Below are 144179 nucleotides of genomic sequence, written 5' to 3'. Positions count from 1 at the left end.
TAGGAGATTTGTGGCCCATTGTCTACTCCAAATTGCTTCCTTTTTTTACTGATTATTTGATCCAATGAGAATGTCTAAGACATCCAAAATACTTTCCTTTTTTTTCTGATTATTGGATTCAGTGAGAATTACAACATTAAAGTAGTTGATCAATATGCTTTCAAAATACCAAAATGTTCGATATTTCTGTAGAACATATCATGATTAATGTGAAATTTTTATGATATTTGAGTTATATCTAATATAATTATATATGTAATATAATTTTTAATATTGTATTTTGTTAATGATTAGAATAAAAGATTTCTTAACTTGTACTTTCAAGTTTAGAAATACAAGTGTATGGATGTCTCCATGAGAAAATCACAAGATATTTTACTACTCATTTTAATTTATCCTCACAAGAAAGCTCTCTTTGTATACCAAATAATAAATTAAAATACCAAAAATAATTATTTGGAAAAGGAAAACACCAATGTTCCTAATACTTCGTTCCACATAAGTGATGCTGATGATGATTGTGATTATTTTCTAAATGATGAATGCCATGACTATTCAGATTAGAAAACAAAACTTCTAAGGTTTTTTTTTTTTGTTTTTTGTTTTTTAGTTGTTTTTTTTTTCAGTTTTTACCTCCTCACATCTTTTATGACTGTGTTATTCAGGTTATGTTCAAAGTAACACAGTGCATAGTATCTCAGTCTATTCAAAGGAGTAACAAAATTTAAAGTTAAAAACTTACTGGTAAAAGTAAGTAGATAGTCAAATTGAGAACACTTAAATAATGTTATAGTATTTTAAAAGCACCATTACACTTTGTATCACTTTAATATGAAGGTAACACATCGCTAATCATCAGAAAGATGCAAATCTAAATGACAAAAAGATATCACCTCACTCCTGTTAAAATAACTATTATCAAAAAGAAAAAAAAGATAAACTGGTGGAGAAGATATGGAGAAATCATTGTAAACTGTTGGTGGGGATGTAAGTTAGTATAGCCATTATGAAAAACAGTATGATGGTACCTCAAAAATTAAAAATGGAACTGTCACATCATTCAGTAAGCCTAATAACTGATATATATTTAAAAGAAAGGAAATGAGTATGTTAAGGGGTGTCTATACACACACACACACACACACACACACACAAAAACGCTGTGTTCATACACACACACATATTTATAGCAGCACTACTCACAATAGCCAAGATAAAATCAACTTGTGTCTATCAAACATAAATGTATAAAGAAAATGTGTTACATATACACAATGGAATATCTTCCCGTTATAAAAATAGAAAAGAAATTTTGTTGTTCATAGCAACTTGGATAAACCTAGAGGATACTGTGTTTTGTCAAATAAGCCAGGTATAGAAAGATTAATACTGCATGATCTTACTCATATGCAGAATCTAAAAACATTGGTCTCATACAAATAGTAGAATTTTGGTTACCAGAGGCTGTTCGGGAAGTTGGGTGAAAAAAAGGGGTTTAAAAGATACTGGTAAAAAGACACAAAATTATAGGAGGTTTCAATTTGAGATCAATTAGCCAATATTTCTGAAGAATATATATGGAAATATCTTCAAAATATACTAGCAAATTGAGTTCAACTACACATGGTCACCTAAAATCTATCCCTGAGATATAATGATGGCTCTGAATGTGCAAATTAACCAATGAACTACAACACATTAACAAAATAACAGATGAAAATCATATTGCCATCTCAATAGGAAAATGCAAATCAGAAACATATCAGATATTGTCTCAACTGAGATATTGTCTTACTCAAATTAGAATTTCTACTATCACAAAGACAAAAAACAATGCTGGTGAGGATGCAGAGAAAGGGGAATTCTCATATGTTATTGCTGAGACTAAAAATAAGTATAGCTATTATGGAGATCAGTACAGAAATTTCTCAAGAAACAAGATAGATAATTTGATACAGCAATTCCACTACTGGGTATATATCCAATAGAAAGAAAATCAGTAGGGGCTGGGGATGTGGCTCAAGTGGTAGCGCGCTTGCCTGGCATGCATGCAGCCCAGGTTCGATCCTCAGCACCACATACAAACAAAAATGTTGTGTCTGCCGAAAACTAAAAAATAAATATTAAAAAATTCCCTCTCTCTCTCTCTCTCTCTCTCTCTCTCTCTCAAAAAAAAAAAAAAAAAAGAAAGAAAATCAGTATCTTGAAGACATGTCTCTATTTCCATGTTTATTGCAGTACTATTCACTTTATCCAATAAATGTTGTTAGTTAGGGATCCATCAATAGATGAATGGACTTCAAAATGTGGTATTTATACAAAATGAATTATTATTCAACTCTAAGAAAGAATAAAGACATTCTGTTACGTGAATTAAGTTATGCACAGAAAGACAGGCTCTGCATATTATCACTTATATGTAGAAACTTAAAAAAACATAATCCCCTAAATGTAGAGAGTAGAACAGTGATTACCTGAGACTGGGAAGAATATTGGGAAGAAGGGGATGGAACTTGGATGATTAATGGGTACAGGAGTGTGATTAGATAGTAGAAACAACTTCTAATCTCCTATAGCAAGGTAGGGTAAATGGTTGAAAATAATTAGATTAATATTTCAAAATAACTGAGATTTTGAAAGAAATAATAAATGTTTAAGATGATGAGTGAGCTAGTAATTGTGATCCCATAATTACATATAGTAATCAATATCACACTACACTGTATATATATGTAAAAGTCTTATGTATTATTGACATATAAAATACATTTTGAAAAAAAGTGGAATTTTTTTGAGGGAGAGAGAGAGATAATTTTTTTTTATATTTATTTTTTAGTTCTCGGCGGACACAACATCTTTGTTGGTATGTGGTGCTGAGGATCGAACCCGGGCCGCAGGCACACCAGGAGAGCGCGCTACCCCTTGAGCCACATCCCCAGCCCGAGAATTTTTTAATATTTACTTTTTAGTTTTCAGTGGACACAACATCTTTATCTTATTTCTATGTGGTGCTGAGAATCGAACCCAGCGCCCTGCACATACCAGACAAATGCACTACCCCTTGAGCCACATCCGCAGCCCCCAAAAAATGGAATTTTAAAAATTGTCCTCCACTTGATTGACCAACAAGTTACATTCACTTTACAAAGTCTGCAGGTCATGGAAATATAATCTTTCTATTTTTTTGTACCTTTATTTTATTTGTTTATTTTTATGTGGTGCTGAGGATTGAACCCAGCTCTTTAAGGGTAGTGAATCACTTGGAATAGAAACACTGATTGTAATTGTGATCAATTTTATTTCTCTTTAATTTAATTAAAAGCATTTCTGTTGTATGTTTTTTACTACTGAAGTATGATTTTGCCAATTGTTTTTGAAAATGAAAGCATTTAACAAATTCAGAAATTGCCTTTTATTTCTGGTTCATTCTGAACTTTATCTGAATTAATTTTATTTAATGCTACTTCTATATCTATTAAAATCTTCCTATATTTTTCTAGTAATAAATAACCAAAATTATAGTCATATATGCTATTGAAAATGGTAAAATGTTGGATAATGTAAAAAATAAAGAAATAAATCCTATTTGATCATATTCTACTATTTAGAGATATTCAACAAGAGATATGAGTTAATGTATTTAGAACCATTTTAACTCTGGTAATCATAGCTAATAGTTAAACAATTAAGGAATTATTAAATAAACTGCTATAAATCTGTAGGAAAGTAGTGCTATACTACAGAGCCATTAAAATGCAAATACTCCCTGACCCAACTTTGGCATCATATGAAAGTACATGTACTGTGACTCTGTTTATCTCTTGCAGTACTCAATTAATTACATTAAATATTCAACATTTTACAATAAAACAGGCTTTTGTTGGATAATTTTACCCAATTGTAGAGTTATATAAGAGTGCTGAGCAAATTTTGAAATAGGCTAGAGTAAGCTATGTTGAGTAGACTTGGCATATTGTGTTTTTTTTTACTTTGTTTTCAACTTATAGTGGGCTTATCAGGGTATAACCTCATCATAAGTTGAAGAATTATCTGTATATTAACTATATATTTAGATGCTTGGGAAATTTTCATAAATGTATTTGTCATTAAAAAAACAGCTAATGAAAGCATGTCTCAAAGAGACAGTGGTCATCTTGTAGTGGTGTGTATACAAGGTAATTAACACCAAATGACATAGAAATGAGTCTTTAATAAGGTTGAGTAGTACACTGGAATGTAACCTCTCTCTGATAACCTGCAACTTGCGGACATTTTTCCAAGCTGGGAAACAAATCTCACTGCTGGAGTCACAATTTTCCCTTTTTCACCAGAAAAAGAGTGCTTTCCTTCTACTAAAACCAAACTTACACCCAGCCAAATAATTTATTTGATTTTATTTCTTTTCATAAGCTCCGTGAAAAATTCTTGAAAAAGAATAAGAGGTTAGTAAAGATATTTGATACATTTCAGCATGGTGAGGAACGTGCTGAACATAACACCATGCTCCATAAAAATACTGTTCTAAGTTCCCTCTCTACAGAGCCACTCCCCAGAGATGACCAGTTCATATTTTACTGGTTCATTTCATTCTGCCTAGAGAATGGGAGATCATCATTCTCTTTTCAATTGTCAAGTTGCCTGTTGTCTTTTCAACTGACATTAGCAGACCCAAACACCTCATACTTAATTTATTAATCTCATAATGTTCTCCAAAAAGCCTCTGCAGCAGTTCATGAGTTCCCACAGTAATGCTTGAAGCATGACTTTATTTCTCTGAGATCTGAGATAAGAATTTGAACTCTGAAGTGGAAGATGGCATTCAATCATACAGGTGTCTATGATTCCCATCTTGTCTTTTCAGGTAAGGTATAATCCACCGCATTTCAGCCCTTCTTCCACTCTACTCTAGTTTTATGTTCTACCACATAGTATGTGAATTATAAGATCATCACTTCTTGCACATAAAAGCCATGGTTTTATCCCAGAGTTAAATTTGCTGAAGCTCTTCTCACATCACCTTGTGTATTCTACTATATATGACAGAGATTGTACCCTAAATATGGAAAGGCTCCTAAAATGAGTGTGGACATATCTTCCTTTACTAAAATATAAAACAACATTGCATGAACCCCTTGACTTTCTGATAATTTTAGGGACTAATAGACAAGGACATTTTATTCACATTTTTATTGAAAATTTAGAGGAACAGCCTTTGTGAACATAATGAATTTTACATATATTTGTAAATTATACATATTTGATTTCAGTATCTATCTTACTTTTTTATCTCAACTGTAAAATTAAGGAAGAACAACATCATATAGAATAGAGTTGAGATTTTATGAAGGACAATGTTATTACAGAACATGGTTTGAGTTGGTTTTTTTTTGGTGAAATCTTTCAGATGATCAGTAGCTTTTTCTGCATTGAGATACTGATTGATATTAGTCCAATCTTTTAACATATTCTTTGTCTTTTAATTATACTTTATAGAAACAGATTCCAGACAGGTGCTGTTTGAAATCTGGAGACAACAGAGTCACAGTTGAACGAAATATAAAACAAAAAAAATATGGAATGGTACAAACAAAATTATACATGACCCTTAGAGAAAGACCGATAAAGCAAATAGAAATATGTGGGCACAAGGATAGAGACAGATCTTCAAACATATAAAAAGAAGTGGAGTTAATGAAAATTCAAAATCATCAGCAAATAGAATATTGAAATGTCGAGGGCTTGATTGACTGGTATCGAATTGCAGTCTGTTCTTCACTCATGGAGAGCATCAGTCTGCATTATAAATGGTTGCTTTGAAAATTGGATAAAATAATTAGTTCAGGAAAATTATTTCCACATACAAAAAGGGCTGGGGATGTGGCTTAGTGGTTAAATGCTTGTGGGTTTGATTCCTGATATGAAAAAAAATGCTTTTCAAATTACAGAACTATTTAAAAAAAGGTTAAAAAAATCTACATTTCTGAGTTCCAGGGTTGGAATTAATAGACACATGGTGAATATTTTAAGAATGAGTCAATTTATTTTCATTTAACTTCCATGTCTCTATGCTATGGTAAAACTAAAATGAAGCAATATGATACAACTAGAATAATATTATTATTTTATTGGTTGGTTAATTTTTGGTATGTTAAAGTCTTAACATTCTGAAATATTGAATGGGGAATTTAAATTGGCATATGCTTTATCTCCAAAAGATTACCTTTCTAAAATTGCTATTTGCATATGAAACCCATTTATAATACTGCTCAAATAGGGAATGTCAATAAAAAATAATAAAGGAAAAATGAAAACAAGCAAAGGACTACATGAGACTCTTATTCAAGATACTGTTTGCTGTGATGACTAGGAAGAGCATTTAACTATTCTTTAGAGGGTAAGATTTTTCTAGGAATGTTGTTATCCAATATTTGATTTTAGGACATGCTTATAACTTAAAAACTCTCAAGGACACCACAGAACTTGCATTTATGTGAGTTATTGCCAATAATATTTATTATTTGGAAATTAAACCTTGGGAATATTTGCTTATAGATTAATTTTAAAATAGCAGCAGTAATTAATTAGGCATATATATAGACAAATGATAACTATTTTATGTAAAAGTGACTTCATCCAAATTACTGAGAAGAGTTTCAATTTACAATTTTTTTGCCAATATCATTACTGTTTGTCTTAATACAGTAAAGATTTTTGTATCATATCTACTTCTCTGGTTGGTCTCTTGTGATATCATGTATCGTATAGCCTTGAAAACTCCAATTTAATAATAAAGAAAAAAATGCAAAATGGAAAACCAAATATTACCTTAACATTATTATAAAAATAATTTTGATGTAAAATAATAAAAATTTTGATCTATTTTCCCTGAAAGACTCTCAAAGACCACTAACCATTCCTGGACCACACTTTGAAAACTAATTCTCTCTACTATCAGCATTGATTATTTACATTTTGCTATACAAACCAGATGAGAGTTGATCACTCACCCTCCATTCCAATTACAAAGTATTCAAGAGGCTGACAAAATATGATATATCTCATATATTCATATTAATTTTATTTAGAGGATTAAATTATGATGATGATGATATTACAAAGAATTCTAATTATTATTTGGAGAACAAATTAAGATAAATATTAGCAAATAATATTTATGATTAGACCTGAAATGACATTGTGGGATTTCCCACTCTTTAAACTACAAATAGCAGACATGCCCATTTTTCTGGAAGAAATTTTTAGACTGAAATTTGTTTATCCATTCCTTCTTATTATCTTTGCAATGTATGAAGTTATGTGTTACCATAACCATATTTGTTAAAAATAATATTTTTACTTATTATATAAAATAGTTTAAGAAAATATATTTTTACCAATGAGATGAATGTCAAAATTCTATTAATAATTGAATATTGTTCAACTCAATTATTAATTAAATTGTGTCCTGAAATGTACAGAGAAAAAAAATCTTTAACCTAACACAACAAAGCTAAAACGAATTATCCTATGCATATATTTTAATTCTATAGATACTCTGAGATATTATCCTCAAATCAGTATGAGAGCAAGTATTCCTCTCACAAATAGAGCAAAGAATATTGAACATCAATCAATGTAATATCTTTGTATGTGACAAAAAATGATTTATCTCTTTAGTATATTTATTTTCTCCTTTCATTCATCACTTGACCTAAAATTGTATCTACTGTTTTGTATTGTTTTGTTTTGGTCAAAACCAACATATGGGTGGTAAACTTCCTTTGACTTAAGACCCTCTCTTCCTCTTTTCAAATTGGGTTTGGTGTGTCTAGGGTAGGACTATGAGTATCTGAAAATCATGTAAATATCTCTGCATGAATAACCTGTTATTTTTGAAATGAATACCAATGTGACCCCACTCAAGGAATCTGTCTTAAAAAGTCACCTTATATAAGATCACTTCTCACATGGAAATCTTTTATCTTTGCAGCTTTAGGAACAAATAAAAATTTGAATGTAAATAATTGCTCCAGCTCTGTGAGTAAATTCATCCTCTTGGGCTTCCCTTACACCTGGAAGATTCAGATCCTCCTTTTTTCAATCTTTTCTGGAACATACATCTTAACCCTAATTGGAAACCTGAGCATTATCTGTGCCGTATGGTGGAACTATCGACTACAAACGCCAATGTACATCCTGCTGGCCAACTTTTCCTTCCTGGAGATCTGTTTTATTAACTCTACTGTCCCCAATATGCTAGCCAATTTTCTCTCTGAGAGCCATGACATTTCTTTCTCTGGATGCTTCCTCCAGTTCTACTTCTTCTTCTCCATGGGCACCACTGAGACTTTCTTCTTGTCTGTCATGGCCTTTGACAGGTACCTTGCAATATGCAAACCCCTGCACTATTCCACCATCATAACTGTTCAAAACTGCTTCAGAATGGGAGCTGGCTGCTGGGTGTGTGGCTTCTTGTACTTCGTCTTGCCTGTTTACCTAGTTTCTCAGCTCCCATTTTGTTGTGCAAATAAAATTGATCACTTTCTATGTGATCCAGGACCACTTATAAAGCTGTCCTGTGAACCAGCTCCTGGAACTGAAATTATCTGTGCCATCTATAACTCAGTCCTCATTTTCTCCACCTTCCTCTTCATTACCAGTTCCTACACCTTGGTGATCAGAGCTGTACTCAGGGTTCCTTCAGCAGAAGGCCAGAGAAAGGCTTTCTCCACATGTGGCTCCCATCTGGCTGTAGTATCCCTCTTTTATGGCTCCCTCATGGTTGTTTATGTGAGCCCCACAGCAGGAAATCCAGCAGGGATGCAGAAATTTGTGACTTTGTTCTACTCCATGTTAACTCCACTCTTCAACCCCTTGATCTATAGTTTACGAAATAAAGAGATGAAAGAGGCCCTGAGAAAATTGTTCAGAATTGTGAAATTTCCACAGAGCCATGGCAAACGTTGTTGAAGAAGCTATATACCCAAATAAATAATTAGCACTTTGATTTTTTGTTTGTATTTACAGAACTAGAAAGATATCTTTATTGGGAGTGGGAACATAATCAAGTTCAAAAACCTGTTTATAAAGTTAACTATATTCATTTGTTCATTTTATTAGATAAAAAATTAATAATAAAGTTCTTCCGAGTAAAAGACTATAGTCAATGGAAAATGATAACTTATCTTGCTGGCTTTCAGAGTTAATACTAGTTAATATTTTTCTCTCAAAAATTTCAGGGTTCTCAGATACACACATGCACACATGTAGACAATCTTCCTACATTTACATTTCTTCCTAAAACTTTTTCCTGAGGTGAAATTAATATATTATAAATTTGCATAGAAATTCTAGGGTAGTGTTTTTATTACAGAAGTTGTTGGATTTGCCTTCTTCCAATCTTCTGAAGAACACTAGTGACTCAGACTTTTAGCAGGAATTTTCCTCATGCTGCAAACCAACCCTTTTTGTAATTGAATAACATTCAATTCAAAGACAATGCAACCACTTTTCTTTTCCCCTCACCTTTGATGGACATTTAATGAGTCTGCTTCAGTGATGTCATAAATAATGCATGAACAAGTTTTTTTTTGTGAATGGGAACATATGTTTTCACTTCCTTAGAACATGTATTTTGGAATGAAATAACTAGATTATATGTTAATTTTCTATGCAGCATTTTGAGGAATTGTCTGACCATTCTCAGAAAGACCATGACCAATTATTCTCAAAACTCAATGTTCACAATGTACAGGAATTTCTGTTTCCCTGTATTTTGCCAACAATAGTTTTCTTCTGTCTTTTTAACTTTTGCCATCTCAGTCAGTGCAGAGTGGCATTTTATTGCGATTTTCATGGACATTTCCCTAATGACTGATGTGCTGATCCCCATTTTATGTATTTCTTGCAAACTGAAGAATCCTCTTTGAAACTTCTGAGCCTCTTTCAATTTAGTCATCTTCTCATCATTGCAATTATGATATATCCACCTTCATAAGATGATGTATACCTTATCATAATTTTAGTAATGCATAACTTGAAAAATTTTCTCCCAAACTGGGGGCTATCTTTATATTCTAAATTATGTATTTTGAAGCTTTGTATTTTGTTGAAGTTCGAATAATCTGCTTAACTTTTATTTTTTCAGATGTAATTTTGGTGTTACATTTAATAAAACAAGGTCTAACACAAGGTAACAGTGCTTCAATGAACATCGGCATGCAGATGTTTCTTCAACACACTGACTTTGTTTCATTTGGACATATAACCAGGAATGCGATTACTGAACAATATGGTACTTGTATTTTCAACTTTTTTTTCAGAAATTTCCAACTCATTTTCTAAAGTAGTTGTAATAATTTTCATCTCCATCAAAAATTTACAATGGTTCTCTTTGACACATCCTCAACAGCACTAGATAACTTTAGTCTTCTTCTATTTACTGGAGCAAGAAAATATTTTATTGTGGTTTTATTTACATTTTCCTTATGATTAGTAATGTTGAACCTTTGTATGTCTTTTCTTTACTGAGAAATGTCTATTTAGATCAATTGCCTAGTTGTCTAAATTTTTTTTTAATTGGTGATTCTAAGGATTAAATCCAGGAACATCAAACTACAGATACTACAGAGCTACAATATCTATCCCCATTTTTTTTTGTGTGTGTGTGTGTAACAGAGTCTCACTAAGTTGTCCAGGCTGTTCTTCAACTTCTGATTCTCATTGTCTTGACTCTTCTTTCAAGTTGCTGAGATAACAGGCATGCCCCCCCCCAAGGTTGCTGGCATATACTGCCCATTCAAAGTCAACTTACTTGTTTTGTTTCATTTTTTTCTGTTGAGTTTTTGAGTTCTTATGTATTATGGATATGAATCCTCATAGTCAGATGCTTAGTTTACAAATAATATTTCCTATTCTGTATGTTGTCTCTTTATTTTTCAACTATCTGTCATACAAACTCTATCTGACAAAAAATTTCATCAAAATTTCAATCAAATTGGCAAATAATTAATACAATCTTCAAATGTTGCTAAAAGTGTAGATTCATAAAAGAGAACAATAGAACCATTATCAAGAGCCCATTAAATTTGGTGCCTACTAAGAAACTCAGAGACTAAATGCAACCACCTTGCTTTACTGATTATGAAACAGATCAAGAGGGAAAAAGAAGCCAGCTTTTTAAGCAAAGTTCATTCTCAGTCCTATTCTTCTCTTTACTTTAATCCATATAAAGTGGAGAATTCATGGCTTTCAATCTTATCTCTCTTTCCTGTGTGATTAGTTATTGTACTTACTGAATGTTCTGATGCAACACACACACACACACACACACACACACACACACACACACACACTGAGTCATTCTCTGCTGCACAGTAGTAGTCTGCCCATGTTATCTGTATTAATTGATTACTGTGAGATCCAGAGCTGAATTTATGCACAGGGGCCATCCTCCACCATCACCAGGTCATAATTGCTCTACATAAATATAAAGACAGCTGCAATGCAGACAACATCTAATTGCAGGGATTGTTCAAAAAGGCTTATTCACACAATGCATTTGTAGAAAGACAAGGGGACATAACAGGGGAATTAAGGCAGAAGTCAAGACACTTAAATGTGGAAGAATTGTCACTTTTACTCATGCACCTTTCTTGCTCAATCTATGATAAGTGGCCTTTTTAGAATGTGACAGGGCCACTAAGACCCAGAACATTCCTCCTTGCCTTTGCCACTCAAGGGACTTGCAAGCCTCCTCTGGGACAGTAAGTTCCAGTTGCAGCAGGTCATGGACAGAGACAGTCATATCAGCAAACTTCATCTTTTTCAGAAAGGCTTTCCTGGAAAGTGAGGAGAATGGAAGTCTGCTCACAGGTGGGTGGATACTCCAGAGGAAAAAGAGCAGCAGTATGGTGGACTCCAGCCTCACCTCACACTGGCCAGCTTGGGTCTGCTGTACCATGCTCCTTCTGCATCAGTGTGAAGAAGTTCACTTCTGTATCCTACAGCATCATGAGCTCTGTTGAATCCAGTCATCTGTAATCCAAACAACAAAGAAGTGGAGACAACCAGGAGGGCTCTCTGAAGAGATCTGGGGAATTCTTAGGGGGAAATGTAGGATCTCTTTTTAAGATGAACTTCCTGGATCCATAGAGAGTAAGGCAAGAAACACAAAGCCAGATTGTAATAACCAAATATTCAATAATATTTTAACATAGTATCAGAAAAATAATTGGATGGGTTGAATTTTTCTATAAATGTTGATTAAACTCAATGACTCACCTTCAAAAGGTATATAGAAGTTCATTTTATCAAGAAGTTATCACATGGTTCCTAATAAACATGTATAATTTTTCATATCTTTTGAAAAAGGAGAAAAAGTTGCCTTTAAGTCCACAATACCACATCTTACTTGCATCTTTCTACCCTCAAATACCTGGATTTCAGAGAACTTTGTTATTCCAAAGCTGTTTACACATTCCAGAAACACAATGAATTGTTCCTTAAGGTAAATGGTCTATAACATGTCATCTATAATATTTGATGTTACACATTATTGATTTCTGGAGAATTAATGTAACAGCATTTGAATACTGTTGCACTACTAATTCTACTTAATAAAACACTATTCTCTGAAGTTTCTCTTCTGTGAATATGTACAGATTTATTCCCAACTATGCATTTATTCCTCTGTCTATATCACATTTGTATATGAGAGAAAATATAGCAACTACAGAAAATTGTGTTTTATCTTTTTAACAAGTCTTATGATAGCCATAGTTACCATGGTGAAAGCCAGTGACATTTTTTACAAATAGACAATTTACAATCCTAAAATTGAATGGAACCACTAAAAGAACACTGGAGTGAGGGAGTCAATATGTATTTTTTGGTAGATTATTTTCTTTTCTTATGCTTGTCTTTTGATCCTACTTGCAAGAATAGTGATTCAGGATACCTTAAAATTTCAAGAAAATGTCAGTTAGTGGCAGCAACTTACGACTAGAGAGGACATACAAATATAATCCTATGTATCCAAAGAGGGAACACAAATCGTCTGAATAACACAAAAAGTAAATGTTGTACTTTCACCTCAATGAATAGCAAATGTAAGAACTAAAATCTCTGGACAATTCCCTTAATGTTGATCTTGTTATCTTACAATGAATTTCTGATGAATTGTACATTCATTAGAGATTATTTTCTGATGATCCATTGAGGAAAAAGTAAAGGAATGGTCTGATTAAAACTGAAGACAGAAAAAGAAGTGGTTTTTTTTTTTTTTTTTTTTTTTTTTTGTGGTGGTGGTGGTCGGGGGAAATACTGGAGACTGATTTAGAGCAAATTAAATTCTGTGCTTCTATTTTTATGTCAAAATGAGTCCTCATGTATGCCTAAAAAGAACAATAAAAAAGAAAGAAAATAGTAAACAAAGTTTTATGAGCAAAAGCAATAACTGAAATGAAAGAAGCATAAGAGAAAAACACATCCTTTTTTATTCATAAATGAAAACACCTGAACACCTCTACCACCAACCCCCTCCCCAGACAAAAGACAATTGTCTTAAAAAATAGTTGTTATGACAATTTTATTAATTCTCCGTAAATATCACACTATCAAAAAATAGGTTAAAAACATGGCACTTGGAGAAATTCCTAACCAAGGTCAGAGTTCTGTCTAATACTTCCAGAATAGAGACCTCTCCCCACTGTCAGAGGAGAGAGCACAATAACAGTTTGTACATTGAACACAGAAAATATACATGTGATGCTGAATTTGCACGGAAGAATCCAACTCAATGATGAAAATCTTCATTCAGTATTGTTTGCTATATTGTCTAAATTTCCACTAGTTTGTTATTATTTTGTAAGAAAAACATTTTTAAAAAAACACACATAAACTAAGTATATACAAAAATAGAAATGTAACATTTGTTTGTGTTCAGTCATGAGGGAAGGAAGTTAAAGATCAATACATGACAAACTATAAAGCAGTGTATAAGGAAATGGAAAAAGACACAAGTAATTTGAAGTTATCCTATATTCATAATTGGAAAAAAAATCATATTGTTAAAATATCACACTACCTCCCACCCAAATCTACAGATTCAATAAAATCCCATTCAGAGTTCCAGTGACATTTTTTACAGATAGACAACTTACAATCCTCAAATTGAATAGAACCACTAAAAGACTGAATAAATAAAGCAAACCTGAAAATGAGCAAAGGTGGAAGCATCACATTTTGTGATTCCAAATTATATTCCAAAGCATTAGAAATCTAAACAGCACAGTACTGACATAAAAACAGGCCCATAAACAAATAAAATAAGAATGGAGAGCCCAGATATAAGCTCATGAGTGTACAGTCAACTCATCTTAGACAAGAGCACAAGAATACACAATGAAGAAAGTATTCTATTTCAATAAATGGTGTTGGGACATAGAAATTCACATGCAAAAAAGTTGAAAATGAATTTTTTTCTTACACTATACCCCAAAGTCAACCAAAATGCATTAAATACTAATAACAACAGAAATAAAAAATCACCTATGAGTAAATAAAGTTCCTTGACATTATTCTTGGCAATATATTTATGGCTATGAACCAAAATACAGACAAAAAAGCATTGAAATAAACTATTGAGACTATATATAATTAAGCAGCTTATTCACAATGAATCAAGAAACAATATGAAAAGATAAGCTATATAATTCAAGAAAATATTTTCAAACCTTGCATCTGATAAGTTGTTAATATCTAAAGTATGTACTGAACACAAGCAACTATATGTGAAAAACAGAAAACATGTAACCCAATTTTAAGCTATGAAAAGAATTGAATAGATATTTTTTGAAAAAATATATACAAATGGCCAACAGGTATATGAAAAGATGCTTAACAATACTAACCATCAGGCAAAGACAAATCAAAACCACAGTGAAACTTCATTTTACATCTCTTGGAAGGATTTTTACAAAAATATTAAAAATAATAAAAAAATTGTTGACCAGATTGAATAGAAAGGAGACTCTTTTTTAACAAAATTGGTGGGAATGTAAATTGGTACATTTAGTGCATAAAACAGAACTTTAAATTGAATTGAACATTTAAATTGAATAACAATATGTTCCAGGCATACCAGCCTATATACACAAAACACATGAAATTAGTATTCAAAGAGATAACTGAATTCCCATGTTCAGTGCAATACTGATCCCAATGGTTAATAGTAGTCAATTTATGGAAATAATCTAAGTGTCCTTGAAAAGATGAGTGGATAAAAGAATACAATACATATTAAACACAGGCATTGTAAGATATATGTGTAATTATCTGTTATGGTTTGGACATAAGGTGTCTCCCTAAAGCTCCTTTGTGAGATAATGCAAGAAGATTCAGCAGAGAAATGATTGGGTTGTGAGAGTCTTAACCCAATCAGTGAATTAATCCCCTGATAAAGTTTAACTGCATGGCAACGGAAGTGGTAGGGTGTGGCTAGAGGAGGTGGGAATTAGGATGTGGCTTTGGGGTATTTATTTGTCTCACAAGTGGAGATCTCTCTCTCTCTCTCTCTCTCTCTGTTTCCTTATCATCATGTGAGCTGTTTCCCTCTGCCACACTCTCCCTCTATGATGTTCTGCCTCATCTCCAGCCTTGAAGAATGGAGCCGGCCTTCTATGGACTAAGATCTCTGAAATTGTGAGCCCTTAAATAAATTTTCCTCCCTTCAAATTGTTCTAGTCAGATGTTTTAGTCACAGCAGCAAAAAAATGCTGACTAAAACTTGGTTATATGTTAAAATTATTGCCAAAAAGCTTTGAAAACTGTACAACTTAAAGATGGGAATTAATTAATATTATTAACTTTTACTGTACCAAAAGTTTTGTAGTTATTTTGTAGTTCATTCTTACAGCATTCCTATAGATTGAGTATTCTTTTTTTTTTTTGTCAGATGAGGAAATAGAAACAGAAATAGATTAAAATCAAAGTAACAGTTCAACAAGTAGGAGCGATATTTCGGACCAGATCTTAACAATTAAAAAGCAAAAGACTGTTTAATTAGGTATCCTAAATATAGCATTAAATAATATAATTTCCATAATTATTAAATAGTAATAGTTTTAAAAACTGATAAAAATCAGGATGAGAGCAGGGGATATAGGTCAGTTGGTATAGTGCTTGCTTGCATTTAGAAGGCCCTGAGTTCAATCCCTAGCACCAGACACACACACACACACACACACACACACACACACACATACACACACACACACAAACAAACAAAATATCAGGATGATTTCTTAATGCTAAATTGTTCCCTTGCAATTATATATTAATGTTGTAGCAATCGCCATTGAAATTCTGCTTTTGTTAGTATCTATCTTCTATGTCACTTATTCCAAAACGTGAGGAAAGAGCTACTAAAAATTTATTCTGGAAAGGTTTGCAATGATAGAAAATTCCATTCAAAAACAAATATCAGATATTTCACATATCTCAGGGGCATAGGCCTATCTGGTATGGTATCAGGATATCATCTTTAAATCAGGTAATTCTCATTATAGATTATATGCTTACTTGTAATTTGAGACTCATCATATATGTCCCCCTTTCCACAGCATATGTATGCTTTGTCAAATTGCTTTAGGAATGATTCTTTCTTTCTGTGCTTAATATGTACTTCTGAGTGCTCAGAGTAAGTTAAGGGGACAGTTTGAGAGGCAGTACTGTTTTTCATTCCTCACCTGCTTGCCTTTGTACCACCCTGGGAAGTTCAGAGTATGAAAAGGAGATGAAAGCTGATTTAAAAATAGTGAAGAATTGTCAAAGAAGAGATTTAAGAAAGAGGGAAGGAGAGTGGGCAATAATCTCTTCAATCTCCAGATTTAGAATTCTCATTTTACTAAAGGACCAATATAAGCAATATCATTGTTACATTTGGAAGTAATTTCTCATCACTGAAGTTTTAACTTCTTATACACTCAGCATTAATACTCAAAGATAATACTTCCTACTTATGTCTGCAGGTTATAAAAACATAATCTTTCTCTATGAAGGACAGTGAATCACTTGGAACAGAAACACTATCAAAATGATCATTGTTATTTGTCTTTGTATAATTGAAATGGGATTTTTTGTGTATTTTACTATTGAAGTATGATTTTGCCATTATTTTAGAAAATACAATCTTGTAACAAATTCAGGAATCACCTTTTATTTCTGTTTAATTCTGTGTTTTATCAAAATTAATTTTATCTAATGCTACTTCTATATCTGTTAAAATCTCCCTATATTTTTTCTAATAATAAGTGACCCCAAGTTATATTCATATATGCTAATGAAAAATGGTGTGATGCTGGATAATTTAAAATAAAGGAATAAATCTCTCTTGATCATATTCTATCATTTAGTGATATTCTACTATAGATCTTAGTTAATGTATTTAGAACCTTTTTAGCTAATAGCTAAACAATTAGGGAATTATTAAATAAATAATTATATATCTGTACAAAGGTAGTGCTATACTAGAGAGCCATTAAAATACAGATAATCCCTTATGGATGGTTCAATTTAATGATGTTTCAACTTTGCCAATATATACATACAGCTACTCTGTTTATCTCTTGCAGTACTCAATGAATTACATTAAACATTCAACATTTTGTAACAATATGGGCATTTATTGAATGATTTTACCCAACTGTAGAATAAAAGTAGAGTAGTGTAAGCAATTTGGGTAGGTTAGGCATATTGTATATATTTTTTAACTTTGTTTTTATCATATCAGCTGGATTATCAGGGTATAACCTTAGCATAAGTTGAAGAGCTAACTGTTTATTAACAACATATTTAGATTCTTGAAAATTTTTTCATAAATGTCTTATTTTAAAAAACAACCAATGAAATTGTCTCTCAAAGTGACAAGGTGTAATGGAGTGGTGATTTACACCAAATTACACAGAAATGCGTCTTTCATAAGGTGAGTATACTGCAACATTACTTCTGTGTTAACCTACACCCTGTAGACATTTTTCCAAGCTTTGAACCAATTCTCCCAGCTAGAGCCACAATTTTCCCTTTATCATCATAAAGAAGAGTATTTTTTTCCTACTTAAAAACACCAAGTGAAAAATCCTTGAAAATGAATAAGAGGTAAGTAAATATGTTCAATACATTTCAGCATAATTAATAAAGTGCTGAACATGACACTATGCTCCTTTAAAATATTGTTATAAGTTCCTTCTCTACAGACCCCCTCCCTAGAGATGGCCAGCACAAAGGCTCCTTATTTCACTGGTTCATTTCTTTCTGCCTAGACAATGAGAAATCACGATTCTCTTTCCAAATGTCAAGTTGCCTGTTGTCTTTTCAACTTACATTAGTAGACACAAATGCCTCATACTTAATTTATTAATCTCATAATGTTCTTCCTCCAAAAAGCCTCAGGAGTTCCCACAGTAATGCCTGAAACATGACTTCATTTCTCTGAGATCTGAGACCGGAATTTGGGTTCTGATGTGGAAGATGGCATTCAATCAAACAGGTGTCTATGATTCCCATCTTATTTCTTCAGGTAATGATCAATGATACACCAGATTTCAGCCCTTCTTCCACTCTGCTCTAGTTTTATATTCTATCACACAGTATGTGAATTAAAAAAGCACTGCTTATTCAGAATCAAAGCCAAGGTTTTATCTGAAAGCTAAATTTGCTGGAGATCTTGTCACATTACCTTTTGTGTTCTACTCCATATAGTAGAGTTTGTACCTTAACTATGAAGGATTCCTAAAACAAGTGTGGACATATCTTCCTTTACTAAAATTTTAAGCAACATATTGCATGGACCCTGTGACTTTCTGATTATTTTAGAGACTACAAGGCAAGGAAATTTTATTCACATTTTGATTGCAAATTTAGAGGAATAGCCTTTGTGAACATAACAAAATTTTACGTATTTTTGTAAATTATGTATATATATATATATATATATATATATATATATGATTTAAATATCTATCTTACTATCTTATCTCAACTGTAAAATTAATGAAAAACAACATCATATAGCATAGAGGTGAGATTTTATGAAGAACAATGTTATTACAGAATTTGGTTTGAGTTTCTTAATAAAATCTATCAGATGATCAGTGGCTCTTTCTGCATTGAGACATTCATTGATGTTAGTCCATTCTTCTATCATATTCTTTATCTTTTAATTATAGTTTGTAGAAACAGACACTAGGCAGATGCTGTTTGCAATCTGGAGACAATACAGTCACAGTTGAATAAAATATAAAACAAAAATTTATTGAAGGCTTCAAACACATATACACAAGACCCTTAGAGAAAGAAGACCAATGAAGCAAATGGAAATTTGTGGGCACAAGGATAGAGATAGATACAGAAACACAGAGAAAGAAGTAGAGTGAATGAAAATTCAAAATCATCAGCAAAGGTGGTATTGAAATGTTGAGGGCTTACTGGACTGGCATTGAATTGCAGTGTGTTATTCACTCATCAAAAGCATCAGCTTGTATTATATAGGATTACTTTAAATTTGGATAAAATAACCAGTTTAGAAAAATTCTTTCCACATATAAAACATGCTGTGCACGTAGCTCAATGGCTAAATGTTCCTGACTTCAAGACCTGGTACCAAAAACAAAACAAAATATTGTTTTTCTAATTTTAGACCTATTTTTTTAAAAACACTTTTAAAAATCTATATCTTTGAGTTCCCAAGATTAGAATTCATAAACACATGGTGAATATTTTAAGAATGAGTCAATTTACTTTCAACTTAGCTTCCATGTCTGTATGATATGCTAAAACCCCCAAAAGGCAAAATGATACAAATAGAATAGCTTTATTATTTTGTTGCCTGGTTAGTGTTTTGAAAGTTAAGGTTTTAACATTCTAAAATATTGAATGGGGAATTTAAATTGGCATATGCTTTTTGCCCTAAGGTTTACTTTTCCAAAATAAAATTATTATTTTCATATGAAACCCTTTAATAATACTATTCAAATAAAGTAATTTCAATAAAACATACCAGAAGAATAATGAATACATGCCAAGGACTACATGAGACTCTTATCCAACATATATTCTTTTGCTATGAATGACTAAAAAAGGCATTTAATTATTCTTTGAAGGATAGTTTTATTGAGAATAGTTATCAAATACTTGGTATCAGGACCTCTTTAAAATCTTCCATACTATAATGGACCCCACATAACTTTTATTTATGTAAATTATAGCCAATAATATTTATTATTTAGGAATTAAACCTGAAAAAATATTTGTTTATAAATTAATTTTAAATAGTAGCACTAAGTAATTAAACATATGTAAAGTAATTATGCATGTGAGGTCTATGTAAAAATAACTTCATCAAATTTACTAAGAAGAGTTGCAATTTACAACTTTTTGCCAATATCATTACTATCTGTCTTAATACAATAAAAATTATTGAATCCTACCTATTTCACTGGTTGATATACTGTGATACTACATACCACAAAGCCTTGAAAACTCCAATGTAATAATAAATAAAAAAGAAAAATGAAAAACCAAATGTTGTCTTAACATTATTATGAAATTAATTTTTAAATATTTTTCCCTCAAAGACCACCAATCATTCCTGGACCACCATGGCTCTCTAATATCAAGTAATAATGATTGATTATTTACCTCTTTCCATACCAAAGCCACAAGAGAGTTGATCACTCACCCTTCATTCCAATTACAAAGTATTGAAGAGGTTGACTACATATATCTCATATATTTATATTAATTTTATTTAAAGGGTTCATTGATGATGGTGGTATTACAAATCATCCCAATTATTACATTGGATAACAAATTGAGATAAAATATTAGCAAATAATATTTAAGGTTAGATCTGAAATGAAAATTATGGGATATCATCCACCTTGAATGCTCATTTTTCAGAATAAATTTTCAGACTCAAATTCTTTTAACCAGATCGTTCTAATTATCCTGCCATATTTCAAGTAATATGCTATAATAACCATATTTCTTTAACAAATAGTATTTTTATTTATAATGCATAGTATTTCAAAAGAATACATTTTTACTAATGAGATGAATTTATGTGTGGAAACTCCTATTAAGCATTCAAACTTTTTCATCTCAATATTTACTTAAATTGCAGTCTCAAATGTACAAAGAAGGAAATGTCTTAACCTAACACAACAAAGCTAAAATGAATTATTCTACAAGTATATTTTAATTCTATTACTCATCAAGATGCTCTCCTTAAATCAGTATGAAAGCTTGTATTACTCTCACAAATAGAGCAAAGAATATTGAACACAATCAATGTAATACCTTTGTATGTCACAAATAATGACTTATCTCTTTATTTATTGTCTTCTTTCATTCACCACATGACCTAATATTGAATATGTTGTTTTGTTTCATTTAGTTTTCTTTTGTTTTTGCCAAAACCAAAACATAGGTGGTAAACTTCTATTGACTTAAGACCCTCTCTTCCTCTTTTCAAATTGGGTTTGGTGTGTCTAGGGTAGGACTATGAGTATCTGAAAATTATGTAAATATCTCTGCATGAATAACCTGTTATTTTTGAAAGGAATACCAATGTGACCCCACTCAAGGAATCTGTCTTAAAAAGTCACCTTATATAAGATCACTTCTCACATGGAAATCTTTTATCTTTGCAGCTTTAGGAACAAATAAAAATTTGAATGTAAATAATTGCTCCAGCTCTGTGAGTAAATTCATCCTCTTGGGCTTCCCTTACACCTGGAAGATTCAGATCCTCCTTTTTTCAATCTTTTCTGGAACATACATCTTAACCCTAATTGGAAACCTGAGCATTATCTGTGCCGTATGGTGGAACTATCGACTACAAACGCCAATGTACATCCTGCTGGCCAACTTTTCTTTCCTGGAGATCTGTTATATCAACTCTACTGTCCCCAATATGCTAACCAATTTTCTCTCTGAGAGCCATGACATTTCTTTCTCTGGATGCTTCCTCCAGTTCTACTTCTTCTTCTCCATGGGCACCACTGAGACTTTCTTCTTGTCTGTCATGGCCTTTGACAGGTACCTTGCAATATGCAAACCCCTGCACTACTCTACAATCATGACTGTTCAAAACTCCTTCAGAATAGGAGCTGGCTGCTGGGTGTGTGGCTTCTTGTGTTTCCTCTTGCCTGTTTACCTAGTTTCTCAGCTCCCATTTTGTTGTGCAAATAAAATTGATCACTTTCTATGTGACCCAGGACCACTTATAAAGCTGTCCTGTGAACCAGCTCCTGGAACTGAAATTATCTGTGCCATCTATAACTCAGTCCTCATTTTCTCCACCTTCCTCTATATTACCAGTTCCTACACCTTGGTGATCAGAGCTGTACTCAGGGTTCCTTCAGCAGAAGGCCAGAAAAAGGCTTTCTCCACATGTGGCTCCCATCTGGCTGTAGTATCCCTCTTTTATGGCTCCATCATGGTTGTGTATGTGAGCCCCACAGCAGGAAATCCAGCAGGGATGCAGAAAATTGTGACTTTGTTCTACTCCATGTTAACTCCACTTTTCAACCCCTTGATCTACAGTTTACGGAATAAGGACATGAAGGAGGCCCTCAGAAAACTGTTCAGCACTGTGATGTTTCCTAACAGCCATGGCAAGGGTTATTGAAGAAGCCGTGTGCACAGATAAATAATTAACACTTTGATTTTTGTCGTATTTATGGAAGTAGAAAAATTTCTTATAGAGGATGAGAAACATTCAAATTTAATATAATGTTTATAAAGTTACTTATATTCATTTGTGCATTTTATTAGATAAAAAATTAATAATAAATTTCTTCCAAATAAAAGATTAATATTCAAAGCAAAATGATAGCTTATCTGGCTTGATTTCAGAGTTATTTCATAGTTCATATTTTTCTCTCAGAAATTTCATAGTTCTCAGATGCACATATACACATGTAGTAGAAAATCTATTCTACATTTACAGTTCTTCCTAAAACTTTATCTTGGGTGGAAATTAATATATGATAAATTTGCATAGCAATTCTAGGGTAATGTTTTTTTAACAGAAGTTGGGTTTGCCTTTTGCCAACATTCTGAAGAACACTTGTGATTCAAACTTTAAGCATGAACTTTCCTCATGCTATAAACCAAGCCTTTCTGAAATTGAAAAACATTCAATTCAATGACTATGCAACCACTTTTCTTTTCCCTTCACCTTTTGTTGGATATTGAATGATTCTGCTTCATTAATATCATGAATAATGGATGAACAGGTTTTCTGAACATGAACATATGTGTTCACTTCCCTAGAATGTATATTTAGGAATAAAATAACTAGATTATATGTTAATTTTCTATGCAGCATTTTGAGGAATTTTCAAACCATTCTCAGAAAAACTATGCCCTATTATTCTTAAAACGCAATGTTCACAATGTACAGGAATTTCTGTTTCCCTGTGTCTTTGACAACACTAGTTATCTTCTGTATTTTTAACTTTTGCCATCTCAGTCCCTGCCAAATGGACTTTCCTTGTGGTTTTTATTGGCTTTTCCCTAAGTCCTGATGTGCTGATCACCATTTTAAGTACTTCTTGCAAACTGAAAAGTCCTCTTTGTAGAAATTTTCTGAGCCTGTTTCATTTAGTTATCATCTTCTCATCATTGCAATTATGATAAATCCACTTTCATAAATGATGTATGTTTTGTCACATTTTTTTACTAATGCACAATTTGAAAAATTTTCTCCCAAACTGGGAGCTATCTTTATATTCTAAATTATGTATTTTGAAGCTTTGAATTTTGTTGAAGTTCGTCTAATCTACTTACTTTTGTTTGTCAGATGTACTTTTGGTATTACATTTAATAAAATAAGGTCTAACACTAGGTAATAGTGCTTCCGTGAACATGGGTGTGCAGATGTTTCTTTGACAAACTTGTGGTTTTTTTTTCTTCGACACACTGATTTCATGTTATTTGAACATGTAACAAGGAGTGGGATTACTGAAAAATATGGTACTTGTATTTTTAAGTATTTTTTTCAGAAAATTTTACCTTATTTTCTAAAATAGTTGTAGTAATTTGCATCTCCACCAAAAGTTTGCAATGGTTCTCTTTGGCACAACATTACAGCACTAGTTAATTTTAGTCTTTTTAATAATAGCCCTATTTACTGAAGCAAGATAATATTTTATTGTGGTTTGATTTGCATTTTCTTTGATTAGTGATGTTGAATATTTTTTCATATATCTTTTGACCATTTGTATGTCTTTTCTTTTTCTTTTTTTTTTTAGAAAAATGTCTATTCAGATCAATTTCCTTCTTGTCTAAAAACTAATTTGTGTGTGTGTGTGTGTGTGTGTGTGTGTGTGTGTGTGATGCTGGGGATTAAATTCAGTAACACTCTACTGCAGACACTACAGAGCTATAATACCTGTCCCCATTTTTTTATGTGTGTGTGTGTAACAGAGTCTCACTAAGTTGTTCAGGTTGTTCTTCAACTTCTTATTCTCATTGTCCTGACTCTTCTTCTAAGTTGCTGAGGTTACAGGCATGCTCCAAGGTTGCTGGCATACACTGCCTATTGCAAAGTCAACTTATTTGTTTTATTTTATTTCTTTTTCTGTTTAGTTGTTGAGTTCCTTATGTATTACAGATATGAATCCTCATTGTCAGATGCATAGTTTATAAATAATGTTTCCCATTCTGTATGTTTTCTCTTTACTTTTCAACTAGCTGTCATACAAACTCTGACATTTATGTTTGTCAAAATTACAATCAAATTGGCAAATAACTAATAAAATCTCCAAATGCGGATAAAAGTGTAGATCCATAAATGAGAACAATAATCATTATCAAGAGGCCCATTTTGGAGTCTACTAAGGAACTCAGAGACCAAGTGAAACCACCTAGCTTTACTGCTTATTAACAGATCAAGAAGAAAAGATGAGTCAACTTTTGTAAGCAAAATTGGTTCTCAGTCCTAGTCCTGCTTATTCTTCTCTTAACCTTAATCCTTATACAGTGGATAGCTTTCAATCTTATTTCTCTTTCCTGTGTAATTAGTCATTATACTTACTGAGTGTTCTAATGCATCTCTCTCTCTCTCTCTCTCTCTCTCTCTCTCACACACACACACACACACACACACACACACACACACACACTGAGTCATTCTCTGCTGCACAGTAGTAGTCTGCCCATGTTGTCTGTATTAATTGATTACAGTGAGATCCAGAGCTGAGTTTCTGCACAGGGGCCATCCTCCACCATCACCAGGTAATTGTTGTTCTGCATGAGTATGAAGACAGCTGCAATGCAGACAACATCTAATTGCAGGGATTGTTGAAAAAGGCTTATTCACACAATGCAATTGTACAAAGACAGGTGGTATATAATAGGGGAATTAAGGCAGAACTCCAGACACTTAAGTGTGGGAAGAATTGTCACTTGTACTCATGCACCTTTCTTGCTCAATCTATGATAAGTGGCCCCTTTAGAATGTGACAGGGCCACTAAGACCCAGAACATTCCTTCTTGCCTTTGCCACTCAAGAGACTTGCAAGCCTCCCCTGGGGCAGTAAGTTCCAGCTGCAGCAGGCTATGGACAGAGACAGTCATATCAGCAAACTTCATCTTTTTCAGAAAGGCTTTCCTGGAAAGTGAGGAGAATGGAAGTCTGCTTACAGGTGGGTTGATACTCCAGAGGAAAAAGAGCAGCAGTATGGTGGACTCCAGCCTCACCTCACACTGGCCAGCTTGGGTCTGCTGTACCATGCTCCTTCTGCATCAGTGTGAAGAAGTTCACTTCTGTATCCTACAGCATCCTGAGCTCTGTTGAATCCGGTCATCTGTAATCCAAACAACAAAGAAGTGGAGACAACCAGGAGGGCTCTCTGAAGAGATCTGGGGAATTCTTAGGGGGAAATGTAGGATCTCTTTTTAAGATGAACTTCCTGGATCCATAGAGAGTAAGGCAAGAAACACAAAGCCAGATTATAATAACCAAATATTCAATATTTTAACATAGTATCAGAAAAATAATTGGATGGGTTGAATTTTTCTGTAAATGTTGTTTAAACTCAATGACTCACCTTCAAAAGGTATGTAGAAGTTCATTTTATCAAGAAGTTATCACATGGTTCCTACTAAACATGTATGATTTTTCATGTCACTTGAAAAGGAGAAAAAAATGCCTTTAAGTCCATTAGTATCAATTCTTACTCCCATCTTTATACCCTCAAATATTTTGATTTCAAAGAACTTTGTCCCTATTCAAAAGCTAAGATTACACATTCCAGAAATACACTGAATTTTTGCTTAAGGTAATTGGACTATAGTATGTTATCATCTATAATAAATTATATCACACAAGTTGTTGATTTCTAGGGAACTTATGTAACAACATTTGAATACCATTGCACTACTAATTTTACTTAATAAATCACAATTCTCTGATGTTCCTCTTGCTGTAAAAATGCACAGACTTATTTTCAACTATGCATTTATTTCCTCTGTCTATATCATATTTGTATATGAGAAAAATATAGAAACTACATAAAACTGTGTTTTGTATTTTTGGCAAGTCTTATTATAAGCATAGTAGAAATCTGGTGAGGAGGGGAAGGTAGATACATATTTAGGATACATTATTTTATCCTCTTCTGTGTGTCCTTTGATCTTAACCACATGAGTAGAATTTAATGGTCCAGGAGACATTGAAATATGAAGAAAAAAATCAGTGGCAGCAACTTGTGGCTATAAAGAACACGGGAATATAACCTTGTTCATCCAATCAGGTAAGACAAATTATCTCAATAACACAAAAATCAAATACTTTCACTGCAACGAATAGCCAATCTACAAACTAAAATCTTTGGACAGTCTCAATGTTGATCATGTTATCTCAGAATGCGCTTTTGAGAAATAGCAAATTCCTGAGAGACTACTTTCTGATGATTCACTGAGGGAAAATAAAGAAATTGTTGTGATCACCTTGAAGCTGATTTTTGTGCAGGCTGAGAGATAGGGGTTAACTTTCATTCTGTGACATATGGATTTCCTGTTTTCCCAGCACCATTTGATGGATGGTATGAGGTAACTGTTTTTATGTGGGTTTGTCTCTGTGTATTCTATTCTGTTCCATTGGTATTCTTGCCTATTTTGTTGCCAATACCATGGTGGTTTGGTTACTGTAGCTCTGTTGTATAGTTTAAGGTCTGGTATTGTGATGCCTCCTTCTCCATTTTTCTCAGTAAAGATTTATTTAGCTATTCTAAGTCTCTTATTTTTCCAAATGAACTTCATGACAGCTTTTTCTATTTCTACGAAGAACATCATTGGAATTTTTGATGGTAATATCATTGAATCTGTATAGTTTTATTCGTAGTATGGCCATTTGACAATATTGATTCTGCTAATCCAAAAACATGGAAGGTCTTTCTATCTTCAAAGGTCTTCCTCAAATTTTTTTCCTTTTGTGTTCTTAGTTTATATTTTATAGATTCTTCATCTCTTTTTTTTAAATTGATTCCTAAGCATTTGACTTTTTTTTGAGACTATTGTGAATGGATAGTTTTCCTAACATCTCTTTCAGCTGGTTCATCATTGTTATATAGAAATACAGTTTACTTATGAGTGTTAATTTTGCATACTGCTACCTTTCTGAATTCATTTATGAACTAACTGGTGTCTTTTTTGGATCAAATACATAGAACTTAGACCATAAATCCTGCACATACTAGAAGAAAATATAGGCCTAACACTTTACTATATTGGCTCAGGAACAGACTTCCTTAACAAGACTCCTAAAGTACAAGAAGTAAAATTTAAAAAATCAATAAATTGGATGACATCAAACCATAAAGCTTCTTACAGAAAAGAAAACATTCAAGAGTGTGAAGAGAGAACCTTCAGAATGGGAGAAAATCTTTGCCACATGTAATTCAGATAGGACATTAATTTTCAATATATAAAAATAACTCAAAAAGCTTAACACCAAAAACCAAATAACCCAATCAATAAATGGGCAAAAATAACTGAACAGATACTTTTCAAATGAAGAAATATGAATTGTCAACACACATATGAAAAATGCTCTATATCTCTAGCAATTAGATAAATGCAAATTAAAACTACATTGAGATTTCATCTCACTCCAGCCAGAATGACAAGTATCAAGATTATAAGTAACAACACATGTTAAGAAGGATGTGGGGAAAAGGGATCACTCATATGTTTTGATGGGATTGCAAATTGGTGCAACATATGTGGAAAACAGCATAGAGACTCCTCAAAAAACTAGTAATGGAAGCCCCATTTGACCCAGTTTTCATACTCCTTGATATATATCCAAAGACTTTATATCATCACTATTGTGATGCAGCCATATCAATATATATATATATGTATATATATATATACATATATATATATATCTCATAATTCATAATAGCTAAACTAAGGAACCAACCTAGATGCCCATCAACAGATGAAGGGATAAAGGGAATATGGTACATATATAGAATGGAGTATTACTCAGCCATAAAGAAGAAGACCTTTATAACATTTGTCAGTAAATGGATGGAACTGGAGACCAAAATGTTAAATGAAATAAGCCAATCCATAAAAATCAAAAGTTTTTGCTGATATGTGGGAGCTAAACCACAATAAAGGGAGAAAGGGAAAAAGGGAAATTCAGTAGATTAGACAAAGAGGCAAAAAGTAAGGGAGAGGATAGGAATAAGAAATGCTTTAGAATAATTTTCTTACATACACATAGGAAAACACCTAAGTGAATCCCACATTTTGCCCACCTAAAAGAATGGGGTCTGAGTTAGAATAAGATATATTCCATGCTTGTATAATTTTATCAAAATGGATTCTACTGTCATACATAACTAAAAGAACCAATAAAAAAGAAGGAGTTCTGAATCTAAAAAGAAAATAAAGTTTTCCCCTTTTTATGGGGAAGAATACGGGGGACTAAATTATATTGTATGTTTTTATGGTTATATCAATTGAATCCTAATACTATGTATAACTAAAAAGAATCAATAAAGATTTTAAAAAGAAAGAAAAAGTAAACATAATTTTATGAGCAAGATCAGTAACTGAAGTGAAAGCAGTATAAGAGGAAAGCACATACTTTTTTTTTAATCCATATATGCAAATACCTCAGCACCACCACCAGTACCCTCCCAGACAAAAGACAAATGTCTTTATAACCTGTGATAGCAGACTTTCTGGATTCTCCACAACTATCACACAATAATAAGATAGAAGCCATGGCACTTGGAGAATTCCCTTGTGCACAACCAAGGGCAGAGTTCTGTTTAACACTCCCAGAATGGAGACGTCTCCCCACTGCCAGAGGAGAAGACACAATGACAGTTTGTACATAGACTGCACAAAACATACACCTGTGTGATAATGCTGAATTTGCACAGAAGTATCCCACTTAACGATCAAAATCTTCCAGCAATATTGTTTGCTACATGACCTGAAGTTCTACTGTTTGTTATTCCATTGTAATAAAAACAGATCTTTTTAGAGCATACTATTAGTTAAGGATATAAACATAGAAATGATAACATATTTGTTTTCAGTCATGAGGGATTTTATCAACTCTTTTCTTCTTTGAAAATCAGCTGAGATCAAAGCCCTAGGGAAATGGCATCCCAGTAGATATGGAGAAGAGGAATAGATACAGAAAAGGACAAGGAAAATAGGTGGGAGACACATACATTATAAGCATTCATATTTTTCCCAGACATTTTTTTCATTTTTGTCATATTTATTTGATCATTTGTTACACATCACAACATAGTATATTTCAATGTATTATGCATACATGGAACATAACTCATTCTAATTAAGATCCCATTCATTTTTTTAAAAAAAATTAAATTTGTTCTAATTAGTTGTACATTACAGAATATATTTATGCACTTTGATATATATCATACATAAATAGATTATAATTTCCCATTTTTTCTGATTGTACATGTTGCAGAATCACATTGGTCAGGCAGTCATATATGTATATAAGGTAATAATGTCTATGTCATTCTACTATCCTTCCTACCCTCATAGCCCCTCCCCTCCCTTCAATCCCTTGTCCAGAATCTAAAGTAACTCTATTCTTCCCTACTCCCCAACCCTCACCCCACATTGTGAATTAACATCCACATACAGAATCCCATTCTGGTGATTGTACATGATGTGGTGTTACACTGGTCATGTATTCATACAGAAACATATGAATGTTATGAAAAAACATAGGAAAGTTACCTCCAATTCATTCTACTGTCTTTCCTATTCCCATCTCCCCTACCTTCCCTTTATTCCCCTTTGTCTAATCCAATGAATTTCTGATCTCCTCCATCCCTTATTGTGTATTAGAATCTGCATATCAGAAAAACATTGGGCCTTTGGTTTTGCAATTGGCTTATTTCACTTACCATGATATTTTCCAGATCCATCGATTTAATGACAAATGGCATCATTTGATTCTTCTCTAAGACTGAGTAATATTCCATTGTGTATATATACCCCATTTTCTTTATCCAGTCATCTGTTGAAGGACATCTAGGTTAGATCCATACCTTAGCTATTATAACTTGAGCTGCTATAAACATTGATGTGGTTGCATCAGTGCATGCTGCTTTTAAGTCCTTTGAGCTGTGTCAACTGATGGTTCCATTCCAATTTTTTCAAGGAGTCGCCATTCTGCTTTCCATAGTAGTTGTACCAATTTGCAGTCTCACCAGTAATGTACCTTTCCCCACATATCCTTGCCAACATTTATTTTTATTTGTATTCTTGATAATTGTCATTCTGACTGAAGTGAGATGAAATCTCAATGTAGTTTTTTAAAATTTAGTTTGTTATATATGACAGGAGAATGCATTTGAATTCACAGTATACATATAGAGCACGATTCTTCCTATCTCTGGTTGTACACAAAGTAGAGTCACACCATTCATGTTTCCCAGACATATCTTCATTGTACTGTAATGAAATAAGAAGAACAGTTGCAACAGGGGAGAGAATGACTTTGAAGAAAGCTTCATTAGCGTAACTGGACAGTAAGTTTTAACTATATGGCATTCAACCTGGAAAAAATGGGGGATCATATCAGTCCAGAATCACAGGCACAGATACGCAATGCTATCATGTTCTAAAAGAAACCAATTATTTTTTTTATTTTTTTATTGGTTGTTCACAACATTACAAAGCTCCTGACATATCATATTTCATACATTAGATTGAAGTGGGTTATGAACTCCCAATTTTACCCCAAATGCAGATTGCAGAATCACGTCGGTTACACATCCACAATTTTACATACTGCCATATTACTGACTGTTGTATTCTGCTACCTTTCCTATCCCCTACTATCCCCCCTCCCCTTCCCTCACATCTTCTCTCTCTACCCCATCTACTGTAATTCATTTCTCTCCTTGTAAATTTTCCCATTCCCCTCACAACCTCTTATATGTAATTTTGTATAGCAATGAGGGTCTCCCTTCATTTCCATGCAATTTCCCTTTTCTCTCTCTTTCCCTCCCATCTCATGTCTCTGTTTAAAGTTAATCTTTTCTTCCTGCTCTTCCTCCCTACTCTGTTCATAGTTGCTCTCATTATATCAAAGAAGACATTTGGTATTTGTTTTTTTAGGGATTGGCTAGCTTCACTAAGCATAATCTGCTCTAGTGCCATCCATTTCCCTGCAAATTCTATGATTTTGTCATTTTTTATTGCTGCATAGTACTCCATTGTGTATAGATGCCACATTTTTTTTATCCATTGATCTATTGAAGGGCATCTGGGTTGGTTCCACAATCTAGCTATTGTGAATTGTGCTGCTATGAACATCGATGTGGCAGTATCCCTGTAGCATGCTCTTTTAAGGTCTTCAGGGAATAGTCCAAGAAGGGCAATAGCAGGGTCAAATGGTGGTTCCATTCCCAGCTTTCCCAGGAATCTCCATACTGCTTTCCAAATTGGCCGCACCAATTTGCAGTCCCACCAGCAATGTACAAGTGTACCCTTTTCTCCACATCCTCGCCAGAACTTGTTGTTTGACTTCATAGTGGCTGCCAATCTTACTGGAGTGAGATGGTATCTTAGGGTGGTTTTGATTTGCATTTCTCTGACTGCTAGAGATGGAGAGCATTTTTTCATGTACTTGTTGATTGATTGTATATCCTCCTCTGAGAGGTGTCTGTTCAGGTCCTTGGCCCATTTGTTGATTGGGTTATTTGTTATCTTATTGTCTAATTTTTTGAGTTCTTTGTATACTCTGGATATTAGGGCTCTATCTGAAGTGTGAGGAGTAAAAATTTGTTCCCAGGATGTAGGCTCCCTATTTACCTCTCTTATTGTTTCTCTTGCTGAGAAAAAACTTTTTAGTTTAAGTAAGTCCCATTTGTTTATTCTTGTTATTAACTCTTGTGCTATGGGTGTCTTATTAAGGAATTTGGAGCCCGACCCCACAGTATGTAGATCATAGCCAACTTTTTCTTCTATCAGACGCCGTGTCTCTGATTTAAAATCAGGCTCCTTGATCCATTTTGAGTTAACTTTTGTGCATGGCGAGAGAAAGGGATTCAGTTTCATTTTGATGCAAATGGATTTCCAGTTTTCCCAGCACCATTTGTTGAAGATGCTATCCTTCCTCCATTGCATGCTTTTAGCCCCTTTATCAAATATAAGATAGTTGTAACTTTGTGGATTAGTCTCTGTGTCCTCTAGTCTATACCATTGGCCCACCCAAAACCAATTATTTGATTTAATGATTCACATCAAAGCCTTGTAAGTGTTCACAATACAACATTTATAATGGAAAACACTTGAAAAATTAAAATGGCCACACAAACTGTGATTTATCTACATCTATATTACTCTGAGGAACAAAAAGCAATCATCTAGATGTAGGGCATTCTGAATGACTGAGTGAAAAGCTTGGAAAAATACTTCCCCAGAAAAACAGCAATAAAACTGGACACGATTTTTAGATATGCACACAGAAAACAACGTTTAATGCCCCTGGAAATGACAAGACATAGAACAAATTAAGAAACAATTGTTAAGGAAAATAGACAAGATCTAAGTAAAAATAGGAATATATATATATATATATATATATATATATATATATATATATATGTTGTTTTTTTTTTTAATAGAGGCTAGTATTTCTCCAGCTGTGTGTTATTCAATTTCTTTCCACCACAGGAAGGTTGGCCTTGGAAATGGATGTCTCCCCTTCTCCCTCTCAGCTCCAACATTTCAACACAGACTCTTTTCTAGGTGGGGCCAAGGCAGGGTGTGATAAATGGTGGCTTCCTTCTCCCCTCATGGCTTTGGTGCCATATTGTGGAGATCCGCCCAGGTGAGCATGGCAGAGAGGAAATTCCAGAAGATCCCTGGTTCTGTGAGCTGCCTTTATATGGAGAAAGACATGGAAAACCCGAGTCCAGGTATTATGAAAAGATTGAGATCACAACAGAAACATTATTAACAGTGTTCTTAAAAAAGAAAGAAAGAAATCCAGCCATCTGGTGTAGTACTATATACTAATAATTTATAAAATGTTGGTGGAATATAAAATACCTAGAAAGACAGAAAGAATATAAAAATAAAGGGACAAAACCAGTAAAGATGGGCTGAGGATGTGGCTCAAGTGGTAGAGCGCTCGCATAGCATGCTTAAGGCCCTGGGTTTGATTCTCAGCACCATGTAAAAACTAAAGTGAAGATATTGTGTCCACCTAAAACTAAAATAAATAAATAAATTAATATTTAAAAACCCACTAAAGATACTGTATTAGAATATTTAAAACTACCCACAAGAAAAATTTCAGGACCTGAGAGCTTCACTAGAGATTCCAATCACACATTACAAGAAGAACAATACTAATTTTTCACAAACTCTTCCAAGATAACTCATTTGATGATGTCAAATTTACTCTGATAACAAAGTAGGAAAAGACAACAAAACGTTAGAAAACCATAACCTAATAACCATCATGGATGTAGACCCAACTGTAAACTATCTAACAGAAGCATAGGTTAAGTATGAAGACACAAATAAGCTTTAAAAAAAAGTCAAAGGACTGACACTACCTGATTTCAAGACTTAACTGGAATGGTGCTGTAATCAAGATGAGGCTTTGGAAAAAGAACAGACATATAGGTTAATGGAGCAAAACAGAGACCATAAACAGATCCACAAATATAACTGATCTTTTATAAAAGAGCAAAGACAATGCAAAGGAGAAAATTCAATCTTTCCTATAAATGGGGCTGGAACAACTAGACCATGCACAAAATAGAGACAACATGCATGCACACAGACAATACACCTTAACTCAAAATTAACTCAGAAAACTTAAAGAGACATAAGGTAAATGACAACTTGAAATTATTTATGATGACACAGGAGTAAATCTAGATGACATTAGGTATGGAAATGTCTTGTTAGAGTCAGTCACAATTTGTGAAATATAAAATTTGCAAACTGAATTCTATTAAAATTAATATACTCTTCTTTTTGAGGCAATGTGAAAAGAATGAGAAGACAGATCAAACTGGCAGAGAGTATTTGCAAAAGACACATCTAATAAAGGATTGTCATCCATAATGCACCAAGAACATTTAAAAGTCAACAAAAAGAGAAATAATTTAAGTATTGCCCAAAATATAAACAGAAATGTCATATGACAACATGAAAAAAGTGTAAATAGGTGTACAGAAGAGGTTCAACTTCAGATCAATAGAGAACTGGGAAATAAAACAACAAAAAGATACTACTATGTAACTATTAGCAGAGTCAAAATCAAAACACTGATACATGGATATTTACAAGAGCTTTCTTCACATTTTCTGTAAAATGGAGGAACTACAATGGGCTTCAGTTTATGAATGGATAATAAACTATTACAGAAAATTAAATATTAGTCAGTCAAAAATACAAAAAACACCACTAGAAGGCACAGAGGAACCAAAAATGCACATTAATAAGCAAAAACCCTAATCTGAAAAGCTTATGTAGAGTTTGAGTTTCTGCAATTCTGAAAAAGACAAACATTGAGACAGTTTAAAGTGTCTTCCAGGAGGTTTTAGGAAAGGAGGAAAGAAGGAATGAGCAGAACACAGACAATTTCTAATGCAGTAGAACTACTTGGTAGTGTACTATAATGGTGTGGATAGATGTGATTATTTGTCCAAACCCATGGAGTGCACAACACCCAAAGTGAACTGTAATCTAAACTATAGACTTTAAGTGATGATGTGTTAAGGTGTGTTCATCTATTTTCAAACTTCACCTGGAGGTTTGGATGTTGAAAGTGGAGAAACTGAATAATTGTGTGTGCATTATGCATGACAATTTGAAATTTCTAGTCATTTTCTGAGAACCTGAAATTGCTCTAAAAATAATCCTAAAATTTTTGAATGAAAGGATAGAAATATATACACAATGCTGATACAAACCAAAAGAAAACATTAGTAACTCTTTTTTTAAATACATGACAACAGTGGAATGCATTACAATTCTTATTATTCATTAGTAACTCTTTTAATAAAAAGCAAAATATGATTCAAAATACTACCAGAGATAAAGAAGAGCATTTTGTAATGAGGAAGGGGTTAATTAATCAGGATGATATAATGATTTTATTGATGTATATCCTCAATAAGAGAATTTTAAAAATAAAGACTGAGAGAATTGCAACAAGAATTACACAAAAATTATAAGCAGACTTTATATCTCTTTCTCAGTTATTGATAGTAGACAAAAATTCAGACGTAAGCAAGACCTGAATAACAATATCAAACAATGTGATGTAATTAATACCTATAGAGTGCTTAGACACAAAATATCAGCATGCTACTTTTTTAAAAATACACACAAAATATTTGCCAAGTTGACTCATATTCGGGATCATAAGCTAACTCATAATGAATTTAAAAGTATTTAAGTCATACAAATTTTCTATAAATGCACATTCTAGATTTATCTAGCAAAATTTCCTGCAACAAATGAACTGGCCACTCAATGTGACATTGAGATAGGATGCAATACTGCTCAGCAATGAAAACGAATACAGAATTGGTTCAACAAAGTCATGCATTTGAAACTAAAAATGTGAAAAGAAATCAGACCAAAAAGAGATTAAATAAACTGGAGTCTATTCAATTAAAACTCTGGAAAATACAAATAGCAAATACATACAGATTTGTGGTTGTAAATAGAGAAGGGAAGGAGTGATTATCAAGGTACAAGGGAACTTTGGGGATGAGCATACGTTACTTATCCTATGATGATCTATTTATGGCTGTGTTCAGGTGTCAAAACTTATCAAGTCAAACACTTAAATATGGGTAGTTTGTGATGTGCCAATGTACCCAACGATCTCATCTAAGATGTCAAAACAGTAAATGGATTTTAAACTAACATCAATATATTTACAAAAAATCAAAAGATATCTTAATAATTTAATACCCAGTGAATAAATGTTCAGGATCTCAATCAATCACAGATATCATGGAAGATAATCAGTCAGTTGAAAAAGATTACTTCCTTACTTGGATGACTGTGATGTGTATAAGGACACTCCATCTATATCAGGGATGTGATTTCTCTATAAATCAAGACTACATTAACTGATTACATAGACCAAGCAAGACATGAAAATTGCAGAATATGAATTCTTAGTATTTGTTATCTAATATAATTTTTTAACTAGACTAAGTTTTTATTTGAGGTTTTCTGGACTCCCTGTTTTGATTTCCAAACTATTTAATAGTGGAATCACTCTTAGCCAAGAAGTCCCCAAGAGATGTCCAAAGTAAATTAGTTTTATTATCCTCATTGTGTTCAGATGTAGAATGGGAATTTATACTCAGGGGATCACTTTAGGTGGAAAATACATGTCAGGCTTCAGGAGAGCAAGTCCACAGACACAGCCTCATACAGCCTGGGCTATCATCTCCTGCACATATCAGAAAAGAATAAGAGGGGATCCAGTCCAAGAAAAAAAAAACTGTGTTTAGTAAGTCAACTAATGTTCTTGATTCTCTTCATGATTTTTATTAAAATATTTCTATGTATCTGTTTCACATGTGCCCACTATGCTTTGAGATGAGAAGCTTGTCTAGCTTCTGTTATTTTCAGATCTCAATTCATAATTCTGTATAAATTGAAGGGTTTTTCCTCATCTCCCTTTGTTTCTGGAATTCCTACAGTATCTTAACAACCATGGACCCAAAACCATAAGGCACCTCCTCAAAAACCACCTCAGCTCTCTGTGGGGTCTCATAGTTCTCCAATGGTTAAATCATCTGAGAGGTTTCCAGAAATATTTGTATAAATGGTCCTTCCCATTTAAGAGAATAATGTTTTTCATATAATGGTGAGCACTGCAACATTACTCATATAGATAGAAGTAAAAGGAGTTACATATTGAGTGAGAAGTGACATTATTAAGTAAATAGATTAAAACTCATCAGTGAGAGTAAAGGAAGACATCATGAGCTGGTGGGAGGAACGCGCACCTTCTCACTGTGTACTTCACCCGGGGGTATGTTTCAGTGATATATTAAGTTCTGGAGAAAAGATTCTTCTTAAAGTGTAAGTATGAAAAACTTCAGTTTTCATATAGCAAAAATATTCATGGAAGTACATTGTATATACAAGTTGATATTTTGTTTATTTTCATACTCCTGAGATACCAGTGCAATCAGTTTATATAAAATGTCAGTAGCTAATGTTTTAAACAAAGCATATTACATGCATTTAACTTACAGAAAATACTCAGCTGTACAATAAATATTTTGTGGATAAACTCTGGAATTTTTAAATCCATCTTGAAAAATAGAAGAATAATTAATATTTATTACTATTCACGGAAGACAACAAGTATAGCTGTGTTGTATATGTTCTAGTTCATCTTGTGGTTCATCTTCATTTCTATTTCTTACAGATATAGAAATGAAAGTAATAAAACCTTCCTTTTGAAGTTACCATAGATAATAGACTAATATTTCAGGCTACACAGGACTAAATAAAGATTCTATAGTTACTCTAATTGTTCTAAATATTTTATTTAATATTAAAGGTAATATCATTTGTCCACCAATATATGATATTTACAGTTACAGAACTGAGTTTTTAAAAAGCTGTGTAAATTCTTAATGATGAATTCTTCTCTGAAAATGTACATATTCATCTTTTCACAAATCTCTCTATCAAATAGATGGACACTTGGTTTTGCTATTAGCTATCTTCTCTGTCACTTATTCAACAGGTACAGAACTAGTTACTGAAAATTTCTCCTGAAAGGATTTTCTCTTGAGACCAAAAGAGACTTTTAAGAAAAGAAAGTCAGGTTACAGAGAGAATTTCCCCAATAGTTATGAATCTCTTGGAAGTCATTCTAGAATTTTTTTTTTTATTTTAGAAATTAGGTAATCTTTTCTATTATGGAGGATGTGTTTATTTGTAAGTTTTAAGGCCATTAACACTAGTCCCCTAATCTATTGTAAATGTATGTCCTAGGTCATTTTTAGGAGAAATTTTGTTCTTATTGGTCTTAACTACTGCTTCTGAGGTCTTACTGTAAGGGTAAGGTAAGGTAATATACCTGATGAGTACAGATATCATAATTTCCCTGCTCTCCATGGAAACACCTGGACATTTCATAGTACAAAGGAGGGTATGTCAGGCAAAAACTGAAACTGCCAGGAGAAGGTAATCATGAATGAGATCTCTCTATGGTCCATTTTTGGAAGAATATTGAATTCAAGCAAAGCTGAACATAAGCAAAATCAGTGTTAAGTTGAAAGATGAACAAAGAACCCTGAAATTTACCTATTGCCAACCCAGACTAACTCTCAGTGATGTACTTTGCTTACACATGTGGGTAATTTATACTCAGAAAACACAGATAATGGCAGATCTATGAAAATTGATCTGTATAGAGATAGACAAACAGATGGTATTTCAACTTTTGTTGGTCAAGAGATGGAAATAGTTCATAATCTAGGCATTTCACAGCCTCCATGCATTGTAACAGAATATAAGTATTGTCTATTGATTAGCCTGACTTATAAGGAGCTTCTTTTTCAGAGTTCTAGAAGTCAAAATCTTCAAGTTGCTTTTAAATTTGATTAATGTCTTTCCATGTGGTGCTCCACTGATTGTTTTCCTTGTCAATTCACTTTTCTAAACCAGTTGATTCTGTGGTAGATTTTAACTAATGACAAATTATGTGCCTGGTATTGTATCCCATTCATTATGCCCAAATATGTATTATATCCCCTTCTATATACTTTCTCTCATGCCCCACCATATATTTGATAAAAATAAGATTTAGATTTATGATGTCTTACAGAATAGGTTCCACTGAATATTGAAAAGATTGATATACATGGTAGAGAGAATTGTCATGTTATCTCTATTCATTTGTACTGGATAACAACATCTATTCATTTCCTAAGAACAATAGTCAATTCTTATCTCTAGGGGACATATCTCAAAATATTCTGTAGATGACAGTACTGCAAATAGTACTGAACATGTTACATAGTATATTTTTCCTAAAAATGCATACTTATCATGATGTTTAATATACAAACTAGAATAAGAAAGAGCTCAACAATAACAAATAATAAAATAGAATAACCATCACATATTACAAAAAAAAAACTTGTGTGAATGTTATTACTTTTTCAGTGATTCAAAACAAATACTAACACTTTCATACTGAAGTTGGTTTAAGGCAGCTGTAATAATGAAAACCCACTACTGCATATGACCTAATCATAGTTAATTAAAACAATGGTTGCCATTGATCTGCACAGATTAATTTGCAGGAATGATAGAAAGAAGCTAGTTTCCAGGTTACACCAAAGTCTTTTATTAGCCATATGTGTGTTTTCTTACTCTCTTGTGAGAAAATCTATTTAATGATAAATAATTTGTGCAACAATCCCATCTTGGTCTCTGCATCCTGGAAAGTCATTCTTGGGCATTAACCTTTTCAAAGGGGTTATTATACAATGTAATTTGCACAACGTGTTTCTTTGCACTTATACCTTTAACTCTCTGATAAAGATGCTAACTATTGTGTGTACAATAAATATTAAAAATCATCCTTTCTCATCTCACTAACTGAGACTCTATCATACCCAGGTTCTTTCAGATAACACAATAGAATGGGTGGAGAAAATCAGTCTGCAGTGTCAGAATTTGTGCTCCTGGGACTCTGTCACTCATGGAATGTTCAGATCTTACTCTTTGTAATATTTTTGGTACTTTATCTCATCATTGTTCCTGGAAATATTGTCATTGTGACCTCAATCATCACTGACCCTCATCTCCATTCCCCCATGTATTTTTTGTTAGCTAACTTGTCCTTTGTTGACATGTGGCTTTCCTCAATCACCACTCCTAAGATTATCATAGACTTTCTCAGAGAGGACAAGACCATTTCCTTTGGTGGCTGCATGTCCCAGGTCTTCCTTGCCCAATTAATTGCAGCACTTGAGATGGTGCTCCTGGTGGTCATGGCCTATGACCGCTATGTGGCCATCTGCAAACCACTTCACTACTTCACCATTATGAGCCTACAAAAGTGCATTGGGCTGGTGGTGACCGCCTGGACCATTGGCTTTGTGCATGCCCTGAGCCAAGTGGTTGTCATTGTGCACTTGCCTTTCTGTGGCCCCAGGGAAGTGGACAGCTTCTTCTGTGATAGACCACTGGTAGTCAAGCTTGCCTGCATGGATCGCCATAATATAGAAATTTTCATGAATATTAACTGTGGGTTTGTGGCTATAACTTCCTTTGTTATGCTACTGATATCCTACACACATATTCTTATCACCGTAAGCAAAAGCTCTAAAACTGGTGCATCTAAGGCCCTGTCCACATGCAGTGCCCACATCACAGTGGTGGTACTTTTCTTTGGGCCTTGCATCTTCCTCTACGTGTGGCCACTCAGCATCACCTGGATGGACAAATTTCTTGCTGTGTTTTATTCTGTATTTACTCCTCTCCTCAATCCAGTCATTTATACACTGAGAAACAAAGAGATGAAAAATGCTATGAAGAGATTCAGAAGCTACTACATAGATTGCAAGAGAAACACTTAATGCCTGAATATCTAGTGATCCTTCCTTGTCATGGAATTATCTACTCAATCTTCTTATGTGTTTAACTTTGTTAAATGAGATCTAAATTTATTTTAACAAAGGGGTATATACATCCTATTGGGCAGCATCTTGATAGACTCTGGGTTTTTAAAAATTTTCTTCTAATTTCATTTAGAAAATAAAATGTTTCTGTAGCATGGAGTCTTCACATCAATGTTTGCACTTACATTTTGTCCAAAACAATACGTGGTAATAATTTTTATCTTAACCCCATTTTCTATTCAAATTCTTATTGAAGCCAAAAGTGAAAAAATAAAAAGGATTAAATAGAAACAATAAACTACATAGAGCATAACAATGGAAATTATTTTTATTGGATTCCTTAACTCAGTACAAAATAAACTTTTATTGAAAATATCTTTTTACAAAACAATGGAAAATACATATGAGGTTAACTGAATTGAAAGAAGTTTCATTGAATGTTTTAATAACAAAGCATCTTTCATTGTAAATAATATTTCCAAAATTAAATAAAGTTAATTTTATTTTTAGTAAGTTATTTTCAGTAAGTAAAGTTATTTTTAGTAAGTCAATTTATTTCTCTGATTCTCCAAGATATTATTAAAATATCACTTAATCAGGGAGACTTAACAATTGAAATTATGTAAATGCCTTAAAGAGGAACTTCACAATATGGAAACAAAATCAGGTCAAAATACATAGAGAAATAGACAAAAATTCTAAATAAGTATTCGAATATATCTTTCAATAATTAATAGAGAACATGGTGAAAAATTCATGGAGATGTGGTTGATCTGAAAATCACCATGTAGCAATTTTTCAGCAAGTGATACATAGAACATTTTGACCAAAAACATCAGAATAGTTCTTATTTTCAATGGCAAACAAAACATACAATGAGTTGGACCATATTCTAGGCTATAAAATAAGTCTCAACAAACTTTAATATATTTGGGTCACAAAGAAATTTGTACTGAAATTTTTATAAACAACTTTTTTTTTAAACAGGGAGAGAGAGAGAGAGAGAGAGAGAGAGAGAGAGAGAGAGAGAGAGAGAGAGAATTTTAATATTTATTTATTTATTTATTTTTTAGTTTTTGGCAGACACAACATCTTTGTTTGTATGTGGTGCTGAGGATCCAACCCGGGCCACACACATACCTGGTGAGTGTGCTACCACTTGAGCCACATCCTCAGCCCAATATAAACAACTTTTTAAAAATTATTTTTAGTTATATATGGACACAATACCTTTATTTAATTGTTTATTTTTGTGTGGTGCCAGGAATCGAACCCTGTGCCTCATGCATGCTAGGCAAGCACTCTACCGGTGAACCACAAACCCCAGGCCCTATCACAACTTTATTTTAATGGTCCAAAATGAAAACAGCCTAATATCTCTCACCAGATGAATCAAAAACCAGATTACAGTACAAACATAAAATAGAATACTGCTGCTCAGAAATAAAAATAAGTGTTCTGTTCATAAACACAATATATGGGTGAAGGTATACTGAGTGGTAGATACCAGATCAAAAGGAAGACAAACTTATTAAATACTACTTATATAAAATTTAATTTCTATATTTATAGAAAATCTAACATGAAGTGAGGAATAAGACACCCATTAATGTTTGTCTTGGAGAAAGAGTGTGTGGAGAGACTGAGAAAGGGGTTATTGAGGAGCAAGGCAACTTTGGGGGAACGAGGCATAAACATGTCCACTAGCCTGATCATGGTGATATTTTCATAATTGTGAACATATATAGGTAAAAGTATATTGAACGGAAGATTTTTATGGACCATTTAGTATATATCAATTGCACCTTGAGAAAGTTGTTTTATCATTTAAGAGGTCAAAAAAGTGTATTTTAAACTAACATCTATTTGATTTTTAAAACATCTAAGGATATTAATAATTTGACATGCAGTACATAACTGTCAAGACATCAGGTAATCGTAGATAATATTTTTAAATATTAAAGTAAAGCACTTGCCTGACATGCACAGGGTACTGTGTTCGATCCTCAGCACCACATAAAAATAAAATAAAGATATTGTGTCCACCGAAAACTAAAAAATAAATATTAAAAAATTCTCTCTCTCTCTCTCTCTCTCTCTCTCTCTCTCTCTCTTTCTCTCTCTCTCTCTCTTTTAAAAAAATACTCAGTTGACCAAGATTAGGAGCCTATTTAGACAACTTTGAAATATATTTGGGTGCACCATTAATGTAAAGCTTTCCTTCTTGGTCCTGTAGTACATTGATCAAGATAGAATCTCATTTGATTTAATGAACTGAAACATTAATTCAATGCAATTATGATTCACAGGTCAAGATGAATGAAGAGAGTATATCCTTACTACTTGTATATCAAATGACAAATAATATTTTTTGCCTTAATTTTTACTTTTTTTCATTATTATTTTTATTTGTCCTTTTTAGGTATATATTAGAGTACAGTGTATTCTGACATATTATAATACATAGAGTATAACTTATTCTAATTGGGATCCCATTCTTCGTGGTTGTAAATAAGGTGAAATTTCACTGGTAATGTGGTAGAACTGCAAAGTGGTGCAACCACTCTGGAAAACAGAATGGAAGTTCCTCAGAAAACTTGGAATCAAACCACAATTTAACCCAGTTTTCCCACTCCTTGGCACACACTGAAAGGATTAAAATCAGCATACTACAATGATACAGCCACCTAAATGTTTACAGAATGTCATTTCACAACAGCAAAGCTTTGGAACCAACCTAGGTGCCCTTCAAAAGATGAATGGATAAAGAAAATATGGTATATATACACAATGGAATATTACTCAGACATAAAGTAGAGTGAAATTATGGCCTTTACTGGTAAATTGATGGAACTGGAGACTATCATGCTAAGTACAATAAGCTACCCCCAAAAATCAAATGCCAAATGTTCTCTGATATATTGACACTACCATACAATAAGGTGGCAGGAGGGCAGATAGAAGTTCAATGGATTAGACAAAGGGGAATGATGGAAAGGGAGTGGAGATGGCAGTAGGAAATACAAGAGAATTAATCAGATATAAATTTCCTGTGTCCATATAAGAGTAATATTCAAAACCACCAATTTTTAATCATGGGTTGATTTATTTGAGGTATCTCTGGTTTCCATGATCTGATTTCCAAAATATGCAACACTTGGTATTTTTTTTTAAAGAGAGAGTGATAGAGAGAGAGAGAGAGAGAGAGAGAGAGAGAGAGAGAGAGAGAATTTTTTTAATATTTATTTTTTAGTTATTGGCGGACACAACATCGTTGTTTGTATGTGGTGCTGAGGATCGAACCCGGGCCACACACATGCCAGGCGAGCGCGCTACCGCTTGAGCCACATCCCCAGCCCCAACACTTGGTATTTTTCAATATAGGAGTCCCCAAGAGATTCCCATGGTAAATTATTTTTATGATTCTTGTTCTGTCCAGGATACACAATAGGTAATTTCACCCAAGGGATCACTTCAGATGGAGAATATGTATCATGCTGAGGGAAAGTACTTCCACAGACACTACCATTACCCAACAATGATATTATCTCAATAACACTTTAGAATAAAAGACTAAGAGAAATCTGATCTTAGAGACAAGTTATTTTTAGTAAGTCAACTCATTTCTCTGATTCTCCAAGATATTATTAAAATATTTCTATGTTTCACATGTTCTCACTATGCTTGGAGCGAAGAATCACTTGTTTAGTCTCTGAAAATCAGAAACGAGTCCATGGGTTTTCTCCTCATACCCTACTCTTACTGGAATTTTCATGGTTTTATTAGCACACACCACCAAAATGCCTCAGAGACAGTCCTTGGATGGCCACTCCATCTGAGCACCTCATAAAAATAAAATAAAGATGTTGATGTTACTCCATCATAAATAGTATTTTATGTAAAAAGACTGTTAGTAAATACAGAGAAGCAAAAAGGATTACCTATCACATGTGAAGTGATATAAAACTCAGTTGGTACATGACTCAACATGACCAAAACTCATAACCTAAGAGCAAAGGAGGACATCGTGAGCTAGTGGGAGAAACATAGACTTTCCTTTTGTACCTCATCCAATGCAGAATATTTCAGGCAATCTTTAGAATTTTCTAAATTTAAGTTTCTCTTTGTAAGACATAAATATTAAGGATCTACCAGAATTTTACGACTATTATTAGTTTCAAAATTTACTTCTAGGTAAGAAAATTGTACCTAGAATAAGATATTTTTTTTTTTTTTGCTATAGTTTAAACCCCAAGTCAGTTTGTGTCTTTTCCCTTACTTTTCAATGTAATTATTTTAAGAGATAAAATTACCCCCCTACACACATATTGTGGAAGTCATTCTGAGTTCAAGATACAAATTCCCAAGGTGATTTAATGGCACCTTTTATCCTATTGCCCTTTTTAGATCCTCTTAAAATATCAATGGCTCCTGGGAATAGCAGTGTGAAAGTAAAGAAATTGGCATATTTCTATAAAGCAAGCAGCATGTAGGACATGTCCTTTGATGTGTATACCAGATAGCCTTGCTGAGTATGTGTGTGTTAATTAAGAGAGAAGGTAATTAGCATGTTTCTGAAAGTTGCCTTATATTTTTGTTTTACAGAAAGTTCTTGTCTGTGTAATAAAAATTTTGTCAAAAAACAATTGGAAACTACTTCTGTAAGATTGAACTGAAAGAACAGAGAGGGAAAATGATTAATATTTATTAAAGATCGACTAAAAATCATAAAAACTTCTCTATAGTTCTGACTTATCTATTCAATACATTTTAGATTGAGTGGCCTCAAGGTTGCCCTTTGAGGTCACAAGGTTAGTAAGTAAGAGTGAGATTTCAGACCAATATGACAAATTAAAAGGAAATAGCTAGTCTACTAATATTCCTAACTATGCAATTAATATTAATGATATAAACTTAACTATTATAAAATTGAAAACAGATAATAATAAAAAATATGATTTCTTCCTGGTAAATTGTTCCTTAAGAAAGTAAATATTCATATTTCAGCAAATTGCTCTCTCAAACACAGTTGAAGTCTTTTTTTTTTTCTTTTTAATACATTTAATTTAATTAATTAATTTTTCATGTGGTGATGAGAATTGAACATAGGGCCTTGCACGTGCTAGGCAAGCTCTCTACTGCTAAGGCACAAACCCAGCCCCTGAAGTCCTTTTTTCTATTAGTCATTTTCTCTCCCTTATTCCAACAGAACAGATCTAGAACTAGCTATTGAAAACTCACCCTGGACTGTTTATATTGATAAGAAATTAAGTTTATGGAAAAAGGGCTTATCAAGAGAGGAAGAACTTTGGGGGTTGAAGCACATGTTCACCAGGTTGACTGTGTTTATCTTTTCGGGCTCTATGTATATTTCAAAATGTATAAAACTGGGTTGGGGTGGTGTCTCAGTGGTAGATCACTCCCCTAGCAGGTGCAAGGCATAGGGTTTGATCCTCAGCAACACATATAAACAAATAAATAAAATAAATATATATATATATATAAAATGCATAAAACTGCACACTATGAATATAGGCAAGTTATTACATGACCAATTGCACAAAAATAAAGGCTTTGTTAAAAAGATCTCAGATGGGGCTGAGGTTGTGGCTCAGTGGTAGAGCACTTGCCTAACGTGTGGGACCTTTGGTTCTATCCTCAGCACTACATTTAAATAAATAAATAAATAAAGGTATTGTGTCCAACTATAACTAAAATATTAAATAAATAAATAAATAAAGATCTCAGATGTCACAATGCCTCTATTGTAAATTTTCTTGTTTTTTTGTTTTGTTATTGTTGTTGTTGTTTTGGCACTAGGGATTGAACCCAGAGTTACTTTACCACTGATCTAAATCCCCAGTCCTTTTATTTATTTATTTATTTATTTGATTTCTTTTCTTTTCTTTTTCCTCTCTAGCTTTCACATGAAAGAGAAAACATATGACCCTTAACTTTCTGAGTTTGGCTTATTTCAGTTAGAACAATGTTCTCAAGTTCCATCCATTTTCATGCAAAAACATAATTTCATTTTTCTTTATGGCTGAATGAAACTCCATTGTGTATATATGCCATATTTTCTTTATCCATTCATCTGTTGATGAACACCTAGGCTGGTGCCAAAGCTGATCTCTATGTGGTTTCTCTTGTCTCCTTGTTATGTTTTATGTATGAACAGATTGATGTAACTCCTAACAAAGATGTACTCAAGGGATGTTTAAAGTAAAAAACCAAAAACAAATCCATGAAAACACAAATCCACAAAACACAGAACAGGAATATTTCACTCCAGGGATCTCTTTCAGTATTGAATATATTTCAGGCTAAGAGAAATCACTTCCACAGATACTCTCTTCCCAGAACAATGGTTGTCACCTCAAGTGTTTCCGAAGAGGATACTGAAAGAGAATGTGAGTGATAGAACACTCATGCTGAGTAAGTAATTTCATGTTCTCTGTGATGCTCAAAGGTTATTTTAAAAGGATTTCTATGTAACCGTTTCACACAGTTGAAAATGACTGGTTTAGCTTCAGGTATTTCCATAAAATATTGCACAGGGTTTTTCTTTGCCCCCTATTCTTATTGGAATTTCTGAGGTTTATTTAACAACAATGCACACACTACCATAATGATTTGCCTCAGAGATTCTCTCTGGTGTGAGTAGAAGGATTGTAGTTCTTTGACCAGAAGTTTCCAATGATCCTTGCTTAAATGGTCCATTGAATATGAATGAATAAAATTTTATATTAGAGAAATCATTGTATTCTAAGGTAACTTTTAGTATAGAGATGGAAGTAAAATCCAATGCAAAGTGATATTCATACTGAAATAGTATTAAACGTTATAACCTGAGGAAAAAGGAAGATGGAACGAGGCACTAAGAGGATTGTGAAATTTCTTCCTGTGGATCTCATCCAATGTGTGTCTTGGCAATCTATTAAGTTCTTTGAGGAGAGATTCTCCTTGTGAAAAATAAATATCAAGAATCTCAGTTTTAGGATTATTATAGAAAATGATTTTTATAGAAAGATATCACACCTAGAAGGAGAACCAAAATTTGTTACTATATTTTATTTATTTTATCGATAAATCTGTAATTTTAAATGTGGTCAACTTGATCTTGATATATCTGTACAATGTGGAATGACTAAACCAAGGTAATTGGTATGTACATTGTCTCACTTAATTGTTATTCATGTTGCAACATTTGAAATTTGTATTATAGTAGTTTTAAAACATATAGTACACCTCAGTACATGGTGGTAGACACCTGTAATATTCTCAGAAATTCAAGAGACTGAGCAATAGGATCCTAAGTTAGAGGCCAGCTCAGTAACTTTTTCAGGCACTAAACAATTTAGTGAGATCCTATCTCAAAACAAAATTTAAAAGGGCAGGGGATATGGCTCAGTGGGTTAGAGTGCCCTGGGATGAATTCCCAGGACCCACTCACTCCAATAATATATATATATATATATATATATATATATATATATATATATTTAAGTCTGAGTTGACTCCATTTTAGTCTCAGTGTTTAATAATTCTCCGCAGATTTTACCTAATTCATTTAGCTGATTAAATAATATTCATTTAATTTATAGATTTTAAAATTAATGATGAGGTATGTATGTGAGTTTGTATCCAAATATTCATATCAGATAGTTATTATATGATCTTTCTTGGAGTTTTTATCTATAAGAAATTGAACAACTATACACTTTAGTGATAAGTTTATAATTAGTTTTATGATAAATAGAACAACTACAAAGAAACTGTAATATTATGTCAAATCTTTTTACCATATTTCAATATGCCATGTCTTCCCAAGGACATCATCTAAATTTTTGCTATTTAGTATAAAGATTGCTGTTGTTTACCCATCCAGATCACTTTTATTGATCTGATCCTTTTTAACAGTGAACTGGAGCTAATTATCAGGTAACACCTCAAACATCTGTTAGATTTTTTTCCCCTTCCTCTCCTCATTTCCTGCTGGTGAAAGAACACTCATAATGAATTATTTACATGCTAATCACGTTATTCTCTTGAAAAGCAAATCACATCTTTCTTTTTGAGCATAATACCAGATATGTTTAGCCCTGATTTTCCTCTATTTATACTTTTCAATTTCAGACATAGATGCTAAATGTAAACATCAAATTCTAAAAGTCAAGTTCCTTTTTTATCTCCATAACTGACAATCTGTTCTTCTCTCAAGGTTATTTCAGAAGACACATTGAATAAAATGGATGGAGGAAATCAGTCCATAGTATCAGAATTTTTGCTTCTGGGACTTTGCCATTCATGGGATATTCAGGTTTTGCTCTTTATGATATTATTTATGATTTACCTGATGACTGTATTTGGAAATATTTTTATCATACTACTAATCATGAAGGATACCCATCTTCATACCCCCATGTACTTCTTGTTAGCCAACCTATCCTTTATTGACATGTGGCTTTCCTCAATCACCACTCCTAAGATGATCATAGGATTTCTCAGGGAGAACCAGAGCATTTCCTTTGGAGGCTGCATGTGCCAGATTCTCTTTGTCCATTTTATTGGATCAAGTGAGATGATAATACTGGTGGCCATGGCCTATGACCGCTACGTGGCCATCTGCAAACCCCTCCACTATACCACCATTATGAGTCTGCAAAAGTGCATGAGGCTGGTAGTGATCGCCTGGATTGCTGGCTTTGTGCATGGCATGAGTCAACTGGTTGTAATTGCACAGCTGCCTTTCTGTGGCCCCAGAGAAATAGACAGCTTCTTCTGTGACATACCACTGGTAATCAAGCTGGCCTGCATGGATTCCTCTAATGTAGACACTTTAATAAACATTGACTGTGGGTTTGTGGCTGTAACCTCCTTTATTCTATTGCTGATATCCTACACACATATTCTTGTCACTGTTCGCCAAAGCTCTAAGTCTGGTGCATCCAAGGCTCTTTCTACATGCACTGCCCACATCATAGTGGTGGTGCTTTTCTTTGGGCCCTGTATCTTCATCTATGTGTGGCCAATCGGCGTTCCGTGGTTGGACAAATTTTTTGCCGTGTTTTACACTGCTATAACACCTCTTCTAAATCCTACAATTTACTCTTTGAGAAATAAAGATATTAAAGAAGCTATGAAGAGATTCAAAAGCTATTGCTATGGATTCCAAGGCTAATATTTAATGCCCTGAAGCAAGTGAGTGTTTCAAATTGGCAATATGTTAATCTTATACAATAGCTTGAAAATTATAACATGTTCAATTTGTGTCCACATGTTATTACTGTCTTCAGATATAAGAAAAAGGGTATTATAAATCAGGACATTTCAACATTTCCAAAGAAAGCAATGTAATACCTTGAATTATTTTCCTAGAAGCCAAACATATTAATTCTTCTTTATGAGAAAATTATTTAATTAGTCTCTCTATGCTTTCAACTACATTAAAGAAACTCATGTAATGCATTCAACACTACCGTAGATCCAATCTGGTGGACTGCATCTTCATGAAACTTTTTAAATTTCCTTTTAATTCCATTAGACAAAAGAGGCTGATGAAACATTTGAGGCTTCTCCATATTTCACTTATCTTTTTACAAAAGGCAAAACATTATTATTTCCTTAACAGGGATTCTTACCCAAATATGAAGGGGAGAAATTGAAAGAGAATGAAATAAAAGTGATAAAACACTTGAGGAAAATGGTGGAGATTATGTTCTATTTGGTTTTCATTAATTCAATAAAAATTAAATAAATAAATAATTAATGATATTTGCTATAGTTATTAACCTGAAAGAATGATATTTTTGCTGTCAATTATTAATCAGTTTTGTAAACATCCTGAAATGTAATCTACCTGAAGCAGGGACATGGCTTACTTAGTTATTTCTTAAAACTGTAGTACATAATACACTGGAATAGACACTTCGCAAAGTACTTTAATAAATCAAATAGAAACCAATATTTTTATTTATATGCCTATAAAATTTATTTCTCAAGGTGTACTTAAATAAGCTCTTTTGACATTTCAAAAATTTTCCCAACAAGTTCAGGTTAAAAATGATATTTCTTTTCTTTTTTCCAGAATGATAGATTAAGTGGCTTGAAACAGATTTGTTGGCATCTATTTAAAAATGTTAAAATGAAAAGATGGTATACGAGCAATTTTTATTTCTTTTATATTGAAGCTGTTTACAACAAATGACAGAATAAAAATATTAATGCAGATATCATTCTTGACTGCCTTATGTATGTCATTATATGTCATTATTTTTTATGTATTCTCTTCAATGCTTTAGTATTAGGCCCAAGTTGTTAATGAAAAAACAAGACGCAAATATAGGAACCAAATTTCTTGAAGGTAACCCAGCTTTATTTTGCTTTACTTAAAGAAATCAGAGATGAGTTATACTTCCAAGAGTGTTTATTTATTATTTGCCACTCAACAGCACTATGGAAAATTTACTTTTCACCAGTTATGTTAAAGGATAACTCATGCCAAGAATATAGTACCAAAACATCTCTATTAAGCTAACAAATAAAACACTAATTACTGTAAATGGTATAATTTTCAATGTAGTTTTCTCTATCAATATATAATATGAAGAAAGTGAATACCTCTCCAGCACATGCCTGTTCACCTATGGTCACAAAGAACTGGCAGTCCATCATTTGGTTGTCTCTATCTTAGAAATAGCTTCAATTCACCTTCAATGGTACTCTTTCAACCACTGTGTTTTCAGAGTATGTACTAAGTTAATTTTTTTCCTACCCAGAATGCTTACTCTGTTCATAACTATGTAAGTCGTTAGAAGGTAAACTTGAGATTTAAGCACTATTTTAAAAATTTCATGAAATGGGTATAAAAATTAAAAACACTGATTTCACAATCTGTAACATAACCTGGCATGACAAATTCATACTAGTAAATGCCCTCCCCTCATACATTTTTATACTTTTTAGCATAAAATTTAAATTTTAGCATAAAATGTAATCCAAGTATATACACTTTAATCTGGCAGACCCGTCTAATTAATTCCTTCTGTTTTCTGTTAGAATCATCTATACAAATACTAATCTAGGGGTCTTGAAGAAATGAATGTTCTTAGATAAAGCACAAATAACCATAGCTAGTTTTCATTTTCAAATTATTGAAAATAATGTTTTCAACTCTGGTGAAAGTATACCTTTCTTGGGATGAGAGACCCCCAATCCGCACAGCGTGAAGTTAGAGGAAAGAGAGGAAAAATGTTGTGAGTGGATAGTAAGTATAATAATGAGAGTAGCTTCTCCCACTTTCTCACCTTCATTTTCAAATCTTAAAAATGAAGATCTTTTCTCCCATGAGAGCCATACAGGGCTCATCACTATGACATTCAACATTCTGATAGTCCACTTGTTTATGGGTGATCATGTATGTGGTCAAATTAGTAAATTCATTGGTCAGGGACCCATTGCTTCATTTGAGTGGCTGTCAAATAAAGTTTGCAGAAGTTTGATAATGGTTAATAAGAAACTACTTAAAACTACAGATGGTGGTACCAGCTGAGATATTCCCATGAGAAAAATATGCATACCTATAGTAGATATGCATTCGAATGAGACAAAATCCTACTTCCTCCGTGGTATAAATATTCTAACACCATCAACCTACCATTAGGATCTCCACAGAATACTGTGCCATATTAGCAGCTGGGTACTAAATTGCTGATAGCCAGAGAATATATACAAGGTGTTATGTTTTACTCTCTAGGGTTGCTGGGCTCATTTTCTCTTTTCAGCAAAAAATTAAAGAAGAGAACACAGAGATAGCAAGCAAGAAGTATGTTTATTGCAAAAGCAACAGAGATAGAAAGATAGACCTTTCTGAAGAGAAGGGGACCCAGAGCTGGGAATCCAGGTGGGGAGTTTGGGCCTGTTGTCTTTTATGTTATCTGGAATTTCCTCCTTTCCTTTTGTCCTCCCTGTCCACGCATTCCTCACCATTACTGACTGTTGGCCCCTTGGTCCATGCATCTATTTTTAGTTTTTCTATTGGGTCCCCTTCTTAGGAGCATGAGTATAGATGTGTCTGTCAGATTTTGTCCTCCACTTGGGTGCTCTGCCTTAGTTAATGAGGAAGTTGATCTCATCAGAGATCTTTGCTCCTTTGTTCTGGCCCTGCTCCACCCCCTCACATACCATCTTTTGCTCGCCACCTAAGCCCTTCTATATCTCCCTCATATGCAGGACCTCAAAATATTGTCATTTTACATGTGGACTCACTGAGCAAGCACCTGGACAACTTTATTAAAAAGAGGCTAACAGACAAAAAACCTGTGCTTTTTCTACCTAAAATATCTTCTTCTGCAATGAATGTCCTCTAGGACATTCAAATGGGCATCTATATTTTGATAATCTGTGCCCATTCTGAAAGATCTATTACCAGAATTGATCCCTAACTTTCTTTGTCATCAATATTTCTAGTCTCTTAATTCTAAGTCCAGATCATCTAAGAAACTTTTATCAATTATTCATGAATCAATATAGACCCATGCTTTTTACAAGTCACAGGGAATAAACAAATGTACTGTCACAATTTCTTCCCATGTGCATCATTTCTCCTCATCATTATCTTATATGGCCACAACCATATTAAAAAATGCTTGAGCATGTTACCAAAAGTTTGGTTCCTGTCCCCATGCCAATTTAATAATGAGGACATGGTTTTGAGAAAGAGGCAGAAAAGAGGTTTATTGCTTTGCTAGCAGCGGAAAAACACAGAGGACTCCAGTCCCAGAGGTTGTGGTTCTTCCCATCAGGGAAAACAGAGGGCTTTTAAAGAAGATATGCAAAGGCTTCATTCTAGGTATGCCCTGAGAGTGGGTCCCAGGTGTTTCCTGGATGGTGTGTTGAAATTCACTTGTTAATTTGGGAGATAGTCACTTTGTAGTTTTTCTGGTGACATCGTCTTCCTGCAAAGAACAGACAACTCCAAGCAATCTGGTTTCCTGCCCCCAGGTTAGGAAAGGGGAGAGGAAGAATAGAAAAGAAAAACATATTCTTTTAAAATAAGCACCAAAGGCTATATTCAAAAGTGAAAGTGCACCATTGCTACAAGCATAATGTATTTCATGACTGGGGCTATAAGATTACAGACCATTACTTCTAATTACTGCCAAAATATCATTGTAACAGGGGTCCACTTCACATTTTAACTATAGCCCTTGTTGTTCTGAGGCTTATTTCGAAAAGGATATTTTTTCTCTCTCTCTTCTCCCCTTTCTCCCTCCCTAGTTCCCCTAGTTAATTGTCCTTGAACAAACACACCACAGGAAGAAGATGACTTTCAGAGAGTCTAAGAAGTGAATATCTAAAACATCATGCTTCAGAGATGCTCTCAAGTCTGCTGTGTGGGGATATCACAGTTCTTAGATGGCCACTCCATCTGAGCAGTACCCAGTTATCCTCGTCCAAGTGGTCCTCCCATTAAATAATATTTTCTACATCATAAAAAGTGTTTATGTAAGAGAACTTTTAATACATACAGAAAAGCAAAAAGGATTATCTATCACGTGTGAAGTACCTCACCCAGTGTAGAATATCTCAGGCGATCTATTGAATTTTCTAAATTTAAGTTTCTCTTTGTAAATCATAAATGTTAAGAATCTAGCAAGGTTTTAGGACTATTAGTCCAAACATTTACAGAAGAATATTGTACCTAGAAGAAGATTTTAAAAAATTGCTGTATTTCAAACCCCATAAAGAAGCAATTCAGTTTGTCTCCTTTCACTTACTATGCAATGTAAATATTTCAAGACATAAAATTACCCCCCACACACATATTTTAGAATTCACTCTGAGTTCCAGTTAAGAATCCCTTAGGTCCTTTAATAGCACCTTTTATCCTATTGCCTCTTTTAGTTCCTCTTTAAATATCATTGGCTCCTAGAAATGGCAGGGTGAAAGCTGAAGAAGGTATGGTATTTCCAGAAGGCAACAGTATGTAGGACATGTCCTTTGATGTATATACCAGGTAGCTTTGCTGAGTATGTATGTGATAATTTAAAGAGAATATAATAAGGATGTTTCTGAAAGTTTATCCTGTAATTTTTTTTTACAGAAGTCCTTTTGTGTGAAATAAAATTTTTGCCAAAAAAAATTTGGAAACTCTACTACTGCAAGATTAAACTGAATGAACAGAAAGAGAAAATAATTAATGTTTATTCAACATTTATGAAAAAGTCATAAAATTTAATTGCCTTCTGTATAATTCTGACATCTTTACAATACATTTTAGATTGACTTCTTTGCACAGATGAAGAAATGGAAATGTAAAGTAAGTTTAGATCAAGATGATCAAAAAGAGAGAGATTTAAGACCAGATATGACAAATTAAAAGTCTATGGCTAGTCTGCTAATATTCCTATGAAATAAATATTAATATAATATTAAATATTATAAAACTACTAAAAACAAAAGCTGATAAGAAAAAAATATAATTTCTAACTGGTAAAGTTCCCTATGAAAGCATATATTCATCTTTTAGCAAATTTCTCTCTCAAACACAACTGAAGAACTTTTTTTCTGTTAACTATCTTCTCTCACTTATGCCAACATAACAGATCTAGAACTAGCTATTGAAAAATCATCCTAGAATGTTTGAATTGATAAGAAATTAAGTTTAGTGATAGAGGTCAAATTTTTCAAGTTGCTCAGAGGGCATAAATCTATCAGGTGTTATACCTGAACATTTTCTTTAGAAATTAAATGTATACAATGGAGTATTATACATTTTGTAAGATGTATGTGCTTGTCTGTTTGTGTGTGTATAGCACATATATACACACACATATGTTATTATTACTCCTTTAAGTTAAATCTTTGTAAATTCCACATATAAGATTATGTGGTAATTTAACTAGGCATGTTGGCACAAGCCTGTAAACCCAATGGCTCAGGAGACTGAGGCAAGAGGATCCCAAGTTCAAAGCCAGCCTCACAAGGGCAAGGTGCTAAGCAAATCACTGAAACACTCTCTCTAAATAAAAATACAAAATAGGGTTAGGGACATGATTCAGTGGTCAAGTCCCCCTGAGCTCAATCCCCAGTACATTCCCCACCCCACCACCCAAAAAGATTATGTGGTAATCTCAATTTTTTTAAAAATATTAAAACAAAATAATATTATTGACTCCTCCAAATGAACTTATAATCATATTGCATAAGAAACAAATAGAAATGCTTTAGGATTAATTAGTCTAAAGAAGAAAGGGAATGTAGAATACATTGATGAAGTTGAGAGAGCTATAATTAATATCTTCTACCACAACTCATATACAGTGTTACAGAGGATTTGATCAGGAAGAGAGTCTTTAAATATAAAAATCTCTGGGGCTCTGCCTGAGATGGAACACCACATGGAGGGTTCCATGCCCCAGGACTCTATGGAAACTATGGTTACCTTGGCGAAGAACAATCAAGAGGGTGGTGGAAGTGCCACAATACTGGTAGTAACAGTAAAAATAGCTGAGCAAATGGGAATATAATGGTGAGTACCACCCAAGAGGAGATTATAGTCAACCCAGACTCTGGAAATCTGTTTACAAATGTCAGTTTACACCTTCTCAAGAGTAATCAGAGAAGAACACGGTGCAGATGGTATGGATGAAGGGGAAAGAGACATTATCAGGAAGGAAGAGCTTTGGAGGCTGAAGCACATTCATCAGGTTGGCTATGTTGACCTCTTCAGGCTGCATATATTTCAAGATGTATAAAACAGCACTGTGAAAATATGCAAGTTATTATATGCTTAATTGCACAAAAATAAAGGCTTTGTTTAAAAGATCTCAGATGTATTTCAATTTTTATTTATTTATTTATTATTTATTATTCTTTTTTTTTTATTTTAAGGCATGGTCTCACTAAATTGTTGAGGCTGGCCTCAAAATTGCAATCCTTCTGCCTCAGCCTCCCAAGCCCCTGGGATTATAGGCATGTGCCTTCCTGCCTGGAAAATTTCCTATTTTTTGAAAAAAAATTCTAGAAATAATCTTGATAATTAGATATCCAGTGCATAACTGTCAGGATGTCAACTAATCACAGATAATATTAAAACAACAGTCAACCAACCAAGATTATCTACCTATTTAAACAATGTAGTCATATATCACATAGGTGTATGATTTGTCTTTTAACTGAAATTAAAACTTTAGTTGAATCTAATTATATCAAGTTACAGATCAAGTTTTCAGATATTACCTCTTTATTATTTATAGGCATAATGTTTAAATTTTACTAAGTTTTAACTCATGGATTATTTTTTTCTAATTTTTTATTAAGTATTATAATAGTGGAATTCATTGTCATATGTTCATATATGCACAAATATAACAATGTAATTTGGTCAATATCACTTCCCAGCACTTCTCAGTCTCTCCCCTCCTTCCTCCTCCTGGTATCTTTCCTGAACTGATCTCCCTGTGATTTTCATGAGATCTACCAACATGTTTCTTTTCCTTTTTCCTCTCTAGCTTCCACATGTGAGAAAAAAACATATGATCCTGGACCTGAGTTTGGCTTATTTAGCTTAATATAATGTTCTCAAATTCCAACCATTTTACTGCGAATGACATAATTTGATTTTTCTTAATGGTTGAATGAAACTCCATTGTGTGTATAAATGCTACATTTTCTTTAACCATTCATCCGTTGATGGACATCTAGGCTGGTTCCAAAGCTGATCTCTGTGATGTTTATCTTGTCTCCTTGTTATGTTTTCCAATGTATGAAAAGGTTGATGTTACTCCTAACAAAGATGTACTCAAGGGATGTTTAAAAAAAAATCCATGATTCTTTTTCTGCCTGAAACACAGAACAGGAAAATTTCTCTCAAGGGACCTCTTTTGTGTTTTAAATATGTCAGGCTGAGGGAAATCACTTCCACAGATACTGTCTCCACACAACAATGGGTGTCAACTCCAGTGTGTTGCGGAAGAGCACACTGAAAGAAAATGTGACCTTACAGAACACCCATGGTGAGTAAGTCATTTAATAGTCTCTGTGATGTTCAAAGATTTAGAAGTAAAACCCAATGCATAATGATGTTCATATTGAAATAGTATTAAAACTTCTAACCTGAGGAAGAAGGAAAACAGAACAAGGCACTAGAAGGAACGTAACATTTCTTCCAGTGGACCTCACCCAGTACATATCTAACGCAATCTATTAATTTCTTTAAGGGTAAGAATGTCCTTATGTAAATATTGATATTCTCACAGATTTTTAGGGTTATGATAGAAAATATTTTTCATAGAAAGATAGCATATCTATAAGGAGAACCAAAGTTTATGGCTATATTTTATTTATTTTAATCAACAAATAATTCTGTACATTTATGTGGTTCAATCTGTTGTCTTGATATATGTGCACAACATGGAATGGCTAAATCAAGGTAATTGACATATCCATCTTCTCATTATTCATGTTACAACTTTTTAAATTTGTATTTTAGCAGGTTTAAAACATAAAACACACCACAGGATGTGGTAGTGCACACCTGCAATACTCTCAGCAATTCAGGAAGCTGAGGCAAGAAGATCCATGAGTTAGAGGCCAGCCTCAGCAACTTAGCAAAGTACTAAGCAACTTAGTGAGTCACTAAGCAATTTAGTGAGATCCTGTCTCAAAACAAAATTTTAAAAGGCTGGGGATATGGCTCAGTGATTTAAGTGCCCTGGGATGAATTCCCAATACCCAGCCACCACAATAAAATATATAATGCATTTTATTTATATTTTTACAATATCATAATAAGCTGTGGCATAGATCAATATACCAAATTCCTCTTGACCAACTGAAGCTATATCCTTTGGCCAATATCACCTCCTGCCTTTGGTAACCACCATTCTACTCTTTATTTGTGTGCATTTAACATTTTAGATTCCACATTTAAGTGAGATCATATAGCATTTATCTTTCTGTGCCTGACTTACAAACCTAGAAGCCATTATGCTGCTATATTCTCTACCTCCAAGAAGAGGAATTTGTCTGTTTTCCTTAATTTTACAATTTTAACAGTTTAAGAATTATCATTAACCCTGTTTGTGAAAATTCCGAGTTAAAGATAAGAAATCTAAATCCACTCTAACACAATGTTCTACTGTCTCCTATAGATCCTCTTAAATTATTAATAACTCCTCCTGGGCCAAAGCAAAATTAAAAAATGAAAAGGGCATAGCAGAAAGGATATGTCCGATATGTGCTATGCGCCTGTCCATCCCATAGTTTTGCTAAGCATGTGTGTGTTAATTTAGCGAAAATTGAAATAGTAGCATTTTTAAAAGGCAATTGTCATAAATGCTCTAACAGAGGTATGCTCACCAGTACTCTGACAGGACAAAGAGGGAACAATCTTCTTGTGGCACATTTGGGCTGGGATTATTCAACAGCATCACCAAGCCTTAAGAGTGGATTCAAAGTCCTTTATACCCATGGGCCTTTCAGCTGGCCACTGCCAACCTTCCCACTGGCCTGAGTGTTCTGTTCCTCTCCCTGAGATGTTCTCTCTGCAGGACTTGGCGAAAGGTTCCTCCCTGACCCCCACTCATAAAGAAAGGCAATTGCATATGTTTCAGTGAGAGAAAGTAATTGACTGTACTTTACAGTTTTTTTCCAAAAAGCCTTGAAAACTGTACTCTTAAAGATGAGGAATAACTAATAGTTATTAAATTTCACAGTACCAAAAAATATATGTATTTTTTTTATTTTTTTGTTGTTCATTTTCACATCATGCCTATTAAATTGAATAATCTTTTTTTTAAATGAGAAAATAGAAAAAGTAATAGATTAGTATCAAAGTCACAGTTCACAAGAGTCACAAAGATCACAGACCAGATCTTACAAATTAAAAATCAGAAGACTGTTAAACTTTCTTAAATAATGATGGTTTAATTTACCTATTAATATTAGATAATATAGTTATACTATAATAATTCTTATGTTAGTAGTTTATAAAACTAATAAAAATCAGCTGGATTTCTTACTGCTAAAAATGTTCCCTGTGAAACTATGTGTTCATTTTGTAGTGATTGCCACCAAAATTCTGCTTTTGTTATTAACACTCTTCTATGTCATTTATTCCAACAAGTAGAGAAATAGCTACTAAATTTTTTTCCTAGAAAGTCTTGCCATGATAGAAAATTCAATTTAAAAAAAAAAGATATTTCAAATTTCTCAGGGGCACACACATATCTGGTATGCTATCAGGGTATTATCCTTAAGTCAGGTAATTCTCATTACAGATTATATGTTTACTTGTACTTTGAGGCTATTATCATATTCATCTCTCTTTCAACAGAAAACGTATGCTTTATCAAATTGCTTTAGAAATGATTCTTTCTTTCTGTCCTTATTTTGTACTTCTGAGATCTCAGAGTAAGATAAGGGAACTGTTTGGGAAGCTGTAGTGGTTTCCATTCCTCACCTGTTCTCCTTTGTATCACCTTGGAAAGTTCAGAGTATAAAAGGAGATGAAAGCTGATAAGAAAATGGAGCAATGTCAAGGAAGAGAATTAATAAAGAGGTGAGGAGAATGAGCAGTAATCTTTCTAATCTCCAGTTTCAGATACCTCAGTTTATTTATGGACGAACATAAGCAATATCATTGTTATATTTGGATTTAATTTCTCATCACTGAAGTTTTAACTTCTTATCTACTAAGCATTAATAGTCAAATATAATAACTTCCTACATATCTCTATAATATATTCTTAGACAAATTAGATTAAGTAGATGATAGGTAGATATATAGATCATAAAATAGACAAATTTTATGACTTTGATAGAGATGATACTATATCAAGGCTGGTTGATTTCCCAACATTCATTCATATAACTGAAGAAAAATACTTTCTGCTAATAATCTTGAGTAAAACTAAGCTTCAATTTAGATACATGAATTCTGATTTTTTGGTCTCAGTGGCCTCTACTTTAATTTCTGTCTTACATAATTCTCCATAGATTTTTTGTATTCATTTAGCTGATTAAATAATATCCACTTAATTATATATTTTTAAAATTAATAGTAAGGTAGCATTTGAGTTTGTATCCAAATCTTCATATCAGTTATTTATTTATTTATTTGTCTATTTATTTATTTATTGGTACTGGGAATTGAACTCAAGGGCATTCAACAACAGAGCCACATCCCAGCCCTATTTTGTATTTTATTTAGAGAAGTGGTCTCACTGAGTTGCTTAGCACCTCACTTTTCCTAAGGCTGGCTTTGAACTCCTGATCCTCCTGGCTCAGCCTCCCAAGCAACAGGAATTACAGGTGTGTGCCACCATACCTGGCATCATATCAGTTATGTATTATATGACACTTCCTACAGTTTGTCTCTAAAACACTGATCTAACATACATTTTAGAGTAAAAAATTTATAGTTATTTTTATGACATAGGATAACTACAGAGAAACCGTAATGCTATATCAAATCTTTTTACTAAATTGAAATATTACTTTGCCATCATTTTTCCAAGGACATCATCTAAATTCTTGCTATTTAGTATAAAGATTACTGTTGTTGACCTGCCCAGATCACTTTTACTGGACTGATCCTTTTTACCAGAAAACTGGAGCTATTTCCAGACAACATCTCAAGCATGTGTTAGCTTTTCCTCTTGCTGTCCTACTTTCCTCACACCCTGTTGAAAGAACACTCATAATGAATTATTCACCTAACAATCCCATGTTATTCTCTTAAAAATCCCTTCATGGCTATTTTTCTATTTGAACATAATACTAGATATATTGAACTCTGAGTTTTCTTCCAATTATACTTTTAATTTCAGATATAGATGCTAATATCAATGTAAACATCAAATTCTAAAAGTCAAATTCCTTTTTTATCCCCATAACTGATAATCTATGTTTCTCTCAAGGATATTTCAGAAGACACATTGAATAAAATGGATGGAGGAAATCAGTCCATAGTGTCAGAATTTTGCTTCTGGGACTTTGCCGTTCATGGGATATTCAGGTCTTGCTCTTCATGATATTTTTTATGATTTACCTGATGACTGTATTTGGAAATATTTTTATCATGCTACTAATCATCAAGGATACCCATCTCCATTCCCCCATGTACTTCTTGTTAGCCAACCTATCCTTTGTTGACATGTGGATTTCCTCCATCACCACTCCTAAAATGATCATAGGATTTCTCAGGGAGAACCAGAGCATTTCCTTTGGAGGCTGCATGTGCCAGGTTCTCTTTGTACATTTTGTTGGAGGGACTGAGATGGTAATGCTGGTGGCCATGGCTTATGACCGCTATGTAGCCATCTGCAAACCCCTCCACTATACCACCATTATGAGTCTGCAAAGGTGCATTGCGTTAGTAGCCATCGCCCGGATTGCTGGCTTTGTGCATGGCATGAGTCACCTGGGAGTGATTGTGCAGTTGCCTTTCTGTGGCCCCAGAGAAATAGACAGCTTCTTCTGTGATATGCCACTGGTAATCAAGCTGGCCTGCATGGATTCAAAAAATCTGGACACTTTAATGAACATTGACTGTGGGTTTGTGGCTGTAACCTCCTTTATTCTATTGCTGATATCCTACACACATATTCTTGTCACTGTTCGCCAAAGCTCTAAGTCTGGTGCATCCAAGGCTCTTTCTACATGCACTGCCCACATCACAGTGGTGGTGCTCTTCTTTGGGCCCTGCATCTTCATCTATGTGTGGCCAGTCGGCGCTACATGGTTGGACAAATTTCTTGCTGTGTTTTACACTGCTATAACACCTCTTTTAAATCCTGCCATTTACTCATTGAGAAATAAAGAAATTAAAGATGCTATGAAAAGATTCAAAAGCTATTGCATGAATTCCAAGGCTAATATTTAATGCCCAGAAGCAAGTGAGTGCTTCAAATTGACAATATATTGATCTTATAAAATAGGTTGAAAATTATGACATGTTCAATCATGTCTACAGGTTATTACTGTCCTCAGGTATAAGAAAAAGGATTTTATAAATAAGGACATATCAACATTTCCCAGGAAAGCAATGTGATTTTTTTTCTAAAACTCAAACACTGTTAATCCTTCTTTGTGGGGGAATTACTTGATTAGTTTTCCTATGCTTTCCACTACATTAAAGAAACTGATGCAATACAGTCAACAGCACCATAGATCCAATATGATGGACTGCATATTCATGAATTTTTTTAATTATTTTTAACCCCACTGGGGGAAAAAAAAACATGCTCATGAATCACTTATTCTTCCTCTGCAAATTTCACTTATCTTTTCACAAAAGGCAAAAAAATTCTTATTTTTTCCTTAACAGAGATTCTTATCCAAATATAAAGGGGGGAAATTGAAAGAGAATGAAATAAAAGTGGTAAAACACTTAGGGAAAATGGCAGAGGTTATGACTCATTTGGTTTTAATTAATTCAATAAAAATAATTCAATCAGTAATAATGATATTTGCTATAGTTATTAACCTAAAAGAATAATATTTTTGCTTTCAAGTATTAATCAGTTTTGTAAACATCCCAAAATGTAATCTACCTGAAGCAGGGACATGGCTTACCTAGTTATTCTTAAAACTATAGTACATAGTGCACTGCAATGGCACTTAGCAACCAAATACATTAATAAATCAAATAGATACCAATATTTTCATTATATGCTTATAAAATTTCTTTCTCAATGTGTATAGCAATAAGCTCTTTTGACATTTCAAAGAATTTCCTAACAATTGCAGGTTATAAATAATATTTCTGTTCTTTTTTCCAGAATGATGAATTAAGTGGATTGAAACTGAATTGTTGAAATCAATAAAAAATGATAAAATGAAAGGATGCCATATGAGAAATTTCTATTTATTTTATTTGGAGCTGTTTACAACAAATGACAGAATAAAAATAATGTAGGTATCATCCTTGACTGCCTGATCTATGTCATTATATGTCATTATTTTTTATGAATTCTCTTCAGTGCTTTAGTATTACGCCCAAGTTGATAATGAAAAAACAAGATCCAAATATAGGAACCAAATTTCTTGAAGTTAACACAACTTTATTTGCTTTACTTAAAGAACTGAGAGGTGAATCATACTTCCAAGAGTGTTTATTTATTATTTGACACTCAATATCACAGTAGAAAATTTACTTTTCACCAAATATGTTAAAGCATAACTCATGCCAAAAATAAAGTACCAAAATGTCTGTATTAAGCTAACAAATAAAACAATAATTATTGTAAATGGTATAATTTTCAATGAAGTTTTCTATTTTATTATATATTGTGAAGAAAGTGAATACCTCTCCAGCACATGCCTGTTCACCTATGGTCACAAAGAACTGGCAGTCCATCATTTGGTTGTCTCTATCTTAGAAATTGCCTCAATTCACCTTTAAGGGATACTCTTTCAACCACTGTGTTTTCATCACTGTATGTTCTAAGTTACCATTTTTTCCTACCCAGAATGCTTATTCTGTTTATAGCTCTTTGCAAGTCGTTAGAAGTTAAACTTGAAATTTAAGCACTATTTTAAACATTTCATGAAATGAGTATAAAAATTAAAAACACAGATTTGACTATTCTGTAGTATAACACAGCATGACAAATTCCAAGAGTAAATGCCCTCAACTCAGACATTTTCATCATTTTTTACTGTGCAATTCAAGCCTAGTATATACACTTTAATCTAATTTGCAGACCTAATTTCTTTTTTTTTGTTAGAATCATCTATAAAATACTAATCTAGAGAACTTATAGATATGAATGTTCCCTAGACAAAGCACAAATTACCATAGCCAGTTTTTATTTTCAAATTAATGAAAATATTGTTTTCAACTCTGATGGAAGTATAACTTTCTCAGGAAGAGAGTCTTCCAATCCAACAGAACCCAACGTTAGCGGAAGGGAAGTAAAAGATTTGTGAGTGAGTAGTAAGTATAACAATAAGAGGAGCTTCTCCCACTTTCTCATCTACATTCCCAAATCTTAGAAATAATGATTGTTTTTCTCCCATGAGAGCCATACAGCCTCATCACTATGCCATTCAACATTCTTATAGACCAGTTGTTTATGGGTGATCATGTATGTGGTCAGACTAGTAAATTCATTGGTCATGAACCCATTGCTTCATTTGTGTGGCTGTCAAATAAAGTTTGCACAAATATCATGATGGTGAATATGAAAATACTTAAACCCATGGATGGTCATGTAAGCTCAGTATTGTCATAGGAAGAATACTCATATCTACAATAAATGTGAATTCTCTAATTCCTCCATGGTGTAAATATTCTAACATCATCCATATTCTAACATACCACTAGGATCTCCACAGAATACTGTGCCATATTAGTGGATGGGTTCTAAAGTGCTGATAGCCAGATAATGCATATGATTCATGGCATACAGGACTTCAAACTCTGGTCACTTTATATGAGGACCCATTGATGAAATACTGGGACACCTTAAAAAAAAACTTATGCTTTGTCCACCTAGAAAATCTTCTTCTACAATGGATGCCCTCTAGCATTCAAATGGACACCTATATTTTGATAATCTGTGCCCATTCTGAAAGTATCTAATTCTAGGATTCTTTCCTTTGTTTGTCATCAATATTTCTAAGTGTCTTCATTCTATGTTCTAGTCATCTAAACAAACTGTTATCATTATTTATGAATCAATATAGACTCATGCTTTTTACAAGCCAAAAGGGAATAACCCAATGTACTGTCACAATTTCTTCCCATGTTTATCATTTCTCCTAATCATTGTTTTATATGACCACCACCATATTAAAAATGCTTAAGCGTAATGCATTTTTTGACTGAGGCTATAAGACCACATACCTTCACTTCTGGTTACTGCCCATATTTCATGTAAACATGAAGCAAAATTTTTATTTTCAGTCCACTGTTTATAAGGAGTTTCCCACATAGTCATAGCTGTGTAACAAGGGAAACAATCTGGCAGAAGTGGGTTTTGTAGTTGTGGCACCAGAAACTCATGCAATCCTTTTACTCCCCAGACTTGCTAAGCTTGATCATGTTCCATTTCTACTTGATGACAGCATGAAATTTTGCATTTCAATTTATGAATTACATAGTAAGATACTGTCCAGGTCTAATAGATGGTGACAGTTAGACCTCAAGACACTTTATTGATATCTCTGACACCATCTGTTTAGATACATCTTAGGCCCTCAAAATAGTGCCTCCTTTTTCCTGATCATTCATTCTATCAGAATTTTATGGTCCAGACATGAGGTGTTCCCCAGAAAGTTGATGTGTGAGACTCTGCAAGAAGGTTCAGGGATGAAATGGTCTGAAACCTCTTCCAGAAAAACTTTGTTGCAAGCAATCATCTTTTCTTCTGAAGCTGGTTACCTGAAAGACTTCATGCACACAACAAATTCTCCTATTTTCCATGCATTTATTTCATTTAATTCCCTTTATCTACCATAAACAACCATCATTACCCCCCATGCCCCACCCCTGAATTCCAAGGCTTTATTTTCTCCTGTAGCCAGAAATGCTTTTTACACTTCAAACATCTGGGCCTTCTTTGAGTCTCCTATTGAAACAGAACCCCTCTGAAGTTAAAATCTCCAAATTGTTTTAGCTCCTGAGCTTCCTCATACTGAGTATGGAGGCTGAGGGGCAACCCTCTGACCTTGGTGGGTGCCTGGGAAACAGAGAATGTAACCTGTTTCTCAGCCTAGCTGAATCTACTTATGTACATTTCCTAACTTTAGTCCCACTGTGCCTCTTTTCTTCTGTTTCCTTTTTTTATTGGTTCTTTTTGGTTATACATGACAGTAGATTCCATTGTGATATATCTACACAGACATGGAATATATCTCTTTCTAATTAGGACCCCATTCTTGTGGATATATATGAAGGTGCAGTTCACTGTTATATATTTATATGTGTACACAGGACTAAGTTATATCAGATTCATTCCACTGTCTTTCCTCTTCTTACTCCCTCCCTTCTCTTCATTCCCCTTTGTCTAATCCACTGAACTTCTATTCTTTCACTCCTCCCTACCTCCCTTATTGTGGGTTAGCTTTCACATATCAGAGAAAACAAACCTTTGGTTTTTTCACTTAGCATGATAGTCTCCAGATCCATCCATTTACTGGCAAATGTCATAAAGTCATTCTTTTTTATGGCTGAGGAATACTCCATTGTGTATATATACCACATTTTCTTTATCCATTCATTTGTTGAGGGACACCTACATTGGCTTCATAGCTTAGCTATTGTGAAATGTACTGCTATTAACTTTTTATGTGGCTTCATTACTGTAGTATGCTGATTTCAACAGCTTTGGATATATATTGAATATTAGGAATATTGAGTCAAATGGCGGTCCCATTCCTAGTTTTTTGAGGAATCTCCATAATGCTTTCCAGAGTGGTTGCATCAATTTACAGTCCCACCAACAATTATGAGTGTGCCCTCTTCCCCACATCCTCATCAACATTTATTATTATCTGTACTCTTAATAATTGCTACTCTGACTGGAGTGAGATGAAATCTCAGTGTAGTTTTAATTTCCATTCCTCTAATTGCTAGAAATGTTGAATTTTTTTTGTATATTTGTTGACTATTAATATTTCTTCTTTTGAGAAATGTCTGTTTAATTCCTTTGCCTATTTATTGTTGGGTGTTTTGGGTGTTAAGGTTTTTTAAGTTCTTTGTATATCCTGGAAATTAATGTCCTATCTGAGGTTCAGGTGGCAAAGATTTTGTCCCATTCTGAGGCTCTCTCTTCATGCTCTGGATTGTTTCCTTTGCTGTGAAGAAGCTTTTTAGTTTGATGCCATACCATTTATTGATTTTTTAATTTTACTTCTTATGCTAAGGAGTCTTTTGGAAGAAGTCATTTTCTAAAATGACATGATGGAATGTTAGGCTTACATTTTCTTCTAGTAGGTACAGTGTTTCTGATCTAATGCCGAGGTTTTTTATCCTCCTTGAGTTGAGTTTTGTGCAGGGTGAGAGAGAGAGAGGTCTAATTTCATTCTACTACATATGGATTTCCAGTTTTCCCTAAACCATTTATGGAGGAGGCTATTTTTTCTCCAATGTATTTTTTTTTGGCATCTTTGTCTAGTATGAGATAATTGTATTTATGTGGGTTCATCTCTATGTCTTCTATACCATTGGTCTTCATGCCTGTTTTGGTGCTGGTTTTCTTACTCTAGCTCTGTAGTATAATTTAAGTTCTGTATTGTGATGCCTCCTGTTTTGCTTTTCTCACTAAGGATTGCTATGTATTCCGGGCCTCTTATTTTTTCACATGAATTTCATGACTGCCTTTTCTATTTCTATAAAGAATGCCACTAGAATTTGAATGGAAATTGCATTGAATTGTTGTAGATATTTTAGTAGTATGGCCATTTTGGCAATATTAATTCTTCAGTCCTAATCTGACCAACAGAGATAAACTGTGTATGTGCCAAAAGGTACTCAATTTAGGGGGACTTTTCTCACCATTTGAAAAAAATAGAGAAGAGGACAATTAATTTAATGGACAGAACCAGGTAGAAGAATGCTCCTGAGATTGGAAAGAACACAGAGGTTCAGGACATTTAAATCCATTGTTCTAGCATGATATTGTAAAATATATATTTGTAATTATGGTCCACTTCATGCTTTGAATATAAATTTTGCTGTTCTGCCACTGAGGCTCATTTTGAAACAGACATATATCTTTTCTCTTCTCCATCTCCCCATGCCTAACCTGGGGGGAGACAACAGAAGTATATTTCTTCCCATCCTAGGTGGAGTTACCTGTCCTTGAGCACATGCCCACAACAGAAAGGAAGGAATTCAGACTTAAGGGATGGAGAATTAGCTACCTTCTAAATTACCAAGTGAATTAAAAAAGAAAAGAAAAGAAAAGAAAAAGAACAAGGCACACTGGAATACTGGAATGTAGCCTTTGAATTACCTCTTTGAAAATCCTCTCTTCCCCATGATGGCCAGAATCACAGTCTCTGCAACAGGAATCCCCCATTTTTCTTCTTTGCGAGCAAAGTGATAAAACTTTTTCCTTTTTCTCAAACTCTTGTCTTCATCTTTGAATTGTTATTGGAAACAAGGACCAAGCTCAGTAATACATTCCATATTTGATCCACCTCCTAACATAAAGCTATTAAATCCCTTGGGCTCTTTGGATAGATGGACAAAAGGTTCTTTTTTTTTTCTAATGAAATGACTGGGGGTTGTGCTGGGGTGTAGATAGTTTCAGGATGGGGCTGAAACTATCACCAGAAAAAATAGTTACAGAAAAAATCAAGATAAGGTTGGAAGGTTGAGTCTTTCAGACCAACACCACAAATTCAGGGAGAGAGGGGAGAGGCTGACAGTAGATGATAAAGGTCCAGTGTTTGAATCAATTAGACCGACATAATAAAGTTTCCATAAAATCTCAAAAAACAGTGTTTGAGAGTTTCAAGATAGGGGAACACATGGAGGTGCTGTGGTAGTAAACAAGACCTAGTTGTTCAAAGAAGTTATAAAAATGTTATGGTAAGAAACCTATGCCTGGGGAAGAGGTAGGTTCCCCTCCCCTCTCTCAGCCTTTCTCCAGGAAGCTTGATTGGCCATGGATCCCTACTTTTTGGACTGCAGATAACTTCCCCGGACTACTCCCCTTTGAAATGTAAATGCACCTATAGAGGCTCTAGGCCCGAGGCTAGACATTTATCTTTATTGAAGTCTTGGTAAGAGGAACCAGTTCTTCCTCTTATCACACTCTGTTTCACATTATAAACCCTCATGCACAATTGTTTATCCTGTGGACTAGAAAATATATGACATTAGATAGGCCAAATATATTGTGAATAGGGGCTCAAAAATTTGGAGTTTTGTTTTTTCTCTGGGCCCTTTGGCATAAATAAAGCCAAGTGCTGCTTGAGTCTCCTCAGCCAGTCTGTTTCTGGCAACAGTTTCTGAAGGATGGGCACATCTCAGGAGGATATGAAAGTTTTGCACACTTTCCCAAGGACTTTGACCTGTGCACCTCTTCTAATTGGCTGTTTTTCTGAATGATCTTGAATATCTTTTATAGTAAATGGATGAATGCAAGTAAAGTGCTTCTCCAGGTCAGGTTCTGAGACATCCTAGAAAACTGCAAGGATTTCGGCCAGGAGACCTTCAATTTGAGGGCCTTTACTACATTGTTATGAGACATTAGTTGAAGCTGCCCATCTGACTGAAGCATATAAAATGATCAGGGAGCCAGAAATACTACTAATATTTAAGAGGACGTCAAAGAAATATCCTAATGAGAATGGTCATGCCCATAATAGTACCATAATATATAGAAATGGTTTGTACAGATCAAGATATGTGAAGAATGCAAGGAGGGCATAGATGCTCACAGGCAAGAAGCCCTGTTTCTCTGAGGAATAACCTAAATTGCTTGAGGTACTGCAGTACTGGATCACCACATGGACAGTGCTCTGTAAGTAGTTTTGCATTAACCAACAAACAGCTACTTGTTTGTGTCTGGCAGTTCAAAAACAAATGGACAACATCCTATCTGGAATGATGTCACTGAAATAGTAAAAGATAGGCAGTTGGGAGTAGGGAAGAGAGAGAAATTGTCAACAAGAGGGCAAACAAGAGAACAGCCATCTTAACATGTCTCAACATGTTATGAATCAGTTTTAATTTCTTAGAAGTGCGTTAAGTTTCCATTTTGTAGAAAGTGACTGTGTAATCCAGCCAGAGCCCAAGTGCGGGACAATTGGCATATCAGGAACCAATCAACAAAGGGCCACATCCCTAGTAACAATGTGGAAAATGTCAAGAAGATCTTGTCAACTTTTCCTTATGTGCCTTTAAAAGAGGAAATGTTGAAATACTTTATATATATATATATATATATATATATATATATATGAACTAATGAGCCCAGTAGAATGAATTGCATGTTATTTTCTAGCTGTGATGGAAAAAATGAATAGTTATAAAAGACCTTATATTTCAGTTTTCACTGGCTCATGAACAGTGGTGACTGGCTTCACCATACATGCAGGCAGAAAGTCCATGGAAACCGGGATTAAGAAAGGGATTCTGCATGGGACACAGACAAATAAAAATTCAAGGGGGAAATTAAAGAGATAAAAGTTGATGCCTAGTAGAAAACTCCTGGGTTCAGAAGATGGTTGGAATTGACAAGCAGATAATCCCAGTTGATGTGATCACCTGTTCCACTAAGGGAGTGGGTATGGGAGAGCTGCAGCATTGCAGAGATGGGCCTAATGTAGACATATTTCTTTGTACCCCTGAGGAACAAAAACTAACAAGAATTGTTCTGTCTACCAGCAAAAGAAACAGAGACTGTAGATGGAAATGGCAAGATATGGTCCTAAACACAGTTGACAAGTCAGACTGATGCTGCTAGTCCTTGGGGCGGCAGATTGGTTTTACAGACTCTGGACTGAGCTTCCTTTCCTGGTGGAAGCTGCAAATGCTCAGAGAGCTATAGAAAAAGTATAACAGAAGATATTGCACCAAGTTGGTAGACCAAGGAATCCTCTGAGTAGCCCAGAATGTCAAACAATGGTCAAGAAATATCCTCCACAGAATAGTAGTTTCATAGCAAAATTGAATGGGCAACTGAAACATAGATTATCTAAAATGGGTGAGGATACAGTTTTAAGGGTTGACACTTGAGTGTGTGCTCAAACTTGACATGAGTAGGACTAAAGTATCCCCACTAAATTAATCCCCTGTTTTTCTGTGGATCTGGGAAGAGAGAGTGGTGGAGGATTCTGATAGGACTGCAATTCCTGCCAAGGAAGGCTGGTATTATGACTATTAATGGCTATACTTTTTTTTTCCTTTATTCCCCATAATACCTGTTTTGTTTTTTAAGACTTTGTGTTTATTTGTAGATGGGCACAATACCTTTATTTTATTTATGTATGTGGTGTTGAGGATCGAACCCATTGCCTCACGCATGTGAGTCAAGTGCTTTACCACTGAACCACAACCCCTGCCCATCTTGGGTTGTTTTTATTTTTACTTTTTTTCCCACCTAATGCAATGGTCACAGGGTGAGGGCTGCAAGTACAAGTGCTAAAAGCAGGGATGAGTCACAGAAGCAAGAAACTGTAGCTATATTTTAAAATCATATATTAGTATTCTAAAGTACTGATGTGGGTAGTTTTTATCTCTATCCTATTTGGCAAAATTGAGGTTAACAGTAAGTGAAGCTGTATTTCCTAATGGCAGAAGTATTTCACTAATTCTAGTTCTACATATACTCTGAATGTGAGTGGACTGAGGGAGAGGTACTTCCTAGACTTGCTGCTCACAATTTAGAACAGCACAGTGACTGTGTAATGTTGGAAAAATTGTGGATATTCATAAGTAGAAATATGAACAATGGGTGAGGTTTAAAAAATTAATAAATGAGCTATTAACTGAAGAAACTCCAATATCACACTAACAACTTGAAAGATACTTATAGCAAGAGATGACTTTATCTCTTGTTACGGTTTAGTTATAAGGCATAACTAGAGCATGTGGCTCACCAGGAACTCTCTCTATAAGGGTGCATCTTCCCTACAGTTCTTTTCCCAACTTGTTCTCACTGTCTGGGCTTCCTGAGCCCACCATGATCTGATCAGCTTTCCTCTGCTGTGCACCCACCCTCCATATTTGCTGCCTCACCTTGAGCCCAGAGCAATGGAGCTGGCTCCATTCAGTCAAAGGACTGAAGCCTCTGAAACCATGAGCCCCAAATAAAGTTTGTCTCCCCTTTATTGTTGTTCTCAGGTATTTTGGTCATTGCAGTGAAAACCTAACTAAAACATCTCTGTCATCTCAATTATACGCAATGCCATATAATTGTGAAGACCACTCCTGCTTAGGAAACCTGACAAAACTGAAAGAAGCCTGCAAGTTTGAGTGGCCTCCAACCTGGGAGACATATTCATACTCTTTCATGATGGCCTGAACTACATATTGATGGTTGAATGTGATTCCAGTAAATTTCCAGTACTTTTGACTTATAGGATCCTTTTGTGCTAAGATCTCTGTGGTCAGAAACCAAGGAGTAGACTGTGAAATAACAAGAAATTACATCTTGGTCTATTTCTCCAGTCTCTGGCACAAAATGCCTGATTTCTTGAGCACTAAGGGTGCTAGGAGAATATTTTTTTAATGTTTCATCTCAGGCCCTTCTTCTTGAGACAAATCTCCTAATACCTTCCTAAGTACGGCTACAGGAGACTCTTCTGTTCTAATATTTGATTTTGACTCTGGTTCTTGACACAAAACACTTAAATACCTTAGAATTTCCGGGAACATGTAAGTGTCTTCTGTACTAATGAAGTAACAATGGCCTCATGGACAGCTGCAGGATGGGGGCTAAAAGAAAGGAAAATCTACTATGTGATTAGATTATTAAAATTTTGGCCCACCCTGAATTCTAGGTAGGTGAAAATGGATGAAAGCAGAGTTAATCCCAAGGAGCCAATAATTTAATCAACCCTGCCTACAGGTCCTAGAGGATGGTACATCTAAAGATGTACCTACATGCCTTGCCCTTTGTATCTTTTCCATGTGGCTATTCATCTGTACCCATTGGCATATCCTTACAATAAATGGACATATGTAAGTAAAAATGTTTCCTTGAGTTTTGTGAACATAGAATATTGTGGGGTGACCAGCACCCCACTAAAGTAGGTTCCTGCTCAGGAGGTGTGAGCTGCCTAGGAAATAAAAAGTTTGAAGTAATTGGTAAGAATAGAGACAGAACCAGAATTTAGATATAAAAAGAGGAGCATCTGATAGGTTTTCAAATCCTAATAGGAATTGGAAAACCTAACAACTGAAAAGGACCCTGATTCTTTATTTAAGGGGGAATACTTTAAAGGCAGGGATAAGGGCTCAGCAGGAGGAGTCTTGCTTCTTGTGGTGGCATGGTCCTTGCAGTAAACAGGTTGATTGACATTTTGGAAAGCCATACCCATCTCTGAGAGGCTGTGTAGCCCCAGCAGGTCACCCCATCACTGGTGCTATGCTAACTTGAGCTGGAAGTAGGTTGGATGCCACATGAACCAGGCATTCTCAAACCAGTGGGATTGCTGCTGGGAGTCCCTGATACCAGGCTTTCTTCCTAATGGCATCAACATCAATTTAGTTCACAAACAGTTCACAGATGGCTCTCCGCAATAGAGAAGAAAAAGTTTATTTTGGCTCATAGTTTCAGAGGTTCAGTCCATGAACAGCCAACTTCATAGCTATGGGCCTGAGGTAATGCAGAACAGCAAGATGGAAGGGCAAGTATCTCAGAATGTGGCAACCAGGAAAGACAGAGAGAGAGAGAGAGAGAGAGAGAGAGAGAGAGAGAATGCTTTGATCACCAGAGGACAAAATATAAATCCTAACGGGATACCACTAGTGACGTACTTCCTCCTGCCACAACCTACCTTTCTACACTTAGTACCCAGTCCATTCATATTACTGTGTTAATTCACTGATTAGGTCACATATCTCATAATCTAACCATTTTACCTCTGAAACTCCTTGCATTGTCACACTGATGAATTTTGGGTGGATATCTCAAATTAAACCACAACACTATATTATTACTTTTTGATTCCTTCCTCTTCCCTCAAGGTTTTTCAAAGTGGCATATGTACTGTCAAAATACATGGATATAGATAGTTAACTATGCTAGTGATTTCTTCATTTTTTTATCTACAGATGATAAAATTTATTGAATTTTTATTACATTCAATAAAATATGTGTTCCTGAAGAAAATGGGAGAAGTAAACAGTAGTAAATTAATTCATTCTCAATACTAATATAAAATTAGTAGGGAACTTCATGAGATACACAGCTTACATATAGACTATTGTGAAAGATAGATTAAACTGAAGAAGTTCATTTAACAATGAACTCACATTTTTCTGATTTTATTAACTTTTTTCCTATAAATAATTGAAAAGAGTGATATCAATACTCTTTTAAAAAGACAATTAGCTAGTATTTTTACATTTTTATTTGTTCTTTTTAGTTATACATTACAGTAAAGTTTGTTTTCACATATTTATAAAAAGGAGTATATCTTACTCTAATTAGGATTCCAGTTTTGAGGATGTACATGATGTGGAGATTCACTGTGGTGTATTCCTATATGTACATAGGAAAGTTAGTTAGATACATTCCACTGTCTTTATTACTTCTATTCCCCATCTGTTTCACACTCATCTGGGAACATACACTATATGATTTAATATTTTGATAAGAATATAATGATGTCTATTTTGGTTAATGTTATAGGGGCCCTTGCAACACTATGCACATTTTAGAGTTACTGCTCAACAGTGGTTTTTCTTTGAATATATATTATTTGGAAGGTAGGTAACCAAACCACAGTCCCTAAAGAACTATAGAGCATAGCCTTTGTTCTGCCCAATCAGGAAGCCCAAAAGTTCTTGGCCAAACGTGAGGTCAAGTCTATGACCACACTTAGGCAGAAAACATCCATTAGCCATGTCAAAATGGAGCAAAACCTTCTTCATAATTTAAACAGTATACAATGTAATCACATATCAAACATTACACAATGTATACACATATCAAACATTACTTGGGATACAATTAATATGCACAAAGTGGAAATTAAAATACTTTATTCTTAGTCAATGTTATTAAATATTATGCATATGTGAATATTAAACAATGTTTACTTTATTAAACAAAATAAGTTTCTTACAAAATTATATTATTGTAACTGAGAATATTTATTAGCATAAGTTTTAAAGCAAAAAAAGAAATCAAACCCAATCAATGTAAAATATGTACCACTTTGCTTTACCAAAAGAAAAATAACAGTTATAAGAACCAATTTTCCTTTTAAGATGAGAATATTTTTTAATCCAATGATAGAAGAAAATATTAACTTATATCATTAACTCTACATATACACACAGTAGATTGAAATTCATGAAAGTTTTAGTTTTTCACTGAATTAATTAAGAGCTGGCCAAAACAAAAAGGGTGAGATATCTAAAATAAATTATAAATAAATTATATAATTATATAAATAAATTAAATATATAAACACTTTATTGGTTATTAACTTTAAATAAACTAAGATTTTTTCAGGCTGCTGGAGAAGGGATTTAAAAAAATGTCTCAAGAAAACTCAGCCCTTTAAAGACCTATGTTTACAGAAGATGCCGCAGTCTTGGTTGGGCACAGAATCACGAGCCACCACACAGCTTTGTAGATTCAAACAGCAATTCTTTATTCCCGAACTCACACCGGCCTCCACACACGCTCTGGGGCAATCCCAGTTCTGCTCCCAATTCACCTACTATACGAGGCTTTCTTCCCAAAATCCTCTCTGAATCTCCCGAGAACTCAAGGAAAGCTCAGGCAGCAGGAACGCCCTAATCCCGGCAGCAATAATCTTCAACATCGAACTTCCCTAAAACCCAAGGTCTTAAACTGGGAACGCCCTAAACCCAAGGACCGGGATACTATACTTCCTCAAACTGCAGGATACACCCTAATCCTGGATCCACCCTCGTCCTTGAGTAGGGTCATCTTTCTCAAACACACATGCAAGGTCACAGCAAATTTAACATGGGGTACGCTGGCAAGGAAATCGATGCGTCATTCCTACTTGGTAATGGCCCTCAGCAAGAAGACCCTATTTAAATAAGGTACTATAAGAGCTCTTGTAAGTTAGTTGGAGATTTTCCTAAGACCCAAGAGCTGACTAATCAGTTTCCTCATTGCCATCTTCATGTCTTTGTTCCTCATTGTGTAAATGGCAGGATTCAGGATGGGTGTGATCAGAAAGTCCAAAATGGCAAGAAACTTATCCACTGGCACCGTGGGAAATGGCCACATATAAACAAAGATGCATGGTCCAAAAAACAAAACCACCACAGAGATGTGAGCTGAAAGGGTGGAGAGAGCCTTGGACAAACCACCTGAAGGGCGTTTCCATACAGTGAACAGGATGAGGATATAGGAGATAATCAATAAGAAGAAGGTGCCTGTGGAAATGAACCCACTGTTGGCAGTCACCAAGAACTCCATTCTATAGGTATCTATGCAGGCCAGTTTGATAAACCAGGGAAGATCACAGTAAAAGCTGTCTATCTCATTAGAACCACAGAAAGACAAATGGACAACAAAGGCTAACTGGGCCACTGAGTGAATGATACCAATAAGCCAAGCACCAGACAGAAGCAAACTGCACATCCATGGGCTCATGATGGTCATGTAGTGGAGGGGCTTGCAGATGGCCACATATCTGTCCAAGGCCATGGCTACCAGGAGCCCCATCTCAGATCCACCCAGGACATGAAGGACAAAAATCTGGGTGACACACCCTTGAAATGATATGGTTTTATCCCCAGAATATAGGTCATGAATCATTTTAGGAACTGCTAAGGTGGAAAAACATAAATCAGTAAATGAAAGGTTAGCTAAAAGAAAGTACATAGGAGAATGTAAATAAGGGTCAAAGGTCACAGTAAACACAACAAGGGTGTTTCCCAGAATAATCATGAGATAAAACACTGTAGAGAAGGCAAGGAGGAAATGCTGCACTGGTCTGTAGTTAGAAAGTCCCAGCAATATAAATTCAGAAACTTCAGAGAAATTAGATTCATACATTCGTTTTTTTTTTTATTCCTTGTTCTGCCTAAAAGCCAAAAACAAATCAATAAGAAATATTCATCAATAAATATTGAAACAGATTTAAATTATTTTATAAGGTAAAATAATTTAAAAAAGAAATTTTTATCAACATTTATAACATATTTTGAAAAATTAGTGTATTTATTTACTCATTCAAGTATTAGTCACCATGAGTGTATACAAGTTCTGTATATACTTCACATATAAGTATATATGTCAAGTTCTGAACTAGAAGTAGAACACTGGCTTCAGTGGATCTACAGACTAATGGTGTATCTAGATATTAGATACCTTTAAAGGTAGGACAGACACTGATGACTGACTAAAGAGAAGAACTGAATACTATGAGAACAACTTATCTCAATCACGCCTGCTTTGACTGAACTAAATAGGAAGTCACTGTTTAAGAGTAATGGAGGGCTGGGATTGTTGCTCAGTGGTGGAGCACTTTCCTAGCACCTGTGAGGCACTGGGTTCTATCCTCTCAGCACCACATAAAAATAAGTAAATAAAATAAAGGTATTATGTCCATATATAACTAAAAATATATTTTAAAAAATTTTAAAAACAGTAAGTGCAGTAGTCCAAACTTTGAAATGTTCTGGGCAAAGACCCTGAAACCTATAGGAAGGCACTGAAATCCATAAGGATTTGATTTTTATTCTAAGAGCAATAGAAACCTACCAAAGGTTTTAAACAATAGCTTGTCCATATTTCTATTTTCAAATGTTCATAAAAGCTTCAATATAAAAAAAAATAGAAAGAAATGGCTACAGTGACCCTATTGTTATGTACTGAAGCTACATAACATAGTTATACTTGTTTTATCAATTGACTAGGAGTGTCAGTCAACCAATGATGGTCACAGAAAAGATAAAACAGGGAAAACTATAGATATTTGCCTATCAACATAAACTCAATGAAAGTTAACTGGATACTTAAATGTCAAAAGGAGAAATGAATCCAAAAGAAGGTATGGGAATATTTAGAATAAACACTCAGTTCATGCTTTCCCACCTGAAGTGGCCTGGGTTCACAACTACCTTTACCACCACCAAGCTTTCCTCTGGCTCAAGTCACTAACCACCTTTCTTTCTCATGTCACCACTGTCCCTGCTGTCACCCCACAACAAGCCCTGGCTCCATGTGGAAACCACTGCACACTGCATATGAAGGAAAGCAAATCAACCAGTAGAGCTTCCTGGACCCATCAGAGTCAAAAACAGACAAGAGGAGAGAGACCAGGAAGGGAGTGGCATTACTCATATGATATAGAGCAGGCACTGGAGCCAGGCGGGAAAAGAGCAGAGGTGATGTGATGAGGCTCCACTATAAGGGCACTAAGTCAGGACTTTTATCGACAGTAAATGGGAAGGAATAAAAAAGAATTAGGGACATAGTATATTATCGCCACTGTATTCTGTATTCAAAAATCTGGATGAAAAGATTTTTGATTGCTGTCACCCAAAGCAATGATCCATGTTTGAGAACATAATTATATTTACCCCTATTTAAACATTATACAATGTGTATATGTATCAAAACATCATTTGGTGCCCATAAATATGTACAATTTTTATAATGTATAATTTTTAAATATCTACAAATTCTAAACAGCCTGTTACATTTTTAAAATTTAGATAAAAGAAAATCAAGTGTACAGAAAAGGGACTGTAACTAAGATGAATGACAATGTGTGTGATATTTCATAGCAGGTATAATCAGGTCTATATAAGTTTTGATCATCTATTATGAAAATTTTAATATACACATGTTCAGGAATACAGTTAACCTCCATTCTCTCCAAGTGAAAAAAAAAGAAAGAAAAAAGATGACCAAAACAAAAATAAGTATAAAACATCATTAATAGATTGATTTTTTTTTTCTGAATCGTGGGAGAACTGATTTATTTTCCTTCTAAATGTTAAAATTTTCCTTATTAATACACAATGTATTCATTGAATATAGTTCAATAGGAACAAAAAATAATACCAGAATATTATGAATGATGGAAGGGTCAATATATCAACAGCACAAGAGGAGAGGGTCATTTTTAAAAAGAGACAAGGAAGCACAAGTGACTCAGGAGCAGCCACACCCCTGGATGGACAATGAGCAGACTAATTGACATTCAGCCTCCTTGGTCATTAGGAGGTTCATTGTTTTTGTTTTAACATTTAAGCAGGAAAGAAAAATAATGGGGATGGGGGCAGCATGGATAAAAGAAAAAGAATTCCCAGGATTTTCAAGGTTCAAAATAAAAACTTCCCTTATACACAGTGGAATTCTATCTTGCCAATATTTATGAGAATTTAAGATGTAAAAACCTATTTCTAGGCCCACTAGCAAAGAGCAAATATATATAGACACAAACACACAGTAAATCAATAGTGTTAATCAATAGTGGGGGTATTACTCACATTAGCGAACCTGTATGTAAGGAAATACATGAAACTCTTAAAATTAGTTGAATCATTTTTCATAAATAAATCTATAAATATTTTATACTTAAGTGAAAAAAAGAAAATTCATAATGAATTTAATACTATGGAAATGAGGATATGTATTTGAATAAAACAATCTCCAAGAATGCACACCAAATACCACCAGTGGCAAGTCCTGAAAAGTAGGATCAAGCGGCTTTCACTTCCAAAGGTCTATATTTCTGTGTTGTTTAATACAACACTAAAACAACCACGTATTGCTTTAAACTTAAAAGTTGCTCTTTTTAAATACAAAGTAAGAGGTTAAAGACAAACAACCTGCAAATTCAATTTAGGAATGCCAGAATTATTCAAAGTAGCATTTATAAATTATAACAAAGTTTTTAAATGTTTAAAATACAACTGTTTTCTGATTTAAAAAAAAAGAAAAGGAAATCCTCAGAGTGGCTACCCAGACAGATCCTTTTCTCAGCAAGGGATTCTTCACCAAAATAAAACCACACCTTCCTAAGTAGAGGCAAATTGAGAAAAGTATAGAGAGAGGGAACTGGACAAGGAAAGAGAAGAATCAGAGAATAGAGGCAGAAGGAACAGCACAAAGGTGAAAAGGGAGGCAGTTGAGCCAGCTTACCAATGCAGCATTTCCTGTGTCTTCCCTGCCTACTTGCCGCTTAAAATCCCTACTGATCTCTGCCTTGAAAAGATTCTAATGTGGTGATAAAGCTCCTGGAATTTGTCTACTGCCCAAAATCAATCAGAAATATTATATATACAATATTATATATATAATGCATGCATTTAAGGGACCTCTTACCTTTTTAATTTAGCTGACTAATTCTCATTGTAAAAATTCTATCCATGTGTTAATTCATCAAGAACAACCTCCTCTCTATTGGCCAATTTATATTTTTATATCATGTGCATGTATAAATATGTAACAATGAATTACATTGATAATGCACTAATAAAATATGGATAATATTTAAAAGTAAGTACAAGGGGAAAAAATGGTCATCTCCCTCTCTACCCAGTCTGGATTAGATATATCTCCTCTTTGCTCTCACGTCGTATAGGCAAACTTCCTGTATTGCCTGTTCCGTAGTATACTTTACAATGTGTATTCTCCTTGTCTCCCTTTTCTAAATCCATGAGCTTCTTGAGAACAGGGACTGTACTTATTCACAAATCCTGGCCCATAGTCAGTGCTGTGAGTTTGAGAGACAGATCCATAGTTAGATGGGTACAAGCATGCATTTGTATATAAATGCATGAATGATAGATGATGATAGTTTCTTGGTAAAGAATGTTTCTACTGTATTTTGATCCTATTAAAAAGTGATGCCAGTGAGATTATTAAACAATTATTAAACTCTAGAAATTATCATAAACCCATGAAAGGTATAAGAAAAATCACTGTAAAACCAAGTTCCAGGCTTTTTGCTAGTTCCTATAGAAATACAATATGGTCTAAACTGTAAAATTGCTCTGCAAATCAAGGCAGAATCTACGCATATAAAATAATGAAAACTCTAATTTCCTTTGGAAACACAACATAAGTTTGTGCTCAATGAGTGCTTTTGAAATGAATGAAGAATAGAAATGGGGATGAGAAAAAGTTTTAATGTCTTGGCATAGGGAAGAAATATATAAGAAAAACAACTTATCATTTTAGTAAGCTATTAACTTCAATTGCATCATCCCCTCTCACCTGGCTATGGGCAAAAGAAAGATGCCAGAAATCAATATTTCTGCCCTAACAGAATCTTTTAAGAAATGTTTTCTTCTCATGCTGTGTGTTTTGTGCCTCTTACAACTGCTCCAGCTCTAACAAGAACTAGCAGCAGCATTTGGTGACCACCTGATGGCTGGTGATCTGAGTCCCCAAGCCATTTATCATGGGAATTTTACTTTTGAATACTCATTGTCTAAAAAGAAAAATACTGAAATTTTCATTAATAATGTAAATAGAGGGGCTGGATTCAGTGGTAGAGCACTTGCCTAGCACGTGTGAAGCACTGGGATCCATCCTCAGCCCACATAAAAATAAATAAATAAAATAAAGCTATTGTTTCCATCAAGAACTAAATTTTTTTAAAAGAGGATGTCAATACAAGGCAAAGAAATTATTTGTAACAAAATATGATAGAAAAACATCTTCAAAGAAAATTAACAATTTACATTTGATTTTTTTTTTTTTAAGCTTGGTTCTGGGAGGAGAGCAATTGTCAATACTTCATCTGATTGTAGGTGGGTTCTTTGGCATAATTTAGTCACCATCTTTTTTCGTTTTTGGTAGTGGGGGATTGAATTCATGGGTGCTTGACCAATAAGCCACATCCCTATCCCTTTTTAAAAAAAAAAAAAAAATTAGTTTGAGACAGTGTCTCACTAAGTTGCTCAGGGCCACGCTAAATTGCTTAGGTTGACTTTGAACTTGCCATCCTCTTATCTCAGACTCCTGAGCTGCTGGGATTAGAGGTGTGCACCACCGCTCCTGGAAGTCATCATCTTTTTTAAAGTTGTGATTAATCTTTTTCTTTTTTTTTCCTTGTAGATTGGGCTTTTTAGGATGTGTGTAACTTCCTTGGTCTATCTATTGTTTGTTCACTTCTGCCATGAAAGATAGTCCATTGTCACTTTGTATCAAGGAGAGGACCCTGTGTCTTGGGATCAGAAGTCCACTTGTAAGAGGACTCTAAATATTTTTAAAGCCTTTTCTTTTCTGGTAGGATAAACCTTGAATCACCTAGAAAAAGAGCCTACCAGGTCAAGCTAATATCTGAAGTTTCCCATGGCATTGGGCATTTGAGTAAAACTTACTTGTTGGTCATCAAAAGGCTCTATTTTCACACAATGTGTCTTTTTATAGTCTTTGGATTATTTGAGGTTTACCAGACACAGTTTTGAGTCACTTGCTGAATAGTCTGTTGGAGGTGTGACTTTCACAAATAGGGCTTGCTGAATGAAGATCATCAAGGTATCCCTCCCACAGTGCATACTCTTACGTAAATGCTTAACCAAGGGCCAGGCATGTCTTTTAGGCAGCAGTATAAGTCCATAGGAATTTGTCCTTGGCAGTTCTATCATGGAGTTAAGACCCCATTTTTTGGCCCATTTGTTGTTCTCCTCAATATAAAAGTGTGTGTATCGGTATAATTTAGGCTGAGATATTATCTCCCTGTCTTTCTTGCAGTCGGCTAGTAGTTATCATTTCACCTTATGGTGAAGATGTTGTGACAAATAGACTATTGGTCACAGTATGTCTTCTTCCAGTTTATAAGAGAATTTAAGAGCTGTATCTTGTTTTTTCTTTTCTTTTTTTTGGTGGGGGAGGGACTGAGGGTATGAATATAGGGGTGCCAAACCTCTGAACAACATCCCTTTCCCTTTTAAGTTTTTTAAATTTTGAGATAGGGTCTTGCTAATTTGCTTAGGGCCTCACTAAATTTTTGAGTCTGGCTTTGAATTTGTGACCCCCTGCCTAAGCTTTGTATCTTGTTTTCCATGTACACGTAGTCTGAACTTCTCTTATAAGTTAGACAGGCCTAGGGCAGGGGCTGTCATGAAGTTTTATTTTAACTTCTCCAAGGAAACCTGGCATTCTGAGGTACAAGTCAAGGTTGTGCCCCCCATTTAAAGCCTTATACAGCAATTTAGCTGTTAGTCCAAAATTAGGGACCCAAATATGACAGAGTGTTGACATTCCAGGAACACATAGAACAGGTTTTTTGTTTGTTTGTTTGTTTGTTTCTGGCTTTTTTAAGGCTCAAAATAGGCTGCTTTTGATGTGACATTCAACATCAGTTCCATTGTCTCTTCTGGAATCCAAGATGTCAACTTGTTTACAAAACGGAGCCTTTTTAGTGGACACCATATATCTACATGGTTTAGTGAAGCAGTAGTGTTTGAAAGGCAGTGTTCATACTTGGGGCTGGCTATAAGCAGATCATCCACATGTTGTAAAAGGATTCCTTGATCCAGTTGCATCTCTCACAGGTCTTTTGTTAGACTTCATTAAACAGAGTAAGAGAGGTTTTTAAGTCCTCGAGGTGGGTTAGTCCAGAAATACTCAGCAGTTACTTTGGTATCAGAGTAACCATTCAAAAGCAAATAGTCAGTAGGATATATGGCTTTGGTACTAGGGCTGAATATTCCTAAACAGTATTGTTTATAGCTCTTAAGTCTTGTACATATTGGTGCTTACCATTGTAAGGTTTCTTATGGGCAGAATAGGCATATGGTAGGGTATTTCGCAAAGCTGACTCAATCCATGTTTTAATTTTTTTTTCCAGAAAAGAATGAATCCCATTGATGTCTCTTCCTCAAAGGGAGTATTGGTTGTTTCTTCCTGGGGCGCATTACCTCTTCCTTAAACAAAATCTTGGTTGGGATTACACTCATCATCCATTCCACGGTTCCTTTGGCTCAGACAGCCTTATTCACTTCTTTGTGGCCCTTAGTTTCATTTTCCTGAGTGGCAAGTGAAAGCTGGAACCATGGCCTATGGCACTTTTAAATGGAAGTTGTTGCTTTTTGGGTGAGAAGGTTATCTGAGTATTTAATGTATACAACAATTTTCAATTTGGCATATACAAAACTGTGTCTCAGTCTTTTTTCCTGAGGTCCTAGAGCCGAGGCTGCCTTGCCACTCTTATCATTATCATGATATTGTCAAATTTATTTATTTATTTATTTATTTATTTATTTATTTATTTTTATTGGTTGTTCACAACATTACAAAGCTCTTGATATATCATATTTCATACATTAGATTGAAGTGGGTTATGAACTCCCAATTTTACCCCAAATGCAGATTGCAGAATCATGTCGGTTACACATCCACAATTTTACATAATGCCCTATTAGTAATTGTTGTATTCTGCTACCTTTCCTATCCCCTACTATCCCCCCTCCCCTCCCCTCCCATCTTCTCTCTCTACCCCATCTACTGTAATTCATTTCTCTCCTTGTTTATTTTCCCATTCCCCTCACAAACTCTTATATGTAATTTTGTATAGCAATGAGGGTCTCCCTTCATTTCCATGCAATTTCCCTTTTCTCTCCCTTTCCCTCCCATCTCATGTCTCTGTTTAATGTTACTCTTTTCTTCCTGCTCTTCCTCCCTGCTCTGTTCATAGTTGCTCTCATTATATCAAAGAAGACATTTGGTATTTGTTTTTTAAGGATTGGCTAGCTTCACTAAGCATAATCTGCTCTAGTGCCATCCATTTCCCTGCAAATTCTATGATTTTGTCATTTTTTATTGCTGCATAGTACTCCATTGTGTATAGATGCCACATTTTTTTATCCATTCATCTATTGAAGGGCATCTGGGTTGGTTCCACAGTCTAGCTATTGTGAATTGTGCTGCTATGAACATCGATGTGGCAGTATCCCTGTAGCATGCTCTTTTAAGGTCTTCAGGGAATAGTCCAAGAAGGGCAATAGCAGGGTCAAATGGTGGTTCCATTCCCATCTTTCCCAGGAATCTCCAAACTGCTTTCCAAATTGGCCGCACCAATTTGCAGTCCCACCAACAATGTACAAGTGTACCCTTTTCTCCACATCCTCGCCAGCACTTGTTGTTGTTTGACTTCATAGTGGCTGCCAATCTTACTGGAGTGAGATGGTATCTTAGGGTGGTTTTGATTTGCATTTCTCTGACTGCTAGAGATGGTGAGCATTTTTTCATGTACTTGTTGATTGATTGTATATCCTCCTCTGAGAAGTGTCTGTTCAGGTCCTTGGCCCATTTGTTGATTGGGTTATTTGTTATCTTATTGTCTAATTTTTTGAGTTCTTTGTATACTCTGGATATTAGGGCTCTATCTGAAGTGTGAGGAGTAAAGATTTGTTCCCAGGATGTAGGCTCCCTATTTACCTCTCTTATTGTTTCTCTTGCTGAGAAAAAACTTTTAAGTTTAATTAAGTCCCATTTGTTGATTCTTGTTATTAACTCTTGTGCTACGGGTGTCCTATTAAGGAATTTGGAGCCCAACCCCACAATATGTAGATCAGAGCAAACTTTTTCTTCTATCAGACGCAGAGTCTCTGATTTGATATCAAGCTCCTTGATCCATTTTGAGTTAACTTTTGTGCATGGCGAGAGAAAGGGATTCAATTTCATTTTGTTGCATATGGATTTCTAGTTTTCCCAACACCATTTGTTGAAGATGCTATCCTTCCTCCATTGCACGCTTTTAGCCCCTTTATCAAATATAAGACAGTTGTAATTTTGTGGATTCTTCTCTGTGTCCTCTATTCTGTACCATTGGTCCACCTACCTGTTTTGGTACCAGTACCATGCTGTTTTTTTTTTTTTTTAATTATTTTATTGTTGGTTGTTCATAACATTACATAGTTCTTAACATACCATATTTCACAGATTGATTCAAGTGGGTTATGAACTCCCATTTTTACCCCGTATACAGATTGCTGTGTCACATCAGTTACATTTCCATTGATTTACAAATTGCCTTTCTAGTGACTGATGTATTCTGCTGTCTATCCCATTCTCCACTGTCCCCTCACCCCTCCCCTCCCCTCCCCTCCCCTACTCTCTCTCCATCCCCTCTACTATAAATCGTTTCTTCCACTTATATAATTTTCCTCCTACTCCTCCTTTCCTCTTATATGTAATTGTGTATAACCCTGAGGCTCACCTTCCAGTTCCATGCAATTTCCCTTAACTCTCACTTTCCCTCCTGCCTATCATCCCTGTTTAATGTTAATCTTCCTCAAGCTCTTCGTCTCTACCCTGTCCTTGGTTACTCCCCTTATATCAAAGAAGACATTTGACATTTGTTTTTTAAGGATTGGCTAGCTTCACTTAGCATAATCTGCTCTAATGCCATCCATTTCCCTCCAAATTCTATGATTTTGTCATTTCTTAATGCAGAGTAATACTCCATTGTGTATAAATGCCACATTTTTTTAATCCACTCATCTATTGAAGGGCTTCTAGGTTGGTTCCACAGTCTTGCTATCGTGAATTGTGCTGCTATGAACATCGATATAGCAGTCTCCCTGTAGCATGCTCTTGTTAGGTCTTTAGGGAATAGACCGAGGAGGGGAATAGCTGGGTCAAATGGTGGTTCCATTCCCAACTTTCCAAGAAATCTCCATACTGCTTTCCAAATTGGCTGCACCATTTTGCAGTCCCACCAACAATGAACAAGTGTACCCTTTTCCCCACATCCTCGCCAACACTTATTGTTGTTTGACTTCATAGTGGCTGCCAATCTTACTGGAGTGAAATGGTATCTTAGGGTGGTTTTGATTTGCATTTCTCTGACTGCTAGAGATGGTGAGCATTTTTTCATGTACTTGTTGATTGATTGTATGTCCTCCTCTGAGAAGTGTCTGTTCAGGTCCTTGGCCCATTTGTTGATTGGGTTATTTGTTATCTTATTGTCTAATTTTTTGAGTTCTTTGTATACTCTGGATATTAGGGCTCTATCTGAAGTGTGTGGGGTAAAGATTTGTTCCCAGGATGTAGGCTCCCTGTTTATCTCTCTTATTGTTTCTTTTGTTGAGAGAAAACTTCTTAGTTTGAGTAAGTCCCATTTGTTGATTCTGGTTGTTAACTCTTGCGCTATGGGTGTCCTATTGAGGAATTTGGGGCCTGACCCCACAGTATGTAGATCATAGCCGACTTTTTCTTCTATCAGACACCGTGTCTCTGATTTAATATCGAGCTCCTTGATCCATTTTGAGTTAACTTTTGTGCATGGCGAGAGAAAGGGATTCAGTTTCATTTTGATGCAAATGGATTTCCAGTTTTCCCAGCACCATTTGTTGAAGATGCTATCCTTCCTCCATTGCATGCTTTTAGCCCCTTTATCAAATATAAGATAGTTGTAGTTTTGCGGATTGGTTACTGTGTCTTCTATTCTGTACCATTGGTCCACTCGCCTGTTTTGGTACCAGTACCATGCTGTTTTTGTTACTATTGCTCTGTAGTATAGATTGAAGTCTGGTATCGCTATACCGCCTGATTCACACTTCCTGCTTAGCATTGTTTTTGCTATTCTGGGTCTTTTATTATTCCATATGAATTTCCTGATTGTTTTATCTATTTCTACAAGAAATGCTGTTGGGATTTTGATTGGGATAGCATTGAACTTATAGAGAACTTTTGGTAATATCGCCATTTTGATGATGTTAGTTCTGCCTATCCATGAGCAGGGTATATTTTTCCATCTTCTGAGGTCTTCTTCTATGTCTCTTTTTAGGGTTCTGTAGTTTTCATTGTATAGGTCTTTCACCTCTTTTGTTAGATTGATTCCCAGGTATTTTATTTTTGGGGGGGATATTGTGAATGGAGTAGTTGTCCTCATTTCTGTTTCAGAGGATTTGTTGCTGATATACAGGAATGCATTTGATTTATGCGTGTTGATTTTATATCCCGCCACTTTGCTGAATTCATTTATTAACTCTAGTAGTTTCTTTGTAGACCCTTTTGGGTCTGTTAGGTATAGAATCATATCGTCTGCAAATAGTGATAATTTAAGTTCTTCTTTTCCTATTTTTATGCCTTTAATTTCTTTCGTCTGTCTAATTGCTCTGGCCAGTGTTTCGAGGACTATGTTGAACAGAAGTGGTGAGAGAGGGCATCCCTGTCTTGTACCAGATCTTAGAGGGAATGCCTTCAATTTTTCTCCATTTAGGATGATGCTGGCCTGTGGCTTATCATAGATTGCTTTAACAATGTTGAGGAATGATCCTGTTATCCCTAATTTTTCTAGAGTTTTGAACATAAAGGGATGCTGTACTTTGTCGAATGCCTTTTCTGCATCTATCGAGATGATCATATGGTTCTTATTTTTAAGTCTATTGATGTGGTGAATAACATTTATTGATTTCCGTATATTGAACCAGCCTTGCATCCCAGGGATGAATCCTACTTGATCATGGTGTATAATTTTTTTGATATGTTTTTGAATCCGATTCGCCAGAATTTTATTGAGGATTTTTGCATCTAGGTTCATTAGAGATATTGGTCTGTAGTTTTCTTTCTTTGAAGTGTCTTTGTCTGGTTTAGGAATCAGGGTGATGTTGGCCTCGTAGAATGTATTTGGAAGTTCTCCCTCTTTTTCTATTTCCTGAAATAACTTGAAAAGTATTGGTGTTAGTTCCTCTTTAAAGGTTTTGTAAAATTCTGCTGTATACCCATCCGGTCCTGGGCTTTTCTTAGTTGGTAGTCTTTTGAGGGTTTCTTCTATTTCCTCTATTGTTATTGGTCTGTTTAGGTTGTCTGTATCTTCCTGACTCAATCTGGGCAGATCATATGACTTAAGAAATTTATCGATGCCTTCACTATCTTCTATTTTATTGGAGTATAAGGATTCAAAGTAATTTCTGATTATCTTCTGTATTTCTGAAGTGTCTGTTTTGATATTGCCTTTTTCATCCCGTATGCTAGTAACTTGGGTTCTCTCTCTTCTTCTCTTCGTTAGCATGGCTAAGGGTCTGTCAATTTTATTTATTTTTTCAAAGAACCAACTTTTGGTTTTGTCAATTTTTTCAATTGTTTCTTTTGTTTCAATTTCGTTAATTTCAGCTCTGATTTTAATTATTTCTTGCCTTCTACTTCTTTTGCTGTTGTTTTGCTCTTCTTTTTCTAGGATTTTGAGATGAAGTATGAGATCATTTATTTGTTGGTTTTTTCTTTTTTTAAGGAATGAACTCCAAGCAATGAATTTTCCTCTTAAAACTGCTTTCAATGTGTCCCATAGATTCCGATATGTTGTGTCAGTGTTTTCATTTATCTCTAAGAATTTTTTAATTTCCTCCTTGATGTCTTCTATGACCCATTGGTCATTCAGTAACCTATTGTTCATTCTCCACGTGGTGCATGATTTTTCCTTCCTTCTTTTATCGTTGATTTTCAGTTTCATTCCATTATGATCAGATAGGATGCATGGTATTATTTCTACTCCTTTATATTGTCTAAGAGTTGCCCTGTGACATAATATATGATCTATTTTTGTGAAGGATCCATGTGCTGCTGAGAAAAATGTGTAACTACTTGATGTTGGGTGGTATATTCTATATATGTCAATTAAGTCTAGGTTGTTAATTGTGTTGTTGAGTTCTATAGTTTCCTTATTTAACTTTTGTTTGGAAGATCTGTCCAGTGGTGAGAGAGGTGTGTTGAAGTCTCCCATGATTATTGTATGGTGGTCTATTAGACTCTTGTACTTGAGAAGAGTTTGCTTGATGAACGTAGGTGCACCATTGTTTGGGGCATATATATTTATGATTGTTATGTCTTGTTGGTGTATGGTTCCCTTGAGCAGTATGCAGTGTCCCTCTTTATCCTTTTTGATTAATTTTGGCTTGAAATCTATTTTGTTTGATATGAGTATGGACACTCCTGCTTGTTTCCGCAGTCCATATGAGTGGAATGATTTTTCCCAGCCTTTCACCTTCAGTCTATGTATATCTTTTCCTATCAAATGCGTCTCCTGTAGGCAACATATTGTTGGATCTTGTTTTGTGATCCATTCGACTAGCCTGTGTCTCTTAATTGGTGAGTTTAAGCCATTAACATTTAGGGTTATTATTGAGATTAGGTTTGTTCCTCCAGTCATATTTGTTTATTTATGTTACTAAACCTGATTAGTTTTCCTCTTTGGTTACTTTCCCCCCTTTACTGTCCTATCTCCCACTGATGGTTTTCAATGTTATTTTCAGTTTCCTCTTCCTGTAATGTTTTGCCAAGGATTTTTTGAAGAGATGGTTTTCTAGCTGCGAATTCTTTTAACTTTTGTTTATCGTGAAAGGTTTTAATTTCATCTTCCATCCTGAAGCTTAATTTCACCGGATACACGATTCTTGGTTGGAGCCCATTTTCTTTCAGTGTTTGAAATATGTTATTCCAGGATCTTCTAGCTTTCAGAGTCTGTGTTGAGAGATCAGCTGTTATTCTGATTGGTTTGCCCCTAAATGTAATCTGCTTTCTTTCTCTTGTAGCTTTTAAAATTCTCTCCTTATTCTGTATGTTGGGCATCTTCATTATAATGTGTCTAGGTGTGGATCTCTTATGATTTTGCACTTTTGGCGTCCTGTAGGCTTCTAGGATATGGGATTCTGTTTCATTCTTCAAGTCTGGGAATTTTTCTCGTATTATTTCATTGAATAGATTGTTCATTCCTCTGGTTTGGAGCTCTGTGCCCTCCTGTATCCCAATGACTCTTAAGTTTGGCCTTTTAATGTTATCCCATATCTCTTGGATGTTCTGCTCATGGTTTCTTAGCAGTCTTGCTGAACTGTCTATGTTCTTCTCAAGTTGAAATACTTTGTCTTCATTGTCTGATGTTCTATCTTCTAAGTGATCTATTCTGCTGGTAGTATTGTCAATTGAGGTTTTAAGTTGGTTTATTGCTTCCTGCATTTCTAGGATTTCTATTTGTTTGTTCTTTATTACTTCTAGCTCCCTGTGAAATTGATCTTTTACTTCCTGGATTTGTTTCTGTAGTTCCTTGTCAATGTGATCTTTCATTGTCTGATTTTGCTGTCTCATGTCTTCCTTGAGAGTCCAGATCATCTGAAGCATGTATATCCTGAACTCTTTATCTGACATTCCGTCTGTTGCAGCTATTACCTCTTCTAGGGTTGAGTTGACCTGCATTGCTTGTGGTCCTTTCTTTCCTTGTCTTTTCATGTTGCTTGCGTTTCTTTCTGCTTCGTGAAACTGTTGTGTTTTTGAAATTTTTCCCCCTGTTTATTTTTGTTGCTCTTGTATATTTAGGATATCTCTCTTGTAGGGCGGGTAGTGGCTGTGATCCTCCTCTAATCAGGGTGATCTATATACTACGCTGGTTGGTCGTAGGTCTGCCCGCCCCGCGGGCACGGGTGGCTGCTCTACTCTGCCCCCACTCCAATTGCGGTGACGTTCCTGCCACGTCCTCGGATCGTTGGTCCTGATCCGTACGTGGGCAGCAGCTCTTCTCCACCCCTACTCCAATTGATGTGACGTGTCTACCACGCTGGTCGGCCTCCAAGCCTGTTCCGCCGGTGGGTCTCAGATCTGCCCACCCTGCGGGCCTGGGCTGCAGTTCTGCTCAACCCCCACTCCCAGTGGGGGTACCTAACTGCCTCTCCAACGGGTCTCTGGGCTCCTTCCGGATGCTGGCGGCGGCTCTGTTCAACCCCCACTCCAACCAGTGTGACGTGACTGCCTCGATGCTACTCGTCCACTACACTGGCCGGCTGCCGAGCCTGTCCTGCCAGTGGGACGCAGGACTGCCTACCTTCCAGGGTCAGACGGCAGCTCTTCACGGCCTCTACTCCAAGTGGGTTGACTTGGCTACCCTGCCGTCGGGTCGCTGGTCCTGTTCCAGGCGTGGGCGGCTACTCTCCTCGGCCCTAGCTGCAGTTGGGGTGTCGCGATACCACACCGGCGGGACCCTTAGCCTGCTCTGGGCACAGGAGGCAGCTCCACTCTGCCCTCCAGGCCCCCGCAGTACCCAGCAGGACCCGGACCAAGAAGCAGTCCCTGTAGGATCCCCAACCCTGAGCCAGAGCCGCTTCGGGAGCCAGGAGCGGGTCTCTCCGATCCCCGCCACTTTCTGCTAGGAGCAGGCTCCTCAGGGCAACCGCCACGGGTTCCCCAAACCCAGGCCAGAGCCGCCCCGGGAGCCCAAGCCTGGCCGCACCAGACTCTCCCTGCTAGGTGCCCAAGCCTGGCCGCACCAAACTCTCCCTGCTCGGTGTACGCTCCCCTTGGAGCAGAGTCTAAGACGCACTTCCCGCGGGCTCTCCAGCTCCGGGTCAAAACTGTTCCAGGAGACAGAGTCCCGCTGCCCCTCGTCACAAGTTTCACTTGTGGGTGGCCTCAGCTCGCGGTCCCCACAGGCTCCGGGGCCCTGGGCTCAAGCAGCCATGAGGGCCAGAACCCAGCCTCTCCGATCCCTGCCACACTCTGCTCGGAGCAGGGTCCACAGAGGTACCCCAACCTCAGGCCCAGGCGGCCCCCGCCCGGACCTGGCAGCTCCAACCTCTCCCAGCTCAGTGTATGCTCAGACAGGGGCAGGGTCAAAGACACAGTCGCCGCGGGTTCCGTAGCCCCGGGCCAAGAAGGATCTCCCGCCCTGGGCCAAAGCAACCTGGGGAACTAGAATCTGGCCGCTCAAAGCCCGGCGCCCGCCTTGCCAGGGGTGAGGCCTGAAGAGTATTCTCCTCAGAGTTTCCAATCCCGAGCCTGAGCGATCTGTCTGCACGACGCAGGCAAATACCAGCCTGGAATCACCTGTTCTGTAGTTGAATGAGCTGAGATCAGTAGAAAGCAGGGATGATTGCGTCAGCTCTCCATGATGGCGGCTGCAGTTCTCCTGCGTGTTCCAACCAGTGTCGGGAAACGAACTGGACCGATTCTCTCCTGTATTTCAAAGCTGGAATTCAGCACTCAGCGCGGCTAGTGTGCCACTGGCAGGAGCCTGCAGAATCCGCTTCGCTGTAATCCCTCTCTGGTAACTCGCGGCTAATTAACTCGGGCGCGTCCCAGACTCCATCCACGGGGCGGTCCGCCGACCAAGTACTGCTTCGCTCCGTGGGAAAAATCGCCCGCTACCAAGCCCCTGCAGCCGAATCCCGCGCGCTGGAATTTTGACCTCTAGATTCTGGAGCACTTCAATTTCACTGGGGATTCCCACCAAGGTAGCCTTCAGCCATTTCACCTCGTGTTTCTCCCACACAGTGGCGCAGCGTACTGGTGTGCTGTACTCCCTTGGCCGCTATCTCTGGATCCCCATGCTGTTTTTATTACTATTGCTCTGCAGTATAGTTTGAAGTCTGGTATCGCTATACCGCCTGATTCACACTTCCTGCTTAGAATTGTTTTTGCTATTCTGGGTCTTTCATTTTTCCATATGAATTTCATGATTGCTTTATCTATTTCTACAAGAAATGCCGTTGGGATTTTGATTGGCATTGCATTAAACCTATAGAGAACTTTTGGTAATATCGCCATTTTGATGATGTTAGTTCTGCCTATCCATGAACAGGGTATATTTTTCCATCTTCTAAGATCTTCTTCTACTTCTCTCTTTAGGGTTCTGTAGTTTTCATTGTATAAATCTTTCACCTCTTTTGTTAGGTTGATTCCCAAGTATTTTATTTTTTTTTTTTTTGAGGATATTGTGAATGGAGTGTTTTTCCTCATTTCCATTTCAGAAGTTTTGTCGCTGATATACAGAAATGCCTTTGATTTATGCGTGTTGATTTTATATCCTGCCACTTTGCTGAGTTCATTTATTAGTTCTAGTAGTTTCTTTGTAGACCCTTTTGGGTCTTCTAGGTATAGAATCATGTCATCTGCAAATAGTGATAATTTAAGTTCTTCTTTTCCTATTTTTATGCCTTTAATTTCTTTCGTCTGTCTAATTGCTCTGGCCAGTGTTTCGAGAACTATATTGAATAGAAGTGGTGATAGAGGGCATCCCTGTCTTGTTCCGGATTTTAGAGGGAATGCCTTCAACTTTTGTCCATTCAGAATGATGCTAGCCTGAGGCTTAGCATAGATAGCTTATACAATGTCAAGGTAATTTACATTTGATTTTAAATAAATTAACTCTGGTTTAGACCAATGTGAGTGAAAAAGGGAATAGATATGAATGAATTCATTAAACAGACATCATTTAAAATTATGTTGCTTACATATTCATGAAATTTTTTGGCATGTAGATATATTCAGTTGTTTCAGCACTGTTAGTTGGAGACACAATCTTTTCTTCCCTGAACACTCATGACATTCTCTTCAAGAATCAACATACTCAGATAGATTAATTTCTGGAATCCCATTCTATTCTACTGGCCTCTATGTCTATTTGTTCCCACTGTTACATTGTGTATATCATTGAAGCTATGTAATAAATTTTGAAATTAAGAAATGTGGCTTCTTCAACATTGTTATTTGTTTTATTTTATTCAAAGTAAACTTTCTTGATGATGAAATATTTTCAAGGATATAAGAAAAAATGAAAATAAAAACTCTCCTCCTATCAGTAATCTCCAACCCCTGTTAAGTATTTTTTTTATTTTATACATCTTTATTTATTTTTTATTACTAGACAATTTTTAGATATTTTAGATTTCAGGTAGACCATATTACAATAATGTGGAGTGATTTCAACACTCTTCCCTCAACAATACATAAATTATCTAGACATAAACTCAGTAAAGACCCTTCAGACATAACAATTATTATAAATCAAATGGACCTAACAGATACCTATAGAATATTTTCAACAACAGCTGAATTCATTTACATCTTGGCTTCTGAAATTTGGGCATATTTTAGTCCCCAAACCACCTCTATTTCTTATTGGTTTTGTTTTTTAAATATATAACAGTGGAATGCATCACAATTCTTATTCACATTTCAAACAATTTTTCATTCCTCTGTTTGTATATAAAGTATGTTCACACCAATTCATGTCTTCATGTACTTTGGATAATGACGTCTATTACATTCCACCATCCTTGCTAATCCCCTGCCCTCTCCCTTTATATATCCCTTGCATCTTATCTGATTATAATACAATAAAATTAGAAGTCAGCACAAAAAAGTAAAGAAAATATATATACACATGGAGATTGAACAATTAATTTTTGAATGATGAATAAGTGTGAGATGAAATCAGGGAGAAATTTAAAAATTTTATAACTGAACAAGGATTGTGATACAAAATAGTAGAAACTCTGGAAAATATGGAGAGAGTTCTGATCTTTGTTTTTGAAGGTACAGATAACAGGATTCAAAGCAGGAATGATAGCAAAATAAAAAATAGACATTGCTTTTCAGAATTTTAGGCTCATATTTTTATTTTATTTCACCTCATTTCAGAATGTATGTAAGTTTTGTTGTTTGCATACTACCATGGAGATCAGGGGCTCCAATGGAGACTATTCACCATGTGCAGCTCATGAAACTTTTAATCATAGTCTATGCATGGACATCAACATTCAATTAACTTATAGTTACAAATGTAAAGATATTTGGGTAGAAAGTTTGGGGGAAGGATGTTGGGTTGAAGGGGAATTGGAGGGAATATACAATTCTTGTGAATTTTCAAAATGCTTCTTGTGTAACAACCTAGTAATACAGTAAAGGAATTCCTTTTATTATATAAATGATTTGGAATTCATAACTTAATATTTTTAGAATTTTTGTTATGATATAATTTATACTTAATAAAATTTAAACTATGAAACCTATAGATTTGCTTTTACCCACATACATTTTGGAGACCATCACACTGTCAACAATACAGCAGTAGCTGTATCCTGAACTCTTCTTTGTTAGGAGCAACAACTGTCCATATCTCTGATTCAGGCAAACAAGGATCTGATCTTTGTTCCCACAGATGTGCTTTTCTTTATTTTTTTAATTGTTTTTATGGTTTTTACTTAGATGCATAACGTGATATGGTTATGTCAATACACATTTTGAAATGATTTCTATAGTCAAATAAATTCATAATCACTTCACATAGAAATTGTGTGTGTGTGTGTGTGTTTGTATTTGTTGAGAACACCTAAAATCTCCTTTTAGAACTGAGGTCTTTATGTAATCCATTTCTTCTCTACATTTATTCATCCCAAACAACACCTTTTTAAACTCTGACCTACACCCTATTTCCTATAACATGATGGTCCTTGTAACCAGTGTTCTCACTGCCTATGAAGTACTGAAAGTGGAAAAGGTAAATATTCATATTTCCACTGTTAATTTTTATCATCAAATTTTTCAAAGTAGAAAATAAATATTTATTTTTTAAAATAAATAAATATTTTAAAGCAGTGGTTATTATGAACTCCCAAAGAGCGAGTTCAACTTTTTCCTGAAGTTTCTGCATTTAAGTGAGATTGTATATTATTTCTCTTTTTTTTTGCCTTATTTCATTTTAGCAAAATGTTCATCTGTATTATCCCAGATAGCATTATGTACCCTCTTCACTTTTGTTACTGGCTATTGAATCCAGGGGTACTGCACTATTGTGCTATATTCCTCAGCTATCCACACATTCTAACCTTTTTAAAATTTTGAGAAAAAGCATCACTAAATTGCCCAGTCTATCCTCAAATATGCAAACTTCTGGCCTCAGTCCCATTTACAGTGATTAAAAGTAAAATTGTGTGGGCATTCATGTGTATTGCAGTTTTCCTTTACTAAGGTAAATAGCCAAGAGTGGATTTGCTGAGTCAGAATGTTTATTGTATATTTAGTGACACTAGTGTTTATAAGAATTAAACTCAAAAAGTTGAAATGAATGGCCAATGTATGTATGAAATGATGTCTGTAGGGGATTTATTATAGCATTGATGCGTGTTCTTTGGAAGACAAAATTTTCACTAAAGAAAACAAAGGAATTTATTGAACTTGTACATGGAGCAAAGCCTTTTCCCAACTGGGCACATCAGGTGATAGACTGAGACTCTGAACTCTATGAATTATCCCATAGTGTAGAAATTTCTCACCTTCACCAGTTTCTGGAGAGCTGACACTCATATTTTGTGTTGATTTACAGTTGGCTGAGTGAGTGTTAATAATGCTATAAAGTTTAATTCACGTTAATAACTAGGGAAAGAATTTTATGCAATTTCTTTACTAAAAAGAGTTGCTGAAGATGGAAAAGGTAAATCTTCAGGTTCCCATTGTTAATTTTTGTCCTCAAATATTGCAAGGTAGAACTCTCCCTAACATAGAATATAAATATTTGGGAAATGAATAGGTCATCTATTACAGAGTTTTAGATATTTGTCAGTTTTAGATTTAGCTCACTTACCAGAAGCTTCCACACATATTTTCTGACCTAATTTTCACAATAACCCCATAGAATGGACCTCACTGTGGGGAGGTTGCACCTCTGGGTGTGAAACTTGTTGGAAGTCACAGAGCAGGAAGGCAGCATGACTGATATACACATCTAAGGGGCTCTGACTCCAACTGCTAAGGTACCATCATGACTCTGTACTCCCCATGACTTTTCTCCTTTCCATGGCCAATAACTTATTTTCATATCATTCTAGAGACTTCCCTAGAAGTCTAGAAGATCTATAAGATCTTGATATAAACTATTTGCAAACAATATCAATCATTTACTCTTTAGAGTAAATGGCTTAAGTTATTATTATATATCTCTTTATTGGCCCTTCCCTTAATTCAGGAGAAATCTGAATCATGATATCAGCATAGGCTATTGTGAATCTTGATACCCACTGAGCTCTGGAACTGTATAAAAGAAAGTTGGGTGATTTGGTTCTGTAAAGTGCTTTGCTATAAAAGTCCAGGAAGCCCAAAAATTATTTGAGAGGAAAGTTTTAATGGTTCTTGAAACTTTATAGAACTTCCAGATCCTCCAAATCAAGAAACATGACATAAAAATGTGAAATTTGCTTTGAATGTGGGGAATATAGGGAAATTAATAGTTCATCTATGACAGAGTTTTAGATGTATGTCAGTAATATCATTATTTATGATAATACACTTTTCCATGGATAATACTGATTCTAAATTCTCACTAGGGCCAGAAATATATTTATCATTCAGTGAAATAAACAACATGATTTTGTTTTGAATAAAGAATGTATTTTTTGTGTAGAACATATTTACTGCAGAGAGTAGTGTCTGGGATGGTAAACTTTAGAGGTCTGTGTCGTGGGTAAGGTGGACATATGGGCAGCTGCTTGGGACTTCTCAGCTTCTGTTTCCTAAATGGAGAGCATCATATGATAGTGTGACTTTTCTCAAATGCAAAAGCAAGGCACAAAGGGAATCAACTACAATGAATCTACACATGAAAATACAGTGTGATTTTAAAAAGTCTTTGAGTTAACTTGATTTTTTTCTTTATTTTCTTTTTTCTTTTGTGGTGGTGGTGGTAAAAAATCTTACTTACTTTGGTCCATAGCTATAGTTTCTTAAGTGTCACTAAGATAATGATTCCAGTCATGTCAAAGTCAGACGACATGTGTTGATGTGAGATGAAGGTCAGATATCTCCATGCTAGCTAAAACCACAGGTGGCCACGGACTTGCTGAACCATGTTCATGGCAGAAGAGACACCTTGAACTGCTGGTTTATGTGGGACTTGTACAAAGCAGAGAATCACAGAAGTTCTTCAGAGGATAGAAGTCTTCAGATTAACTCATTTGTTAGTGTTACGTAAAGAGAATACTCAGGTTTAACTTACATTTTGTAAGAAAAAAGCAATACTAAGAGCAAGTGGTTTAATTGTATTAGTAATGTTTCTATACTTTAAACAAGAGAAAGTCTGTCTGACAGCACATCCTGGCTTTTGAAAATGTACTGAACATTTTGTGTGAGAAAGATAGTACATGCCCTAGAAGTAATGCATCCTAAAAAGTAAAGAAATACTCCAAATACCTTGTTCTTCATTTGGAAAAATATTTAACTACAGGGTCTATGTAGTCTCCTAAAGGGCCAATTGAGGATTGTATCCCAGTATGCTTTTCCACATGTGCATGCCTCCCTTCTCAATACCACTTCCCAATGATGTGTCCAAAATTTAGTCTCCAAATAAACTACACTCATTTAAAATTTGTCTCAGGTTTTATTAGGAGGGAATTGATCTAAGTAACTGAATAGATCTACTAGTCCCACATATATAACCATTCATTGTAAGGTGTCCTGATATTCAACAGTTTAAGTTAGAAGTTACTTGAAAACTCAATGGGAGACAGAGAGAATGTCATTATATCAGGACTTAGGATCAAGTGATGAACAAGTCTTCACAAGTTAAATCATACAACATTGTTTATACACATTATTTCTGTCTCCTAAAGAAACTCATGACACATTGGATTTATTTCTGATGTCAGCAGAAAGCAGGGAGTAAATTCTGTAGAGAAGTAGGCATAGTCCTAGTATAGATAGGAGAAGATCAGCAAGGTACAGACCTCTGTCAAGTAAGCACATTCAATACCAGATATCTATGGGGAGGGATCCATCACATAGGTAAAAGCAGTTCCTGAGCTCTCAACAACAGACTTGGTCAGCATAATCTGTCATAATGATGCTGCTTTTTCAGTCTTTTTATTGCTGTTTTTACATTTTTGTTTCTTAATGTATATACGATAGGATTTAAGGCAGGGGTGACAGTAAAGTCAACTATAAACATGTATTTATCAACTGATGATTCTGGGAAAGGCCACATATAGATAAAGATACACGGAGTGAAATAGAGAACCACCACAGTGATGTGAGCTGACAATGTGCCAAGAGCCTTGGACAAGTCCCCAGAGGAACGTTTCCAGACAGTGACCAAAATGAAGACATAGGAAAGGAGGAGCAGCAAGAAGGTTATCAGGCTCATGAATCCACTGTTGGCAGTTCCAAGAAACTCAAATATGGCTGAATCTGAGCAAGCAAGTTGTATGACCCTGGGGAAGTCACAGTAAAAGCTGTCTATGGTATTAGGACCACAAAAAGGCAAGTTTACAATCAGAGAAAATTGAGAAATAGAATGGATCATTTCAGTTACCCAGCTAATGACTACAAATAAAATGCATTTCTTCGGGTTCATAATGCTCAAGTAGTGGAGGGGCTTACAGATGGCCGCATACCTGTCAAATGCCATGGCTATGAGCAGTACCATTTCTGTTCCTCCCGTGATGTGGATGAAGCATACCTGTGCCATACAGCTTTGGAAAGAAATTACTTTCTTCTCCTTTAACAGGTCTGTGACCATCTTGGGAACTGTTATGGAGGACAGTCCTACATCATTGAGGGACAGGTTGGCCAGCAGGAAGTACATAGGAGAATGTAAGTGAGAATCAGTGATTACCAAAAACACGATGAAGAGATTTCCCAGTATGATCCCTAAGTACAGCAATGAGAATGTCAGCTTGAGAATAACTTTAGTTTCCCATGAACCAGAGAGTCCCAGCAACACAAACTCAGAGACCACAGAATCATTCAGTCCTTCCATTGACTTGGGCAGGAAAGTTGTTTCCAAATATCTGTGGATAAAAGTGAGGAAGAGTCAGATCCAGTGGTATAAAATGTACTTCTCATTTTTCCTGCCAATCTGTGCTATGGGTTACAGATATGAGAGTTAGAAATCATTGAACAGTCGGGACAAGTGCATGGAATAAGTACATGGTAAAAGTCAAGGGCATCTGAGTGGCAAAACACTCCCATGTACTAGGCATGTGAGTGTCAAACCACTTACCCAGTAGGCACAGCCCTGGGTATGAGGCCTCATGTTGCAGTCCCTGCACTTGCTCCATGACCTGCTCCTTGATTGGTCACTGCAAGAACAGTTGGCCAGAAATTGTATTGGTGGCTCCCTGTAACATGCTTAGCTACTGTCTGAGTATGTATACATGGTAAATGTGCAATAAAATCAGACCTGCTTCCTGCTTGGTCTCTGGAGGTCTTAATTAGCAACTCAACAGCCACACTGTCCTCTACCCTGACAAGAGAGAGCCCACACATTGAACCTGATAGAAAACAAAATGAAATAGAAAAATTATAGGAATATGCCATATAACAAGTGAAAGGCATCATGTATATCAGATGAAGGCAGATGGGTTACTCTCGTTTTTGTTTCATGAGCAAGCTTTTTGTTTTGATTTGTTTCCCTCTGAAGGATTTCTATGGGTTTTCTGCCACTACTTTATAAGTCTTATCTCATGATCTCAAGTGCCAATAATTTCAGCTATTTTCACATTAATGCTTTTGTGCTAATTCAAAAAATTATATTTAGCTGAATTTCTTACTCCACTATTCAATATTTTTAAACCACAACTGTTTAATACATTTTACTTTTGTGTATGTTTTGTTTTTATTTGAACAACTTACCATGGAGGCCAGTAGCACAGATTAGATGATTCATAATATGTAACCCATGACTCATCAAAATGAATACAAGGACTTACACAAAACATTATTTCCTACAAAGACATAATATCTAGTAGGATGGAAAATAATGTAATTAAACTGTGTTAATTTCAATGGACAGAATTTATTAAATGGTCTTCTATGCAAAACACTATACTTGGCCCATTATCAAATTTAAACTTCACAAAATTTCCTCTACTTTGTTAGACCTGTTTAATAAGTTAAAAAACTGAGTTTCAGAGAGATGAAGTGTCAGAACCAGGACTTGAATCAAGAACTCAGCAGATGGTGATCGTGCACCTAACCATGGTAATCTGTTTTCAAGGCCAGCACCTTCAAGTATATATTAAATATCTTTTCCAAACATCTATTAATTAAATTTCATTTCACTTTACTTTCCTTAAACTATTAATGTAGTTTCTTTGACAAAGTCCATCCTATAATTTCGAATCCCTTTCTATTGTGTCCTTTTCACTCCAATGTTTACATTCAATTTAATCTTCATTTTTCCTTCATTTAATTGAAATATTCTGGATCTACAGATTTCTATTTTAAAGAAAGAAATTCAAATACTTAATATCCTATGCAACATGATTTTTCTATCTTATTTTTCTTGATATCCCTGAAGGATTTGAAATATTCTGTCATGGCCTAGTTGCTACAATTTTCCCTAGCTTTGGCCTCTTGACTTCTAAAAGGTCATTCCCCTCCAACTTCTTGCTGATAGAAATTCTATTTTTTTTCAGGAACAGGGATAAAATCTCTCAATTTTAGACAAAATATTTCTACTACAGATCAAGATCACAATGTATTATTTTTGTAAATCTATTGTACTAATTCCATTCTCCTCAACCTTGGGTTTGTCTAATATGGGGCCTATGACCCAGGACTGTTAGATGAAATAAAAAAACAATATGTCCTCTGGAAGGCTTTCCTGAAATGAAAGAATACACATTCGTGTAGAGAAGAGATATTTTCCTGTATTTCTTGTTAATGTTGGGTGAAAGAACCATTAAATTCTAAAACACATAAATTATATTAATAGTAAAGAGTTAGAAAGACCCCTGGGACCAAAAGAGTCATATAGTATCATTTGCCCAAAGCCCAAAACAGTGTCTCCAGATCCTGTAATGTAATAAAAAAAAAAATCTAATTTGTTTGTTCCACTATGAATCTAATTTTCTGATAATTGCAGGTAAATGTAACACTAATATTTCTATGATGGTTCTCTACTAATTATTCTTTACATTTCCACTTCTCTATAACATGTCTATATGAGACATTGATTATTTGTCCCCTGCTATTTTTTTTTAGCTTTTTATTTTTTTAATTTGTTCTAATTAGTAATGCATAATTAATTGTATATAAATGAAGTATAACTTCTCATTCTTCTGGTTGTACATGATGTAGAGTTACATGGTCATGAAATGTTATATGCACATGGGGTAATAATGTCTAATTTATTTTACTATTTTTTCCTACACTCCACTACCTTCCCTCTCTTCATTCCTCTCTGCCTAAATCAAACTACTCTATTTTTCTCTAGCTCTTAACTCCTTCATTTTGATTTAGGATCTGTATATCAGAGAAAACATTTGGTCTTTGCTTCTTTGGGATGGACTTATTTCCTTTAGCATGATAATCTCCACCTCCATCGATTTACATGCAATGTCATAATTTCGTATTTTGTTAAGGCTAAATAATATGCCATGTAAATATATACTACATTTTCCTTATCCATTCATCTATTGAAGGGCACATAATTTAGTTCATATTTTAACTCTTGTGAATTGAACTGCTGTAAACATTAATGTGGCTGTGTTGCTATATTATGCTGATTTTAAGTCCTTTAGGTACAAACTGAGGAATGGCATAGCTGGGTCGAATGGAGGTTCCATTCCAAGTTTTTTAGGTATCTCCATACTGCTATCCATAGCAGTTGCACAAATTTGCAACCCCACCAGCTATGTATGAGTGTTGTTCTTCCCCACATCCTCACCAACATATACTGTTGCTTATATTCTTGATGACTGCCATTCTTATGGAGTGACATGAAATCTTACTTTTAAATTCCCTGCTCATCTTTAATATTTGACATGAATCAGAGTTTTTGATGCAACTGTCTCTTTCAAAATTCAATGTTGGGTTACTCTTTTAAATGAGTACCTACATATTGACTTCTAAGTCTCACTTTATTCTTGAACTCCAGAATCATCAGTCCAATACTGTTTGTGGTAAAAATAAATGGGAGATCCGCCTCCACCTTCAAGTTAACTGGCTAAAACTGAACTCCTGGTCTTATCTACCCCATATCCAGCTCCAGTCTTCACATCAACTCTAATCAAATCTAATTTACTCCAATGCCTTAATAAATGTCATTAGCATTCTTCCAGAAATCCAACACAGGCATATGTGTGGAACTGTCGTCCTTCCTTCACTTTTCACCTCTGGTTGCACACTTTTTATCTTCAAAGAGTTTTTAAATACACTTCAGCATCTCGATACCCATTGTTATTTTTTCTACTTTAATTGTTCATATTTTCTCATCATAAAAACTAAAAGGTAATTTATTGCATGATATCTTTGCTTTCTTTTTTCCCCAAGTACACACTATTGTGTGCTATTCTTCCAGAGAAATCCATGTAAAGATCAAATACACTACTGTGACTTTGTAATTTATATCCTTTGTTGGTTCCATCAAGGGAAGAATCATTTGATGGGTCTATCAAGGAGAAATTCCACATATTACCACACAAAAGTGTTGAGTGAAGAAAGCATCCTTGGATTCAGGGGATATTTCCTTAATGATGTTAGATGAATGTACAATGGAGTTACAGAGTCAACTTAAAATTGATTTCTACTTAAAAACTTACGAAAATAGGAACTGTAAAAATAGTTCATTCAAGAGGTTTCTAATGGATTTTAAACTATCAGCTTCTGATTAAAGATAAAACATCAAAATTAAATCAAGAAAGGAAGCCTGCTAGCACTATGGTTCAATAATATATTGCAAATTATAACAGAAGTTTAAATAAAGTAATACCATTGTAATAAGGTAATAGAATTCTATTTATTGCTTGTCAAATCACATAACTCCCTGCTTCAAAACCTTAAGAAAATTATATAAGAAATATTAAATTTAATAACACTATTTAAACATAAAAACTCAATAAAAACCAGCTAAAATATGATGAAAAGTGTTTTTCATAAAGGAAATATGAAAAAATATGCATTGTATTGAAATATTTTTTCTGATACATTTGAAACATTAAATAAGTTTGGAATTCAAACCATGTTAATAAAAGTAAGAAAACTCTAAGTTATATAACTACCAGTCCTCATTGAAATAATACAGTGGATATATAACGGAACAATGCAATAAGAACCAAATTCTACTTCAAAACAAGGGAAGTTATGAAAAGGAGAGTTGGAGGAGGAGGAACTGAATGCTTTCTATAAGGTAAATCAGAATATATCATAAACTACAATAATTAAATCATGATAAAATTATTCTGAGTGGAGCAGAATATATTTTTTAAAAATCTAGAATTAGATGCACATTAGGCAATTTAGTACATGGAAAAGAAGGCATTATGATTACAAAGCAAAATAAGGTATATTTAAAAGCCATAGTATTCCATATTTAATCATTTATATCAATATTAGACACACAGAAATATACAGGCATTATCCCACGTCTTATGTTAAAATAAGATCAGGATGTATAGAAGGCTTTAAGGTAAAACATAGATATGAAATTTTTATAAAATGTGTGTAGACTTGAGGTTAATAAGCCTTTGTAAGTTAACACCAAATTAAGAAACTAGATTCCAGTTTTAAATTGTTTCCTGAACAGATGAGCACACCTGTGGCTGCTGAGGACTGGGAGGCAGAACTGCTCAGTCCACCTGAGGGGAAGGTGAAGTGTGGGCTCACTGCAGAGGGGGATGTGGTAATAGCCATCACCCTTAGCTGTGTCCTTTGTCATAGAATAAACTTTAAGGAAATAAACAGACAAATGTATGGACAGTCTTGAAAATTGCTTTGCTTAATCATGAGTACTCTTCTAATACTGGGTGGAAGCTAGTCACTTAAAAAGAGATCAACTTGATAAGTAAATGGATGGATTCTCCTTATAAACAGTAAAATTACTTTCAAGACCTTAATGAGCATGGAAAGAATACCAGTAAATCAAGGAAATATTATAATTTTAATGGGAGTGAAGTGGATAGGGATTTCTATGAGTAAATATTCAAGAGTTATTAAATTTTCTAAGGGTTGTAGGATTTAAATAACTTTATGCCTGTTTCTTTGTCCATGACTTCATTTGCTCCTTTTTAAAAGACATATTTACTTATTTAAAATGAGATGTATTACAATTAATGAAGGGAAAAGGGAAAGTTACATGGAGCAATTTCCACACTAAAAGTCATGGAATATTTTGGCACATAGAAATTTCTAAATGAGTGTTCTCTATCATGATGAGTTTGATAACGTTTAGGAATATCTACGTGAAATATTTATATTAAAATAATATATTGATTTGTATTAAGTATAAATATTAATTTTTAACCTAGAAGTCTTCAGAGTAGGAAAAATGATTGAATTGCTGTGGTAAAAATAAAATGGGCATGTCTTTTCATGTTGTATCAGTAAGAAGGCACTGTCCAAGATACATTTATTGCTTTCTTTTTATTGGTTGTTCACAACATTACAAAGCTCTTGACATATCATATTTCATACATTAGATTGAAGTGGGTTATGAACTCCCAATTTTACCCCAAATGCAGATTGCAGAATCATGTCGGTTACACATCCACAATTTTACATAATGCCCTATTAGTAACTGTTGTATTCTGCTACCTTTCCTATCCCCTACTATCCCTGCTCCCCTTCCCTCACATCTTCTCTCTCTACCCCATCTACTGTAATTCATTTCTCTCCTTGTTTATTTTCCACTTCCCCTCACAACCTCTTATATGCAATTTTGTATAGCAATGAGGGTCTCCCTTCATTTCCATGCAATTTCCCTTTTCTCTCCCTTTCCCTCCCATCTCATGTCTCTGTTTAATGTTAATCTTTTCTTCCTACTCTTCCTCCCTGCTCTGTTCATAGTTGCTCTCATTATATCAAAGAAGACATTTGGTATTTGTTTTTTTAGGGATTGGCTAGCTTCACTAAGCATAATCTGCTCTAGTGCCATCCATTTCCCTGCAAATTCCATGATTTTGTCATTAAGGAAGGACATTATATACTGTTAAAAGGAACCATTCACCAACAAGACATAACAATTATCAATATTTATGCACCAAATAATGGTGCTGCGACATTCACAAAACAAATTCTCCTCAAGTTCAAGAATCAAATAGACCACAACACAATAATTATGGGTGACTTCAACACACCTCTCTCACCATTGGACAGATCCTCCAAACAAAAGTTGAATAAAGAAACTATAGAACTCAATAACACAATCAATAACCTAGACTTAACTGACATATATAGAATACATCAACCATCATCAAATGGATATACTTTTTTTCTCAGCAGCACATGGATCCTTCTCAAAAATAGACCATATATTATGCCATAGGGCAACCCTCAGTAAATATAAAGGGGTGGAGATAATACCATGCATTTTATCTGATCATAATAGAATGAAACTGGAAATCAATGATAAAAGAAGGAAGGAAAAATCCTACATCACATGGAAAATGAACAATATGTTACTGAATGATCAATGGGTTACAGAAGACATAAAGGAGGAAATAAAAAAATTCTTACGAGATAAATGAAAATACAGACACAACATATCGGAATCTATGGGACACAATGAAAGCAGTTTTAAGAGGGAAATTCATCGCCTGGAGGTCATTCCTCAAAAAAAGAAAAAAACAACAAATAAATGAGCTCACATTTATTGCTTTTAACTTTTATGATTCTTGTCTTCAGAGAGTGAAGGAATGGAAGAGTCAAAGTAGTCCACCTACAATTTAAGCTTTGATATAGCTTATACTTAAAGTATTTCACATACCATTTAAAACATTACAGCTTTTAAGAATATTTTGAATCTATCTTATTACATAATTCAACCTAAAGACCAGATGATACAAAATAACTTGAGTAAAAATAATTCATGAAGTGAGCTAATAAAGAAAAGCAGGGACAGGCAGAAAAATGAATGATGGGGAACAAAAACGTGAATGTGGGGAATAATAATGCAAGCTGATGCTGCGGGATTAAAGGATGGGCATCCCACCTACCTGTGCCAGCAGAGAGTTCCCCTAGCAACTTCAAGTATGAGAAACATAGAGAGGTTTGTTCCTTTTTAAAGTTATCATTACCTCACAAGACACACAGCTATTAATAGCTCTTATTTTTAGGAGTGAAGCCAATTATCAGGACTGGAATAATAACAAGTATCTGCCTTGGTGCTGGCTTTCTGGAGAAAACAGTTCTTCCCTGCACATTATTTCCCCCAGGGGTCAAAAGTCATTAGCTGCAGAATAGAGGAAAATGGAAACTGACCAGTTCCCAGCAATAAGTAGTAATTAAATGGCTCTGAAAGCACCTTTTTAAAAAATCTGGACATTAAATGTTTACTGAATTTTAAAAAATTATCAAAATCCCTAATTATATCTGTTTGGTATTAATATCAGGCTAATGCTACTATGTTCCCTCACCTGTTCATTCCTCTTAGGGTTTTGAGAAATAACAAAGTAGGATTTGAGGATAATGGGAGTGTTTACAATAAAGAGAATATTAAAAATTTTTCATGTGTAGTTTAATAACTAAAATTATTCTATGTCGAAGGCTTTTTAAGAAAAAGTGTTGGAGATGAAAAACAATGTATGTTCCTGGGTTAATTATACTTAAAGGGTGTATATCATAGTCTTCCAAAACCACTTATTGAAGCATTACACTGGGATTCCTTGTAGGCTTTCTGTGATTTGTATTTGTACGGGTGTTGCTTGGGATCCCTTCAGTTTACTGTAATGAACTATAATATTCTATTCATGTTTAAATAAAGAAAAGATATTTATATAAGGTGATATTTTATTTTAATTTTTTTTTCTGGAGGCATTAGGTTCCAAAGTTTCAGTCATTTTGGGCCAAGAGAACAGAACTTTTATGATAAACTTACTTGTCATTTCCCAGCACATGAGCTAGAAAAAATAGTTGATTACAAAACAACAAGAGTATGAAGAGTCTCAGAATTAATTGAACGTGTAGTGCAGAACAAGAAGTCTGAATTTCTCCTGCGTAGGACAGATGCCAAGGAATTATATCTGGCCCACAGACTAACAAACCTAGTTAATCTACACATGTGTGCAAACTGGTTTTCTTTTCTATAAATGGCACCTGCTTTTCTGAGACCTGGAGACAAAAAATCTAGCTGCTTCTCCACAGTTTGATAAAATGGCACAAACACCATTTTCCAATGTGCCATCATTTTCCCACTTTTTATGCAAATGTGGCCACCTGGGATCTAAGCAAGGTCCCAGGGCAGGGTCTCTAATAAGAACTTGATCAAAGTCAGAAGAGGTAATCTTGTTTTCTTTTACCAATAGTTAAGAAATATGAATATTTGTATTCCCATATTAATGTTAAATAAAATTCATTAATTATTTGTAAATGATGAAAGACATTTTATCATATTCCCACAGCCTTTATTACAAGCTTAGAGAATATCATCTTCTTCATAGAAATATTGTCATATCAGTTCTCCCCAACCCTCCAAGAACCATTAAGTATAACTTACATCCCATCATTCTCTGTCACTTGGTGGTGCAGTTCCCGCTTCTCCAGGACTTAATTGATGCATATCATCAATCTTCTGAGTCATCATCATAATGAGGTAGGAAAGGTGGTTTTGTGTCTGAACCTTGAATACTCGAGTTTTTAATACAACTCTTCATAAATTTAAACATCCGGTACTCCTGTTACTATTTAGTCACAAACCATGTATCAGTGTCACTTCAGGTACACTGTGAAGCAGCAGTCTTGACAGAATTAGATTTTCTTTAGAAATACCTATAAAGACGTATTCAAACTAAAAAGGTTTTTCTCAGTAAGAGAAGCAATAAGAGAGGTAAATAGGGAGCCTACATCCTGGGAACAAATTTTTACTCCTCACACTTCAGATAGAGCCCTAATATCCAGAATACACAAAGAACTCAAAAAATTAAACAATAAGAAAACAAATAACCCAATCAACAAATGGGCCAAGGATCTGAACAGACACTTCTCAGAGGAGGATATACAATCAATCAACAAATACTTGAAAAAATGCTCACCATCTCTAGCAATCAGAGAAATGCAAATTAAAACCACTCTAAGATACCATCTCATTCCAGTAAGATTGGCAGCCATTATGAAGTCAAACAGTAACAAGTGCTGGCGAGGATGTGGGGAAAAGGGTACACTTGTACATTGCTTGTGGGACTGCAAATTGGTGCAGCCAATTTGGAAAACAGTATGGAGATTCCTTGGAAAGCTGGGAATGGAACCACCATTTGACCCAGCTATTCCTCTTCTCGAACTATACCCAAAAGACCTTAAAAGAGCATACTACAGGGACACAGCTACATCAATGTTCATAGCAGCACAATTCACAATAGCTAGACTGTGGAACCAACCTAGATGTCCTTCAATAGATGAATGGATAAAAAAAAAAGTGGCATTTATACACAATGGAATATTACTCAGCACTAAGAAATAACAAAATCATGGCATTTGCAGGGAAATGGATGGCATTAGAGCAGATTATGCTGAGTGAAGCTAGCCAATCCCTAAGGAGCAAATGCTGAATGTCTTCTTTGATATAAGGGAGGTGACTCAAAACAGAGCAGGGAGGAAGAGCATGAGAAGAAGATTACCATTAAATAGGGACAAGAGGTGGGAGGGAATGGGAGAGAGAAGGGGAATTGCAGGAAAGATGAAAGGAGACCCTCATTGTTATGCGAAATTACATATAAGATGGTGTGAGGGGAAAGAAAAAAGAGAGAGAAATGTGTCACAGTAGATGGGGTAGAGGGAGGTGATGGGAGGAGAGTGGGGGAGGGGAGGATAGGAAGGGAATAGGAAGGGCAGCAGAATACAACAGACACTAGTATGGCAGTATGTATAAACGTGGCTGTATAACCAATGTGATCCTGCAATCTGTACACGCGGAAAAATAAGAATTCATACCCCATTTGAATCAAATGTATGATATGTCAAGATCATTGTAATGTTTTGAGCAACTAATAAAAAAAATTAAAAAGAAATACCTGTAAAGAGAGAAAGACTACAGACAAAAGCACATGAATGGGAACAGGAACAGGCAGAGAAGGCCTCCATGACAAAATGCCAGCATCTCTCTAGTGTCAATGCCTTTCATCAAAGAGGCAAAGTGTAAGTGATGGCAAGAAAGTGCAGAAGAGGGAAATTTTGGTACAATGTTGGTGGAAATGCACATTAGTACAGCCATTGTGGGAAATGGTGTGGAGGTTCCTCAGAAAATTAAAAATTCAACTACCATATGATACAACAATTCCACTATTGGGTATTGATAAAAAAAATGAAATCAACACATGGAAGAAATGTTTGTTGTAGCACTATTTACAATAGTGAAGATGTGGAAACCACCAAAGTGTCAACCAGCTGATGAATGGATAAAGAAGACTGGTACACATTCACAATGGAATATTATTTAGCCATAAAAAGATAGAAATCCTGTCATTTGAAATAACATGGATGAGCTACGTCCTCATTATGCTAAATTAATTAAGCCAGGCACATAAGACAAGGACAACTCACCTGTAGAATCTGAAAACGTTGAACCATGGAAGTTGTAACCAACATGGTGGCTCCAAGAGGCTGGAAGAGTAGACGAAGAAAGACTGAGAAGACAGACGTTGATCAGTGGGTACCAAGTTATACAGTAGGATGATTATAAAATGATAACAATGTATTTCATATATATTTTTATTTTATTTGTTCTTTTTATATATATGACAGTTACTGTAAATTTTAAAATTAAGAAAAAATCTTGAGGTCTCATCACACAAAAATGTTTGAGGAGATGGTTGTGTATACCCTGTTTTCAGTATTACACCATGTATTACATGTATTGAAACATCATGTTTCCCCATTAATGTGTGCATTTTTATATTAAACATTTAATTTTTAAATAAATATATAAAAAATTAACACTGAAAAAAATATATGAAGTACTTCTTTACAAGAACAGGGGAAAGGAAGGTGAATTGCATGGAGTAGCCTCAGACTGCAGGGCAGCTCTGGGGAGGTCTTAACCAGGTTGATGGGAGCTCCGGGGAAAAGACTGGAATTTAGAGAAATTCTGAATTGGGTGGAAATGCCCGGGCTCTGCCACACTCACTGTTGTCAGTCACTGGATTGGACCAACCAGGACAGTGATGTCCATGGGAGTGCAGCTGTAGAAACTGCAATGGCAACAACTGGATGCTGTCTGCAGCTGCATTCCTTGAAGCAAGGGGTATCTTGAGGTGGGGGTCAAAGGATATTAACTGCCTGGGGGGAAGCACAGTGCTAGCTCTTCCCTTCCTGCTGTATTATGGGTTAATGCCAGTCGAAGACTTTACTGAGTTTTTCTTGGAGCTCCTACTCTTGGTTTTGTTTAAATAGAGCCCCAACTCTACTTGCTAATATCCCTTTGCCTCTAAAATACCATTTGGTCTATTTCCCCTCTGTTTTCACTCTGATTCCTCACATCATTATGGTTGCCATCTTTTGGGGAAATATACATAATATTATTTGTAAGAGCTTTCTAATATTTATAGTGAGGTTTTAATAAATCTTTCATTGTTATTTTATTGATTTTTAAAATAAATGTCAGCAGAATGCATTACAATTCTTATTACACATATATAGCACAGTTTTTCATATCACTGGTTGTATACAAAGTATGTTCACACCAATTCATGTCTTCATACATATATTTGGATAATGATGTCCATCATATTGCACCATCTTTGCTAACACTCTGCTCCCTGCTTTCTCTCCCACCATTCCACCCAATATAGAATCTATTCCCCCCATGCTCTCCCTACCCCACAATGAATCAGTCACCTTATATCAGAAAAAACATCTGGCATTTATTTGGGGGGGGGATTGGTTAACTTAGCATTATCTTCTCCAACTCCATCTATTTACCTGCAAATGTAATGATTTTATTCTCTTTTTTTGCTGAGTAATATCCCATTGTGTGGATATGCCACATTTTTTTTCCATTCATCTACTGAAGGGCATCTAGATTGGTTACACACTTTTAGGTATTGTGAATTGTGAATTATGCTGCTATAATTGATGTGCCTGCATCTCTGTAGTTTTTAATTCCTTTGGGTATACACCAAGGAGAGAGATAGTTGGGTCAAATGGTGATTCCATTAACAGTATTCCAAGGAATCTGCATATTGCTTTCTTTTTTATTTGTTTTCATTAGTTACACATGACAGTACAATGATCTTGACATTGTACAATTGAATCAGATGGGATATAATTTCTCATTTTTCTGAGTGTACAGGTTGCAGAATTACATTGGTCATGCAGTCACGTATATACCCACAGCAATAATAATGTCTATTTTATTCTGCTGTCCTTCCATTCCCCCCTTCCCCTTCCCTCTCCTCCCATCACTTCTCTCTACCCAATCTAATGTGACACAATTCTTTTTTCCCTCTCACATCATCATACATGTATTCTTCCCTCTTCCATGCAATTCCTCTTCTCCCTCTCTTTCCCTCTCACTTCTCTTCACTATTTTGAGGTAATTTTATTCTCATGCTCTTCCTCCCTACTCCATTTTGAGTCACTTCCCTCATATCAGAGAAAACATTCTGCATTTGTTATTTGGGGGATTGGCTAACTTCATTTAGCATTATCTGATATAATGCCATCCATTTCCCTGCAAATGCCATGATCTTGTTATTTTTTAGTGCTGAGTAATATTCCATTGTGTATAAATGCCACAGTTTTTTTTTTTTATCCATTCATCCATTGAAGGACATCTAGGTTGGCTCCATAGTTTAGCTATTGTGAATTGTGCTGCTATAAACATTGATGTGGCTGTGTCCCTGTAGTATGCTGTTTTTAGGTCTTTTGAATATAGTTCGAGAAGAGGAATAGCTGGGTCAAATGGTGGTTCCATTCCCAGTTTTCCAAGGAATCTCCATACTGCTTTCCAAATTGGCTGCACCAATTTGCAGTCCCACCAGCAATTTATGCATGTACCTTTTTCCCACATCCTAACTAGCACTTATTGTTGTTTGTCTTCATAATAGCTGCCATTCTGACTGGAGTGAGATGAAATCTTTGAGTACTTTAGATTTGCATTTCTCTAATTTCTAGAGATCATGAAGATTTTTTATATACTTTAATAGCACAAGAATTAAAACCAAGAATCAATAAATGGGATGTATTCCAACTAAAAACATTCTTCTCAGCAAAAGAAATAATCTGTGAGGTGAATAGAGAGCCTACATCTTGGGAGCAAATTTTTACCCCTCACACATCAGATAGAGCATTAATCTCTAGGGAATATAAAAAACTCAAAAAGCTAAATACACAAACAAAAACAAATAATCCAAACAATAAATGGGCCAAGGACCTGAACAGACACTTCTCAGAAGAGGGTATCCAATCAATCAACAAATATATGAAAAAATGATCATTATCTCTAGCAATTAGAGAAATGCAAATTAATTAGTTTTTAATGTAACCCTTTCCACTCTCTTTAAAGAGCTTTGGAAGGCATAATTTACAAATAATAAACCAGAGATATTTGAAGTGAAATGCAAATAAAGAAAAAAAGAAAGAAAGGAAGCTCAAAACCCTTACCCATGAAAAGGAAAATACATACAGTTATCAAAAATGAATATTGTGAAAAATGTCCATTAAAAAATCTTCCCCCTAAACAGTTTTTCCAATTCTAATGAATCTTTCCCTTCTGCCAGAAAGACTTGATTTTAAATGCCCAGTTCTAAAATATATCTTAGGCTTTATATTTTTTTTTCAGAGTGAATCCAAAGCAACATTTTTTTATATATTTCAAATACAAATATACATTTCTTGCACATAAATATATTACTAAATGGACATGTAGATAAATAATTATTTCATCCAAAGTCTACTGCAAGTAGGGGAAAAACTGTTCATCAAGTCATTTGAGAGAGGGGGTTTAACTACCAAAAGTGACCCCATACACTGAATGCACGTTTATATTATTATATACTGTATATAAAATATAAACATGCATTCTAATTTCCACATGAGAGTGTATTTCTTCAAAAACACATATTGTCAACAGACATAAAGAAAAAGAATTATGATTACCCCAAAAGGTGCAGAAAAAGTATTTGACAAAATACAGCACCCCTTCATGTTCAAAATACTAGACAAACTAGGCAAAGTAGGATCATACCTCAGCATTGCAAAAGCTATATATGCTAAAACCAAGACCAAAATAATTCTAAATGGAGAAAAATTGAAGCCATTCCCTCAAAAAAAAAAAAACAGAACAAGACAAGGATACCCTCTTTCACTACTTCTATTCAACACCATTCTTGAAACTCTAACCAAAGCAATTAGACAAAAGAAAAAAAAATAAAGGGATATGAATAAGCAACAAAAACTATCACTATTTGCTAACGACATGATTGTAAAATGTAGAAGATCCAAACAAGTCCACCAAAAATTTCTGGAACTAATAAATGAATTCAGCAAAGTAGTAGGACATAAGATCAATACCATCAGTCAAACACATTTCTATACATCAGTAATGAATCCACTGAAAGAGAAATGAGAAAAACCACCTCATTCACAATAGCCTCTAAATAAATAAATAAATAAATAAATAAATAAATAAATAACTTTGAATTGATCTAAGAAAACAGGTGAAAGACCTATACAGTGAAAATTACTGAACACTACAACAAGAAATTAAACAAGATCTTAGAAGATAAAATGATCTTCCATGCTCTTAAATAGGCAGAATTAATACTATCAAAATGGCCATACTAATGAAAGTGCTATACAGACTCAATGTGATTCCAATTAAAATACCAGTGATATTCTTCATTGAGCTAGAAAAGGTAGTCATCAAATTCATTTGGAAAAACGAGACCCAAAAGAGCAAATGCAATCCTTAGCAAGAAGAGTGAAGCAGTTAGCATCACAATACTAGACATTAAACTATACTACAGCTGGTAGTGGTGGTACATGCCTGTAATACCAGTGGCTCTGGAAGCTGAGGCAGGAGGCTCCTGAGATCAAAGCCAGCCATCCTCAGTGAAAGTGAGGTGCAAACCAACTCAGTGAGACCCTGTCTCTAAATAAAACACAAAATAGGACTGGGGATTTGGCTCAGTGCCCCTGAGTGCCCCTGAGTTCAATTTCTGGTACACAATTCCTCTGGTACACCCCCACAAGAAAAAAATTAAACTGATCTATAGAGCCTGTGTTCAGTGTTCACTGTGATGCCGTGAACACAGAGCCAGAGAAATGAAAATAGCATAGTATTGGCACCAAAACAGACATGTAGATCCCTGGTACAGAATATAATACACAGAGACAAACCTACAGAAATACAGTTATTTCATATTAGACAAAGGTGCCAAAAACATTCAGAGGAGAAAAGAGCCTCTTCAACAAATGGTGCTGTGAAAACTGAAAATCCATATGCAGCAAAATGAAATTAATCCTCTATCTCTCACCCTACACAAAATTCAACTCAATGTGGATCAAAGACTTAGGCACTAGAACAGAGATACTGTGCCTAATAGAAGAAAAAAAAGCAGGCCCAAATCTTCATCATGTTGGCTTAGGGTCTGACTTTCCTAACAAGACTCCTAAAGCACAAGAAACAAAATAAAGAATCAATAAATGGGATGTATTCAAATTAAACAGCTTCTTCTCAGCAAAGGAACCATTCAATAACGTGAAGAGAGAGCTTTCAGGATGAGAGAAAATATTTACCCCAGGCACCTCAGATACAGCATTAATCTCCATGACAGATAAAGAACTCAAAAAATCTTAACACCAAAAATATCAAATAACCCCATCAATAAATGGGCTAAGAAACTGAACAGACACTACACAGAAGAAGAAATGCAATGGATCAAGAAATATATGAAAGTGAAAGTGAGGTTCTAAGCAACTCAGTGAGACCCTGTCTCTAAATAAAATAAAAAATATGAAAAATGTACAATATCTTTAGCAATTAGAGAAATGAAAATCCAACATCTCTAAGATTCTTCTCTTTCCAGTAAAATGGCAATTATCAAGAATACAAGTAACAGTAAGTGTTGGCAAGAATGTGGGGGAAAACGTACACTCATACACGGTTGGTGGGCCTGCAAATTGGTGCAACCACTGTGGAAAGAAGTGTGGAGATGCCTCAGGCAAGATCAGGTGTGTTCAGGGTGCTATGGCCATTCTCAGAAAACTTGGAATAGAACCACCATTTGATCCAGCTATCCCACTCCTTAATTTATACCCAAAGGACTTAAAATCGGCATACTATAGTGACACAGCCACATCAATGTTTATAGCAGCTCAATTCACACAGTTTAACAATGGAACCAACACAGATGACCTTCAACAGATGAATGGATAAAGAAAATGTGGTATATATACACATGGAATGTCACTCAGCCTTTAACAAGAATAAATTTATGGCATTTGCAGGTAAATGGATGGAGGTAGAGAATATCATGCTAAGCAAAATATGCCAATCCCAATCCGAAAGAACCAAAAGCTCAATGTTTTGTCTGATATGTGCATGCTAATTCACAATGGGAAAGGGGGTTGCTATGGAAGAATAGATGTACTTTGGGTCAGGCAGAAGAGAGTGAAGGGAAGGGAGGGTATGGGGGTACAAAGTATAGTAAAATGAATCAGACATTACTACCATATGTACATATATTATAACATGATAAGTATGATTCTACATCATGTACAACCAGAAGAATGAGAAGTTATATTCCATTCTTGTATGACATGTCAAAAAGATTTCTACTGCCATGCATAACTAATTAGAACAAATTTTTAAATACATTTTAAAAATACAAATATACAATAGTCCCATTAAATCTCAGATATTCCTGAGGTACGTCGTTGTTAACCAAGCCCCACATCTCAACTCAGACAACCAGAACTCTGATCTTCTTTTCCTATTATTTTTGCCATTTTTTTTAGTTTTTAAATTCACTCTGATTGTATCTACATAAGGTTCTCAGCATGATATTTTGATATCCATATTGGTAGCAAAATGTTTTCTGTGTTCAAACTACTTATCATTATCCATCATTGCACATAAAAAATTTGTGTGTGTTTATGTGTGTGTCTGCATGTTGAGAGCATTTAAATATCCCCAGCAAATTTTCAGCATACAATACCAAATTGTAAACTATGTTCTTCATGGATTTTGTTGATTTATTAATTCTAGCATTACCTTTAAAAACTTGACTTAATTGTACCTATTTCCTTTTCAACTCTATTTTGGCAATCTCATTTCTCCTCTGTTCCGATATGTTGAACTTTTTTGTAGGGGAGGGTGCTGGGGACTGAACAAAGGGCCTTGTGCATGCATGGCAAAGACTCTACAAACTGAGCTATATCCCCAGTCTTATGTTGAACTTTTTTGGTAAGTTTCTCACATAAAGAAGATCATACATTAGTTTTCTTTCTAATTCTGGTTTATTTCCTATAGCATAATGACCTCCAGTGTCATCAGTGTTGTCACAATTATGTCCTTTTTACATGCTGAATTTTTAATTTCCTTTATTTGCATATGTATATATTATACATTCATTTATCTTTTGATAATAATTCATGGGTACAGTTTGAAATAGGGTCTCCCTAATTTGCCCAGTTTGGCTTGGTCCTTGGGCTCCTCATATCTCAATAACCCAAGTACCTGGGATTACAATGTGTACCACTATGCCCAGCAATCATGCTATGATTTTAAAACAGAAATGATAAACTATTCAAAGAAAATTGGTAATTACTATATGATCTAGGTCAAATATATACACTGTATGGCTCAGAAAATGCAACTGAGAACCATAATAAAAAAATAAAAACACTTTACAATTGTTAGGATGGCTACATTATTTTTTTTAAAAAAAAAGGAGAGAAAAAAAGAGAGAGAGAGATACAACAATTTAAGTTTGTAGTTACTTAGAAAATATGGGACATAGAGGAGATGACATTTTAAATTTCTTATGGTAAAGTGATCACAAGGTAAATCATACAACCTTGTTTATACACATTGCTTCTGCCTCCTAAAGAAAACCATATTACATTGCGCTCATTTCTGATGTTAGCAGAAAGCAGGGAGTAAATTCTGTAGAGGAGGAGTAGGCATAATCCTACTATAGATAGGAGCAGGTCAGCAAGGTAGATGCCACTATGATTTGAGCACATTAAGAACCAGATGCCTTGGGCTGGGGATGTGGCTCAAGCGTAGCGTGCTTGCCTGGCTTGGGTGTGGCCCGGGTTCGAGCCTCAGCACCACATACCAACAAAGATGTTGTGTCCGCCGAGAACTAAAAAATAAATATTAGAAATTCTCTCTCTCTCTCTCTCCTCTCTCACTCTCTCTTTATTTAAAAAAAAAAAAAAGAACCAGATGACTAAGGATAAGGAGAGGGGTCCATCTCAGGAGTTCCTGAGCTCTCAACAAGGGACTAGTCAGGAGAATCTGTCACATTGATGATGTTTAATAAATCTTTCTGTTGCTAATTTTATATCTTTGTTTCTTAATGTATATATGATAGGATTCAAGGCAGGGGTAATAGCAAAGTCAACTATAAACATATATTTATCAACTGATGATGTGGGGAAAGGCCACATATAGATAAATATACAAGGAGTGAAATAGAAAACCACCACAGTGATGTGAGCTGACAATGTGCCAAGAGCCTTGGACAGGTCCCCAGAGGAACGTTTCCAGACAGTGACCAAAATGAAGACATAGGAAAGGAGGAGCAGCAAGAAGGTGATCAGGCTCATGAATCCACTGTTGGCAGTTCCAAGAAACTCAAACATGGCTGAATCTGAGCATGCAAGTTGTATGACCCTGGGAAAGTCACAGTAAAAGCTGTCTATGGTATTAGGACCACAAAAAGGCAAGTTTACAATCAGAGAAAACTGGGACATAGAATGGATGGTTCCAGTTACCCAGCTAATGACTACAAAAATAATGCATTTCTTCGGGCTCATAATGCTCAAGTAGTGGAGGGGCTTACAGATGGCTGCATACCTGTCAAATGCCATGGCTATGAGCAGCATCATTTCTGTTCCTCCCATGATGTGGACGAAGCATACCTGTGCCATACAGCTTTGAAAAGAAATTATTTTCTTCTCCTTTAACAGGTCTGTGACCATCCTGGGAACTGTGGTAGAAGAAAGTCCCACATCAATGAGGGACAGGTTGGCCAGCAGGAAGTACATAGGAGAATGTAAGTGAGAATCAGTGATTACCAAAAAGATGATGAAGAGATTGCCCAGGATGATGCCTAAGTATAGCAATGAGAATGTCAGCTTGAGAAAAACTTTAATTTCCCAAGATCCAGAGAGTCCCAGCAACACAAACTCAGAGACCACAGAATCATTCAGTCCTTCCATTGACTTGGGCAAGAAAGTTGTTTCCAAACATCTGTGGATAAAAAGTGAGGAAGAGTCAGATCCCGTGGTATAAAGTGTGCTCCTCATAAGTCCTGCTAGTCTATTCTATGGGTTACAGATATGAGAGTTAGAAATGATTGAACCTGATAGAAAACAAATGAAATAGAAAATTTATAGGAATATGACATATAACAAGTAAAAGGCAGCATGTATATCAGATGAACACAGGTGGGTTACTCTCCTTTTTGTTTCATGAGCAAGCTTTCTGTTTTGATTTGTTTTCCTCTAAAGGATTACTATGGGTTTTCTGCCACTACTTTGAAAGTGTTCTCTCATGACCTCAAGTGCCAATATTTTCAGCTACTATCACATTAATTCTTTTGTGCTAGTTCAAAAAAATATATTTAGCTGAATTTCTTACTTCCCTGTTCAATGTTTTTAGGCCACAACTCTTTAGTTCATTTTGCTTTTTTATATGTGTTGTTTTTATTTGAACAACTCACCATGGAGGCCAGGTGCACAGATTAGATGATTCAGAATATGTAACCCATGACTAATCAAAATGAATACAGGATTTACACAGAACATTACTTTCTACTATTAGAATGCAAATATGATGATTAAATTGTGCTAATTTTAATAGACAGCATTTATTAAATGGTCTTTCATGTAAAACAGTAGATTTGCATATTATCAGATTTAAACTTCAAAAAATTTCCTCTAGTCCTTGGTTAGACCCCTTTAAAAAATGAAAAACTGAGTTTCAGAGAGATCAATTGTCAAAATCAGGACTTGCATCAAGACTTCAGCAGATGGTAATCGTGCACCTAACCATGGAAGTCTGTTTTCAAGGCCAGTGCCTTCAAGTATGTATTACATATCTTTTCAAAATATCTATTAATTAAATGTCATTTCACTTTACTTTCCTTAAACTATTAATGTAGTAACTTCTTTAACAAAATCCACCCTATAATTTTGTATCCCCTTCTAATGTGTCCTTTTCACTCCAATGCTAGGGCTAATCTTCACTTTCCTTTACTCAATTGAAATATTCTGGATCTATAGATTTCTATTTCAGGGAAGGAATTTCTAATATTTAATATTCTATGCAATATAATTTTTAAATCTTATTTTGTATGATATCCTGTAAAGATTTCACGCATTCTGTCATGAGAGAAATTTCAATTTTTCAGTAGAGGGCCAAAATCTATCAATTTTAGACAAAATACTTCTGCAGATCAAGATAACAATGCATTAGTTTTCAAAATCTATTGTTCTAATTCCATTTTCCTCAACCTTGTGTTTGTCTAATATGGGGTCTGGGATCCAGGACTGTTGGATGAGATAAAAACAGTATGTTCTCTGGAGGGCTTTCCTGAAGTGAAACCATACAAATTATTGTACAGAAGGGGTATTTTTCCTGTATTTATTGTTAATGTAAGATGAAGGAACCAATAAACTCTAAAATACAAAAATTAAATTAATAGTAAGACTTAAAAAGGCCCTGGGACCAAAAAGGCATATTGTATCATGTGTCAAAAGAAAAAAACAGTGTCTCCAGATTATGTAATGTAAAAAAATATATAATTTGTTTGTTCCACTATGAATCTAGTTTTCTGTTAATTGCAGGTGAATGCAATCCTAATATATCTATGATGTTTCTCTCCTAATTGTTCTTTACAATTCCAATTGTCTATAACATGTCTATATGAGACACCAATTATTTGTCCCCTGCTTATCTTTTTTTTAGCTTTTTAATTTTTTTATTTCTTCTAATTACTTATACATCATTAATTATGTGTAAATGAAGTATAACTTCTCATTCTTCTGGTTGTACATGATGTAGAGTTACACCGTCATGAAATGGTATATACACATGGGATAATAATATCCAATTTATTTTACTATTTTTTCCTACCCTCCACTACATTCTGTTTCTTCGCTCCCCTCTGCATAAACCAAAGTACTCTACTTTTTTTTTAGCCCCTTTCCCCTTCATTGGGATTTAGGATCTGTATATCAGAGAAAACATTTGGCCTCCACTTCTTTGGTATTGACTTATTTACTTTAGCATGATATTCTCCACCTTTATCCATTTGCTTGCAAATGTTGGCATTTCATAATATGCCGTGTGTGTATATATATCATATTTTCCATATCTATTCATCTATTGAAGGGCACTTAATTAGTTCCACATTTTAACCTTGTGAATTGAGCTGCTATAAACATTGATGTGGCTGTGTCACTGTAAGATGCTGATTTTAAGTCCTCTGTGTATAAACTGAGGAAAGGCATAGCTGGGTCAAATGGAATTTCCATTCCAAGATTTCTGAGGTATCTCCAATACTGCTTTTCATAGTAGTTGCACAAATTTGCAACCACACCAGCTATGTATGAGTGTTCTTTTTCCACACATTCTTACCAACATATATTGTTGCTTCTATTCTTGATGACTGCCATTCTTATGGAGTGACATGAAATCTTACTTTTAATTTCCCTGCTCATATTTTTAATAATTGACATAACTACTTGAGTTTTGACTCAAGTGTCTCTTCCAAAATTCAATGTTGGATTACTCTTTAGTTAGTACCTACATATTGACTTCTAAGTCTAACTTTATACTTGAACCCCAGAATCATAAGTCCAATACTGTTTGTGGTATAAATAAATGGGATCTTCACCTCCACCTTCAAGTTAACTGGCTAAAACTGAACTGTCGCGCCCCCCTTGCCCGCAAGGAAGACGCAACACCGGGAATCTTCTTACAGCTGTTTATTCAAGCTCTCGAGAGTTCTTCTAATCTCCCAGAAGCCCCTCCCAGCCTTAATAAAGTATCCAAACACCCAATGCGAAGCTGCCACATGGAGCTTTCTCGTAGGGTGTCAAAGAACCATGTGCCAACTCTCCCAAAGAAGGAGTTGTTTATCACAGACCACCACAAGGCCAGCGCCATCTTGTAATGGCGACCACAGTCCGCAGAAGCGGCTCGCCACAGTTCCCCCTTTCGTTTACTAAAAACAAAACAGGCAAGAGTAGAGGTGAATCGCCATTACTCATACGAAGCCTTCAACCAGGAACCTCATCAGACCCAAGCAGGTCAGGACGTTCCCACATGACCGTTATTGGCTGAATATGAAAACAGACACCACAAAGCTGTTAAGGCCCTGTGAGCTGGCCTCCTTGACGTGCATACAAATCAGGGCTGGATCCAAGCCCTGGGGGCCGGGGGGAATCCACTGCCAGCAGTTTTTTCCTTCTGTTTATAGCACGTCAAAGGGAATCAAGTAGCCCCTGTCTTAGGTCGTTCACTGCCCTTACATTGCTTACCCGTCTTTGGGGAGGCCCCATTCCCCTGTCTTAGGTTGCAGTGCAAGCGTGAAAGTTGCCCGTCTCTGGGTACTACAAGATCAGCTCGTTGTTGCCAAGGCGTTTAATGGTATCTACTCAGCCAGTCATGATTAGGTCTCTGAGGCTGAACTGTGGCTGTATAGAAATACAACGACAAACAAGTTGGCAACACCCTAAAAGAAAGGCACGGGTCATAGAGCGATAGAAAAGTACTAGCGTGGAAACCCATCTGTGTGCAATGGCAGTAAAGCCGGCAGAGTGCAAAGGCTTTCCAACACTAGGAGAATAACAAGGAAGGACATGTCGTTCCCAGTGCAATGTCCGTAAAACTTGGGGTGCAACGACCATGTCAAAGGTTTACTGTTTAATTTGTGCAAGCCAAACTTGAGGTGAGTTGCCAGTTTCCAAAGCTGCAAGTGCTTGTATAATCATAGCTTTATCGCGAGCACTGCGGGCCTTAAGGCGGCAGAGAAACCACAAGCAGAGAACCATACCGAAGCAACACATTGCGCCAAAAATGCCTACCCCCACCCACTCTTTAAAAAAGGAAAAGGCAGAAGATATCCAATCAGTGAATTGACCCAACGTTATGGGATCAACGTGGGTACTATTCAAGACAGCTATCTGGGTTAGTTGAGACTGGATCATGTCTTCCGCTGCCATGGACCAATTTCCGGCCAAGTATTCTCCGATGATACGGGAGGCATTCCTGGAATCATTAAATCTGACAGAGGTTATGCATAAATGTGCACGTTGATCAACACAGCCCAAAAGCACCAAATCAGCCAATTCTTCTACCTGAGCTTGGAGTAAATCTATTCTTTGGTTGGCAGCTAAGATCCCTGACAAAATATGTTGATTAATTGCATTTTGGGACTCAAGTATCATAGAAGTTTGTTGAACAACTTGATTAACGGAGGCAGCAGTCTGCACTTGATTGGCCATGGCCACTCCGGCCGCGACCGCTGCAGCAGCAGATACCGCCACGGCTGTCACTATAGCAGCTGTGATTCCAAAATCCCTGCGGACTCTAAGTAGCTCAACAATGGGGAATTTATCAGGGTCCGCAATAACTGGGATTGGAACAAAGGTTGGAATTTTCATAACCACTGCTACAGCCGAAGAACCATCCCAACATTCAGATAAGAAACAATTAACATTAAAACAATCCAGCATTTCTGACGAGGTGTCATTAGCCAAAAGGAGTAAGAACGGAGATTGAACACAAACCGCTGCAGGGGGCAATGTGGCATTATCCAACAGAGAGTTGAACGAAACAGATGTGAGTCTACTACCTCGCTCACTCTCGTAAACAGTGCCAGAAACATTAGCCAACCAACTTTTGGCTCCCAGCAATTGAGCCAGTGCAGAAATATCAGCTGAAGCCCCCTTTGTGTTGGAAATCAGCCATTGAAACCAGGACCAACCCACTCCTGTAGAGGAGTTGGCACTGTTGCTAAAGTCATAAACATACCTCTTAAGAGAGGGGGAAAGGGAGAAACCTTTAGCAACTTGACGTTTCTCCCAAGAATAATCCTGACAAGGCGTGAATGTTGGGGGGAAACCAAGATTAGGGGTACAGTAAGGAGAAGCCTTAAAATGAGTGGCATAAGGAAGTCCACTAGAATATGGGGGCATTGGAATTAGTACCTCGGAGATACTAGCCAAGGTAGTTGTGGTTAAAGCAGAGCTATTTACGGAGGTTCCTGAGCCTGATTGTTCCCCTGAGACTACTTGGCCCAATACAGTACTGAGAATGCTCCCTGAGACTTGACTGGACTGCAATGGATTGTCCCAGTTAGTCAAATTCTTGGTCTTAAGACGGATACAATGAGCGTTCCCAAGGCTAAAACAAAACACTCCTGTGAGATTAACTTGAGATTGATTGTAAATGCGTTCCACGTCCCCTCTAGGAGAGGCACAGGGCGCAGACATCTCACACGAGGTAGAGAAAAGAGTGGGAAGGACACTGGAATTACCGTGAACCGGCATCGGCATTGGCCAAGCCCGTGCCACCGCCCACCATTGCATTGGTGTCGTCTGTGTCATTGGCATCAGCACCAGAGCCAGAGCACTCAGCAGAATGAAGATCCTCATCACGGGATTGCTGTGGTAATTCTTGTTGCTGAGTAGCTGGCGTCAGGACTCTTCTTGTCAGGCGTTCAGGGACCCACAATGGTTCCGTGCGATCCTGGGGAAAAACACATACGGATCCTCGTGCCCATGTCAGCACGGGGTCGGGGCCGTTCCATTGGCCCGTAAGAACATCTTTCCACTTAACATAGCCAATCACAGAGGGCTGAGGGAACACATGTCTATCGGCCGCAGAGCGACCATGAATATCCAAATTCAAAAAATTAATAGTAAAGAGAGCTAAGGACAAGCATTCTTTAGGAGTATGTCCAGCTCCTATTCCCCCTTTTTGTTTTTGTAAAGTTTCCTTTAAGGTGCGATGAGCACGCTCAACAATGCCTTGTCCTTGAGGATTGTAAGGCAGACCATGAGTAAGTTGCACTCCCATAGTAGAACAAAAGGACGTGAATTGTCTGCCAGTATAAGCAGGTCCATTGTCAGTCTTAAGGGACGTGGGCGCACCCCACGCCGCCCAGGCTTCCAGGCAATGAGTGATGACATTACGTGCCTTTTCTCCTGATAACGCAGAAGCATGAATAACTCCAGAGCACGTATCAACAGAAACATGGACATACTTGAGGTTACCAAAGTCAGGTATATGTGTCACATCCATTTGCCAGACAACCAGTGGCTTCAACCCCCGTGGGTTCACTCCATAAGTAGGGGGATGAAGAAATGTGACACAATGGGGACAGTGCAATACTATCTGCCGAGCATCTGCTCTAGAAATGGAAAAACGCCTGCGCAGTGTTAAAGCATTAACATGGAAATTTTGGTGAAACAATTTAGCCTCTTCTAAGGAGGAAGCCAAACAGATCAACTGACCTCGAGTGGCTGAGTCCGCACAGGCATTACCCTGTGATAATGGACCAGGGAGAGAGGTGTGAGCCCGGATGTGCATTGGATAAAAGGGAGCAGTGCGGCTACAGATAAGCCGTCGAAGCTGATTAAAGTAAGCAGATACATTACGGGCATCACTAATAGCTCCCACAGCCTCTAGGATTTTTAGTGCTTGCACCACATAGATGGAGTCCGAAATGAGATTAAAAGGAAAAGAACACTGTTTAAACACCTCAATAACAATTTGCAGTTTTACCCATTGTGGATTTCCAGGAGCAAATTGATGCTGGACAGGGGGAGAATCATTAATGACATAAGCTCCCATTCCAGACTTGGAACCATCAGTAAAAATATTAACAGCCCCCGGAATTGGACTGGATGAAGTTACTTTAGGGAAAATAATAGGATGTTCCTTAACAAAATGGAGTAACGGATGAGAAGGGTAATGATTATCAATATCCCCTTGAAACGAACAACATAGAATAGCCCAGTTATCTAGAGTAGCACACAAAACATTAAGTTGAGCTTTAGTATAGGGTATAATAAGAGAAGAAGGTGATTGTCCGAAAAATTGAATGCTTTGTTGAATCCCTTTAAGTGCTAATGCTGCAACAGCATCAGGATAATATTCTAAGGATTTTCCTGGGGATACATGTGGGTGTATCCATAGCAAAGGTCCATCTTGCCATAGTACTCCAGTAGGCTGCCGCATAGTGGCAAGCACACATAATTGAAAAGGTTTATCACTCTGGAGCCTGCATAAAGTGGCATGTTGTATAGCTTCTTCTACTGTCATAAGGGCCGCTCTAGCCTCTTTGGTGAGGCTACAAGGGGAAGTAAGATCTGGATCACCTTTAAGAGTAGCATACAAAGGCTGTAGTACAACATTAGAAATATGTAAATATCCTCGTATCCAATTAATATCTCCCAGCAGTTTCTGAAAATCATTTAGAGTTTGAAGATCCTGAGTTCGTATGGTGATTTTTTGTGGTTGTAATTTGTCATACCCAATTGTTGCTCCCAAATACTTAATAGAATCTCCTGTTTGAACCTTTTCAGGTGCTATATGCAGCCCACATTGTGCTAACAACTTCACGAGGTCGTCATAGGCCTCATGAACTGTTTGTTCTGATTTAGCAGCCAATAATACATCATCCATATAATGAATGATCTTGATGGAGGAGTACTTTTGTCTGAGGGGCACAAGTGTCTTCCCTACATACATCTGACACATTGTGGGACTATTAGCCATTCCCTGCGGCAACACTATCCACTCAAACCTTTGATCTGGTTCCTCGTGGTTACACGAGGGAAGGGTAAAGGCAAAACGCTGCGAGTCTTTAGGATGTAAAGGAATAGAAAAGAAACAGTCTTTAATGTCAATAACAATAATGTGCCAGCCTTGAGGAACAGAAGAGAGCAGAGGCAGCCCTCTCTGAATGGGCCCCATAGGTTGCATTTGAGCATTAACCGCTCGTAGATCATGCAGTAGGCGCCACTTCCCTGATTTTTTCCTAATGACAAATATGGGAGTATTCCATGGAGAAGTAGAGGGTTGGATGTGACCCAAGTCAAGTTGTTCTTTAACTAGAGCATGGGCTGCTGCCAGTTTAACCGAGGGAAGAGGCCACTGAGGCACCCAAACAGGCTCCTCGGTGAGCCATGTTATGGGTATTTGAGCCTCAGCGGCCCCTAGGAAAAACCCAGACCAAATCTGTCAAGCTTTTGATGACCTTGTACAGGATGCTTACGTCCCTGTAAATGTTTTCCTAGTCCTAAACCTGGCCTATACCCCATATTGTGCATAATTTGTTGGGACACTGGGGAATAGTCATTACTAAGAGTGAACCCCATGTCTTTCATCAGGTCACGGCCCCATAAAGAGATAGGTAAATTAAGTACATAAGGCTGAAAAGTACCATGATGTCCTTCCGGGTCCTTCCAGGAAAGATGTCTACAGCTAACCTGAGGAGCCTGGGCATATCCAAGTCCTCTCAGAGATTGATCAGAAGTCTGCACTGGCCATCCCTTAGACCAGTCCTTAAGTGCAATGATGCTACGATCTGCACCTGTATCAAGTAAGCCCACAATTGATTTACCTTCTATGCTTAATTCCAAAGTAGGGCGATTACTCATATCTAGTGACAAATAAGCACAATTCCCTCCGGTGGTACCAATCTCATTCCCTGTCCGTGACTTTGAGTCTGCAGGGAAATGATCATGTAAACTAGGCAAAACCAGTAATTGAGCAATCCGATCTCCTGGGGAGATGGACACAATGCCTTTTGGAGCTTCCACCATAACCTTTACTATCCCTACAGTATCAGGACTTATGACTCCAGGGAAAACATGAAGACCTTGCAAAATGGAAGATGCACGTCCAATTAGCAAACCTACAGTGCCAGGTGGTAGAGGCCCTTTGAACTCAGTTTCCACCAATTGGACTCCCATCTTAGGTGTTAACACGAGTCTGGAGGTGGAACAGAGGTCCAATCCCGCGGCACCTGTAGTGGCTCTCCGCGTTTCATGGGATGGCGTAGAGATGGCCATGTCTCGGGTTCGGGTGTGACATTCTCCACTGCCCCATATATTTGCGGGCCCTGGGGTCGGGGGCCCCGTCGGCCGTTTTTTGGCCCAGCTGAAATAAGCTGTCCATGGATGTCCCTCACTGATGTACACTCTTTTGCCCAATGCTTCCCCCTTTTGCACCTTGGACACAATCCCGGTGATCGAAGGCCAGTGGAAGGGCCACCGTGAGGAGGTCCAGTAAAATTGACATTTTTGGGACACTCACGTCTGATATGACCGGGTTGACCACAATGGAAGCATGTTCTGGCGGCAGGATTGCCCCCTTTTGCAATCCGAAGGACAGCAGCTGCAAGACCTGCATTAGTTAAAGGCCCTCCAATCTCTCTACACACTTTCATCCATACTTCTATGCCTTTGTTCTTATAAGGAGCGATTGCTGCTTTACATTCCTTGGTGCATTGCTCAAAGACCAATTGCTTAACAAGGGGCATGGCTCTATCAGGATCCCCAAAAATCTTTCCAGCAGCATCCACCATCCTTGCTACGAAATCTGAAAAGGGTTCTGTAGGGCCTTGTAAAATCTTGGTCAAATTACCAGACACTTCTCCTCTATTTGGAAGTGACTTCCATGCCCGAATGCAAATGTTATTAATTTGATCATATACCTCAGGAGGGAATCCTGTCTGTTGATTAGCAAATCTACCTTGCCCCAAAAGCATGTCCTTATCCCAATGAGGATGTCCTGCTGCATGGTTTTGGGCGGCCTGCTCTATTGCGCCCTCTAGCATAAATGCTCTCCAGTCCAAATACTTGCCCGGAGAAACACAAGCCCGAACAAGGCTAGCCCAATCAGAGGGAGTCATACAGAATCTAGACAGACTCTCCACCTGAGTTAATGTGAAGGCGGCATCCACCCCATAAGTGCGTACAGACTCTGCCAGGGTCTTCACAATTTTGAAATCTAAAGGCTCCGAAAATCTTCCCCTATTCTCATCCTGAAAAACTGGATAAGCAAGACCCATCTCAGCGTTAACAGCCTTCCATGTTTGAGCATGGAAAGCTCTCCCCGAAACACCCCCACCATACGGCGGTGGGTCCGGAGGATCACATTTCTTGAGCCCCGGTCTATCTTCGTTCCCTTCTCCAGCAGCTAAACTCCCTAGCTGGCGAGACAGCCTCCCAAGCTCCTCCTCCTCATCCTCCTCTTCTTCTGACCCGCTTCCACATGGGGGTGTGCGCAGCGCACTGAGATCTGGATACAAGCGTTTCCTCCCCTGCTTCTCGCTCCGCACGCTCCCATCCTCCCGAGATACCTCACCTTTTGTCAGAGATAATCGTCTCCTCCCCTGTTTCACGCTCCGCACACTCCCATCCTCCTGAGATATCGCACTGCCTGCTGTCTCCGATTTCTCCTCATGTAACTTTTCTAAAACCTCCTGTCCTTTAGCAAGTGCGTCATGACATCTGCCATCTGTGAGGCAACTACGGACTATCTTCCAAAGGGGAATCACCCCACCCTCCAATATGCCCTGCTCACAAGCAAAGTCAAGATCCTTGCCCAATTTATCCCAACAAGGCATAGTAAGGCTGCCCGAATATGCAAACCACGGTGCAGCAACATCTACTTTCTGCAAAAATCTCTGTAAGATACTATGTTTCACTTTCAGGCCTTTGGAACGTAACAGGCCGTCTAGTGCCAGAAGAAGCGGGCTTGAAGATGTGACACCCATGACACAGCAACAGAACAGATACAGAGGACAAAACGAAAGTACACAGAAACAAAAGAAAAGTACACAGTGCAGCTGCAATAAAATATGAGGCTCTCTCTGTCTTTGTAGAGGAGCTGACTCCGCTTTGATTGCGGGTCCCACTAACCGGGACTATCAGGTCCCGCCCACCGGGACTATCGTGTCCCACTCACCGGGACTGTCGGGTCCCACCCACGGGGACTATGGGGTCCCACTTACCGGGACTGTTCAGTGCACCACCTCTGACGACTTGCAAGTTTTGATTTTCCCGGGTCTCGGCACCACTTGTCGCGCCCCCCTTGCCCGCAAGGAAGACGCAACACCGGGAATCTTCTTACAGCTGTTTATTCAAGCTCTCGAGAGTTCTTCTAATCTCCCAGAAGCCCCTCCCAGCCTTAATAAAGTATCCAAACACCCAATGCGAAGCTGCCACGTGGAGCTTTCTCGTAGGGTGTCAAAGAACCATGTGCCAACTCTCCCAAAGAAGGAGTTGTTTATCACAGACCACCACAAGGCCAGCGCCATCTTGTAATGGCGACCACAGTCCGCAGAAGCGGCTCGCCACACTGAACTCCTGGTCTTATCTACCCCATATCCAGCTCCAGTCTTCATGTCATCTCTAATCAAATCTAACTTACTTCAATGCCTTAATAAATGTCGTTAGAATTCTTCCAGAAATCCAACACAGGCATATGTGTGGAACTGTTATCCTTCCTTCACTTTTCACCTCAGGTGGCACACTTTTTATTCTCAAAGGGTTCTTAAATAAACTTCAGTATCTCAATATCTATTGTTATTTTGTTCTACTTTAATTGTTCATATTTTCTCATCATAAAGACTAAAAGGTAATTTATTGCAAGATACCTTTGCTTTCCTTTTTCCCCCAAGTACACACTATTCTGTACTATTCTTCCAGAGGAATACATCTAAAGATCAAATACACTCCTGTGATTTTATAATTTATATCCTTTGATGGTTCCATCAAGGGAAGAATCCTTTGATGGGTCTATCAAGGAGAAATTCCATACATTACCACAAAAAACTCTTGAGTGAAGAAAGCATCCTTGGATTCAGAGGGTATTGTTAGGAAATGATTGTACAATGGAGTTACAGAGTCAACTTCATAACTGATTTCTATTTAAAAATTTAGGAAAAATAAGAACTATAAAAGTAGTTCATTCAAGATATTTCTAATGGATTTAAAACTATCACCTTCTGATTAAAGAAAAAACATTAAAATTAAATCAAGGAATGAAGCCTGCTAGCACTATGGTTCAATAATATATTGCAAATTATAAAAGAAGTTTAAATAAAGCCATAACACTGAAAAAAGGGTAGTAAAATTGTAGTCATTGCTTGTCAAATCACATAACTCTCTGCCTCAAAATCTTAAGACAATTACATGTGAAATATTAAATTTAATAACATTATTTAAACACAAAAACTCAGTAACAACCTCTTAAAATATGATAAAATGTGTTTTTCATAAATAAAAATGAAAAATATACATTGTATTGAAATATATTTTTGATACATTTGAAACATTGAATAAGATTGGAATTCAAATCATGCTAATAAAAATAAGAAGACTCTAAGTTAGGGGCTGGGGTTGTGGCTCAGAGGAAAAGCGCTCGCCTAGCATGTGTGAGGCACTGAGTTCAATCCCCAGCACCATACAAAATTAAATTAAGGTATTATGTCCACCTACAACTAAAGAATAAATATTCAAAAAACGAAGACTCTAAGTTATATATCTACCAGTCTTCATTGAACTACTCCAGTGGATATCTAATGGAACAATGCAAAGTAAAAAAAAAAAGTTCACTTAAAAACAAGGGAAATTATAAAAAGGGGAATTGGAGGAGGAAGAATTGAATGCTTTCTATAAGATAAATCCAAATATATCATAAACTACACTATTAAGTTATTATAATTTTAGTGGAATACATTATATTTTTTAAAAATCTAGAACTAGATGCACATTAGGAAATTTAGTACATGACAAAGAAGGCATTATGATTACATAGCAAAATAAGGTATATTTAAAAGTCACAGTATTCCATATTTAATCATTCATATCAATACTAGACACACAGAATTACACAGGCATTATCCCATGTCTTATGGTAAAATAAGATCAGGATTTATAGAAGGCTTTAAGGTAAAACATAAGTGTAAATTTTTTTATAAAATGTGTGTAGATTTTTCTTTAACACTTGAGGTTAAGAAGCCTTTGTAAGTTAACTCCAAATTCAGAAGCTGGATTCCAGTTTTAAATTGTTTCTTGAACAAACAAGCACACCTGTGGCTGCTGAGGACTGGGAGGCAGAGCTGCTCAGTCCACCTGAGGGGAAGGTGAAGTGTGGGCTCACTGTAGAGGGGGATGTGGTAATAGCCATCACCCTTAGCTGTGTCCTTTGTCATAGAATAAACTTTAAGGAAATAAACACACAAATGTATGGATAGTCTTGAAAATTGCTTTGCTTAATCATGAGTACTCTTCTAATACTGGGTGGAAGCTAGTCACTTAAAAAGAGATCAACTTGATAAGTAAATGGATGGATTCTCCTTATAAACAGGCTTTACAAATTACTCTCAAGACCTTCTTAATAAGCATGGAAAGAATATCAGTAAATCAAACAAATAGTATAATTTTAATGGGGGTGAAGAGGATAACGATTTCTATGAGTAAATATTCAAGAGTTATTAAAAATTTCTAAGGGTTGTAGGATTTAAATAACTTTATGCCTGTTTCTTTGTCCATGAATTGGTTTACTCCCTTTTAAAATACATCTATATTTATTTAAAAATGAGATGTATCAAAATTAATGAAGGGAAAAGAGAAAAGCTATATGGAGCAATTTCCGCATTAAAAGTCATGGGATACTTTGGCACAGAGTAAGTTTAAAATGAATGTTCTCTATCATGATAAGTCTGATAACATTTAGGAATATCTATGTTAAATGTTGATATTAACATAAATATAATGTTTTGTATTAAATATAAACATTAATATTTAACCTAGAAGTTTTCACAGTGGGAACAATGATTGAATCGCTGCGGCAGAAAAAAAAAAACTAGTATGTCTTTTCACGTTGTATCAGTAAGAAGGCGCTGTCCAAGATACATGTATTGCTTTTACTTTTTATGATTCTAGCCTTCAGAGAGAGACGGAATGGAAGAGTCAAAGTAGTCCACCTACAATTTAAGCTATTTATATAGCTTATACTTACAGTATTTCACATACCATTTAAAATATTACAGCTTTGAAGAATATTTTGAATCTATCTTATGACATAATTCAACTAAAAGAAAAGACCAGAGGATAAAATATAACTTGAGTAAGAATCATTTAATGAATTAAACTAATAAAGAAAAGCAGAGACAGGCAGAAAAATGAATGATAGGGAGCAAAAAGGAAATTCGGGGAATATGCAAGCTGATGCTGTGGAATTATAGGATGAGCATCCCACCTACCTGTGCCAGAAGAGAGGTGCCCTCAGAAGTTTCAAGGTATGAGAAATGCAGAGAGATTTTCTCTTTTTTAAAGTCATCATTACCTCTCAAGACATACAGCTATAAATAGCTCTTATCTTTAGAAATGAAGCCAATTATCAGGACTGGAATAATATCCAGGATCTTCCTTGATATTGGCTTTCTGGAGAAAACAGTTCTTCCCTGCACATTGTTTTCCTCAGGGTTCAAGTGTCATTAGCTGCAGAGTAGAGTAAAATGGAAACTGACCAATTCCCAGTGATTAGTAGTAATTACATGGCTCTGAAAATACTTTTTTAATTTGGATATTAAAGGTTTACTGGATTTTAAAATTTATCAGAATCGCTAATTATATCTGTTTGGCATTAATATCAGGTTAATGCTACTATGTTCTCTTACCTGTTCATTCCACTTATCGTTTTTAGAAATAATTAGTAGGATTTGAGAAAAATGGCCATTTAGAATAAAGAGAATATTAAAATTTGCATGTGTAGTTTAATAACTAAAATCATTCTATGTCAAAGGCTTTCTAAGAAAAAATGTTGGGGATGAAAAGCAATGTATATTCCTGGGTTAATTATACTTAAAGAGGGTATACCATGTCTTCCAAAACCACTTATTGAAGCATTACAATGGGATTCCTTTCAGGCTTTCTGTGACTTGTTTTTGTACAGGTCTTGCTTGGGATCCCTTCTGTTCACTGTAATGAAGTATAATATTCTATTCCTGTTTAAATAAAGAAAAGCTATTTATATAAAGTGAGTTTTTTATTTTTTTTTCTGAAAGCATTATGTTCCAGGGATTCATTTATTTTGGGGCCAAGAGAGCAGAACTTTTATGATAAACTTACTTGTCATCTCCCAACACATGTGCTAGAAAAATAGTTGATTGCAAAACAACAAGAGTTGAAGAGTCTGAGAATTAATGAACATGGTGTGCAGAACAAGAAGTCTGAATTTCTCTTACGTAGGACAGATGCCAAGGAAATATGACCCACAGACTAACAAGCCTAGTTAATCTACAAAGGTTTGCAACCTGGTTTTCATTTCTATAAGTGTCACCTGCTAGTTTACAATCTAGCTCCTTCACCTCAGTTTGATCAAATGGCACAAACACCATTTTTTGTTTTTCCATCATTTTCCCAATTCTTATGCAAATGTGGCCACCTGGGATCCAAGCAAGGTCCCTGGTCAGGGCTTCTGATAAGAACTTGATCAAAATCAGAAGAGGGAATCAGTGTGGGGTTTTTTTGTTTGTTTTTTACCAATAGTTAAGAAACATGAATACTTGTACTCCTATATTAATATTAAATAAAATTCATTAAATATTTTTCAAAGAATGAAGACATTTTATTATATTCCCACAGCTTTTATTACAAGCTTAGAGAATATCATCTTCTTCATAGAAATATTGTCATGTAAGTTCTCCCCATCCCTCCAAGAACCATTACATCCCATAGTTCTCTGTGCACTTGGTGGTGCAGTTCCCACTTCTCCAGGACTTAATTGATGCATATCATCATTATAATGGGGTTGGAAAGGTGATTTTGTGTCTGAGGCTTGAATACTCAATTTTTTATACAACTCTTCATAAATTTAAACATCTGGTACGCCTGTTACTATTTTGTCACAAACCATGCATTCGTGTTACTTCAGGAACATTGTGAAGCAGCAGTCTTGACAGAATTAGATTTCCTTTAGAAATACCTGTAAAGAGAGAAAGACTACAGGCAAAAGCACACAAAACAGGAACAGGAACAGGCAGAGAAGGCCTCTATAACAAAATGCCAGCATCTCTCTAGTGACAATGCCCTTCATCAAAGAGGCAAAATATAAGTGATGGCAAGAAAGTGCAGAAGAGGGAAAAATTTGGTACACTGTTGGTGGAAATGTACATTAGTACAGCCATTGTGGGAAATGATGTGGAGGTTCCTCAGAAAATTAAAAATAGAACTACCATATGATACAACAATTCCACTGTTGGATATTGATCCAAAAAAAAAAAAAATGAAGTCAGCATGTGGAAGAAACATCTTCACTCCCATGTTTATTGTAGCACTATTTACAATAGCAAAGATGTGGAAACCACCAAAGTGTCCACCAGCTGATGAATGGATAAAGAAGACTGGTATATATGCATAATTGTGTTTGCTCTCTCTCATCCAGCCAGAAGGAGCACAGAACAGGGTAGAGAACAGTGTGGCTGTGGAGTCGCTTATCAAGAACTTCCGGAGACCAAGTAGGAGAAAGTCTGATTTTATTGTAAAGTTACCACGTATATAAATTCAGGCAGTAGCTAAGCAGATTACAGGCAGCCACCAATACAATTTCTGGCCAACTATCCTGTAGCAACCAATTGAGAAGCACACCCTGGAGCAAGTGCAGAAACTGCAACAAGCTGCCTCCTGCCAAGGGCTGTGCCTAGGGGGTAAGTGGTTTGAGGCTCACATGCCTAACACAAAGTAGTGGTTTGCCACTCAGAAGCCCTTAACATATGTCATGTATGCAGTACTCCATGCACTTATCCCTACCTCTCCCTTCCCTGACTGTGCTGCAAGGACTTCAGCCAGCATTGTAGTTTTTTTTTTTTTTTTTTTTTTTTCGGTGTCTTTTACATGGTTACATAAGTGCCTCACAACACAAGAAAAAAGTATCACTATTATAAACAGTAGGGCCATGGTAATAACATTATGAGGATTAGTTAATTTGGCTATCAGGTTTTTCCAATTCAGTTAATCCCTGGGTGAAAGAGGAAATTGTCAAAATAGACACCTTAGTTTCATTGATTTTTGACAATTGCCGTAGTAAGGTTATACATGGTCATAACATAGTTAGCAACCAAAGTGCTATTAATATATTGAGAAAAATTGGAGAATTATAAGGTTACATCTTCAGATATAGCATATTGGGTGACACAAATACTATGAAATTCAGGGTCACAAGTGAACCTTTGAAACATAAACAGAATATCTAGTTGTTCCTGGTGGAGTTCCAGTTCTTGCTGAAAGACTAAAACAGCTGCTTGGGACAGTTTATTTAAGTAATTTTGAATGGCAAAAGCTTCTGCAATGGCAGTAGACAAATTTTTTACAGTCTGAGCAGTCTGGATACTCTGAGTGAGTGAAGCAGCTGCAGTGGCTGTGGTGGTAATGGTGGCTACCAATGCAATAATTCCAGTGATGATGGTGCTAATTGCACACCTTCTCAGGTGCAGAATCTCATTCAGAATATTCTTCATCTCCAAGTCCCATGGACTCCTTCATTGTCTGGACAGGTTCACTGGAAACCAGATTGCTGGGAGCACTCTGAGGATAAACATATGTTTAGCTTTCATAGCAGGAGTTAGACAATTTGTGAGCCAGAAGGATGTATTGCCTGTACAAGAGATCTCTATATGAGTGATATTTATGCCATCAATATCATTGATTATTAGTGTGGCAAAGGGTGGTGTAACACAAGCTTGTGCATAGTGGGTATGGGTATAATTTGGCACAAAAGCAAATCCATGGTCAGGGTCTGGACTCAATATCGACCCATTCATCCAACCAGCTGCTATCCATTTGATGGGGCTAGCAGCTAGCAATACTGGCATGCTATCCATCATGCCATATTGATTTTCTGCATAATGGCTGGTAGCGGTTTGTCCCATGTAGCAGATACTGCAGTAGCCCATGTGGTTTGGGGGCACATCAGTTACATTCCAGGGAGCTATTCTCGCCCAGGAGCATAGATGTTCTTTTCCCCTGGGAAATTCTGCTGATCAAAGAGATAAAATATGGCAGTAAAACATTGATTCCATGTGATGCTATCACTATCTAAGAGGGGGCTTTCCAAAAAGCATTAATGGGCATGGTGGCAGCAAGGGTTTCCTGCATTTGCCATGGGAGAGTCTGTAGCTATAGATAGTATTAACTATAACTCTAAGATCAGCCTAACATATGACTTATTATAGTTGTCTACAATAGTTTCATTGGCAAGAGCAAAACAGAGGAGACTGTCTGGATTGTAGGTTTCACTATCCACTACAGAGAAAAAAAAAAAAAGGCAGAGTGGGTATGGAAATGCTGGTATTCCAGGGTTTGGTTAATGGATAGCTCAGGGTCAATAACATTGGAATAGTTAGAGAACAGCTTGGATAAAGCCCCTTCCCAATAGACCACTGCTAAAGGTGGTGGCCTAGTGACCAAAGCCCAATTTACCTGATAGGAGGCTTCACTATTAACAATGAACATTGCACACACTATGACCATCATCCTAGGCCCAGGGTTGGGGTTGCCACCAGGCAAAGGGACCAGTCTGATGGCTTGTTTAACAAGACCTTTAATATCACCCCAGGTTACATTATGTGAGGTCCCTTTGCATTGTTGAGTCCTTTGCTTGTGGGGTTTTCCCCCCAGATTTAGTTTCTTTATCTTCTTGGTTGGTGGCTCTGGGGGTCCAAGGCTTGACTTACTAGCAGACACCCAAATAGGGTGAGGCTCCTGTTAACATATGCAAACACTTGACCCATGGTTGTGAGGGGCCCCAGACCATCCTATGCATTTGTTATGGGATGCTTCCATGAGACCATAGGTAGATGGGAGGGTCCCATAAGGTGGGGGGCCATGGTTATGGACTGCTGTTTCTGTACGAAATTTTGACACTGAAAGGAAATTTAAAGCAAATAAAGTTTTGTTCAAGGCATTGCAAGGGGAAATGTTATAGCCCCCCCCCCCATTTTGTAGCATGGTTTTTAATTCCTTGTGTGTTCTTTCCATCATGCCTTGAGCCTCAGGGTTACAGTTAAGTGCCGTATATGCCAATCATTGCAAATTGATTGAAATGTCTTGCTAGTATAGGCTGGCCCATTGTCAGTTTTCATAGAAATGGGAACATTCATAATTCCAAAACATTTAAGTAGATGGGAGGTGACCTTTTTTGTGGTTTCTCCTATGGAGGCTGTGGCCATGACACAGCCTGAATAGATATCAATAATTACATGAATATACATTAAACTTCCAAAAGGAAGCATAATGAGTGGCATCCATTTGCCATAAATTAGCATTAGATTTTAACTCTTAGGGATTCACTCCAGGAGATTGTAAAGGGCCAATGGGGAGAAAAGGTGCACATTTTTTGCAGTCCCTCACTAGCTGTCTGCAAGCCTCCTTAGTCCTGCTTTTATGCAATTACCACAATTGAAGCCAACAGAGATGCTTGAGCTGCTGGTGTTTCTATATCCTGTGGTGTGCCCCAAAATCCAATAATCCAGTGTACCATTTTGTACTGGTGCCATTGCTGCTCTATGTTCCTTATTTAGTCCATCCCAGATCAATTCCTTGGCTAAGACCACCCTAGCTCCTTCATGAGACACCTTCCCTTCTACCGCCTTGTTTACTCTGTCAATAAACTGTGGCAAGTCCTCAGTGGCTTTCTGCCTTAAGCCCTGTATAGAAACTCTACCTCCCCCAGCTGGCAACTTCCTCCAGGCTCTTGGAGCACAGAGCCACACCTGACCAAAATAATTGGTTGGGCCTGTACCTGTACTGCAGGAGAACTGCAGATACCTTCTCCCCTCAATCATTCAGCTGGGAGGTTAATATTTGTGGTGTGGTTACCATCCCCCTGCTGTTCACATTCATCATAGAAAAATGCCTTCCTCTTCAAAAACATTGTGGGCTCAAGAGCAGCTCTGGCTAGGTCTTTCCAGTCTTGAGTGCAATTAAGTTCAAGACTCAGTGATTTGAGCATTTGCTCTGCAAACAACCCCTGTGGCCCATCCTCTTTTACTGCCTTCTTTCACTCATTCAGGGTATTCAGAACATGTGGATACCAAGTGGCAGGGTGCTGTTGTGTGGGGGCTGTGTTGACTGAGAAGGCTTGTATTCCCTAAACCCATTTTCATCTCTATCATACATAGATCTTCAAAAGGATCTCTGGCCTCCTGGAATGGGTTTCTGGGAGACGATTGCCTGGGCCTGTCCAACAGCCTGGACATCTCTAAGCTGCCATAGTCCTTTGCTGGCTTTGGCTTTGCCTCATAAGGAGGAAGTCACCATTGACTTAGGGAAGGATGTAATCTTTGCCTGTTAGTAGAAGGCACACTTGCACCATTGGTGGTCACATCTTCCTGCATTATGAAAGCTAGTGGTACTGTTTCCTGCCTCTCTCCCTCCTGCACCTGGGTTGTGGTTGCTTGCTTTGAAGTAAATTCTTGTCCCACTTTCCCGTTCCAGCTGTGGTTACTTGGTTTGTGACAGAGTGTGGGCCTCTCCCAATTTTTTTCCTCTTGCCTTTCATAGCCTCATCTTCCCTCAGGGATATCATTATATGGCAAGGGTCTCTTGCAGTGCCCCTTAAACCTTGCTGAATGACTGTCACAATAGGAAAAAAGATGTAGTGGTCAAGTATACCCCTGTCTCACTTCAGCTTACCACACATTTGCCATTGTCTTGTCCCTTATTATAGGATCAGAAACATTGGGCTTCTCTCTTATTTGGGGTTAAAACTCTAAAAGAGTGTGCAGCACTTGCAGCTGGGAGTCTTTGCTGGAACTCAATAGATTCCCTATTTCCCCTTTCTCACTGCTTTCTGAGTAGCCACACACTGTTTTATAGGCTTACCTCAGATCCCTGTTCAGATGCTAGCTGTGTAGGCACTCTCTCCTCCTGCAAGGAGGTCCATGGAACAGGATAGAGGAGAGTGTGGCTGCAAAGTTGCTAATCACGACCTCTGCAGACAAAGCAGGAAGCAAGTCTGATTTTATTGTGTATATATTTATATTGTGTATATATTTATGGATACATACACAGGTATATATACACAAATGCAATTTCTGCTAACTGTCCTTGAAGCAACCAATCAAAATGCGGACTGTGGAGCAAGCCCAGGGACTGCAACACTCTGCCTCATGCCCAGAGCTGTACCTACCAGGTAAGCAATTTGTAGCTCACACGCCTAGGACATGGGAGTGGTTTACTACTCACAAGCCCTTAACATATGCCATGTATGCAGTACCCATGCACTTGTCCTGACACACAATGGAATATCATTCAGCCATAAAAATATAGAAATCCTGTCATTTGAAATAACATGGATGAGCTAACTCCTCATTATGCTAAAGAAATTAAGCCAGGCACAGAAGACAAGTAGAACTCATATGTAGAATCTAAAATCCTTGACATCATGGAACTTGTGACAGGCATGTTGACTCCTAGAGGCTGGAAGAATAGAGGAAAAAGGACTGTGAAGCCATTGATCAGTGGGCACCAAGTTGTAAAGTAAAGTGACTAGAAAATGACAATAATGTATTCCATATTTTTTTAATTTTATTTGTTCTTTTTAGATATACATAAGAGTTACTGTATATTTTAAAATGAAGAAAAGATCTTGAGTTCTCATCACACAAAAATGTTTGAGGAGATGTTTGTGTATACCCTGTTTTCAGTATTACACAATGTATTACATGTATGGAAACATGTTTCCCCATTATTGTGTGCATTTTATATTACACATTTAATTTTTAAATAAATATATTAAAAAATTAACACTGAAAACATATACAAAATAGTTATTTACAAGAACAGGGGAAAGGAAGGTGAATTGCATGGAATAGCCTCAAACTATTCTGAGGAGGTCTTAACCAGGTTGATGGGAGCTCCAGGGCAAAGACTGGAACTTAGAGAAATTGTGCATTGAGTAGAAATGCCTAGGCTCTGCCACACTCACTGTTATCAGTCACTAGATTGGACCAACCAGGACAGTGATGTCCATAGGAGTGCAGTTGTAGAAACTGCATGGCAACAACTGGATGCTGTCTGCAGCTGCATTCCTTGAAGCAAGGGGTATCTTGAGGTGGGGGGTCATAGGATATTAATTTCCTGAGGGGAAGCACAGTGCTAGCTCTTCCCTTCCTGCTGTATTATGGGTTAATGCCATTTGATGACTTTATTTTTTATTGGGGCTCTTACTCTTGGTTTTGATTAAACAGAGCCCCAACTCTATTTGCTATTATCCCTTTGCTTCTAAAATACTATTTGATCTATTTTCCATCTGTCTTCACTCTTATTTCTGCATATTATTACGGTTGCCATCTTTTGAGGAAAACACATAAAACAGGAAATATTATGTGCTAAAAGTTATTAGGAATAGGGAGACTCTCTTACACTTGAGCAGTCTATAGAGGCATATATAAGATTTTAAGAAAATTACCGTCTATGAAGAATAGTGGTTAATTTCTATTCTTTTGTAGAGTTTATGTACTTCTCTCAACCTATTTAACTGTCCAGGCCTTGCAGTAAATTAGAAATGCATCGGTGAAAACAAACATGTCTTCTCATTCCTTTCTAACAGGGAGAAACCTTTCAATATTTTATAATTTAATATAACTTGTGCTAGAGATATTTTATAAATATCCTTTATCACATTGGAGAATTTTCATTCTATGCCTTCATTTCTAAGAATTTTACCATAAACCTGTATTAGATTTTATTCATTTCATTTTTCTGTATTTATTGAGATGGACATGATTCTTTTATTTTAAACCTGTGTTTTATTCCAATTTCTAAATTAACCTTTCACTTCAAATATAAATTTATTTTTATATAACATATAATTCTTAAAAAAATTTTCATCCAGTATTTGGGGTCTTTGGTTGGTTGTTTTGGTTTCATTTTCATTTTCATGAATAGTCTACTTTTTTTTGGGGGGGGGTAAATTTATGATTGTACCAAATACAATTTTGTCTCTTTATGATGCTAGAGTAACGGAGTCCTGTGCATAATTCTACAGAATGGTCATAGGCATTGCCACAACAAGTGTCATCTCACTCCCTGCAAAGAAATGCACACAGAGAAAGGATCTGGCTCATGTAGCCCCCAAAAGAAATGCCCCCCTTGTCCTTTAGGAGGTCTGTGGTCAGTTTGGAGGTGGTGACTGAGGAAAGGCAGAGAACAAAGGAGAGATTAGCTAACAGGAAGTACATGGGGGAATGTAGATGGGGGAATGTAGAGGGGGTCAGAGAGGATTAATAGCACAGCAAAAAGATTGCCCAACACAATCATTAGGTAGAGCATGTAGAATGAGAGGAAGAGGAAGATCTGCAGCTCCTTTGAGTTACAAAGGCCCTCCAAAATGAACTCATGCACCACAGATTGGTTTGCTTCTTCCATTTAGTATTTTCTCTTCTAATGGGATCCAAAGAGAAACAGA

General features: G+C 35.9%; 6 protein-coding genes and 1 pseudogene across 7 annotated transcripts; 5 read left to right on the top strand and 2 right to left on the bottom strand.

The window, feature by feature from the left end:
* Window positions 1–4812: 4812 nt before the first annotated feature.
* LOC308648223 (olfactory receptor 11H6-like) lies at window positions 4813–8970 on the top strand (the record flags this gene model as incomplete). The annotated part of the gene is made up of 2 exons (XM_081292888.1): window positions 4813–4861; window positions 7991–8970. The coding sequence occupies 2 exons, from the start codon at window positions 4813–4815 to the stop codon at window positions 8968–8970; spliced, it is 1029 nt and encodes a 342-aa protein (XP_081149014.1).
* Window positions 8971–18528: 9558 nt separating this feature from the next.
* Window positions 18529–22690, top strand: LOC308648222 (olfactory receptor 11H6-like; the record flags this gene model as incomplete). Its single annotated transcript, XM_081292887.1, has 2 exons — window positions 18529–18577; window positions 21711–22690. 2 exons carry the CDS (start codon window positions 18529–18531, stop codon window positions 22688–22690), a joined length of 1029 nt encoding a protein of 342 aa, XP_081149013.1.
* A 17557-nt stretch (window positions 22691–40247) lies between these two features.
* LOC308646206 (olfactory receptor 4K3-like) lies at window positions 40248–41186 on the top strand (the record flags this gene model as incomplete). The annotated part of the gene is made up of 1 exon (XM_081288872.1): window positions 40248–41186. One exon carries the CDS (start codon window positions 40248–40250, stop codon window positions 41184–41186), a length of 939 nt encoding a protein of 312 aa, XP_081144998.1.
* An 8290-nt stretch (window positions 41187–49476) lies between these two features.
* LOC308646214 (olfactory receptor 4F4-like) lies at window positions 49477–50409 on the top strand (the record flags this gene model as incomplete). Its single annotated transcript, XM_081288878.1, has 1 exon — window positions 49477–50409. One exon carries the CDS (start codon window positions 49477–49479, stop codon window positions 50407–50409), a length of 933 nt encoding a protein of 310 aa, XP_081145004.1.
* Window positions 50410–62179: 11770 nt separating this feature from the next.
* On the top strand, window positions 62180–63117 carry LOC308646199 (olfactory receptor 4K3-like; annotated as a pseudogene). The gene has a single exon. The product of its transcript is annotated as an olfactory receptor 4K3-like (transcript).
* A 13849-nt stretch (window positions 63118–76966) lies between these two features.
* Window positions 76967–120898, bottom strand: LOC308648221 (olfactory receptor 4F21-like; the record flags this gene model as incomplete). The annotated part of the gene is made up of 2 exons (XM_081292886.1): window positions 76967–77173; window positions 120164–120898. 2 exons carry the CDS (start codon window positions 120896–120898, stop codon window positions 76967–76969), a joined length of 942 nt encoding a protein of 313 aa, XP_081149012.1.
* On the bottom strand, window positions 100398–101333 carry LOC308646210 (olfactory receptor 4F21-like; the record flags this gene model as incomplete). The annotated part of the gene is made up of 1 exon (XM_081288875.1): window positions 100398–101333. One exon carries the CDS (start codon window positions 101331–101333, stop codon window positions 100398–100400), a length of 936 nt encoding a protein of 311 aa, XP_081145001.1.
* Window positions 120899–144179: the final 23281 nt, after the last annotated feature.

The sequence above is a fragment of the Spermophilus citellus genome, assembly GCF_964194105.1.
Source record: "Spermophilus citellus genome assembly, chromosome: 4".
In the NCBI taxonomy this organism is placed as follows: domain Eukaryota; kingdom Metazoa; phylum Chordata; class Mammalia; order Rodentia; family Sciuridae; genus Spermophilus; species Spermophilus citellus.
This window is presented reverse-complemented; position numbering and strand designations above follow the sequence as displayed.